This window comes from Spea bombifrons, chromosome 5 (genome assembly GCF_027358695.1).
Source record: "Spea bombifrons isolate aSpeBom1 chromosome 5, aSpeBom1.2.pri, whole genome shotgun sequence".
Classification (NCBI taxonomy): domain Eukaryota; kingdom Metazoa; phylum Chordata; class Amphibia; order Anura; family Pelobatidae; genus Spea; species Spea bombifrons.
Genome location: NC_071091.1, coordinates 89507727 through 89651905, shown reverse-complemented (window position 1 = coordinate 89651905; position 144179 = coordinate 89507727). Strand labels below are relative to the sequence as shown.

Below are 144179 nucleotides of genomic sequence, written 5' to 3'. Positions count from 1 at the left end.
GTTACATCGCGCACTGACTCTGGTGAACTCCGCAACATTCTGCTCACATTACAGTAAGCATGTGTGTAACGTTTCACTAGGAGCCTTTCCTGCCACTGATTGACAGCTTTAAGCAGCCAATCATTTGCAAGAAGTGTCAGATCATGGAGGAAGAAGGCAGATTTTGGCGCAGGACCGCAACTTCTGTGTCAGGTAAGTGATCTCTCTCTTCTGTCTTGGAAGAATGCGTATTTAGGCACCCACTGAGCACATTAATATGCATTATTCTTTTGAACGGGGTGACAGGGTCATTAGGCTGAAAGTCTATGGAGCAACAGACCTCATTAGCATTGCCATAAAGAATCGGCTCAGTGTGGTGTTTAATCCGGGAACGTCACACACAATATCACATTGTCTGTAACGGTAGCTGCCAGATCTGCAGATGAAGGATGTTATTCCCATTTAAGAATACAGCCTGCCTGGGAAAAGTCAGGAAGGGAAAGACGCTTACTGTAAAAGGCACTCAGCTCCACGCAAAGTTTTATCTTACTTAATAAGTTAAGGAGAAGTAAGGTTGTGTAAGATGGAAGCGTATACATTGCTTTCTCAAAACATATACATGCTATCGGGTGTTAGCCCTGTGCCTCTCTACAGTCCATTATCACAAACAACCGACATGTTTAAGACCACACTGCCCTTTGTGTCTCACGGAAGTGCCTGACGATGCTTTGTTCTTCTACACTAGTGTAACATATATTGGAAGCCGAGCCTCACACAGGAGATCCCTCCTTTAATAAACGCGTTGAGTCTCCAGCACGTAGCAGTGATGGCGGCGTGCAGGAGGGCGATGCCTTTGGAGGAGCAGCAGTGAAATGGTACTTCTGGAGAAAGGTACGGTTTGGTTTTCTAGATAACTTTTTATTTTTTCATTGAATACAACGGAAATTGTTTAGAGAGAATAATTCTAAAGCTAAGTGCTAAAAGGGTGGCCGTTATATCTAACGCCATATAATTATACTATACACACGTTAAGAACATAAGGAAAAACACATTTACTATACAACAGCTACTCTAAAAGAAACATACATATATATATATATATATATATATATATATATATATATACACACACAGATAGATATATAGGTAGATATAAATATATCTATATATATATATATATATTATAACAGTGTAGTATAAAATGTCACTCATCCCACTACATTTGCCACCACGATTAGGGTGCTGCTGAGGGTCCACATAACTTGTACTTTCTGCAGTACTCTAACCTCTACTTATCACGTGACAGCACCTGGTTGAGGAGCACGTGGTTCCTGTGTGGGCCGTCCCGCCCCGTGCCACGAGCCGGTAAAACGCAGCTGAGCGCGCAGCTCCTTGGGCACCCGTACGTCCTATAGCTTGTCCTCCAGACCGCCGTTGCCAGGGGCCGACCGCAAACGGAAAAGCGCAGCATCTCCCGTGCCTGCTGCCGAACTCTTTCAGCCACAGCACACGACCTGCCCCTAGACTGACAGCTGAAGGAGGATCGTGCAACTGCTTCGTTTCCGGGTGACAACAATGATTCTTGGATATTGGTTCCGGCCTCCCAAACGGGGAGCTACTGCTCAAACAGACCTGGTGTTCATGAACAGTCACATTCAAACAAATAACACTCCACACAAAAAATACAAAGCGGTATTAGCGACTGCTTCTTACATGCCAATAAAGATTCACTGCAAATAAAAAAAATAAAAAATATTTTTTAACAGAGGTTTAGCGCAGGTGACGTGACGAGAGGACTGCTTTTAAAATAATTGGAGGGTATAGATGGACCACATTCTGTGTAGCAAATTATCTTGGGGTATTAATTAACATTAATGTTGATATTAATAAATATTGTGTAATTTATACAAGGCCAACAGAGGATGTGATTGATCAGTAACCTGCGGCCGTACTGCTAGCGTTGGTCCTTCATAACAAAGTGAATTGAGAAAGTCAAAATTACAATTCTCCTGAAAATTCTAACTTTAGCGAATAAACTCCAAAGTCCCGCAAGAAAATGTATCGTTTTACGTACCGGTTAGTAATGATCACACATCACAAAATGTTTTCCCTGTGTTACCATGACTCAAGGTTGGGCTTTTTTGGCAATATTACTCAGATGAGACATCTGGGATGACGGAGGATTATAATCTGTAATTTTGTTATAAACGGACAGACCCTTTAAACGGAAGAAGAAAAGGATAAACTGAGGTCGCTTTATAAGTAATACCAACGCTTTACTGAGAAACCACATCCAGAAGTATGGAACCAGTGACAGGAATTGATTGCCGGCATTTACATAAAATACACCACAAATGTCACCCAAGATTGTACGCAACGCTATGGACTTTTGGTATTCGCGATTATGGTTTCTGCGTAACCTTTTGGCAACAGTACTCAAGACTCCAGAACTTGCTTCTAACCGACTATAGTTTGGGAATCTCCCCGTTCTTTGGGTTTCGGAGCAAACAAAAGACTCAAGAAAACCAAAGAGAAAAAGTGCTTTTCGGAAGTAAGAAAAAGTTGAATTTTTTGACAGGGTTAACACTGAAGAGCGCAATGCAAGAATCTTTATAAGAAGCGTTACCATTCACATTAGGGTTTGAGCTGGCAGTGTAAAACGATAAAATGTCCTGAGCCTACAGAGCTTTAATGCTAAGAGAAGGAGGTGAGCTTGCAGTGTATTACAGCGAGTGCTGAGTGTTCTCATTCAGATACCGGTGTATTAAAAATAATAAAAAAAGAGTCAGTCACTACGCTATGCTAATACTAGCATCACCGGCTTTATTTGTTGCAGTTTCCATTAGTTCACATAGATCTCGCATCCTTAATAAACCCACAGCAGTGTTATAAGTATGTGTGGTGTGGGTGTTAATGTACACGCTTAAGGAGTAATGCCGTAAGCCGTCCACTTTAGACCATCTCCATCTATGAGCTATGACAGCTGTCAGGCCCCCAGCTACTAACACTAAAGGATCCCTTCGCCTAAACAGCTCTTTTAGTTCGTGATATTCCACCGGCGCCGGCACTAACGATTTCCCCTGTTTTCGGGTCATAAAACCCAGGGTACCGGCTCTAAGCAGTGTTGTACTTCCTTAAAACGTCATTTCCGGCTCCGGGGCGAAGCGCTGAGGGTGTGACCTTTCCGGAAGTAATTGTTACCTCTGTCGCCAGGGAGAGCGGTGGAGGCCGCGGGATCGTTATTGGAACCTGCGGCCGGGTGAGCAACGTAACAAGAAGTTCCGAACGCAGAAAGCGGCTCCTGGGCGCCTGAATTACCCAGCCCTGTCTAACGTAGGGCTCAATATTCGAAGTAAATCCGCGGGTGTTTGAGGAAAAAAATGTAATATTCGCCGCTTTTTGATTAAAACTATGCAGATACGCGGGTGGGCGTTTATATTTATGACAAGCCACAAAGCGTCCGGTTGTTAGGTGTTTTTGGAAGGCTCATATTTTGGGGTGTGTACGTAGGCCACTAAATATGGCACCGGTTCCCATTCCTTTATACAGGGGATGGGTTAAAAATCCCTCAGGGAGTTAAATGCGGAATGTCAAGAACAATCTATTCCCCGCTAAATAGCAGCTGCGGAAAGGTTTGATCATCTCAAATTGTGATCAGAATTGTCTAGTGTGGGCTGTTTTTGGGGCTCTATACAGTTTGCTTAAACCAAGTAAATTAAGAGCAGACCCGACACCTAAGATCTTGCTCCATGTTGAGACAGCCCTGCTGTCCTGAGACTGCGCATTTTATTATACATACAAAACCTAGCATAGCCTGAAAATAGCATCCAGATTATACTCCGGAGAGGTTCCAGGTGCCTATTCCTTCTCTGCTGTTCTTCCTTCAGTATGCGGAGGATATGCGTTTAAGGCACTTTTAAACTTAAATAAGTCCACCTATCTGCTTCGGCCTTCCAGCTTACTAATCAAATCAACCTATGGCCGCTCTATGTAACAAATGTCTAGTGCCGGCCTATGCAAAGTGAATCCGTTTATATAAATAGCAGAACATCTGTTGTGTTCTGTCGGTGTTACTAATGTGAGAATAGAAACAGATGCGTCTTAACGGGCAACTGGTCCCGGAGTCACTAGCTCATCGCGGGCCGTTGAGGGAGCCGCTGCTTGATTTCGCTGGTTTCCATAAGACGTCCGGTATTTTAAACACAATCTGAGTGTTATTGGAAAATACGTAGTTCCATGAGAAGTAAATGCTGACATTCCATTGCGCCGGTATTTAGACTACCGCTACTGAAAGCCGGACACCTAAGGTCTCTGCGTTTACTAGGAAATGTGTTTTTAAGAAGAAAAGTAATTGTGTGTACAGGAGATTATTAACAAGATCTGTTATCTCAAATCTCTATATACAGAGCAGCTCCTTGAGGTGTGAGATTAAACGCTTCTTAATAATGGACGTTGTGTAGTTATTTTAATATTAACAGAGAAAATCCATTTCCTTTTTTAATATTCGTCTTCTTTCTTTTCCAGACTATTCGATTTTGCGTTTGTTTTGCCGACGGACGTTTAGCCAACAAGCATGGGTATGTTCATTTCTGGGACCGATTCTTGTAAAGCTAATGTTAACCTCTCTCCGGTGTGAAAGGGTGCTGCTGGGGGTTACAAAGTGGGAGTGGGTGCGTTTGCCCGATAGTGGAAGGCAAATGAAACTGAAATACTGCGACGGTGAAGCTAACAGAAGAACAGCTTCTCGAAGCAGCTGCCTGGAGAGCTCAATGATTATTTTAAGTTAGCCTTAGCGAAGTTTATTGCACAGAAGAGGTAGAAAAAAATTCAGATGGATAGCTAATGAACAATGTATTTGTGCGGTATGGGCAAAGTGAGAGCACCTTTGTCAGTATGGCCATAAGCAAAAGGAACAGTGTCCCGAATCCAAATCCTTACCGATTTCCAAACGCACTTTGCGGTTTTTAGGTAGATTCATGTAAATAAGGATGCGTGACTGTCTGCTGTTTGATTCCTAACTGTTACACGGCTTCCTTTTTTTATATATATATATATACTAGCACATCTCTATTGCTTTTATTAGAAGTTAATAGTAGGACACTTTATTTGAATATGGGACCCCCTAAAAAAATTGCCGTTCACGAGACGCAGATAACACTACGTAAGGGAATTATACTGCATTTAAGCATGAATGTAGATTTGCAAGTAAATAAACAGAATGATTAACAGTAAATAAACGAATGATTGGCTTTAAACTAGGTTCTTCTGTCCTTCCCCATTTATAGCCTGTAAAACACTGAAATCATCGTGATTTATAGCTCTTTAATCCAAACTGCAGCAAAGCCTTGTGAGACACCCTCTGAAGTTGCTTCTTATGAAACAATCTATGTAAATTTTATTAAAATAAGGCAAAACAGAAAATCATCCCCAACATTTTGTGGGGCACCTATGTCAAGGGAAGAATGTACAGCGCATGAACAAACCTCAGTTACATGGGGTGAAAGAGGCAGCTTCCTGTGTGATCGGATGCTCTGGAAGACAACCCAGCAATGTAACCTCCCCCCTCAGCATCAGATTTCCTAGGCCTGTTCAAATAGATGCCATCTATACATCAATGCCAAACTCTTACATCTAGCGGAATTTAAAAATAAAAGCCAGCATAACCTGACTGCAACCACTCTAAAGCAAAACAGAGAAAAAAGGGAGACACAGGGGTAAATCTAAACCCTGCAGCAGATAACAAGTTATAAATGATCCCCCTTGGTCCATATGGCCTCCATTGTGGGGGGGTCTACTGGTGGAGTGCCTTTAAGCAGCTGCCTCGTCTACCAAGTAGAATGTGTTAAGATTTGACGCCTTACAGGGGGTCCAATGTGTTGTTCCCACGCGTGAAAAAAGCATCTAGTTCTTCTTTCCTTGGCTTCGGGTGCCTCTATCCCAACCACGTGGAATAAGAATTATAATTTCTGATAGTGGATGGGGTAAAGTGTATCCAATTTTGTAAAGTTACTTCCTTGCCCAGCCAGTATAAAAGGCATTTTGCGCTTATAAAAGTTAGTTGTTGGGAGAATAAGCCTGAGTTTGTTTCATAACATATTGTGACAAAAAAACTTTCTAATTCTTTTATTTGGTACATTTTTAGATGGGGAAGAGAAAACCTACGGTGGCTGTGAGGGCCCTGACGCTATGTACGTAAAACTCATTTCGTCAGATGGCCATGAGTTCATTGTTAAAAGAGAACACGCTCTAACTTCAGGAACAATAAAAGCAATGTTAAGTGGCCCAGGTATGTATATTGAAGAAAACAGATGTAGTTCATTATATTTGAGGGTCTTTGACTTTGAAAGAACCTTTTGTAATAACTGCTCCACGGACTTGTATGCTAAAGAACTTACCTCTCAACCATGGCAGCTTCACAGTTGGGTAACGTCTGATTTTATCCCTGGCCCCGTTTTAATGTCCTGATACGTAGTCTAACATTCTTATGCCGTTCAGAAGGCACATGGTATATGTTTTGCTTGAGAAAGTTATACAGCCACGCTTTTACTTGCAAAAGACAATATCTAGGCTTCAATAAATAGCCTGCATTACTTTTTGCAGCTTTATGGAGCGAAGAGGCTGTAAAATAAAATAATCTACTTTGAAACGCTGACTACAATACAGTCAATGATTCTTTTAGGGGTATTATTATTATCTTTATATAGCGCCAACAGTTTACGCAGTGCTTAACAATACATATATTCAAGGGGTATGACGAGACGAGAATTTGACAGACTAAGACAACCGATATATTAGGTGGAGAAAGCCCTGCTCGCAAGCTTATAAAAAAAAAAGGGGGGGGGTGCTGTGAAATGCATCTTGTGGGTTTGCAGGATTCTGTTCTGACCCGCTGTGTGTTTTTTTTTCACAGGGCAGTTTGCGGAAAACGAAACCAATGAAGTGAATTTCCGGGAAATTCCCTCTCATGTACTATCCAAAGTGTGCATGTATTTTACTTACAAAGTTCGTTATACCAACAGCTCCACGGAAATCCCCGAATTCCCCATCGCACCCGAGATTGCACTGGAGCTTCTGATGGCTGCAAACTTCCTAGACTGTTAAATAAAGTAAATTATGTTAAATTACAATGTTAAATGTTTCCTTTTGTATTTAAAGGCTTCCTTTTTTGTTTCTTTCCTCGTAGCATGTTTTCATGCCGTGTATAGTATATTCCAGTAACGTATACCCACAACGCTCTTTGGCAGAGCGGGAACTCAAACAAGCTTTGCGCCTTGGCTTATACCCCCCCCAAACATCTCCTAAATAAATAAATCTGACAATTTGACATTGACTTGTACGTTTCAGACATTGCTTTTCATTGACTTATTTATTCTGTGTGTAGAATATTCGGTATGTTCTAAAACACGGTAGGAAGTCTTCAAATCACATATTCAGTATGTTCTAAAACACGGTAGGAATTCTTCAAATCTTCTGAATCCGGTAATATCCTACGACATGTAAAGGTAACTGTATGTTCACGTTCGGCAGATAAATGCCTACTGAGGCGTTGGCTTGGAAGATGGTAAGAGCATCTGGGAAGTGCTGTTACATATAATCATCTTGTCTTGGAAATGTACGTACGGATACTTACGTTCTGTCCCTAAAGATGCAGCCTCTGAGATGCTTTGTTCAGACAGGTAATCACAAATGCAACTGCCTAAACGGTGCGAACATCTGTACCGTTAAAAGCAATGAAAAGGAAAACCGAAAAGGAATGTCTTTGTTTTTCCTGTCATCCAGTGGCAGTACAAGTGGGGGTAGTAATCTTCCTCGGGACAAGTAGAATCTAAAGTGAATAAATAGTTAAAATGTACGCAGCCCCTCCTCCTTACCCATAAAAACCGGCACCTCTCCAAAGATGGCAGTTTTTTTCTTGTCCCTTTCAGGGACGGACGGTAGAATCTTCTGTTCCGGACGGACTTGCTGGTGAGGCGCACGGGTTGCTGCCTGGGGGTCCCTCTTCCTCCGATTGCTCCCCGGGTGGTGAGCAGAGAGAGGCTTTTCCTTCCGTAGCGGTTCGCGTTACGGAAGATGACTGTGATGCATCCTTTTGTATTTGGATGCGGGAGCATGCGCATTACTGTGGAACGCACGCCCGGGTGTCGTTGCGTTCCACTGAAGATCCGATCGCGCTACTGAGCATGCGCGAATCGGATCTTCCGGAGGGCGGCATTTTTGAATGCTATAAAAAGCGCTTTTTCCTGTCTGACTGCAGGGGCATTGCCAGTACAGGATTACCGTGTCACCAGCCCCCCCACACGGTTCAGAGGAGTTTAGGGTAAGATTTTTTTATCTTGGCTCTATACTTTCTCTGCCCTCGGATATATGAAAAAAAAAAAAAAATATATATATATATATTTTTTTTTTTAACCTCTGTTTTCTCTTATCAGATGTCTAGCCCGGTTCCTACCGACATTCCGGAGAAAGATAAAAGGCCACCAGCTCCCAGGAAAGCTACTTCTAAATCCAAGCATATGGCTTGTTCAGAGTGTGCTACTCCTCTCCCGGATGGTTGTCGTAAGAAATTGTGTAATTCATGCTCAGCGGAACAACTTGCTACTGAAAAGCAAAAAGATTTGCGTTCCTTCCTGGGTTGGTTCCAGGAGAACTTGGCCCAGACCTTTGAAGCTTTTCAACTTTCTGCTGCTCATTCCCAGGAAAAAAGGAAGGAAAGTTCGCATAAGCGCAAGAGGTCCAGATCATCATCTAGATCAGACCTTTCCTCCGGTGAAATCTCTCACTCATCTCTTTCTACTTCAAGTGATAGTTCAGAAGATGAGGTTTTTTTCCCTCCTCAGGAGCTTCGTAAGTTTTTTAAGGAGGTTTCACGTCTGTTGCTAGAGGAAGATTCAGAGAAGGTTAAAGGTTTTCCGGTTCTTCCGAAATTTACAGAGCTTATGGAAAGAGAATGGAAGCACCCGGGTAAAAGAGCCTTTATTTCAAAACAGTTCAGACAACTGTTTAAACTGCAAGGGGAAGACACGTGGGATGATCCCCCTAAAGTGGACTTCCAAATTGCACAACTTTCCAAAAAGACGACCATTCCAATCGGAGGGGTGTCAGGTCTTAAAGACCCCATGGATAGAAGGGCAGAAACTTCGTGCAGGCGCATATTTCAGGCTGCTGGTTCGCAGTGCAAGGCTACGATGGCCAGCGCGGCGGTGGCTAGAGCCCAGAATATTTGGATTCACGCCTTGGGAGAATGTCTCTCCGATGACTCAGATTCTGAGATTTCCAGACTCCTTAATAGGTTGAAGCTTTCCAATAGTTTTTTGTTGGATTCATCACAAGAATCTCTTAAATTATCGGCCAGAACTATGGGATTGTCCTCAGTGGCACGAAGAGCCCTGTGGTTACGATCCTGGACAGCGGATTCAGCATCCAAGGCCTCTTTATGTGATTTACCTTTTGAGAGGAAGAAGCTGTTTGGAGCTCCGCTAGAAGACCTGATCAGACAGATGTCGGATACCAAACGAGCTCTCCCTCAAGATAGAAGGCCCAAATGGAATCGTAAATACCCTTATCGGAATGCCAGACCGTTCCAGTCTTCCCGCTCTCAGAATTTTCGTCGTCCCTACGGAGATAGGAAATTCCAAGAACGTCCTGGTAAGCAAGAAAAGAGGAAGTTCTGACAGAGTAGGAGGAAGATTGCTATGGTTCAGAGACGCCTGGGAGCAGACCACTCAAAATTTTTGGATTCGGAAGATCATTGCGGAGGGATACAAAATCAAGTTTTTTCGACCTCCTTTGAGCCGTTTTCTCATCTCCTCCTATCCTGCGAGAAGCAAGAATGTAGCCCTGTTTTCAGCATGCCTTACGCTGCTACGGAAGGGAGTCATAGAGAAGGTCCCAGTTCGTCACAGATTCCAGGGTGTCTACTCTCGTCTCTTTCTGGTTCCAAAGCCGGACGGTTCCTTCCGTCCAGTTTTGGATCTAAAGAGGGTCAACAGTTGTATACGCTATCAACACTTCCGTATGGAGAACATCAAATCGGTCACTCAGATTCTTCAAAGAGGAGACTTCATGGTTACACTGGATTTAAAAGACGCCTATCTTCATGTGCCTATGGCCGAAGCGTCCAAAAAGTTCCTCAGGTTCTCGGTTCGAGTAAACAAGAGACTTTATCACTTTCAATTCACAGCCCTCCCATTCGGTCTTTCGTCGGCTCCAAGAGTTTTTACCAAGATCCTGTGCCCTTTGACAGCAAGCCTAAGGCTCCGGGGTGTCGCTCTCGTGCCATACTTGGACGACTGGCTCATCAAGGCCAACTCTACACAAAAACTTCTGGCAGACTTGGACACCACGGTTCATTTTCTAGAACAACATGGCTGGATCATCAACAAGGAGAAATCCAATCTCCTTCCCTCCACCAGGATCCAGTTCCTGGGGTTGATGGTGGACTCAGTTTCCCAGTGCATCTTCCTCCCGCAATCAAAGATCAGGAAGATACGACAGGAAATTTCCTTTCTTCAAAGGAATCCTACCGGCTCTGTCAGAAGGGCTATGAGTGTCCTGGGTGTTCTTACAGCGTCCATCCCTGCGGTCCATTGGGCAAAGTCTCAGCTGCGTCCCTTACAGTGGCAGATCCTTTCCAACTGGTCAAGAAGGGAAGAAGACTTAGACGCAATCTTCACAATATCACGCCAAGTTCTATCTCAGCTGAACTGGTGGAAGAAATCAACCCATCTTTCCGGGGGTGTCTCATTCCAACCCCGACATTGGATAACTCTAACCACAGATGCCTCCAGAATCGGCTGGGGGGCGCATTTAGGTTGCCTCTTCAGACAGGGACTTTGGTCTCCGGAAGATTCTCATCAGTCTTCAAATTACAAGGAATTAAAGGCGGTCCTTCTGGCCCTCATGGCTTTCAGGCCCCATGTGGAGGGTCGTTTTGTAAGAATCCAGTCGGACAACGCTACGACAGTGGCTTACATAAACAAGCAAGGAGGGACGCGATCGCAAAAGCTTCAGGTTTTGTGCTCCGTTTTAATGAAGTGGTCCCAACAACATCTGCAGGACATCTCGGCAACCCACATCAGAGGCTGCTACAATCTTATTGCAGACGACCTCAGCCGGGCAAAGTGGTCTCAGGCGGAATGGTCCCTGACCGCTCATACCTTCTCCATCTTGGTAGCAAGATTCGGCCTTCCAGAGATAGACTTGATGGCTACCAGAAAAAACAGGAAAGTGCCGGTTTTTGCATCCCTCAACAGGCTGGATTATCCTCAGGTTCTGGACGGTCTTTCAATTCAATGGAATTTCCATTTGGCCTACATATTTCCTCCGGTGGCCTTGATCCCGAGAATTCTCCAAAAGATTTGCTCAGACAGGGCCAGGGTCTTGGCCATCATTCCTTGCTGGCCAAGTCGAAGTTGGTTTGCCCTTCTCAGACAACTTACCTTGGCATCCTGGGAACTTCCGACGTCGGAGCCTTTGATGGACGACAGGGAGCTTCCTCCAGACCTCCTTCGGATGTTTCGGTTGACGGCCTGGCTTTTGCAAGGATGATTCTGCGGAACCAAGGTGTTGACGGTGACCTTTCTGATCTTCTGTTGAATTCTGTAAGACGCTCTACATCCAGGGTCTATTTTCGTGTTTGGAAAAAATTTCTTCTGTGGTGCTCTGCTCGAGGTTTGTCGGTCTTCCCTCAGAATGTCAGCTCTATTCTGCGGTTCTTGCAAGATGGTTTGGATTCAGGTCTCAGCGTTTCTACCTTAAAGGGTCAGGTCTCGGCACTTAACCATTTTTTTCTTTCAGACTTGGCCTCTCACCTTCTGGTGAGACGTTTCTTTAAAGCCGCAACTATTCGGCGTCCCCCGTCAAGGTCTCCTTTTCCTACCTGGGATCTTACTCTCGTCCTGCAGGCTCTTTGTTCGGCTCCTTTCGAACCATTGGAGGAAGTTTCATTGAAGATCCTGTCCCTCAAGACGATTTTTTTGGTGGCAATTACTTCAGCCAAGAGAGTGGGGGAACTTCAAGCCCTCTCGTCTTCTGCGGATTTCACTGTTTTCCATCAGGACAAGGTTGTGTTGCATTTAAAACCCTCGTTTCTTCCGAAAGTCATCTCCAAGGCGAGTATCAATCAACCATTGGTTCTTCCCTCGTTTTTTCCGTCTCCTTCCTCCCCGGACGAATGTAAATGGCATTCCTTGGATGTTAAAAGGGCTTTGGACATATATCTCAAGCGTACTTCATCCTTCCGTACCACCGACCACCTTTTTGTCAATTATTTTGGTCATTCGGCTGGTAAGGCGGCTTCAAAGGCTACCATTTCCCGATGGCTTGTTGACACCATTCGTATGGCCTACCAGGCCAATGGCGAGTTGCTTAGATGTCCCGTCAAGGCTCACTCCACTAGAGCCATGTCTGCTTCTTGGGCTGAAAAGGCTTCGGCTTCTCCTGAAGAGATCTGCAAGGCGGCTTCCTGGTCCTCGTTTAATACATTTATACAACATTACCGGCTAGACGTCTTTTCCTCCTCTGCGGCGGATTTCGGGCGCAAGGTGCTTCGAGCTGTTGTCTCCTAGGCATTTTTCCCCCCCTTCTCCGGGATCTTGTTACATCCCACTTGTACTGCCACTGGATGACAGGAAAAACGGAAATTTTTTACTCACCGTAAATTCCTTTTTCCTTAGTCCAGTGGCAGTACGGATTTCCCTCCCTTCCTTGATAATAAACTTTATTTTTTGCATCCATTTCTGTGTTTCTTGTTACTAACTGCCATCTTTGGAGAGGTGCCGGTTTTTATGGGTAAGGAGGAGGGGCTGCGTACATTTTAACTATTTATTCACTTTAGATTCTACTTGTCCCGAGGAAGATTACTACCCCCACTTGTACTGCCACTGGACTAAGGAAAAAGGAATTTACGGTGAGTAAAAAATTTCCGTTTTTCCAAGGCTGTTTTTGGGATACATTAAGCAAATAAATGCATATGTTAATTATATTAAAAGTAACCACTTATAGTATATAATATACTATAGTATAGCTTAGGATAATATCCTGCGACCGGGCAGAGGCATCCAGGCTCTCTCCCCTTTTGTTGCTAAGGAAAGTAGAGCACAAACTAAACAAAAAGCTTTACAATATTGTTCAATAAAGATCTCGGGATAATCTTTCTTCATTCTTTACTGTATGTTTACGTAACCTATAGCAATGTATTCAGAAGCATTACCCAGGAAGTATTATATAAAATAACTACTAGTGTTTTCTACAGCTTTACTGTGTTTTTGCACAACTTGGTGTCTGGTTAAAAAGGTATTCATGTATCTCATCTCACGTCAACCTGTAAGTACGGCTCTGCAAGACTTACACTACCAATAAATAAAAACTATCTTAATAACCCTGCGCAAGAATGACGCACAAATAAGAGAACTCGCCATAAAAAATAAATGGATAAACTTACAGAAATAACTCAAAATAGAAGATGTGGTCATATTGGATGGTTATTAGGACACATCTTCCATTTTGCGTTATTTCAGTGTTTATCAGTTCATCTTTTTTAGGGTGAGTTCACTTATTTGGGTGTCATTCTTGCGCAGGGTTATTTGTATAGTTTTTGTTGGATGGAAGTTTGTGTTTACTTCACTGCTTTTGCAGCAAGGTGATTCTCTGATCACTTTAATATCCGCTGTTCACTATTATATTTATGTATTTAAGAGTTTCTCTGAATATGTGTGCCTCTAGCATTCACCTGGCGCAGGTAGGGGAGATTTCCTCTACGTGTGTGGAAGATGCAATAGTCACACCATGGAGAAGGAGGAGAGCAGCCTCTTCTATGTCAGGCCAGTGGTTTTATCTTATTTATTTTTTCCATTGTGGGAGAATGTATAATAAAGTACTCGGGGTTCTATAATACGCATTCCTCTATAGTGAGGGTGTCGGGGACATTAAAGTGTCTACTAAAATAAGGCAATATTTGTACTTGTGGTTACCGAGCTTCTGAGGTTTGTCTGTTAGAAGCAGGTGTTGTGTGGGGCTTATACCAGCCTTACCACGGACACTTTCCCACCTCTTAGAAATGTAGCTGCTGATAGATTTGCCCCTGGGCTGGTATAACAGACATACTACCTTTGGCTACCAGTAAGAACAATACAAAGCCAGCCCGGTTTGATGAAGACCTGACAGGACCGGTATGGTGAAGTCCGGGACGTTCCTGAACAGTTTTAACCCCTTCGTTACCGAGAGTACTTTGTATTTCAAAACCCAGAGGGCTCTTTTGGTGATGTTGCAATAGGTTTGTTTAGCTGATTCTCCCTTTACGTTTTTACTGCGTCCTTACCAATTATACGACAGATAGGACTTTCTTTTGATACCACTTTTAGATATATAGTCCAACATTTAGTATGAAATATTAATATATAATGATTTTGTTATGATTGCTACTAAAGAATTTCTTTTTTTTTGTTGAGAATTTCTATATTTTTGTGACAATTATAGGGAGTTTATTAGAAGGCATTCATTGCTGTTTCAACGTCTTGCATTCTTTTCACGGTTAGTATACGGGTTTGTAACCGTAATTATGAGCAAATAAAACAGAAGGTATTTCTGGAAGGGAGCTCTTTGCCAAATGTAGCCATTATTTGTTTTCTTCAGAAACGCGTTTGGGTCTGTTAGTTACATATTGCACAGGTTATATATGAGATGTTTTCGGGAGCCCCCCCAGATTCTAACCCCCCCCAGATGTACAGGTTATGGTATAATTTGCTTTTCTTATTTATCATTTTATTGGTGTGCATTCCATAGTTATATACTGTTGTGCCACAAATAAATTTGAGTTATATGATGGACTGCCAGATTTACATAGTTTACAAAAACAGTAGAAACACAGGATTTTATTGTATGATTTTTGTAATCTCACTGTGGAGCAGCACACAGAAAATAAAGTACACAATGTGTAAACTACACAATACACTAAATAAAGACACATTTACACTATATAAAAAAAGACACATTTTCACAAATATGCCAGCCTTTTGCTCTTGTGCACCTGCTTTAGCGAGCCACAGCTCCCATCACCCTAATCCACAGACTGCTCTCAGCCCTTAGTATGTTTATAAGATAGTGGGGGTGGGCGTTTGTGTTGGTCCTTCGCGGGTGGCAGGCTGGGGCAGCTCATCTAAGCTGTTGGCACAGTTTTTTTGATGTGCTAGAAAACTATTGCTAGGTTACCAACCTTGGCAACCTTCACAGCTGCGATTAATATCAAATGCAAACGCTAGGTGGCGCAAAAGGCGGCGGAAAAAAGTAATGGGAACTACCCCACTGAGCTTGCACTCTACTTGCTAATGAATCACGTATCCTGCGTGACTTATCAGAAGTACACGCTGCATGCGAATAACTCTTGCTTGTCTTGAAATTGGTTTATTTACCGGACGGCTGGCCGCGCGAGAACCTTTACTCGACTCTACCGGTACACAGCATGATTAGTGCGCACGCTCAAATACACGAGTTCAGCAACGGTTTGTGCGCATGCGTAGAACTGTCTAAGCCCTCGCGTATCCGCTCGAGTGTTGTTGACGTATTGTGTGTCACGTGAGATGTGACACCGCCTCTGGAGGGAGGGGGAGGGTTCCCATCATGGCGTCAATGCAGGTGAGTGCTGCGCGAATATTCACCCCGGTGACCCAGGTCGTAGCTCTGTAACGACGGGAGATATAAAGCGAGGACCGGGGCTCTGTTGACATTAATCAGAAAAGTCCGCCCGTCCCCAAGCTTGCCATGTATCTGCTTAGCATTCCCTGCCTCCTCCTCGGCGATCTCCGTGTTGTCACCTGTAATTGTGACCCCCTTCCGTCCTGCCGCGGAGTACTCGTCACTTTCACCATTCCTGACCCCACACGTACCCTTTCCCCGACCCGCCTACCGTCCGAATCCTATTGCTAAGCAGCACCTATCTGACCTCGCAGCTATCAGTCTTAAAATCGTGCAGGTGTCACCCGGCAGCGCACCCTGAGGCATTCCCTGACCCGGATGTCATTGTAAACTTTATGCTTAGAAGCCCCCGGCCCCCCTGCCTCTTTACAGTCTTAATATTATATCCCATCTTCTTCTCCGTCTCCTGAGACCCTTTACACCCGGATCTCTGACATTATTCACAAAGAATACCCCTTAAGGATGTAAATGTCCATCACACCCCTTCTCTCTACGTAGTCCTCTGCTTTACGTTTTAGAACAATCTAGGGTGGTTACATGTTCTCATCTTCCTGCAGAAGTGGTCCTGTTACTGGGTGTTTACCGCCTTACGGAAAAGTTACCCTGAATGTGAAACAAACGGTGTAATGCTTTGAACGTGTCCCGCTGCACGGAGGCGGCAATCTAAAGTGAATCGAATATAACCATTTAGTTTTAATTCCCTGATTGTACGGTCATTTTGGTCATGGTAACTACCGTAGTACTTTACTCTTCTCCACGGTAACCGGGTGACAGCTGTTTGGCTTGTTTGATCACAATAAAAGTGTCTTTGGTATGCTGGGGAGTGGCTGGGCTGAGATAACATATGATGTAATACACCATTTATTACGTGACATACTTTGGATTAATTTGGCTGCAGCGGCGTCATTAATCTGGAATGTTGTCATAAACAAGAAGTAATTACACTGTTAATGTTGGTTCCGCAGCACCCCCCCCTTCTTTATAACTTACACGTTGACGTAAAGTTTGTGTGTGTATATATATATATATATATGTGTGTATAAGTGAAGGCTGTGGATGTGATTGCGTAATCTCGTCTCCGATGCGTTACCGGGGCGTAGGTGTGAGATCATCGTAATGTAACGTGTAAAGGTAATTAAAGGGGTAGTCCCTCCTTGCACACACAGGACAGTAATATAGGTCATCACTGATGGGTGTTTTTCATCTGATACCCGCTCTGACTTCCTCTTTAATGCGGGGATCCTTAAAGTGGATCGCTTACCGTTACGGCTTTGGCACAAAATCTCAAACATATAGGCTGTTCAGTTAAACATATAGGTTGTTTTAGGGCGGCGCAGGTATCCCCTTAGATAAGCAAGTGTCGGTGTGGCGGGGTTCAGTGTGTTTACACCGGGTGCCTGAACAAGTCCTCAACAACTGGCAGCAACAACCACAAGGGAGGCGTGAATTAATGGGGAGGAATAATCAGATCCAGAGAACAGGAAGTCAAGATAGCTTGTCCCATAGTATACAAGCGAGGTGGTATATATACATTGTATATAATCTTTGTGTATAGAGTCATGTTGATTGAGGAAGAAAGTCAGGTTCCGCATTGTTCTCTTATCGATGTTCCGGACTCTCTTGCCAGGGAGACCTGCAGGGTTAAAAACTGGAATTTATGTCTATTTATGCTTCTAAAGCCTGCAACTAAAAATTTTTTTGAGTTTGTTTTTGAGTACATGCGAGCGATGACATTGTATTTAAAGTTACGTATACATTCCGAAACGATGCATGTTACATCTCTTGTTGGGTTTTCGGGATTACTTGCTTCTGATCTCGTTTTCTATGATCAGCTGGTCCAACCAAAGTGCATTGAGCACTAAATGACCTGCGTGTGATGTTATGGAGGTCGGACGCGTCCATGCCGCTGCTCACGCTGCTTACATTATACATTCCAGACCTCCGGACGGTACGCCTTGGGTTGAATTTGGTTAAGCGTTGGGCATTATTCCCTAAACGCCTCTCGGCAGCTGTGCTTAGTGACGTGCCTGCGTTTCCGGGGATCTGATGAAACGTTTGCGTCGCGTGTCCTCGGTGGATTCCAGTTATGGATTCAGGAGATGTTCAGATGAACAATTGCAATTATTCAACAGAGATAACGTGTTTATGCCAAAGAGAATGAAAGTAAATGAAGTTCGGTTCTGTCAGAGTTAAAAATTCTGGCGTCGGAAACCTGAATGTGAATGAAGTATTTTTCAGTTGATGTTGACTTTTCATCCCTTTCTCTTTAGGTTTTATTTAAATTACTGGTTGCTAGAAGTCAGGAGGTGTGGACGATGCATCAGTGTTTTTTCCTTTTTTATTAATTTGTTGACGGTTTTCGTTTTTAACCCCTTAATGACAAAGCCTGTACATGTACGGGCTCAAAATGCATGGTTTTCAATGGGTTTAGGGACCGCCCATTGTCCTTAATGGGTTAATAGTTCTCGGAAGTAAGTCTTTAGGGGTGTGCTGGGATATTGTGGTCTGGCTCAGAAGGCTTTGCCAGTAAAATACTGTTTTCTGGGCGTCACGGTTCTAAACGTACGTGGGAGAGTTGGATATCAGACGCTTTTGAAGGTCGAAGTCATAATGTAATTGCTTCTACATGAAATGGATGTTGGATTCTTATTCCTAAAGTTGGCTGCTATTGGTTTCATAAATGCAGATGTTTTGGCGTATATTCCAGCCGTTCCCATGTATGAAAGCACGGTGATATGTTAAGGTTATACAGAATGTGTCATAGGCCCGGTCCTGCCCCCAGTTATTGTGTGTTATATGGTTATTGCACGTAGTTCGTGTTATATAAATAGCTCTGAATGTTTAGCCAATATTCTTAAAACACAGAGTCTCCCGGATTTCCCTACTTATGGTCACATATACCGCTGCATGTGAATGAATGAAGCCACCCTGCGCCCTTGAAACGGATTACTATTAAATGATCCCTGCAGTAGAGGACGTATGGCATGGGAGACGTGTAATAAGTACGCCATTAACCCTTTGTTTCCATGATTTCTTGCAGAAGCGGCTTCAGAAGGAACTGATGGCTTTGCAGAATGAACCCCCACCCGGCATGACTTTGAATGAGAAAAGCGTTCAGAATTCTATCACGCAGTAAGTAGAGGGAAGCACTTCAGCAGTTACCTTGTCTTGTGCGTTTCTATCTTTTTTTCATTAAAATCATTTATTGAAACTAGGTATAACGTTTGCTTTTTCCCAGTTGGTGTAATTGTTTGGAGATGGAAATATTTACTTATTCCTAACTGTGACTTCAGACTAACAGGCATATTGTGTATTTGTGTTTTAATTACAAGGTAGAGCTGGTATGATGACTACAGTTTGACAATCATCTGTGTGAAGATGCAGATAATGGGTTTCATTCTGTAAAATAGTGGAATAGTCTATATATATATAAATATATATTTTTAAAAGTCTGTTCTATTTCTCAATCCGGGCCGGAATGTTAAATGAACAATTCACTGTCCTTTGTGCCTCTGAATGGTTTCTGAAAATAGACAGCTGAGCCATTTTTAGAACTCCTGGGATTATTCCGATGCCAGGACTGCACATCACATTTTCTTCCGGATGATGCCAGTATCCATATAGTTTAAAGCTACTTTAATGCCACATGTAAAGGGTTAAGTTTGGTTGTGCTCCCCGCTCTGCTGAGCAGGCCATTGAGTGAATGCCCTTTTGTTATTCTTCTTTCCCTCCCATGTGTCTGGTAGTAAATGGCAGTAATTCTATATTTGAATGGCATTTGATATGTCACTTAATGTTCTTTACAGCCTAAAGCCGCTTCTCTTGGGGAAGGCCGCCGTACCGTCTCTGTTGGAACCCACTGAAATGTGGTTCTTTGATATAGTGGCAGCCCAACGAGTGCATAAATATGTATTACTGAAGCCCTAGAGTTTTTATCTTAGATTTGCATTTAAATGGCCTGTTTGAGGTTTGCAGTATTTGTGTGATGTGTGTGTGCTGGCTATGCAAGTGCTTCTCTTACGTTTTGTTCTTGAACATGTACAGTGTTGTATCTCTTGTTGAATTCAGTTATGTATTTATCTGTTGGCATACTTCCATGCCGAGTTGTATCCCTTGTTGAATTCATATTAATGTATTTATCTGCTGGCACATTTACAACACAGCATGGAAGTGTGCCAACAGATAAATACATACATGTGAATTCAACACAGCATGGATGTATTTATCTGTTGGCACACTTCCATGCTGTGTCACACTTAAATATGCTGACGTCCAAAAGATATTTACATTCTAAATAACCCTGCACACACCTTCTAATCAAGCAAGTCTGAATGTTTGTATATTATTATTATTACCTATGACAATGTTGTTGTCGAAAAGGTACATTTTAAAGGTGAACTCCAACCACCCCTATGTAAGTAATACTCGCCTACCCATGACTCTCTGGCACTCATAGCAACAGTTTGTCAGCCGTTCGAACCATCTAGTCTGTCCCTTTTTTCTTGATAAAGAGACTCAGACCTTTAATCAGTTGTTGATCTCACAACTGATTAACCCCTTAAGGACAATGGGCGGTCCCTAAACCCATTGAAAACAATGCAATTTGAGCCCGTATATGTACGGGCTTTGTCATTAAGGGGTTAAGCACTAGTTACCCTGCGCACTACACACCTATCCCACCACCCCAAAAAACTGACTTATCCTTGAAATGTTTATTTTTGAAGCAGATATGCAGAAAGTGCTACTTCGTATCGGCTTGTTCTGAATCAGTAAAGCATACGTATTATTAGGGCTGGAAGTTTTGCTGAATAAGCTGGCTGTTCGCTATGCATTATGTGCACAATTTTGTCTGCCACATGCCCTCAGGAAACGTCACACTTCACGCTCGGAGACTTCTTACTGCCGTGCTAAGATTAGATTCCAAAATGGGTTTCACAAAGATTTGGTAAGGAATATTTCTCAAATAAGCTGTCTAAGCGGTCAGTAGAACTGACAGCCGGATCATATTTGGTTGTGTTTTAAACACTTTTAATAAAAAAATAATAAATAATTAACCTTTGTGTTCCAGTTCTCACATTGGTGGGTCTTATACTGATGGGTGGTCCAAATGCTACAGAAATGGTCACTTATTTAATACCTGTAATGAAGATGCCATGCAGTGAACCCTATTTTTTTTCTTTCCCTTCTATAGTTAATTTTGCGACAACAAAATGATGGTTCAACAGTTCACGGTCCTCTTGAGAACGTGACTGAAATGGAATATGCGAGGCTTACAAATCCAGATGCTTTTATTATTATGACCTTCTAGGGATAATAATAAAGCCTGATCAGTTCATGAAAACGGCTCGGGTTATAGCTGGGTAGGATCTGGTGCTTGTGAAATCTAATACGTGTCTTGTAAAGGGATCGGGTGGAGATATTTTTATTTTAATGGCTTCACCTAGAGAGCAGGATTTGTGGTGTATGTTAGTGTATGTCTGTACGGTTATGTAGCAATTCCTATTTTTTTTTTTTGCGTTACTGAATACGTAACCCCCTCGTCTCAGTGCATAGATCGTCGGATAGACCTCTTACCTATTTTTGTAAAGTGGAATATTGCTTTAAGGGTGGCTTTGAAAGTAGCTGTTTTGTATGGTTTTTCATGTGCTCTTGGAGGAACGTTTCTGCCCTAATCATTGTAGCCTGTGTCCTCAAGAGCAGGAAAACATACATAAATGTAGCTCCTGCTTTCCCGGTATAATTTATAGGCAGTAAATCCATCGTTCTCTACAGTTGCGTATCGCCTTTCCTAGCCGGACTTCGGACACCAAGGGGCGTACGCGGAGTATTTTAGGAATACTGGTTGGTTTGGCCAGTTGTCCAACAATAGGTGGCTTGCGTAAAGATATTTGAGCCCTAAAATATATGGGTAGCTCCTTGCACTCCATGTGGCGCAGGCATGGCTGGCAGCCGGTCTTAAAGATGCTTCCAAGTCAGGAGAACTTTAAGGCCTCAGCTGGCTACCAGTAGTGAAACCAGGTATTGTTCCTATGTAGACCATGCAGATGGCCGCAGGCTTGACATAAAGCACCCCCGCCCTGTTGAAGCGTACGTTTTACACAATATAACACCTGATCTAACTTAAAAGTAAGGAATAACCCGAATGAGAGATCATTTGATAAAATCAACCTCTAATGGGATTATTTGTCATTCAAAGATGTTTTTTTTTGCACAATATTCTAATGAGGTGCCAATGACATACAATGTATAATTAGTTACGGTAATTTAATGCTGTATGAAAAGTTCATCTTGCTTGACAGTTTTATTATTTCTGTTGGGAAACGGGACTGTTTAACCATTTCATTGCTGGTGGACACATGGTGACAGTGCTCGGGTGTAAAGCTTATAGGTCGAGATTATGTTGGGTCCCCCCTTGAGTTTTGGGGATTGGTATAGGAGTAATGTTGATCCTGAAAAAGAGAGAAACTCTGATCATTACCCCCTCTCCTCGACTTATATTTCCATATCTCCATGACCCTTCAGTTTGGGAAACATTGAAATAATGATATTTTTATCTTTTATATGTTTTGTTAAGAAAATAATTTCGGCTGTGCGCGTTTCTCATTGCCTCAATGTCTTTAAATTAGAACTATAGTCGACTAAAGCATTAAATGTGATTTTCTTTGCGAAGATTGTGTCGCTGCTGTTCTCTTGGGTCTTACTAAAATATTCAAAAATTGGTAACAATTTACTCACAGCAAAAACTAAAATGTGTACATTAAACTAGAATATGTAAAGTGCCATAAAGCACTGGCGTTAAGTCTCGCACGTGCCTTTACCTGTGTCTGTTATATTTTAGGTGGATTGTAGATATGGAAGGCGCACCGGGAACCTTATACGAGGGGGAAAAATTTCAGCTTTTATTTAAGTTCAGCAGCCGGTATCCTTTTGATTCTCCTCAGGTAAATGTATCTCTATCTATTCGAAGCATCTAAATAAAATGTGTCAATTAAAACAAAGGAAAACGCGTCTAGAAACCATGTTTGTTTTGTATGACGTTCAGTGCAAGTTCAGCTTTGTTAAAATTATGCACTGGCCTTCCGATTTAGTTTTGGAAGCAGGACTGGCCAAAGAATGTACGAAGATTTTCCTACCTTCCCATAGAAGTTAAAGGCCGTTGTGGCGTTGTTTCCTTACATTCTCCATGCTTTATGCAAATGGTGAGTAATGACGTGATATCCAGGTGCTCCAGCTGGGACGGTGCTGGGGTCCAAGGACAAGAGATCTTCCGATCTCTGCTACTGCAGCAGCTCATCGGACAACCTGCCGCTGGACTCGTCCGGAGTCAGGGTCAGCTTGAACTCCATATAGAACCTTTATAGACGGAGTCCTCTAGCTGGCCAATACGTTTCCTAATGATCAGCTGGGTTCTAGCAACCCTTAAAGTTATGACGACCTGCAGAGTAGCCCTAAACTTGCAAATTTCAGGATCTTGGATATTGAGCTGCATGTGACACGGTGGCTCCTGAAGTATAGAATCAAGCCATTGAGTTGTCTCAGGAAAGCGCTTTTTACTGTGTCATGCTGATAATAAAATGTTTATAGTCTTAACATTGTACTGCTTTATAACATCCCAGTCCTAATGATTCTTCCCAGCATGCACCTGGCTGCTCGTCATTCTCCACCTGTAAGGAGGATAGTATAAAAGCGACCGGTTACCGATGGGAAAGTGTTCCTATTAGAGTCAGTGGGTGCGCTTTCTGCACGCGGAGTGTTTATTAGTCCCCCTTAAAAAAAACGCAAGAACGCTTCTGCAAATGTACGGAAGGGAGTCTTATGAAGCCTTTAATGCTTTTACAAAGGGGGAAAAAACATTTAATCTAAAGGTGACATCGCTGCCATATAAATGTGCATACGATGGCAGATGTGTCCCTTTAAAAAAAAAAAAAAAAAAAAAAAAATCTCCTAGCGATGTTACTATTCTCTTATAAGTGAGATCTAATGAGTCTGTGATCTCCAGCGTTCTATATGTTCTCATCACCGAACACTAATGAACCGCTAAGAACGCTGAAGTAGTATTTCCCTGAAAATGTGTTCATCGCTGCAGGGTTTGCTGTCTTAATACATAATATATTTTTTCTGTTCCTTTCTAGGTTATGTTTACTGGTGACAATATCCCTGTCCATCCTCATGTTTATAGCAATGGTCATATCTGTTTATCTATATTAACAGAAGATTGGTCTCCAGCTCTGTCTGTACAGTCTGTTTGTCTTAGCATCATCAGCATGCTTTCCAGCTGCAAAGAAAAGGTAAGAGCGGAAAACTTCCATATATTCCAACCGCCATTACTACACCAACTATTCGTGCAGCGCTTCCTACAGAACGTATATGTTCAAAGGGTCTGACAGGACTAGAAGTGACACAGATTAGGGACAGAGGGTCCTGCTCACAGCTCATAACCTTCAGAGGACGGGGTGTCGAGAGACACGAGGTATAGAAAAAGCGTAAGTGTGAAATTGATGAATGTGGGAGTTTCATTTATGGCATATAAGATTGTAAACTTCTGCAGGTTTTGATTTCCCCCCCCCTAAATATTGAGTGAAAAGATGAAAGCTGGAGGTTAGGTGGAAGGGAGTTCCAGAGGGATTGGGAGGAAAGCTATAATCAAAGGAAAGAACATAAAGATGGAGTGGGGGAGCAGGAATGTATAGGGAGATGTACCATGGAGGGCTTTGTGTGTTAGGAGAAGGGTTTTAAATTAAGTTCTTGAGGAATTAGAGAGCCAGTGGAGGGCATCACAAAGCGAAAGTAGAGTGTCATGTAAGGACAGTCCGTGTATTATACATCCTTATGTTACACATGTAGTGCGTGTTTTCACACATACTTTACTGCAAAAACAAAACAAAAAACGCATAAAACCACAAATTCAAGACACCTCATCATGCAATTCTACCTACTTTTTTTTTTTTTTTAGTTGTGTGTGTGTGTGTTAGACATATACTGTTAACCTCCAAAGTCTGCCGTTACCACATTAGGAGTCTCATTAGAGCTGGTTGTAAGTGGAATCTGTGGTTGCTGCTTTACATGGTATCTAGGATACTATTTGATGTTTATTGCAAAGTAGTTCAACAACATCTTTGTTATGAAAAAGGGAGAGAGAGAGAGAAAGCTGCCTAATGTAACTTGGTATTTTTCTGTAGATGGTTTACAGATCACGGAGAAGACTATAATTACTTTGTATCTGCAGTCGGCATACCTGCAGATGTATGTGTCCTGTATAGTAAAATGTTAACGGTTACATTTTTCAAAATATAAATTCCACTATTTTAATCAGAGCTCGTTTTATTTTCGTGGTTTATATGCTTTTATATACTTAATGTCTTTTTTTTTTCTTTTGGATATTTGTAGAGAAGACCTCCAGATAATTCATTTTATGTAAGAACATGCAACAAAAATCCAAAGAAAACAAAATGGTGGTATCACGGTAAGTCTTGATTTTGGAGAACATGGCTGGGAAGCGAAACGAAGAGAAGCGTCTCGGCGCGGTTCATTCATGCGTTGGGAAATAGTTCTTCCTGGAAATTGCGAATGATTCTGTGTCACTGTTGGTAACAAAGTAATTAGTATGGCCATGTTTTTCTTATCTAGATATTAGTAGTGCTAGTTTAGTGTTATGCGCCAATACTTGCCTGTGAGCCTGTGGGCTTTTCAGAATACGGTGGATTCTCTGTACTGTCCCGGCAACTGACTACGCTCAACATGTGTCTGGCTTTAAGTGTGTATGAATGTATTATGTTTATTTAAAGGAAGGATGTGATCGCTATGATGTGGTCTGAAGCCCAGTGTAAGGGGTTGCGTTGTCACGTGCTACCATGGGTGTACGTGCTGTGTAGTTAAGTACACTGACTGCTTGAGTAGAGAAGTTGCATTTTGTAGTTCTTATAACAGATTTCATTGTATTTGGGTCTATGCTTTTCACTCACAGACAGAGCTGAAGTGTTCTGTCTGGTCCTACACAGTATATTGCTTCTAACTTTTTCTCTTTCTTCCTTTTATAAAGATGACACGTGTTGATGCCACGACTACGACCCCTTTAGAAGAAGCTAGTCCTACTGAGTAAACGAGCACTTTGATCCTTTGAACTTTAACCTATGACTAAAGGTGACTTAAACATGAAGACTACTTCCTATTTACTGCATTTCTACTAGCGTGCACCGCGGGCGCGTGTTAATAGCTGCTTCAGCACATGCAGCCGACATACCTTATTAGTCATACTGGATTAATGCAGCTGTCAGGATGGAAGTCCATTTTCCTTTTTTTTTCTTTTCTTATGCTTTCCAAAATCTCAAAGGTCCTCATGTATTGTGCAATAACAATGATAAATGCATGACAGGGCCTAATGGATATGTTTACCAAATGCATCGGAATAAGGAAGAAGCCTTCCAGCTCTGATATTGGGATACTATGCGCCGTGATCACGACGTTCACAGCATAGCTCCACATGCTTGACTGAAGGATGCAAAACAGGACACTTTGTATATTTATTGACTTGTTGCTTTTTATGTCTGATTGTGTAAGGCTGTTTTCTGGTGACGGCAATGGACATGTACAATATCTCATGCCAGCATGGGACTATATATAAGAAGTTGTAAATAGCTATTGATCTAGAATAGAGCGCAGGCGAAATACTAGCGTTTAGGTGGGTCTGCCAGGGCTTTATCAGGAGGGGTGGTGATTCTAGTCTGCTGCATTCTCTGTGTAGGTCCAGGAAAACGTGGTATCCAGCACCACCGTGGACTCTGATTCCCACGCCTGACCGAGCATAATGGGCATTGTAGTCCACAACAGCTCAAAATGCTAGCGGTTGCCTGTCCTGTCATAGTATCACATAATTATAGTTTTCTTTTCTTAAATAACTAGTTTCTAGTTTATTTTTTGCTAGCCTTCAGCATGAGCCCCACAAGGTCTCTTTCATTTATCTTAAAGAAACACATTTTTTTTTGTCACTGTTAATTTTTTCAAGTTGCAAGTCATGTTTCAAAAATACAAATCTATTATTTAAAACATCTTGTTTGTTCATGTTCCTCTAGTAACTGTAGGTCAACAATGACACGCATACATACAGTATAAGTAAAATTATATTTTCTTAATACACAGTGCTCTTATCAATGGCAGCGTTCCCCGAAAAAGCCCCACATATTCATTGTTGATTGAAGACTTGTAACAACTGGTTTATTTTTAAAACACTGAAATTCAGCTGTCTGAAACTAAAAGCAGTGCTAATAAATATTTCTTTATTTTTTATGTTATTTATTACCATATTGTAGTTGACTGTTATATAAAATATAAAGGATGGAATGGTCTTCACAAATCATTGTTTTTATGCTAGTATTTAGGCCTTAGGTGAAGGCTGTGCTCCAAAATCAGATACCTTAGACCAGGGCTTGACAAATTTGTTGTGAATCTAGGCGCCAGCTAAAAAAGTTAGGAGCCAGGATTTTTTTTTTTAAAACTAACAGTTGGTCAGGAGTGATCTGATCATCAGCCCACTTACTAAACTCACAGCATTTGACCTGGAAGCACCCTGGACTTTCAGGTCAGTGCTGTTTTTTAAAAAAAAAAAATTTTTTTTTTTACTCTTTCAATGCTGATGTTCCATTGGAGCACAGCATTGCCTGATATTTAGTCCCCCCAAAAGCTTGTGGAGACAAATGTTAACCCCTGCAATGCCACGAATGTGTCATACACAATTGTGGCATTGAAGGGGTTAACGCTGCACTGTCGCTCTCAGGGAGCGATCGGGCAGCAGGGGGGGTGTTGGGGCTGGTCTCCACACTCATGTGGAGACCGAAGAACCCTCTCCCCTGTCCCTGAAGCTGCCTCTGGAAGCTGGGATGCAATTGCTGGTCTACAGACCAGCCATTGCAGGGGGGAGTCTCTTTGATGACTGCTGTAGGCTTCCAGGCAGACCACCAGCAGCAGAGCCCCGTACAAAACAGGAATTAACCCCTAAATGCTGCGATCGCGGCATTGAAGGGTGAACGCTGCACTGTCGCTCTCATGGAGCGATCAGGCAGCAGGGGGATGTTGTGTCAGGTCCCCAACACTCAACCCATTTCCCTGAAGCTGCCTGTGGCAGCTGAAAACGCGATTGCTGGTTTTCCTGCAACCGCGTTTTCAGCCTACAGGATCACTCCATGGGAGTGATCACAGGCTCGGGGGCGGGCTCGAAGTGGCTGTGCTGTCTGCCCAGTTTTTGCCAAGCAATTTTTTGTGAATGTAACAGGCTGACAAACGCCTAGGCGCCAGGACAAAATTCTCTGTCGCCATGGCGACCTGGCACCTGGGATTTGCCGAGCCCTGCCTTAGACCAAAAAATGAGAAGATGTAGTTCAAAAACTGAGAGAACTGAGAGCCCATGGCTTGGCTTGGGCTCCACCAGCTCATTCTTCTGAGCCCTAATTCTCATCCCTTTATTACGAATCCCCTTTGCATCAGGTGTTAAGAAATAATTTAATTACACCTACAAATATCTGACATAATCTGGACTGTAAACCATACTACCAGTTTGGATTCCCCAGCCATGGTTATATACTTTGAGTGTGATAGCTGAGTGGTCCCTTTAAATTGTTGTGTCCCTGTTACAAATATATGGAGGGATCCTTCCGAACCCGTAGCGACTTGACTGGCAGGAGATATGTGCGTGTGACTGAACACGTGCCCTGCGGCCGTGGGGTATACTCACCGCCACTCATCCCGAGCTCTGGCTCATGACTGTTATACTGTTACGGGGGGATCTAATGAGACATCCAATGCGAATGAGCCAAAAATGCTCTCCCACCTGTTATATCAAGCTAAACAGTGGCACAAAAGTGAGACCATGGAGGGGAGATTCGCTGCAGCTCTGGAATTGCAGCTCCTGCTAGAGGTAAGTCTCTTTATATACCATATTGGCTCGAATATAGGCCGCACTTTTTTCCCCCACTTTAAGACTTTAAAGTGGGGGTGCGGCCTATATTCGGGGTCTAGCGCCCGACGCCCGGGGCATGCAGTCCCGGGCGCCGGACAGGCAGCGGGGTTAGGATACAGATCCCCCGCAGCGGTGCAGGGGACCTGCATCCTACTCCCCGATACGCTCAGACAGCCTCCCCTGCCAGCACTTCCCACGGGGGGGGGGTGCCGGCACGGGAGGTTGTCTAAGCGCATCGTGCGGATGCGTTTTACCTCTGCACCCCCTCCCCGGACTTACCGGAGCAGACTCCCGGGTGTCTTCCGGGGTCGGCGGGGGACATCTACGCAATACAACTTCCGGTGCCGGCACTGGATGTGCCGGCACCGGAAGTTGTATTGCGTAGATGTCCCCCGCCGGCGCCGCAAGACACCCGGGAGTCTGCTCCGGTAAGTTGGGGAGGGGGCCCAGAGGAGGACAGTGGTAGCAGATCTCGGGGAGGGAGGACAGTGGCAGCGTATCTCGGAGAGGGAGGACAGTGGTAGCATATCTCGCGGGGGGGGGGGACAGAGTGGCAGCATGTTTTTTTGGTGCTTTTTTTAAAGAAAAAAACTTTTTCTTTAAAAAAGCACCAAACTTTTAGGGTGCGGCCTATATACGGGGGCGGCCTATATCCGAGCCAATACGGTATTAAGGTTGGTACTTTAATATGCTATGTCCGGTGGTTTTGAGGAATGTATATGTGGATTTGTTCCATGTGAGTACTTGCCTACCAATGATTCCCTGCTATTAGTGAAGTTAAATTGTGCAACTTGGGGATCAGAACATGGCACAGATTGCATCAAATGTGCTACAGAATGCAATATACCGTAATTGCATAAATATGCTGCCAATGGCATGAAACATCCTTATATTTTAGCAAAATGCATCTGGATTTGTGATAATACTCTTTTTTCACATACGGTACTTAGAAAAATATTTGCCTGATTTCTTCTATATATGGCTTACTTGTCACATCAACATTTAAATCAACATTTAAATGTTTTAGAACATCAAACTAATTTTAATATAAGACAACGTGGTAAAGCACCAAATGCAGCTTTCCAAGTATTTCTATTGATAGCATTTTATTTACTGATGTTAAGGGTTAATCAACATCTATATCACCCACATGTCCCCATAAACATAACTGTCAATGAGTCTTTTACATCGCTGCTGAGGAATTCTGGCCCACCCATCTTGGCAGAATTGTTTTAATTCAGCCACATTGGAGGGTTTTTGAGCGTGAACTGCCTTTTTAAGGTCATGTCAGAGCATCTCGATCGGATTCAAGTCAGGACTTTGACTAGGCCAAAAACCTTAATTTTGTTTCTTTTAAAGCCATTCAGAGGTGGATTTATTGCACACTTCGGATCATCATCTTGCACAATAACCCAACTGCGCTCAAGCTTTAGGTCACGAACTGATAGCCGGATATTCTCTTTCTGGATTTTCTGGTAGAGAGAAGAATTCATGGTTCTATTAATTATGGCAAGTCACTCAGGTCCTTAAAGGCAAACCAGCCCCAGGCCATCACTCTGCCACCACCGTGTTTGACTGTTGGTATGATCTTATTGTGGTATGATGTGTGCTTCATGCCAGATATAACAGCACTTATGTCTTCCAAACAGTTTTGACTCATTAGTCCACAGAATTTTATCCCGAATGTCTTGGGGGTCATTAAGATATTTTTGACAAATGTGAGATGAGCCTTTGCTGTGTTTTTCAGCAGTGGTTTTCACCTGCAGTCTCCCATGGATGCCATTTTTCTTACTTATTGTGGAATTGTGAACATTGACCTTAACTGAGGCAAAGAGGTCTACAGTTCTTTACATGTCTGGTTTCTTTTGTGACCTCCTGGATGTGTAGATAGGCCTCCAACTCCTGGGAAGGTGTACCATTGTACCATTTGTAGATAAGGCTCTCTCTGTGCTCCACTGGATTCCCAGAGCCTTAGAAATGGCTCTGTAACTTCAAAAAAAGTAAATGACATCTGTTCATGAATTTCTTTAGGTCGCGGCATCTTGTGCTGTTTTTTTGAGACCTTTTAAGTCCGCATTAATTGGTGTTTAGATTCAACAGGGCTGGCAGTAATTATGCCCGTGTGTCTAGTACAATTAAGTCCAATTATTTATCAATGCAATGTGGTTAATGGGTTGATTTGGTAGCTAATTTAAAAACGGCATCTTATGTTTGCTAGGGCTATATTTGTCTAATATTACAATTAGTTTGGTCTGCAGAGATTGAAAAAAATCTGTGGCAAATACTTGTTCACTGCCCTGTATGGTGCTTCTGTCTAGGACTGCTATTAGTGTCCGAAGTCCAGCTACGAAAGGTAATGCAACTGTAGCGAGCACTGGGTATCCTGCAGGCTAATCGCACTGGGAACACCAGTCTGAGGTAAACTTCCCTGCCATTCTGCTTCAGGTAATAAAAATCTAATTGGCCTATGTACCGTAGCTAACAATGCAAACATGACACATACAGAACACATGCAGCAGGCACAGGAATGAATGAGCTTTTAATGAAAATGATGATTGCTGGAAAGACTTGGGGAAACATGTTTGTTTCTCATAAGGACATTCTCAATATCTGGATTTGATTTCCCCCATTTTTTCAAATGCGTAATTTGAATGTCTACCTCTGCTTCCTACAAGACAGGCAGCCTTCACTTAAAATAGAAGATGGCTTTTCTGTAGCTATAGTTATAAATGTATTGATACATTTTCACAATGTATAGTTGTAGCTGAAATACCTGCTGTTTTGCTTGGGTTAATATCGTTGAGGATGAGGACAGCGAATGTAACTCATAACCCCAATGTTTTAGCTGTACATGTTTGTTGGGTTATGTGGTCACCTGTCCACCTTGCCTGAAGAGCTTCCTCGTGGCGCTCAGCTTCAGAGTGTTGCAAGTTGGCCATCCTGGAACTGCAGTGAATGTCTGTGCTGTAAAATCTGGCCCATTAACAACGCTGTCTGCAGATGTGGGGCAACTTCTTCCCTGACCCCAGGGTTGGTCAGGGAAGAGATGATCTTCCCAACTGACCTATGATCCCTGTGCCCTCAAAAATGTAATAGGGCAGGTAACCAGGACAGTGCTGGAAAAGTGGGATTTTTTCGGCTTCTTGCTTTGCTGAAAAAAAAAAGAAAAAGGTAAAACAGGTGCCAAAAGTGTCATTGAAGATCCACAATGGGCGCCAGTTCCCTTAGTCCTCATCTTCTGCAATGGCACTCGGCTGTGGGCTATGCCGAATCGTTGAGAATCTGTCTATCCATAAAATATTTCAATACAAATAAGTGCATGTAGGGAAAAAAATCTGTGTGTGATTATGGCCTTTACGCTGGTGGTGTAAAAAAAATTGCACCACATACCTAGCCAAAAAGAATGGGGCTAATGTGCTAGTAGTGGTCCTGAGGTGCTTAGATTTGGGAATGGTTGAAATGTATTAAAGTACTGAACATATTACATATGATGCAAAATGTAACACTGAACAGAACACAAACATAAACAGTCGCTGACAGAACAGTACAAGTGAAAAAGACTCCTAAAATACAAAGAAACAACAGTCTATAGCACCCTTCGTGTGAGCTCCTGGAAAGAGTCCATACAAAAAAGAGTGGTAGGATAAAACCTTTGAATTCATTTACCAAACAAGGCCTGTGCAAAAAGACGCTGCCAGAACTGATGTAGTGAAGTTTCTTTCGCTGCAATGCATTGTGGGCAGTGTCTGCACCTGCACAGCCCTCAGCCTGCAAAAACAGAGTCCCCCTTAATTACCCTCCATGCCGTGTCTTTGTGTCTATTGGTCAGCCTGCTCAATGCCACATTAGTCCAAACCGACTCTGCTGTTCTATCAGGGAGCCCTGGAATCTGTTCTTTGGCTCTGGTGAGCTTATAGATCACCCTCAGGGACCAAAGGTCCAGCTTAACTCCCTCCAGCTCCTGTTCCTTCACAAACGTGAAAAGATCCTGGTGAAACCAGGGCATGTGGCAGGTGTCAGGGATGGGGCTGTCCCACGTGTCTTATTGTAGGCTCATCCAAAAGGGAGCAAGTAAAGGCTAGACATGGTGTTCCGAGCAGAGTTGCACATAAAGGAGGCTCTCCTCAAAGTTGGTCTATCGAGCCATCTGTTCCACATAGAATGGGCTGGTTGGGAAGTCTGATGTGTGCTCCATACCTCCCAACAAAGCAAATGGCCATAAAGGAACACTGGGTTTGGTTGGTGTGGTTAGAAGAAGATGGGAAAAAACATATCACGCAGCCCTGTTTAGAAACATATTTTCTGTTGACTATACACACAGCGTTTTTGATACACTCACAGATTCTGAGGTTTTGGAAACAGATCGATGACCAAGAAGGCAGGGCTGGCCCAAGACAAAATGCCGCCTGGGGCTCGCAGAGGAGAGAGAGGGGCGACGAGTGGGTAAGCGAAAACCACTCGGCGCCCCTCTCTCTCCTCCGCTTTAATAAATAAAATAAAAAGTGCCACCTGGGGCAATTGCCCCACTCTGCTCCATGGGAGGGCCGGCCCTGCAAGAAGGAAAGAAAGATTTGCGTCCAAAAAACAAAACAAGTGCTTGGGAGATTTGGTATTCTAACACTGCATAGATGCAGGTCACTTCTTTCCTACTACAGGGTAAGTATATTATTCAACGAAAGGAACAGTCCTGTCGTTTCCATGGTGACTGCTCCACATTCGCTCCAACATTTATGTGGGTTGAAAAAATTAAAGTTAAAATAAACCCTTCCATGAATTCATATCTGATAATTCTGAATCAGTCAGAATAAGGAACCATCCCAATGAGACTTTCATCTAGAATGATTCCAAAAGTTGACATTTTTTTTCTTGACGCAGGCAGCAGCTACCTGGTGATCTTCTGTAAAAAAAAAAAAAAAAAAAAAAAAAAAAAAAAAAAAAGCTTCCTCATCTAATATATGTCAGTAACGGTATGGGTGCTTCACCTGGCCGGGACAATTTCCGTTTTACTAAAATCATAGAATTCCACGCAAGCCCCAATTTATTGCTATTCTTTTTTTTAATATGGATCCCGCTTCTCCCACTGGACACGCCTCCTCCTACTCGCTATACAGCCTACCTTTCCTCTCTAGGGAATTCGCTCCGTGCAGTTCCACCACCTGCCACTTGAAGCCGCTGTTGCCGTCACCAATGGCTCCTCTTCAGTGCCGACTAACGTGAGGGCGGTGGACGGTACCAAGTGTCAGACATGGGGGATATCATCAATTTTTCCCTTTCAAGCAACGTAAACTACCTATAAAAATATATTTTTATGAGGGGGCGTTAGAAATTGCCTTAGATACTTTTATCTATAAACATCTAGGTTATGTATATACTGTTCTTTTCCCATTTGACAATTCGCTTGTATGGTTAGTTCCCTCCCGCGTAATGCGTTGGTTGTGCGCAAACGCTGTCAGCGGAGGGGGCGGTACGAAGACGCTCATTCTCTTTAGGGTTTGTCAATGTTGGAGGTGTGAGCAGCCCGGCCCGGGACAGCCAGGTAACTGTGCTACACGATATTATACCATCTTAGTGCATTGCGTCATATGTGGCTAGAAATGACACGATAAACACGCAATAGGAAGGAATGGCGGTGCAGTGCAAGAAGGAGCAGACATGTCAAAGCAACATACATATCCCCGGGTGTCACTGCATCACTCAGTCCAGGCAGGTGCCACGGACCATGCATGCTTCAGTGTTGTCACAAGCACCATCCGGATAGTGCAAATGATGAGCGCCGTTTAGTGGGTAGTGCACCACCACTCCAAGGGAGCCATCATGGTCCACAGTAGTGACCCAGTATTAAGTCAATAAGCTGGGGGGACCCGGGCTCTGGCTTTCAATTGGACAGCCCACTATCTGGCAAATTCTGTCCAGAAAACCCAATGGGCCGGACCTGGTGGAAGGTAACCCTCTGCCAGGGGTTATCCTATTCATTCGCTGTCATTCAGCAGGTTCGCCAATATTCACCTGCATCTGGTCACATGAGTCCGTACGTTCCGTGCATATAACGGAATTTACTGCGTGGTTTATCATCACGGCCATAGACCCCGAGAAAAGGATTATTTTCCACCCGGTATGATGCATGTTCGAGCGCCAACCGTTTAGTGGCAAGTGTTTATTATTTTGGGGGGGCAGCTTTACATGTAGCACCCCGACATACTAAAGCAGGCGCCAGGTGCTCCTGGGGAGATGCAGGGCAAGGTTTCTTTCTAGCGTCTGCTCTCAACATTTCTGACAACTTATCGATACGTAACTTTGTTTTATGTTTGTTTCTGTTTAAAAACATCATATAGATATATATATATATTTCTTATAAAATACTTGCTAACATACCCACACTTACTAATACACACGCCAGCACGCAGTACTTACACGCTAAAATACATACACGCTTTGTTTGCTCAGGAAGGGAAGTCTGGCCCCTGGGGCCGCTCACATGCTGGTTGTGTCTGAGCGCCGGGAAATTATGTCATATCCCTGTGCTCTTGTGGGGTGCACGTCCCTGAAGTACTGTACATGTCCACAAAATGTATATGTGCCTTATTGTATATATAGTGCTTTGTATACACAGCAAAGGGCTATAATACACAGCAGATGGCAGAGGTAGACAGGTGATACAATGCATTGGCTTAGCAGGAAACACTAGAAGCTAAACTTTGCAGACAACTTTTAGGTTCCACTTAGTTCTGTTGTGCGCTGGGAATAGCTGACCCCGATGTTCTTGGCTGGTAAATTGTACGCTTTAATTGCTGAGTTTTTTTTGTTAAAAACCACCGCTCTGTGTTGTAAAGTCTGTGTTGATTGTATTTGATAATGGATAGGTGTGAAATATCTTTAGCTTGTCTCTTGTGAGGAACTTGTGAATTAGGCCTTATTTCAATCAGTAATGAAGAATTAAACAGGTGTTTCATTTCCTCATCTTACTTCCTCCAACTTTTATCAGGTTTTCCTTCTTGTCTTTCCTCTTCCTAAATGTACTTTTTCTTCCACCACTCATAAGAACCCCAGTGCATTTCACATCTCACCTCCTTACTTATCACCTCAGCTCACTCCACATCTCACCCCACATCCACTTTCTTCCCATTGCCTGCTACTAAGCAGTTTAAGGGTAAGATAACACATCCCCGCAAATTCCAATCCCACCTCTTATCCGTCTTCTCTGCTTCTCCTCCTGTGTTCAGTCAACATCCATCCCAACACTGGTCCTCCCAACATCCCAGAATATACACCTGTTCGTTGGGTCTCTGCTTCCCTCTTCTCTTGTTCTATTTGAAACGCACTTACTGCTACTCACGGCATCTTTGTTTCTAACCACCTCGGCGTTCTATCGCTGAAACCTGGACCTTGTTTTCTATCGCTACCTCTACTGCTCTTTGCTTGTGACCGATAGAGAGGGTATGTCGATATCCTTTATCTCTCCTACTGCACCTTTCAGCGTCCCATCAATTCCCTCTCCTTTTGATGTTCACTCTATACATCTCTTCTCTCTACCGACCTCCTGGACGTACACAATGTTTTACCCAGCGTGAGCTCAAGCATCTAAATTAAAAATCCATTAAGCTACTTGTTTTCAGGCAGGGGTACACAGAATTCCCGACCCTCAGGAGCTGGAGCCTGGGGCCCATAACTACAGTTGGAATAATCCAGCTAAAGCATGATGGGAAGTGTAGTCCAAATGTTACCTCTAGAAGGCATCCATCATTTCAGCAATAGCCCACTTTGTATTGCCATTACTCTGAGCCTGCCAAAGTGAATTTTATTACGTTAATGATCTGTCGATGAACGATTCTCTGGAGACCAGACGCTCTATGGTATAACTTTGTCACGTGTGCGTTCAGCAGTCTTTCTGGTTGGGAACGCTCAATAGAATTAAAGAGGCACAACTAACTTGGTTCACCAATGTGCAGTTGTTGTTTAGACTTCCTAGAAAGTTGAGTGTCTGTTGGTAACTGCGTGTAGGATGAAGGTGGGATGGGGAATGTGTATTTACTGTCTTTCTAACAAATCTTTGTGTTCTTCAGAAACGGAGGATGGCACACATGAAGGCGCAGACATCAGTTCCCGTGTGTGACTCTTCCTTTCCCTCTGTGCTTTGCCCTCCTGCCACAAGTGCCGGTCAAGTGAGTCTCCAGTCCTCTGTGAATGGGTCTGCCACAGAAACCGCCACAGACACCAGTCCCACCGAAAGTCTGGTGGATTCCTCATCTTCTGGTAGCTCCCCAGGTGTGGCCACTGAAGATGAGAAGACCAAATTATTGGAAGGTAAACAAAGTGGAAACCAAATGCTGTTCTAATGTAACGGTACAAATAAGCACATTCGGGTGCTGTGTGTTATAAAGAATAATGTACTGGAGATCTGGTGTTACAAACAGCCCCAGTCAAAGTGTGGTTAGTCTGGGAAGATGGTTTAAAAGCAAGAATTGTAATCGTCAACACAATCGTAAAAGCCAATATTGTTATCGTCAGCTTGCCTGTTGAGTGAATACTCATTAGAGTAGAAATATCACACCAACATACGAATGCCTCTTCATCCCAAGTTTTAGGCTAGACATAATAACGATTGGGCGAAAAGAGCTGTTCCGTGCGGTATCTCGTACTACATGAACCAGCCAAATCCACCTTCTTGGACGCCCTTGGGTTATATGTGCATTTTTTTATAACGTAAGTAGTATACTGTCCTGTGGATCATTTTACAAGCAATGCTGTTAGCGACTGATGTCTTTTCCCAGTAACCTTTTTGAGATGTTCCGTTTATATAGCGAAGAACAAATGTACATAGAACATAGCACCCAGTTTGATAAAACAGCCGCTTACCCTGCCCCATTATGGTTACCGCGGTGCTTTTAAGGGGGCGCACCTTGTAATGATGTTTCTTTTTACCAACGCATGTCCCAGTCAATAGAAAAAAATCTCTTCTGGATCTAGTGATGTTTTCATAAGCTGCTGGCAACATCTTTATTTATTTAATAAAAATTTCTTTTTTTGCAGTGCCTCTCCAAGAAAACATGACAAACCCCAAAGAGAAAACGCCGATGTGTTTGGTGAATGAGTTAGCCCGCTTCAATAGGATTCAGCCACAGTATAAACTTCTGGAGGAGAGAGGACCGGCACATTCCAAGGTAGAGTCTGAGCAACCCCACGTTATCCTCACCAAACAATGGAAAGTGTGTTTCACACAACAATACGCAGGTGATTGAAGACTGGATCATAGGATTTTCTTTTACTAAAACAGTCAGATGGAATATCTTTATACAGGTTTAAGAATGAGGCGCTTGAGAACCTGCACTCATTCCTGATATATCCTCTTTTTATATATTATATTAATATATATTTTATATGTTCATTCTAAACTGTATTTCATTTAGGAAAATATATTTCTAAATTGTGTTCAGTAGAAGTAGGTATTCTGTACGTCGGCTGCATATGTTTGTGTAAAAATGTTCATTTTGGGTTTATCGTGAGTCGGGTTAAATCACCCCAGAGTTTCATACAATGCAATTATTAATGTGCTTCCTCTTAATTTGTTTTTAAGTTATTTACAGTGCAACTGACTCTCGGAGGTCAGACATGGGAAGCCGAGAGTACCAGCATTAAGAAAGCCCAGCATGCGGCTGCCAGCCTAGCGCTGTCTGAAACAACACTTCCTAAACCAGCAGCCAGACAAACCAAGAACAATATAAACAACAACCCAGGTAAGCCTGTCCGTGTAAGGTTTAATGTAACGTGTCCCCACCGGTAATGCCACCCCAGCTCAAGCTGGGTAATCCCGAAATTGCGTGGGTCCTGGAGGTTGTTAAATGACTACCATGCGCGTGGCAAGTGGAGAGAAGGTGGTTACGTAGGCACCCCCAGATTGTTTGATTTTGCTTGTAGGCTAAAAAATATCATTAAGCGTCTTTGAACTATATAAATGCATATCCCACGATCATGTATAATGACAACATAGAGGCGTACCGCAAACCTGGCCTGTAACACTAGCGTCAGAGCCCTACACCAAGCATGCCGCATGAGAGGAGGACATGGATGTGACGGACACATCATCCAGTTATATATCATCAATGAATGGAACGTTTGTTAGCCACTCTTTCATTTCTGTCCGGGAATCTGAATACGTGAAAATGTTTTCCAGCTCTTGTTAGTTATTCTGCTCTTAGGTTTCCCTTTAGCGCTTGTGTGCATCCGATCGGAAAGGCAGTGATGTCATGACGCTGGTGTGATGCAAGGCATTGTGAATAGACAACATGGTGTCTAGGAACAGTGCATGGGTTGGCGTGGGAATTAAAATATTTTGGCAATTATTATGCTCTGTTTCCCTGGGATCGTGGTTTCATTAGATCGACCTTCTGATACCCGGGATTGGTTTGTATTGGTTGGTTCGGTGATGACCTTTAAACCATTAGATGTTCTGGATGATTTGATCTGTAGCGGCGCAGTGTCTGGAGAGGGACATGTTTTCTTCCTCGGACTTTATGTTGTGGTCAGGCATATTCTGTATGTAAAGATGTAGAGATGGGATGGTATTGGTGTCATGCTGGCACATGCTATGTTCTGTACACAGGAGTCAGGAAAAATAAGCACACGCGTGTTACACACATCTGGACTAATTCTTTAGTGCAAATTATCGACCTTGTGAATGCCCTTAAAATTATATTTTTCCTTTTAAGTGACCTGTACATTTGGCAACCTGTAAATCAGGGTCGCAAGGCTCCAATCTCCGAGGGCCGCAACAAGGCCCCAGGTGTTGGATATCCCAGCTTGGGCACAGGCAACCAGTAACCAGCTTTTAATGACGGAGGATTGTGACTTTTTCCACGGGTGACACAATATGCCATTTTTTCTTTACAGGGAGCATAACTCCAACAGTTGAATTAAATGGGCTGGCCATGAAGAGAGGGGAACCTGCTATTTACAGACCACTGGACCCGAAACCGCTACCGAACCACCGGGCTAATTACAATTACAGAGGGATGTACAACCAGAGGTTAGTGCTATTGGTGTCGCTGCACCTCCTGTCTCGTAACGACAACAATCGGGATCGGGAGAATTTTTGTCATTTTCGTTTTTTAGCATATATTCTTGGTTTCTGATGTGTGTTGAGGTGTGTAGCAGGCAAAATCACATAAAATATATTTTTCCTCTGATGCATCTTGTTGTCTGATCCATCCTGCTTTAGTGTTTAAGGAACTCAAGCGATAATTGCTTAACCCTTTATCTGGCGAAATGGCTTTCGGTTTCCATGCTTTTTAAAACTTAATGCTTAAGAGTGGGAAACCTATGACCGTGAAACTGGACACACGCTAGACATGTTACTGCCAACCGCGGTGATATCTCTGGAAATCTGGGGAAAGCTAGATTTTTATCATTTATGTATTAGATATTTTTTCAACAGAATATATATCTGCTGCGTTCCCTTCACTCCGATCATTCGTCTACGCCTTAATGATGCTAAAGGCAGACAAGCGAGTTCAGTATTGTACAGTGCTACAGAATTTGATGACGCTATATAAAACTAAATCATAATAATAATAATAGTATGCTGCCAGAGTTTACTTGCAACAGTGTTCTCTGTTAAATATGAGAGGGATATCCTACTCTTTGAACCACATGGAAATGTCTAAAAAAAATAATGTGCAGATGGTAATTGACATCAGAGATTGGGCCACCTTTTTCCTAGTCGTGCCCCAGTGTGAGATTCCTGCTTTACCTTTGGTGGAACTGCCCCCACCTAGCTTCTATCTCCAATGTCACTCACGGCCACACTTGGAATAGCTCTTTTGCATCATCTTCCAGATGCATTATCTCCTAATAAGGGGAAGTTTCTGATCCATTTACTGTTAACAACCAAGCTAGCAGCCGCTCGCAGATGGAGACTTGCAGTGATTTCATCCCTGTCTGAAGTACTGTCCGTTCTGGGAGAACATAGGAGGCTTGAAGAGGTGTCCCATACGGTAACTCCATAAGTGAGTAGAAGACGTGGACGATGTGGCTGTTCAGTGAGGAATATTCAGTTATATTTTTGGGTAAATGTGTCCAAAATGGGAGCGCAATAACATAAAGGAAAAAAGGAAAAATCTAAATAGTGTGATACTGTCAGATGTGTGACTACATATGTGAAATGTGTAAGTGACACTCACACTTTAAATAGAGATATCGGGCCCATCTAGTGATTCTTTAAAAGGTTCTTTTATTCTATATTTTTGGGTAACAACCTTTAATGCAACAATGGGATCATTATTTACTTATAGTTACTGTCTTACAACAGGGCCTACAGATCTGCACTCTATCTTTTGTTTTTGGTTCTAATTGCCTTTAATAGTTGCACTTCTTATCCATTAATCTCTTATGTTTACTATTTTGCGGTCCATGTTGTCCACAATGTTATTTATAAAAACGCTATCAGAACAAGCTTACTTTATACTCCAATTATTGTTCTATGTCTGAAAAATATTGTATATGTAATATTGTATGGACATTTGATTTTTTAACACCTACATACTTTATTTAGGTTACAAGAAAAGGAAAAATCACAATCTTAACTATAACCCATTTTTAAATTTTTTAACCTATTTTTACATTTTTCATTGAAAGCAGTCTGAACAGCTTGAGATCATCTGCTCTGTGAGATTTTTTTGCTGACATGCCCCGTCGTTTATTTGATGTGAATTCTGCATTATAAAGCGCTGTAGGATGTGATGGTGCTTTATAAGTCAATATATGTTATGTCAGAACGGGCATCCCGAGGGCGAGCGACTGGCGATTTGACGCGCGTTATTTAATGTCTGTAATTCATAAACTTGTCACTAGAGGCCGCCACATGCTATAAAATGAAATGTCTCGCTATTACGCCGGACTAGGAACATTCTTTGAATGTTGTGCTCATTGTTGGGGTTTCGCAGATTATACGTCACCAAGCAAATGCATTTATAGAACACTACAATATGTCATAAGCTCATAAAACAACTTTATCCATATCTCAAACCCTGCATGGCTTTTGGTTTTACGCATTACAGTAACTAACATGGTTACATTTCAATCAGAGACACTAGGGGTTAACTTTCACTAAATATAAATCAAAGAAAAAGTATATTTAAAAAAAAAAACTGATCATTAAAACTTAAATAGGATAAAAAAAGAAGCCTGTCCAAATCTAAAAACAGGGAATTTCTTTTAGTATAAATGCTTCATTAACCTCTGTTACCATATCTAAATAATGAGACCGGAGATCACGATGACAGAACGCAACTCCGTGGGGTACAACCAACAACCCATTCCCTATACAGCCCTGTGTTATAAATTATAAGGGAGGTCAATTAAACATTTAGACGTAAGATTTCCCAGCTTCGGACAGGGTTCTTTTTATTCGATTATTTTATCCTATTTAGGAATACGTTTTTTTTTGTACAGCTAGGTAAGTTACATCACCTGGATTTAATATAGAAACAGACTTGTCTTTAAAACAAGAATTATTTTTGTTCTCCGGTACATTTCAATTCAACTTCACCCTTAATGTTGAATTGCATATAATTTATCCACAGGCAGAGGGCGCCCAGGGCACCTAGCTGGCCGGCCCCCGTGATAAGCATGAGTTTGTCCGTGTACGCTTCCTTGGATGGATGTCATAGTATGCGGTTATTTTGTATATGTTAAGGTTAACGAGAAAGCATTTTAGGCATGAAGTGTGAAGACGTTAAAACACTATTTATTCCAGATACTCTATCCGCAATAATTTAACCAAGTGCAGTATGTGTTGCTCGGGGATTACATGTCAATGTAAAGGCAAATACAAGCAAAATCCTGATATATAGGTGGCAGATACTTATGGAATTGTTATTCATGTAACTTTTCTCTGGCCGTTACCTGCGTTTTAAGTCAGTTTCTCATATGAAGCTGTGATTGACTTCTGCATAATGAAAAAAGCCCCCTGTGTTTCATACAAATTATCAGTATTATGTGTGTTAAATCACACAGTACTCCCGTTTGTGATGTATTTTGGGTGGACTTTTTTGCACTGTAGGAATTTCATCTTTGTTTTGAGTCCTAATTCCAAGCATTTCTATTTTATGAAAATTAGTAAAGTCTTGCATGTACCCGTAAACTCGCAAGACTTCTTATTGGGATGTAGGGGAAGGCAATTGGTCAGCTCGGTAGCCTTCTGGAAGCCTAACTAATTCTACATAGTTTTTAGCAGTCAATGAAGATAATTTCAGAGCGAGACTATTCAGGGTATACATAGACAGCTATGCCCAATGTGCCTCCTATGTAGCTGGAGTTAAATAGTAGTGATCAAATATATATTTAATCAGTATATACATACAATACATATATATATATATATATATATATATATATATATACACAATTTATATCAGTATATATATACTGTGTGTGTGTATGTATATATGTATATGTATATATATATATGTATATATGTGTATATATATATATATATATATAAATATTTAACACTAACACAAAATCTATACCATATTTCAAGATAAATTACAAAAGCAATGAATTTTGTTTTTAATCTGACGCCTCTTAAATCGTTTGAATCTTTTAATGAATGCCCGACAGGGTCACGTTCAGCTGTTTTTCTTAATTCACCCTACGATCAAAATAAATACTGAACAATTAAAACTTATTGGAATACCAGTATGAGCTGCTCTGGTATATGTGATAATGTCGGCATCTGCCTTTTGCTGCCATTTAACAGCTGCCTTGATGTGATTAGAATTGGGTTGTTTTTCTTTTTTGATGGTTTGTCTGCTTTTAGTAAGCATGTTATTCTTGGCTGATCCATGGTTTAAAAATAAAAAAAATGAAGCTGAAAATTTAGGACGTATTTTGTTAAAACTGTACAACTAACTTTATGATGTTTTATATAAATATATTTTTATATATGTCTGACTGTCCTAAAATTCACGCAATTTACGTGCAAATTTTAATGGCCAACATGGCAGCCCTATTCATCCACTAATGATGTAAACTTAGATACAGTTTGCTTCCTGCGCTTACTATTCAGTTATACCGAGCCCGTAACAGAGCATAATTAATAATAATAAAAAAAGGAGCAGAAAAGGTTAAAAAAGAGAGACATTAGTTCAGCACCAAGGCAATAGCTCCAAACTGTCAAACATTTTTAACAATCTTTACCCAAACTGAAGTCAGCACAAGGCACAAGAAAAGCCTGCGAAGGTTTGATTCATTGCGAATGTTAATAGAGCGCATTCCAGAGATGTTATCTGCTTGGGTTTCATACCTGGTTTATCTTAGGCTTTTTTTTTAAATAGTTGACACGCTAATTTAATAATTTCCAACCTTTTGAAGTAGTGTCAGGGAGTATGGAACATGGTATTCTCTATAGTGCGTCCGCGGCAGTGTTTCCAGACTTGTTTTATTATCAGACGGTATCTGAAAGAAGTTGTTCCCAGGGCTCTGGGAGATGGCGTATGATGAAGAGATAAACTCCGAATCATGCTTCATATTGCGGTTTTGATTTGTGTGACAGAGAACTTTTAAGTACCGATGGCCTAATTGATGGCAGACCTCTGCGATAAAAGGTTGCTAGCCCAGGGCAACATGGTAGGATTAACTTTGTTTTAGGTAATAGTTAGCCAGCTACAGGTTGGCTGGACTGCGGACCCCCTGTCTTGGATGTTGTAACTGATCAGTAGTTTGCTGCCTATGGATTATTACTGTTTCTTCCAACGTACAATTAAAGAAAAAAAGCATTCCTAATAGAGTTCTTCTATACGTTGAGTGTGATGCAGCTGCAGGTTAGCATGTTCATTGTAGAAAGCCCCGGCTATTAAAGCTTTAGAACGGAGGCTTGGCTGCGCTGGAGGCCTCTGTCTGTTGATAATTGGCTGGATGTCCCATAAAAAAGAGAGTATCCTTCAATGCAAGTTCCCGCAAACTGGTAAAACTTGCAGAAGCCACAAAATTACAACTTATCTCTTAAAAAAAAAAAAAAAAAAAAAATTTTTTTTGTTGCTAATAAGATAATTACCCGTTATTCTTTGGATGAGTTGGGGGCACATCACATGCCATTCCTTTCTAAGATATCTGTGTTAATAACTTTAAAAGTTTTAAAAAGTTTTAGGAGGAGGTCTACAAAAATATAAGTAGTGGCCTTCGTCGCTGAATAGCATTGTGGTTGCGCAGTATCTCAGATGTAAGTCTCCCCCGCCTAGACACAGAAAAACAAGGTGTGCGGTCATTCTTCCTGTACATAAACCTCTGTGTGTCGCTTGCCTTACACTGCTCTCTAATGTGTGTCTGGATGTCTCTGTGGTTCTTACACAGGTGTTTAAAATCCCTTTGTAACATCCAGCGCCTTCACTATTCAAACTTGAAAAGTAAAAGTATGTGGTAGTTTGAGTCATGTTTGAAAACAATGTCATTCAGTTGATGACCAAAGTGCCAATGGCTCCGTGCTTTATAAGTGTTGGGTTGCCGATCACCTCCTAGATTTGGGACTATATAATATATATATAATATATAATTTGGCTCTTGGACCTGGACTTTCCTCATAAATTGTATGAGTGTAACCACGTACGTTCAAAACTGTTGATCTTTCGGTTTTGTATCTTTTAACGCAATCTGTAGGTTAAAAAAATCCAAAAGTGTCCCTTTAAATAACTTATTGCGGCAGCATTTCCTTCAATACCCAATGGTTACTGAAGCAGTCTTTAAGTTGAATACCTAGAGCTCTATAGATCTAGATGCACCACCATTTAACTTTTTGTGGTGGTGGAGAACTTGTCAAGGATTTGTTTCCTGGCTTTAAGTAATCATCGCATAGAGTTAAAGTGGTTTGTGTGTCGGATTTGGCAGAGGTGTTCTGTAACGTGATACATTCTGGGCTCATCCTTTTAACTTTGCTTCATGTGTGGAGATCAATCGTCAATCCATTTTTCTTTCATGGCATTGCCCTATTATTGCAGCAATATTTTACCGCGGCTCATTGCCATTAGCCTAGATTTATGACTAACCCCAAAAAAATACTGTATACACACGTTGATAGCCTAAACATCTGTTTGTCATTAAATGTGTGTTCTCTGATTACGTAATGGCAGAGTAACCTGTCCAGAATGGCCTTCTGCTGCCATGGCCGGTCTGGCGCCTACTAACCTTATTTCCACCAACATTTTCATTGAAAGACCTGTTTTTAGTTTGCATTGTTTACGGTTCACAGTTATTCGAGCTGGGTTTAAGATGTGACGTGTGGTCGCTTTTATCGTATTTCTAGGTCTTGTTGGTCATTCTGGAAATTGTGCGGGAAAAGAAATCCTTTCATTGTAGTTGGCAATGTCACTATAGCATATGTTTTTCCAGAGCCCGAGAGCTGTGCCTACCAAGAAGTGTCGCTGCCAGCGCCTATAAATTAGTCTCGTGTCTAGAAATCCATTAATTTATTTGTTCTATGATACAAAAATCAAGATGATACCCTGAAATCTCCACAAAATAATACTACAGCTATAATTGGTATGAGCTCCATTTCTTGTGTAAATTATTTGTGAACTGTCAAAGGGCAAAGTACATACAAAAAGAAATGTTTGTTGAAATAGCTGAGAGAACTTAGTAGAACGTGGGGTCCTTCCAAAAGTCAAACGGGTTTAAAGCCTATTTTTATCTTCTACCAAAACTTCATGAAAGTTGTCATGTCCTTTGGGAAATGAGAGTCCCATGCCAGCTGCAATGGTGGTTATTATCTGTACAGATGAAGTATGTTAAAAGGATTTAAAATTCAACCTATTTATGCTCTAATGATTCCGTTTTAGTTTAGTTTTGCTGGTAATGTCAGCAATGGCATAGCAAGGTTGTTGGGTTGTAAAACGTAGCTTCTTTATATAGAGCAGACTAAAGGTTATATTACACATCAAATTAAACAAATGACTAGTCTGGCTTTTAGGAGAAAAGAGGATTTTCAATGAGTCCATATTTATATAGGATAGTGACTGGTGACGATAGGGTCGGACTCAGGCAGACGAGGCATTTGTCTAGAGCTACGGTTTTATTCTGGGTGCCACCGGAAGCGAGGAATAACTTTAATTCAACTTAACCTGACTTTCCTCAAATTCTTTGTTTTTTGAGATTCATAATTTTTGTTAATATAGCACCCATTTCTACAAACGCAACCTTTACATACGTTTTTTGGGTGGTATGTAAAGATTCTGTTAGTTTTGTTTTTTTTTTTTTGGCCAGCAGCTGTTGTGATATTAATCCAAGTCTAGGTCTAAATAGCTCCAGACAGAAACATTGAAGATGAGAGAACCGTTCGTTGAACCTTAATCGTTCCCTGGTCTCATCTGAGATTCAGGATACCCGGCTGCCTTACCAATGCATAGTTAACCAAATGCAAAGTGATAATGGGGACCACCTCAGTTTTCCTGGAGAACTTCTGTTATATACGGTAAGCGTCACTATCTGGATCCTCTGTGCGTGTGTTGGGTACGTTGAGTGCCTACGTAGACTTTGGGCTGATCCCCAATGTGGTCTGTCCATGCCAGTGATAGCCAGGGTACCCTGCCATCAGCCACTTGGCTCCACCACTCTTTTGGCATATTATAGTGTTAAACAACATTAGGGGCCGGTCACGTTATGTATAAAAATATATAAATTTCGTCATTTTCTCCTACCTGCGTCTGCCGTCTCTTTTTCTGGATATTGGCTGCAATTGTCGGACACGAAGCTATCACTTGGGAAAATAACTTGGCGTGACACTTGCCCTTTAATAACAAGTTATGTTAGTCAGTAGAGTGTTTATCTGGAACTACTACTGCCTCTGCACTGCGCGATTGCATGGTGTCATTAAGCCTCAACCTCTTATCCAGTTTGCTGACGCACAACACGCTTCATATAGTTTACTTGTGGAAGGAAATTGCATGGTGGGCCGCAGCTTTCGCCCTCCTATACTTTTGTTCCGGTTGTCATTTTGGTGAATTTATAAATTCAAAGCATTGGAAGCAATGACAGAGCTCCTTTTATGTTGTAGGCTATTTCAGTTGTTTGAAAAGTAAGTTTGTAATTTAATAAAGGTAAAACATATGTGCCTTTTTTTTATTTCTTAAAGAAAACTGAATTGTCTCATCGCTCGCGGGCAGCAATTTATTGTAAGTACTTAAAGTACATTTTGTTTACTTAATGCCCTCAAGAGCCGTTTTTGTTCGTTATTTGATTTTTTTTATCAATCGTTGAGCTCTGTATGTTGAAAATGCTCTCTATATGAAATTAAGAACTTTTTACTGATTGTGTGTATATATATCTATATATAAAGATATATATATCTATATATATAGATATATATATATATATATATATATATATATATATATATATATATATATATATATCTATATATATAGTATATATGATCTTGCATAATTCACAAAAATGATTAGGTTGGATGATGCCTGACAACACTAGACAGCTGTGTGGTAATTCACATTTGGAAGTTATTGGTCCCATTTTGTTTGTCGTTGACACATCATAGTCACCTCCGCTACCACCACCCATTTAAAATGTAGATGGCATGGGTCTTTCCCAACATAAATCTCTTAAAGTTGATGAACCTTGTTCTTTTGTCTTACCTTGAATCCATAAATATCAAAAAGAGGAAACTAGGTAGTTTGCAAAATAAATACAATTCTGATGAAAATGAGGCCAAGAAAAGGGAGAGTTCACCACCCCAACCACGTCACCGAACGCAAATTCCTATTAAAGTACTTAGTTCGTTAGTAAATTCATGAATGTAAAAAAAACACTTAACCTTCAGCATTTCATTGAAGCTGGTGTTGTCAATCATTCTCAGGAAAACGCTTGCTTGGAAACCATTGGGAGCACCTTCTGTGCCAAGGTTTTCCCCCACAACTCTTTTGAGGGTCAGCGCTTGCTTTTTGAGTATGCCGCGCGTGCATGCTGCTGAGTAAGAGATGCATTTGATGGAACACGCATTCTGTTATATGTTGTCTTACACATGGGCTACAATGCGTTTTACCATTGCTGAGATTTTACATCCGTAACCTGACAAGTTGGTTGATAAAACTGTAGAAATATTTAATTAGTTCTGATACGTTGTAACAAAACTGGGGAAAACAAGTCCCAGGGAACGCTTGTGATTTACTAAAGTAAGCCAAAGTTCGTGGGGGGAGAAATGCTGAAACTTGAGAATGGTATTAAAAGTAAACGATAAGCCAGGTTGCCAAGTTAATGAAGAGATGGAGTTTGATAAAATCAGAACAGACAGGAAATGGCCAAGGAACGGTCTCCAAACTATGACAGAGTGTCTGAGAACTCCATTTAATATCGCAAATCAAGATGTTTTATGAGAAAAAGCAAGTATTTCGTACATACCTTTTTATTATTGATCTGATTTTCTGATGAAGACTTCATAAATCTTTGACTTCTCGGTGCTGTTATAGAAACCATTGTTCCATATTTGAAGAGTGAGCACAACCACCACACTATATATACCATTCGCAGTGCCTTCACAGGCCTTGTTATTGTGAAAATTATATATTAATTGAGATGCTCTTCCGGTTTACGTATACTTGACTACTTACATCGTGCTACACACTAACTCCTTTTTAACCATTGTATATATTTGTATGTATTGCATATATATATATATATGTATAATAAATTTCATTTGGGGACCGGCCGGAGCCTGGGAGCTGGACAGGGCCGTGTTTGGAGCGCACATCTGTCACATGCCCTGGAATTTTCCCCATGGTTGTGTTCACCGCATGGGGCGCTGTCCCCCAGGGGGTGTCCATGCATCCTTACAAGCTACCTTTTGTGCCCCCTGTGAAGTTTGCACCGTTTGACTTTGTCAGAACATGTTTGTTTTGTTATGCTGTTGTGGGTTTAAGATGTAGACAAAGTAAGTTTAAAAACTTATTGTATGTACACCATATGCCACACTTGGTAGGCAACACAGTGAATTTAATAATTTCCCATCAGAGGCTGTAAGAAAGAAAATTCTTCATTTTAAAATCTTTGGCAAAGCGGTATTCATCAGGCCACCTAAACGTCTTTTGTATAACTAGAATAGATTCAGACTTTTTAAAATGCCAAGACGCATTTCAGATATATGTCTCTTGTGTCCTGTTATAAATACTTAAATATTAAATATTTGGTTATTAGTTAGTTTCTACAATACTTTAATGGGCCAATGTATTGTGTTTGATAGTATTGGCACATACTAGTAGACTACATAGTGTCTTTGTTATAATGCGACCAAGTCTGTGGTAGTTTAACACATGCTATGTATAAATACACGATATTTGCAGATGGATAGCTCTTCGGGCGAGGTATTCTTAAATTCTTAACAGGGCTCAACAAATGATGTGCAGAAGAGCCAGCCCCCCCCCCCCAAAAAAGCAAGAGCTGTACTGCTGCGGCTCCCGTGCCATGGCGTTACTAGAATCGCCTTCCTGCATTGAGTAGAATGAAACGCTGGCTGATTAGTGTGTCCAGCAAGTAAAATTCTGTACTCTAAAAAAAAAACAATTCTAGTTGTTAGGCGTCCTATATTATTATTTATTGTTTTATAAAGTGCCATCATATACTTCAGCGCTGTAACAAGCAGTATATAACATAACAATTTGACTTACAGAAACAACAGGTAAAACGAGCTTACTAACTTTCCCATTCATCCACAGTCCTCTGTTTACTGGGATTTGAAAATGAGCTCCCTCTTCGTAAAAATGTACTGAATGACCTGAGTGGTGTTCCTTACCATTAGCGGTGGCTAATCTCTCAATTATCCAACAAGTAGTCTCCTGGCGTACTGAGTCATCTGCTTTGTAAAGTTCTATATATAATTTGTTCTCAGAGTTTGGAGATCTCCTCGCGTAACCTCTGGTGCATCAATGGGGTTTATTCACTAAAGGGAGAATCGACAGGAGAGGTTGTGAGAGAGTTGTGTTTTAGGTCCCACGATTCATGATATGTTGTGAAGGTCCATCCCAGTGAGCTCCTGCCGGAGGAAGAACTTGGCAGAACCTGTATGATGTAAAGTTAAATCAGCCAGAATTCTGTATTACGCCCTTCGTACTGCAGCATAAACCTACCAGCGTTGGCCTTTCACGATAAAGATTAACTGTGATACGATGCATCTACTAGAATCATTATAGTATTTTCCATTGCTCTTGGTAGTGTTCCTTACCTCATGTACCTTTTTTTTTACTGCCACTAAAACTATTACATTTTAAATGTATTTATGTATTTGTATTCATTTAATTTAAGTTTATGAATTCAGTTGGAGTAATGCATTTTAATCCAAAACGTTATTTAGTGGAGGAACATGTGTGTCCTTCAACCCTCAAGGGCCACACATCAGTTAGCCTAAGTGTTCCTGGTGGGTAAGTGGGAGCAGAGTGCTTTGCCCCAGATGGCACAAGCTTTCTTCACCTATTCTTTCTTTTGTGGGCTCTAGCCGGAGGGAGTCGCTGAACCGTGTCCTTTTATTGAGATCCATACATGAATGAGCTCAAGTCTTGGAAGCGCTGAATGTTCTATAAATTTCAATCTTGTGCAGTAAAACTTTTGTTTGCGCCATGGAAGCAAACACCAAATCTGAGCCTTTAGCCAACTATGTGCTGCCACCTCTGCGGTCTTTGGCATGACCTTTCCAGTTTCTCCCTGCCTGGCTGGTGCAGCCTGTGAAATTTACTCTGGCCAAGCCTCAAATAGCTATGAAGTGAAGCGTATCACATGGCTGCGGGTTTTGCTTATTCCTTAATGAGCCTTTGAAATCGGCCAACAGCATTTTGAAGTTACCGAAAATGTAGCTTTGCAGCAGCTAACTGGGCTATCCTGACATTTAATGTTTCAAAAATGTAAATAACTGAAACATTGTTACTACAGTACTTCCCGAATGTAATCTATTAAATTGTGTAAATAAAAATGCTTGTATCCTCACTTTAGCACCCCTAGATTAGGATTCATAAAATCCAAATCTCTTAATCCAGTGTTCTCTACTGTATTTTGCCATGTGTCAGACTAGAGCTGTGTCCCATCACAAATCACAGCTTGGAGTCGCGCACGTTCTAGGCGCACGTTCTATGCTATTTTGCATATTTAGGGTACTGCTAATGCTGTAAACTATAACCTACTATCACAATGCTGTGCTTAATTAGGTTAAAACCTTAATTTACCATGATACATTGCACAAACTTTATATGCCCCACCAGCATTTTTCCATATAAAGTGACACAATACTACAAAAACAATTGATAGAAAGTGTTCTGACGTCCACGAGGGATGGATATTTAGTGAAATCCGTGCTTTTGCAGCTGAGAGTAGCACTTAAGACCTGTTGAAATGCACTTTTGATTAATTGAATATTAAGGTGGTTCCTGAAGCCATCTGTTGTAGATGTTCTATTAGATTCCAAAGATATGAAGCAAGCGATTATGGGGTTCATGTAGAGCATTATGAGATGAACGTAAGAGTAACGCATTAACAGAAGGAGAACAAAGATGTTGAAGTAAAATAATAACCAGAAAGGAAAAGTATGTGACTACCAAAAGTTGTGTGGAATCTTTAGTGGAGGAGAACAATAAGTTGGAAAAACACCCAATTGTAGTGTTATAAAACAACATGTTGCTTTTATAGTAGCAATTGTCTTCCTTCAGACCTCTAACATAAATGTATATTTAATATAATATCACAATATAGATAACAAGTAGCATGAGCACCTTTGGTCGGAGCACTAAATACATGAATGCTCGTCCGAGAATGAGGAGAAAGATAAAGGACAGATATTAGGGTCATTGATTTATGTGTAAAATGTTACAGCCTTGCCTGTATGGCATTATTGGGGGGGGTGTAAAATATGTTTCTGTACCGTAAAATAATTGAAATGAATCTTGTGGGACTATGTTCTATAGTTTGTCCTTTGGGAGACTTTAGGATGGCCTTTTATTCTTACATAATTACACCTTAGAAAAGGCACTTGTAGGTAAACCTGGTGAGCATCTGTTCTGGAATACCAATGTGAAGCCCGCCGGCCGTGTGAACGTACGTTACTACATGTGGATACAAAAAGCTATTCAGGCACTATTGTGTCTTAAAGAAAACCATAAAGGCCACATCTAAGTTATCCGTTATCTAAACCTGTGTTGTGGATTTGAGCGGCTGGATACACAATTGAAAGCAGTCTCCTTAAGTATGTGGGGTTTGGAAAGTGAGTAGTAAGCGTTTTCTTTCTGGATAATCATGTTGGGGTGGGGTTCACAAATACAGACTGTTTTAAACATTCTGAGCAGAGAGAATATAGATAAAAGTACAAAGCGGGTTTGGAGACGATGCCAAAAATCCTTGCACGTATTTAAGTTAAATCACTCGGGCTTGTTGCGGAACTAATCTGGGTTTGCCATAGTGACAGGAAAAATTGTTGTTCATTATATTTTTACTGGAACGTGAAATCATACATGAGGAGCATGCTGAAACAATCTGTTGCTTTTCAGCCAAACCTATTAATTACACACAAAAAAAGGAAAAACAAGAAAAAGCCCTGAAGGGTCCTCTTTCTAAGCGACATCTCATCTACATCTTTATCTGCGAAGATAAATAAGCACATAGCTATCAAATGGTGCTGCGAAAAGTGTTTACTTGATAACGTCAGAGCCGTCACTCAAGAGCCATAAGGAATGTGCTTGTTATCCAGACATTTGCACGTTCTTTTCCGGATCCTTATCGATCGTGAAGAGTTTTTTTTTCTATGTTGTTCAAGGGTCCTCCTTAATCAAATACACAGAGGAAATCTTGTATCTTTATTGTGCTAGCCATGTTCTTTGTAGGGAGATTTAAGCTTATCACTTCATTCCTCATACAGATATGGATATGTAAATGAAATGCCACGCTGCTTTTCCACTGGGACAATGCATAGATCTGCTTTTAGTGGGTGACATTAGAGGGGTGCAAGTAATTTCCCTAAATAAAGAATATCTGCCCTTATTTTACCTTCTACTTATTCTAAGACTTGTGGAACTTTAGACTCGTCACACACTAGAATAGAAGGAAGGTACTTGAAAATGGCCATGCAGAGGTTGACCTTGACATATGTTGATGAGTTAGACCTTAATAATTAAATGTAGCGTGTTTGTACAAGGTATTTAAGAAATATGATTTCGGTCTGTTTACCATCTGAATATTACTGTACATGCGTAACATAACTACGGTATGTATTATGTTATCATATGACAGAAACAAACTGTCAGGAGCTGACCTGGCAGCAATGATGTCAGTACTTGAATAATAGTTTATTACGCAACACTAATGAAGTCAGAACTAGAAAGTAATTCTAGGCTGAGTGTATTGCATGCTAGCTTTGGCATATTGTTTTTTTGTTTTTACAAAACAATATTTGCATAAATTGTACCCTGTAATGAGTCCTCAAGAACAAAACTTTAGAAATGAATTAAAATGTGTCTTAGTCTTAGTGATGGAGTGTAGGAAACGTATAAATTGCTGACTTCTCTTTATCAGGTACCTATGTCCGATGATGAAAACCTTTTATGTCCAGCTGACCGTTGGCAGCAGTGAGTTTTATGGAGAAGGAAGGACGCGTCAGGCAGCAAGACACAGCGCAGCCCTGAAGGCTCTGCAGGCCCTGAGGAATGAGCCCATTCCAGAAAGATCGTCAGTGGTGGGTTTGACCTTCAAGGTTTTGGGTGCTTAGTTTTTCCTTTCTGGGAATTGTTACAAGACCACACAATAAGGCTTTCATTTATACTCCCAGCTCTGGTTTTAAGAACTTGAGCGTGTGCAGTCAAAGATACTTCTGTTGAGTAACTTTTTTTTTATTCACAACTGAACAATAGTAATGGTAATCATACTGCAGCTGAACTGGAAAACATACGTCCTGGAATGTGTTGATGTTTGCCTGTGATTTTGTGTTCTGAAAACTATGAACCTCACTGTGCTATCAGGGAATTTCTTGTAACTTGTCACACTTAAAGAACTGGCTGAGCAGCCTTCTGCTGATTATGTGTGGCAGCTGTTCTCAGATGTTCCAGTAGTCAAATATCTGAGATAATCTTTTTTCCCCAATTTTTCTTGACATAAATACAAAACATCTATAATATTCTAAAAACAAGGAAACCATAGTACATATTCTCCACCTACAGTGATCTCCACTTACATTGGCACCCTTGGTAAATATGAGCATAGAAGGCTGTGAAAGATTGTCTTTATTATTTAACCGTTTGATCTTTTCTTCAAAAAATACACAAAATGCGCTTGTGGATATCAAACAATTACAAACACAGCACAGGTTAATAAAAAAAAAAAGTTAAATATATGTGTGGCAAAATTATCGTCTCCCTTGTAGTCAATACTGTGTGCTACCTCTCTTTGCCAAGATAACATCTCTGAGTCTTCCCCTATAACGCCTGATGAGGTTGGAGAATACATGGCAAGGGATTTGAGACCATTCCTCCATACAGAAATTCTCCAGATCCTTCAAGTTTTGATGTCAACTCTGGTGGACTGTCCTCTTCAGTTCACCCCACCGGTCAAGGGATTGGGATGACCATGGTAGAACCTTGATTTTGTAGTCAGGAAGCCGTGTTTGTGTTGAATTTTATATATGTTTGGATGATTGTCCTGCTGGAAGATCCAACTGCGGGCCATTTAATATCTGTTGATATTTGATAGACTGCATGATGCCATACATCCTATCAAAATGTCCAGGTCCTTAGGCAGAAAAACAGCCCCAAAACATTAACCCCTTCGCGACCTTTGCCGGTTCAGGACCGTCATGACAAGAAGGTCACTAAATGACCTTTGACGGTCCTGAACCGTCAAAAAGTTAAATAAGCTTAGAAAGTGATCAAGGATCACTTTCTTCGCTTAAACGGCCTTGCTGCAATGCCTCGATGTCGAGGCATTCAGCAAGGCCGAGATCGGCATCGGGGGCCATGTCTGGCCCCTCCCCGGGGCGTCAACAGCCGCCATACATTGTATGGCGGCGGACGCCCGTTTTAAAAGCGTTTAGGAGGCGATCAACGAGCGCCTCCTAAACTTAAATGGTGTCGCTGGAATGCCTCAATCAGGAGGCATCCAGCGACACCAAACACTTACCTTTAGGTGGGCTGTGACCGCTCCGGAGAGCGGTCACAGCCGCAGCTACTGGTGATCTTCGCCATCAAGTAAGATGGCCGCCGCTCTGTAAAAAAAACAAACAAGAAAAAGTTTGCTAGATGGTCTCCAGACCCTCTAGAGAACTGGCTCCACTTGCTGGTTGAATACAGGTACTGCATTCAACCATGCAAGTCAATGGAGCCCAGCTTTCTAATCACTATGTGATTAGTAAAATATTCAAAAAAAAAAATAAAAAAATAAATAAAAAAAAATGAAAAAAAAAAAATGTGCTAACATTTAAAAATAATTATGCAGTGATGTCACTAGATGAACCATCCAGTACCAGCAAAATGTGTAAAAAAAAATATAAAAAAAAGTATTAAAAAAATAAAAAAATAAAGTTTATTATTTTGAGCAAGTGCTAAAATTTCTCAAAAATCTCAAAGAGTTAAAATAAAAGCACTTCAAATACCCAAGGGGTGTCTAATATATAAAAAAATGGCTGATGGGGTAAATTGGAGTGGCCTAGCTCACAGATAGGGCATAGGTACAGACTGACCAAAATGGAGAAAAAAAGCGCACTTCCCAAATGTGGCATTTTAAATCTGAAACAACCCGACAAACCCATGCATGTCGGGTATCACTGCACTCAGGAGATGTTCCTGAACACATATTGGGGGGTTGTTTGACAGCGACATATACCAGAACCTGTATATCTATAACTAAAATACAATTTGTGTGGAAAAAAAAATAAAAAAAATTACTATTACAAAGTTTGACAAAGTGTAGTTGTATAATTGGTGCATGGAAAGGGTTAAAATAACAGCATTTGGAATACCCTGGGGTGTCTAGTTTTCAAAAATATATGGTTTGAATGGGTTAAATTGAGTTAACCGGCTTCAAAGATGTTCCAAAGAGGAGATGTAGGCAGAATGACCAGATTTGTTAAAAAAGATTTGGAAATCATAAAACGCTGCTTGTACTTATTGCCCTATAACGTACAAAAAACAGCAAAAAAACATAAAAACATTGGGTATCTCTAAACTCAGGACAAGTAGTAGAATCTATTTAGCTAGTTTTTTTACTTGCTTTTTTAGGTGAGTAAAAGATTTTTCAAATAAAAGTCATAAAATGTCTTTTTTTTCAATTTTTCACCATGTTTTTTTTATTTTTTTTATAGTAAATAAGATGATACGATCAAAATAATGGTATCTGAAGAAAGCCCATCTTGTCCTGAAAAAAACAATATATAACTTATGTGGGTACACTAAATGGGTGAGGAGAAAATTACACCTGAACACAAGCACCACAAAAGTGTCAAAACAGCCTCGGTCCCACAGGGTAGAAAACGAAAAATGAGCCCGGTCCTTAAGGGGTTAAAGAGCCACCACCATGTTTAACCGTGGGCATGGGGTACTTTTCCATATGGCTACCCATCTGTGTACACCAAACCCACCTCTGGTGTTTATTGCCAGTAGTGTTTGGCAAACTGAAAATGGCTGAGTTTGTTTTTGGGTGAGAGTAGAGGGTTTTTTTTCTTGAAGCCCTTCCAAACAACTTGCGGTGATGTTGGAGACTTTATAACCCCAAGATGCAACTGACCTCTGCAATTATCCAGCCACTCGAACCATTCTATTCACACGTCCTCTTCCACATTGATTCATAACATCTCCAGTTGACTTGAGCTTTTCTATGCTGTATATGCCACAGTTGATTCCTCAAACAAACATTATCACATTTGATTCTTCTAGCAATTTGCAAGAAGTTGAACTGTTTGATATACTCTCTGAACAAGGAAATCAATCGATATTGGGGGAAAAAAATAGAAACGCGGATACACTGGTGGTATAACATTTGTTTTGTTTTCAAGCTATGTTTCAGGGATGTGTATACTTTTAGTGTCTGTATAGCTGGGAACTGATGAGCCTTGGCACACCTCTTGCCCCCACAGTCAGGGCTCCATCGATAAACACTGCCATTTGTCTCTTCTCTAAGCCCAACAGCCTTCCATTACATTTTTTTTAACCTTAATTCCTTGTGTGTTTTTCTCCTTCCTCCATTTCTCTTTTGATTTGTTTAAGGGATTGCCAACTTTCTAGAATTTCTCACAAGCTAAATGATTTTCCTGATTCACTGTTGGGAAACCCACCAACTGTTTACTCTTGTTCCCATAGTCGTTCCCTTCGTTATATCACTCCCACTTTCCCTTCTCCTTCTTGTCTTTCTATCTTAAATTTTCCACCCAATATTTTCTTTCTTTATTCTCCTTTATATGTGTCCACCTTTTCTCCATTCATCACCAGTCCCACCTTCTCTTTCATATTTCTCCTCAGCATTCCTAGATTACATATTCCTCATATACTTTGGCTTTTTTCTTTCCACATAAGATGAAAATTAAGTATTTGTGTACACTACACGCACCCTAACATCTGCTTGTGTTTTTAGTTGAGTAGTTCCATATATTTGGCAGACAAAACAGTCTGTTTAATTAAATTTTTATTGTATTTTCTGAAACCTCATTATGGGCTAAAATGTTTTTATTAGTTATTTTACTACTTTTCCTTTTACCAGAATGGTGATGCAAACCGAGGAACTGATGAAGACAAGGATGCAAACAAATCAGAAATCAGCCTTGTATTTGAGATTTCTTTGAAGCGCAACCTTCCCCTGAGTTTTGAGGTAAGTCTCGCACAAACTCAAGTGTCAGTAGTGCATGTACATTTAAATAAATGGTCATTTGGATGGATTTTGTTTCTGCAGGTGGCTATAATAGTGTTTGAATATGTTATTGTATATATTGGTAATTACGCATGTTTTTGTGGGTCTGTCGGTGCAGTGGGTTTCTGGGGGGGGTGACTCTCTGATGGTAAGTAATATTTACAATGAGTAGGTAAAATGAGGTCGTAAATACGTGTAAAATGAATTTGTAACACTGAATTTTTAATATTTTGTGCGAGTTGTGTATGCTACATTACTATCCTTCGATTATTCTTTTTTTATTTTTTTGTATTTTATTTTTTTACTCTTCTGTTTTTTATCGATTATTCAGTAGCATGCACAAACTCTGATGTAATCGGCAAGGGAAGCCGCCCTGAAATGATTGACTTTGTTTAATCAAGAGCAGAGAAGCTTTTCATTAAGCATTCCTTTGGGTAAATGTAGTCTCTAAAACATAATGTGTCAGGCGTAACAGGAGGTCTGGTGAGCATCATCATGGTTGTTAATGGGATTTTTTATTTAGTATAAAAATCATTAAATTTTGTTTAACATTTTTGGGGCAGTATTTGTTAAGTTGTCCAAGTATTCCAATAAAATAATAACCGTCTTGTACTGTGTTATTTTCCGAAACCTGTTTTGTATATTGAGCAGACATATGACCTATTTTTTTGGAGCCGTGGATTGACCAGTGGTGATGGGTTCTTAAGAGGGAACCCTTCGTGGCTTTTAGACACATAGAAACACATGTATATTTTGACGTTATTGCGAGATTGCTGTTGGTAATTGGAAAAAAAACTGCACATGCTTAATATGGTGATGGAAGCCAAACAACACAACTCTAAAAAGCAATTACGTGTAATACCAGACAGTGGTTGAAGTCGTGTTTTAAGTTATTTCTATAAAAACTGTAAAAAAAAAAAAAAAAAAAAAATAGTGATTATGAGTCCTGACCACCCTGGAATTTACTGTTAAGTGTGGCAGTGGCTAGAAGATCAAGGGACCAATGATTCTTTTGAAATGTTATTGAATTGTACAGCATTTGGTTTTATCTATTTACAATGTTTCTGTCTAGGTCCAGAAAGGGACATTTCCATTAATTCCCAGAAATGATCATTTCTTCTGCACATTGACCTAGTGATGGACATTTCATGCATTTTATCACTATACTACTTTAACTTTCAATGACAGGGCTGCTGTTAGCGGCTGTGATTCTTAGCTAGAACGTTGCTTTTGGCTCCGAGTGACATTTTTTTTGGTGTTATATTCTCTTTGTAACAGGTGACTAAAGAAAGTGGCCCTCCACACATGAAGAGTTTTGTTACCAGGGTCACGGTGGGAGAATTCACGGCTGAAGGTGAGGGTAACAGCAAGAAGCTCGCTAAGAGGAGGGCAGCTGCCGCGGTCTTACAGGAACTCCGAACGCTCCCACCGCTTCCTATAATAGAAAAACCAAAACTTTACATAAAAAGGCGACCAAAAACCATAATAAAGGTAGATACCATTATTCCAAAATGTACAGATATTTGTCAAAAGTAATTGCATTTATATTTTAGTTTGGAAAATGGATCAACATGCAGGGTCCTTTCAATGTGAATACATCTATTGAGAATGTTTCATAGCTCCTGTTTTATTCTCTTGGTTTTCATTTTCATAACTAGTGCAAATTAGAAGGGGCTACATTGTTCTATCCTGCCATCTGTCACTGCTGCTAAATCCCTGTCCTGATCTATATTATATGATTGAATGTTTATTTAACCAGGCTGCTACCTGTCTGCATAATCTACTCTTTCCTAAGGAGAGTTTATACCTCTAATGGCTTTTGTGACATATCTTTAACATGTTGAGTTACCAGTGGGTTCCCCAGTGGAGATGGGAAATCATATCCGTCCCATGTTCTGCATGAAACGCTATGCAGAGCCATTTGTCCCTTTGCACTTAAATATTACTGCAACATTAGCCTCGCAAATGTACTCCTGCATGTGAGCACGGCATCCCCGGCAATGCATTTCTGAGCGAAGCGTTGCTGGTTCTTTTTATTTTTTTTTCCCTTTCTTTGTACGAGGAAGTACAACTTAACCACACGTGGTTTCAATAGAGTAACCAAAGTGCCATCTGTGATGGAAGGATCCCGTCTCTAAGCCTCTGCTGCGGTTTTCCATTAACATGAAAAGTCTTAGACTGCTTTGAAGCCAAGACATTACAAGCTACGCTGCTTGTGCAGCAAGGCGTACATAACAGTACTTGTATGGCGCAAACAATGAGAAAAGCATTTCGAAAGAATAGAGGGATGTTAATAGAATATTTCAGAGTTCTCCAGACAACACGACTGAGTGCCAAGTATGGATACACATATACTGTCTTCGTAAACGTGTCTCTGCAGACCCCAAGTGAATGCTTCTTAGTCGCTGTGTTTAAAGGAAATTCTATACTGTCCACCAAGTAAAGGGTATGGAACCTAGCTACCTATTATACTATTATACCTGTGCTTGGGGTGGGCAGAAGGCTATGACATTTAGAATCAACAAGATTGAATGAAATTGCAAATATACTGTTAAAGAGCCAACCTGTATACCTATGGCACGTGTGCCACAACCGGCATTCTAAGCCCCCTTTTGCTGAGAAATGAGGAGAGATCATGGCAGCCGTATCACATGGGTTCCATCTCAGAAGCCACCAGACACCTTGCGCCCATCTTGTTTATTTATATACGTTTAGATTAAATAGGATGGTTGCAAGGTGTGTAATTTAAATATATATACATACAAGCTGGGTGAAAAGTGTTTGCATATATATGTATATACATTTAGATGAAACAGGATGGGGGCAATGTGTTTGGCGGTTTTGCAGGCGAGACCCCCGTGCCGCTGCTTCTGCCCTTTTCCTATATGAGTATATGCTTGGGTGCTATGGTTTTTTTATCAAAGTACTGCAGTGCAGTTTGTGCTTTGAGGTCTGCAACTTGGTTTCATGCAGAAAACTGGGCACTCAGGCCCAAAAACATTCGCCATCACTGACCTAACTCGTTGAAGTCTGCGTTATGCTATGCCTGCAGATACACACTGGCAGGAAAAGCTCTGGCCCAAGTGAGTGAGTTTAATATAGTACTCTACATCACACTGGTAACCCCTATGGATCTTTTCTTTAATCATCTAAACAGTAGCCAACCAAAGTTACTTTTGTGAGAACAATAGAATTAAAATACGGAAGGAAAAAAATTCTCAATAGCTAGCGCAATCATCATATACCGTGAAAGTAAAAACTAATTAAATGTCCCCAATAATGTTGCTAGATATAATTCCTGGAGTGAATTCCTGCACTTAGTTTTATCAGGGGCTCAAGCTTTTAGCTCCCGATCGAAAAGTGACAAATACCCAGTGTAGAGCGATCAGCATTGGGGATTTACTACAGGTGGAGGGTTGTAATCAAGGTATCCGTACCCTGGGGGGGGGGGTATATGTTTACCTACTTGGCAGACTGTGCCGGGCACCTCAGCAGAAGTATTCGCAATCACTTACACCTCCCTCAGATTCCAAAACGAAGGAGGAATTGTGTTTGGAATAATAAGCTATTAACTGTCTGAGGAATCTGCGCTCGTGCCAGGGTCAGCTTGGGATTCCATGCACAGATGTTGTGGTTGCCGCTAGCATCAATGGCTTGGCTATGACGAACGTTCCCTCGCTGCACCTCTTATTTTCTTAAGAAACTTGTGTAAATAACTGATAGCTATGGTTTTAAAAGAAGCTCGCATTTTTGTTTCCAGTTTTAAATGGCAGAGTATTGTACTTTCCATTGCTAGGTTTCCATGAGACATAGAAATAGTCTTGGGTAAGAACTGGCTATCCGGCGGGGAAAAAAGGCAAAACGTACAGATGTGGTTATCGGGAAACGATACGGTATTTTCCACTCAAGATGGAAGTTTTCTTTGATTTGCGTTGTCTTAAAAGCTCTGGTTTTTGGCTAAAAGACATTAAGATTAGTTTATGATAAATCATGAACATGTTCAATCTGATTAATTTTGCTATTCTTTTGTTGCTTTTCTCTTATAGCATCATTAACAAGACTTTCGAAAAACAAAAACTATTATTTGGCTTTCGTAGCGTATGTGAAAGAGAAGCTAAATGTTAGTGCATAGTTGCCAAGTGTCTTAACTAGATCAGCACAGTCCTGACTGGAGTTAGCAAGACAGTTGTTTAAACTCACTATACATTGTAAAGGATAGTCTCTGGCTGAACTGGCCCTGCATAATGCATAGTCTATTCATTAGGCATCTTTCAAGAAATGTCACTGCACTATGACTATGCATTATGGGGGGTTAGCCAAGCTCTTCTTGCAGCCAAAACTTGCTGGGGTTTGTCCTTTTGTAGGGCATTGTGAGCTGAAACTGCCACTCTCCTGCCAACTTCCACTTTAGTAAATGTACCCCAGAGCCTTTTGTCTCATTGCTTGTCGCTTCCATTGCCTTGCATATTAGTGTAATGGCGCCTGTGCCCGTAGAATGCCCCTTTTTGCTTTGCGTCTGGCATCATACACCAGTTCTTGTAGTGTGTGGAAGCTGGCGTTACATGGATTGACCTTGAAATCCTGCATTAGGATACAGGAGCCAGCCAGAATAATCATTGCAAAGACAAATGTACCTTTGTGTGCATTAACTCTGCGACTTTAAGTATTAGATGGCCAAATAACTCAGTGCACATTCACGTAGTACAGACATTGCTAATGTGCACCTGATTCCTTTATTGTCTTTGATCCATCCACATTTCCGTGTCTTTGACCTCCAAGATCATATATTTCATCACATAAGAACCCAGACAGATGTGCTTATGAGAGCAGACATCCACACGTTTCCTTTGGATTAAGAACGGACTTGGTGATTTAATGTGTAGTCAAACAAAGCGCTCCGGCGACCTCGATAATAAGAAGAGAAACTATTTTGCATCACATCTCCAAAGATAATTATCCATTCCGATTGTCCATTCAGCTCATGTCCTAAAATCAATGATGGATACATCTTTTTCACTGCTGATATAGGGTAGTATATGTTTGTGTTTATTTAACACACACACACACACACACACACATATATATATAGCTGGGCAGCATTTGTCCATGTGCAGAATTTGTAATTGCGATTGGAGATCTACTTATTTATTTATTTTTTTACTAAAATGCTAACCCCCCTGTGTTGTTTTTAATTTGTAATGTATAGTAGTGGCTCATCATATATCTTTCTTCTTTAAGATGAGAAATGTGTGATCAGAGCTGGGGCCGGTCGGTAGGAAAGTGAAAGATGGGCCCTCTTTTAGAGGTAGCAACAGACCGGTGGTACATAGCAATTTGGGATCCGGATGTAGTAGTATTCTGACCTCCTGCTAAAAGGGGAAGTCCTATGTAAAAAATAAAAACACCTTTTTTCCTCCTTGAGCAAACGTAACATTAACAAAAACCTGATTTCACCTCTTTTGTGTTCCAATAAACTTCTTTACTCTGCAGACCTGGGGGCAGCCATTGTTGTCAGTCATGTGACACTGAGCTGATTCTTCATGCAATGTTAATGAAGTTTGTTGTTCCATGCGCTTTAATTAGTCTATGTATATGGGTAGGTAATTAGAACTGAGCCATTCTATTGTTTAGTCATACAGGCAGTATGATAATAAATCAGTGTATTTGGTAAATAATGCTGTGATTACAAAGCCAATACACACACACACATACAAATGGGTAATATACAGCTGCCTGGAAACATTATGCAAAAACTAGAAACAGAGAAGAATTTGACTGTTGATTTATTTGTTTGAAAAAGAAAACAGCACAATATTTTTGAAAGCATTTTTTTTTGCTAGTAATAAAGAAATTTGGTGGAAATTCTCTATCCTCTGAACCAAATGTTCCCTTTGAGGTCTGGAACCTGATGGACCTACTGTGTACAACCTCTGAGTATGCAGAGGAGAACTGGTGGATATTCTGCAGGTCTAGTTTAAGGGTTCATGATTATCCAGACACAACCTGTAGGCTGCAGTTACGTCTGCTACAAGACTGATCTAACAGCAAATTATAGCTTAACCGCACATCATACACGTGTTCACTCTGAGGACAAAGAGCATTGCCAAGCACCCACATCGGAAACAGTGTGCCAAAGAATCCATCTGGGATCATTTTTGATGGCCCAACTCTCCATGCCTCTTTATCTGTGTTTCCTACGGTGCCACGCAACAATGATCTCTGATAATGGAGCCGCACGCCCTTTCTTTTAACTTGGGTGCACCACAATCCCTTCTAAACACCCAGATACAGTATGCTTACCAGCCTTAGATTCATGGATAATGTCTTCAACATCAAATTGTGAATGAAAGGAAGGGGTGGTACATGATATCTAAGATAGGGGTGAGGATGTAACTGGGGGGTAACTCTATATTAATGCTTTGTACATTAAAACATTGTTTTTGAATGAGATGTCCAGTAAGCTCATATAGGTGTGATGGTCAGGTGTCCACACACTTTTGGTCACATAATGTATATAATATATTTCATGGTTTTTTTCCAGCTGAATTCCTACTCCTGGATTTCTTTAGCATTGTACTATTAAAGCTATCCTCCAGACATTGTATGCACTTTAATGCATATAATAGCTTATTGTGCTCTTAATTTTAGCATTTTTACCCTTGTAAATGCATGGCGGGATTGATCAAAATGCTCCCATACATTGCCCTCTTCCTTTGCTCCTTGGCTTGCAGGTGGTGTGTTCAGCCGGGGGCTTCCATGTGTTCTAGTGCTCCATTTGCACAAGAGTTCCTAGGGGTTCATGAGGCCCCTACAAACATGCCAGTGATTGGTTATTTCAAGCAGCCAAAATTTGTGCAACAATTGTACAATCTTAAATGATGGCACTATGTTGCAGCGAAAGAATGAATATGGGAGTACGTAAATGTGCATTCTTTTTTTTTTGGTGGAGCTGCATAAGCCATTGGAGTGTCCCCTTTTTTTCTTAACATATAGTTGTTGCTGCGAGTACTAACTAATATGTCTAATCCTGTGAAATCCAGTGCTTCTAAATAAATGTTTCTGTAAGTCCATGTCCAATAGTTAATTTGCTGACATTAAAGCCAACCCACACATGATTTAACAAGAAGGTGCCATCAGGTTGGGTCAGCGCTTCAGCTCAGGCGGTCTCCAGTTTTTCATTTTAACGAGACGACCTTCTTAACGTCACATATTTATTACGATGTGTCTTCTGCTGCAACCTGCCCCTAAAGAAATAATTGTGTAATGGGCCCACGGCGCACGCTGGCAGTGCTAGCTGGTAATGGCATGTCACTACGAGATATACAGCCCACTAACAAAGCCATAAAAAAGTCCATAAAACGGACATTAGCACATTTACTGAAGTCTTCCTGGTCAGTTACATTGAAATACAAGCATGGCTTACAGACTTCTGCATTTAAATAGTTATGGGGGTCCCGTCTTCTGAAAATAAAGAATTTACAACGCCATTTAAAGGTGGATGATCTCTTGGCTTTATAGAGGTTCGCTCCACACTTGGCAAGGTTCCAAAGGAAGAATGCGCTTAACAGCTTTTCCGAAGTCTGCTTCCCATGCAGACTTAATTTTGCAAGAAATCCATTGTTTCCTGTTTAAAAACACTTATCATTGGACAGCAGAATGACTTTTCTTCTCTCGTTACCTCTAATGCATGTAACCTACCATGGCCTTTTTTCCTTTGCGACTCTCGCTTCCTCCCCTGACCACATTCCCTATCTCCTTCACCTCTTTAAAATGTCTTCCTCCTGCAGATTCTTCCCGTCATCTATTGCCACCATTGGTTTTTTTCTTTCTTATCTCTGCCGGATAAAACCAAATATTTTAATGAGGTATCGGTTTAAGTGAAACACTCCGAATTTATGATTGGTTTATGGCTTTTTGGTTTAAACTCAGAATTCCTTAGCTTATGACTAATTGAATAATATAAATATTGAAGCAATGTGTATATAGCTGCAAGATACAGGCTGTAAAGAAGTCACATACGCTAAGCAGGCTCGCTAATGAATGCTTTTAATGTATGAATGCTTTGAGGAAGGACATATTTCTGTTTAATATGCCCATGTTGGTGGACTGTGTGTGTAGTAGGAGAAGGTACATCACTGTCCCTTTGATTTGCAATTATTTTCCATACATATGAATATGTAATATACGTGTTTTTATCACATTTACCGTTCTGCTTTCCGTTATAATCCTTTTCCCTATAATTACAGAAGGCTTTATTAAAATATCACCGCTGTGATGAGGGGCTTTCTTGGTAGCCACTTGTGTTCTAGCTTTCTTCTTATTTCTTTGCATTAGGTGCGATGGTGCTCTCTCAGCCCCTTAGTGATTTTTCTTCCAAGAATCCCTTGCCATTAAGGTTTTATGTTTACCCCTCTTATGCTGTTGATCTGAAAACCGTGGCCTCACGGAGCAATTCATTAGTGGAGTATGAAACCACTCCGCAATGTTCTCAGGAACCTGTTACTTGTATAATGCAATCACCAAGAAGCAAGCCTGTCTTCTGCTGTTGGTTTTCACTAAATGTGCAATTTACGGCAGAACTATGGAATACTAAATAAATCAAATGTTCATCCGATATTGTGCTTCATATATATATATATATATATGAAACCAAAGAAAAAATGGGCACTCACGGGTCTTTGCAGTAAAGTGCATTAAGCACAATTTTATTTCAACCAGCACAGCCAACGTTTCGGACCACCTCCGGTCCTTTCTCAAGAGACCGGAGGTGGTCCGAAACGTTGGCTGTGCTGGTTGAAATAAAATTGTGCTTAATGCACTTTACTGCAAAGACCCGTGAGTGCCCATTTTTTCTTTGGTTTCATATATCTGGCTATTTTTGGAGCACCTGGGCAAATAAAAGCCTGTGTATATTAATAAATTCTCTGAGTGTGCAGCCGCTCCCTTTGGTTTGTATATATATATATATATATATATATAATATATATTCCTTTTTGCTCTAATATCTCTCCTTTCTCTATCTTACCCTCTTTTCTCTCCACCACTCCCTCTTTGCTCTTCACCTTAGTACTGCGGTCTTCTAGTTCCGTAGCTCCTCCACCTCAGACCAGTGTTATAAGGGCAATGACATACTCTTGCACAGGCCAACTAGAGCGGCAGGTTGGGGGCGTTAGTCCCTTTGCTGCATTGCCAGTTACGGATGGGGCTGGGGCATTTAGCTCAAGGAAATGGAGATGTCGGCTTGTAGGTCTTCAGCTGGCGCCTGGATATGGCTTAAGACAGTGTTTGTAATAATTGCAGTCAGCTTGAAGTCTAGCCATTCTCCTTTGACCTCCCTCATAAACTCTTTACCAAGGTGTTTTTTCCCGTAGTATTGTTGCTGGGTTTTTTTTTTGTTTGTTTGTTACATTCTCTGTAAACTCTAGACTCTGCAGTGTGACTATTCCAGAGGTGTTGGACCCACCAGTTCTGGCACCAACATCATCATACCACAACCAAAGTCTGCATCCTCCTAATTCTCATGTTTGGTCAAACAACTAAGCGCATGATGCATGATTTAAACACTTTGTTGCTGCCACACTTTGTCTCTGAGCTGGTGTGTCTAGTGAAGTGGCTTTCTAGCGTGTTAATTGTCTTTTCTGCAGGCCTCCCCAGAATATGGACAGGGGATGAATCCGATCAGTCGCCTGGCTCAAATCCAACAGGCTAAAAAGGAGAAGGAACCCGAGTATGTGCTGCTATCAGAAAGAGGCATACAGCGCAGAAGGGAGTTCATTATGCAGGTAATATGCCGCATTTACACAATTGTCTAATTTTTACTTGTAGTCTGAAATGGTAACAGACCAAAGAAGTGGGTCATACCTTTAGTGCCCCAAGGTTCATAGAATAAGATTGGATGCCAAATAGTTAATTGGGATTATGAAAACAATGTAATTCCGTGATGGTAGGTATTTGGTTATTCAAGTAAATTTTTGTTCATCAGGAAGCTGTGCCATTCACTAAATGCCTAGTGGCCAGCACTTCAAGCAGTACCATTCTTTATTCTGGCTGACCTTCAGGAGTTGGTAGCTCTAGGGTTCTTGATCACACATGCAGTGCGGTCTGGGGGCATCAACATCTGTCGTTCCAGATGTGGCAACTGGCAGTATTTGGGACACGTTCTAGATTCATTATTGATGTATCAATATATGAGCTACAGTGAGTGTGATGGGTTTTTTCTGTCCATTGTAATCTCTGGTCTAGGAGTATTTGAAGGACATCTATAAAATCTGTTTGAACTGGACTGATTAGTCACAATGTTACAACGGTATGGATTAAAGTGCTGCCAGTCATCTGGATGCCGATGGTCTCACTGGAAAAGAAATTAATAAAATAAATTTGGGTGTACTTCAGGGTGTTTTCCTCGATGGCCCTAAAACGAGAGTATGTCAATGCGCAGGAAAAATAAATGCAACAAATTTATTGCTACTCAGATTAGTGCAGTTTTTGTTTTCTTAGATACTTTCAAATCCGAGCGTTCTCTCTGTTGCATATATTTGCTGCAAAGCGGCCGTTTTGAGAGTGAAGAGCTTTACATTAATTTTGAAAGTGAATTATTGTACAGCACTGAGGATGTCATGCACATTAAGGACGGCTGTACATCTTTTCTATGATTATTTCAATAATGTCAGTTCGTTGCACTCTTATAAGTACTGTATACTCGAGGCAGTTGGGAGACCCTTTGGTGTGTGGCTTTCATATTGTCGCTAAATTACTGTGAATACCCTCGTTTGCATCATGTTATTGCATCAGTTTTATTGGCATCATTCATTTTGTGAGTGCTTTTGATCCCACGGCTTTCTCCATTAATCATAATAATAGTTTGAATCTTAATGTGACCAGACCTCCCATTTACTGCAGGTCACCTTTTTTTTTACTGCCTGTCGTATGTTATGGAAATGTGGGGGCCATTAACTTTCTGCTCCAGTTATGACAATTATAGCATTAATCTTTAACAGCAAAAGTAGATTTGGAAATTGGAAATCACGACATCCTTTGAGGCCAGAAGTAGGTAGCTGGGAATAATTTGTATTCTTTTTTTAAAAAAAATAATGGGGGGGGCTAATAGACCTTGGAATAGGATCTAATGCGGTTTTGGACTGTTGGTATGAAGAAGACCAGAGACCAGAAATAAGAGGCTGGCAAGTTCATAGTGTTCGCACATGAAAATACACACAAATACGGTGAGGAATGGCGTTTGATCGTGATTAGACCTTTAATCCAGACTGGAATGACTAAACCCATTAGAATTTTTTGTGGGCTAGACTTAATTGATTTATCATGCTGTGTGTGATGGATTAATGTCTTATCTATGCCCAATTTAAGGCCGTTAAAGTTTTATGACCTACATAAATTTATCACTTCATTACATTCAACTGTGTATATGTAGCTTTTTAATATAAAATATATTATATATATTATATATTTTAATGTATTTTTTTATTATTTTCTTGACCTCCATTGATTTTTAAGGCAGCTTTTAATTTAAAATGACCATCCATTTACGGGAGGCTGGCTGTCCGCATCCTAGCATCCCGTTGCAATTTTGCTTTGTTTGAAGGTGTTTTAACTCTTTAGCTTCATGCAGTTTTTAAAACTAGCTGTTTTATCCTAGACAGCTTTGATAATAAAACAGCGGTGTATGCCTGAGAAGACTGTATATGCAGACTGATTACCTGAAGGTTTTATGATTTTACATACCAGATGGTATAAAGATGGCTTGTTAACATGTTCATGTTGTTAACTATCACTGTGTACTTAGTGGCCTGGCTTTTGGTGAATGATTTTCAAATAAAAAGACCTCACCATAACTGGAGAGCCTTAAGGTTTTTAAGTTTTCCCAACTATTATAATTATTATTATCTCTTATTTAAATAGCGCCAACAGTTTAAGTAGCGCTTCTTAGAGTACATATATTTAAGGTATATGAAAAGGCTAGAACTGACTGAATCAAACGTATACATTAGGTAGAGAGGACCCGGCTCCCAACCTGTGGCCAAGCTCTAGGATTGAGCAATCAAACCGGTAGTCTGTGGGGCTCATACATGAGGCAGATCATCAGATCGCACAATATGGTTTTATATTTGAGCTTTTGTGTGAGGTGCCAGATATAAAAGTCCAGAAATCAGGGTTCCAGGGCAATCGCATCCAATAATCAACCAACCTGAATGGCTGTCTATGAATACATTGGTTCCATTACAGAACATAAATATTCCAGTTGGTACAAGTTGGTCATTCTTTTCCTTTAGAAGCATCCTGGTAAACAATAACTGATACTTTAGTATTTTCTTGCGAGTTTGAATTAACACACAGAAGTGTTTAATTGTACTGAGCATCGCATTTTGGGAGTGCTAAAGCCAGCATTGTATACCAGAGATTATTACATCTCCTCCAATATGTCCAGAAACAACACACTGGCTGTGTGTGACAAAAGCCATAAATCAGGCCGCTGTTTGCATGGGGAGGTGTCACACACTGGCCTATTTAAAGACAAAATGTTTCCCTATTAGCATGGATTCCAGTCCACTAAAGCAGTTAAAACAATACCCATAAAACTATCACTCTTATTTGCTTTAGCTGGACTAGGTGATTTATCGTTGTGATCACAGGACACACATACACTGTAATGCTTTCATTGTTGTGTTAACAGGACACACATACGTTGTAACTCTTGCCGTGCCGGAGGCTGAGGGTGATCTTGTGGTCTCTTTCCATGTGTTTTTGTGCCAGATTGTATACGTTTTTTTCCCCTGTAACTGCTTTATAGCCAGTATGATATAACCAGAATTATCTAATCGCTGCGGAGTAGAGGGCCAGTACGCGTGAGCATATTGCTACATGGACTAGTTCCATCTTCTATCATGTACGTATGAATTACCGAGCAAACTTAAGGAGGTTTAATCTTCGATGTTGTCAAACTAATCAGTTTTTATAGAAGACAAGGCCTATACCTTAAATAAGCGTAGGCTAGGGATAGGCATAAAGCTATCCTAACTCTACCCTGACAATTAAGGACGGAATCAGGAAGAATTGGTAGACTGGATGGGCTGAATGGTTCTCATCTGCCATCAACTTCTATGTCTCTATGAGCTTTCACAGCAAGCAGAAGTTACATGGACCACTTGCCCTACTTGTTAATGTTCTTTACTTTTCCTTAAATGGTGTTGGGCAATACTTTGCAGAGCAGTGCTATCAATATACCTCTAATAGTCACAGGGACTTGGATAGCACTGCTGCCATTGTTTCAGTCTCGCAGTGTTTTCTGGTGAAATGTGATGTCATAGATTTTATCTTGAGCCATGTGTGGGTGACTTGTAGCTGAAGGTAAAAGCACCTCTGAGCGGCAATCAGTAATCGGCTGGTAAATCCAAGATCGGAAACGTTTAACAATGATAACTATTTATGAACAGTGGTTCTGTGTGAAAATTGATCAGTTGCAGAGGGTTAAAACAGATCATTTCTGGATACGCTATCATGTGAGGCAGTCACCCAGCTTTTGCGTGTATACTGTCCCCCAATATCTTTCCTTTGTTCCAGCGAGGTCAGTGTGAATAAGAACTGACACAGCATACATAACACTGGTCCACTAGAGGGAAGCAAACGGTCATCCTTAAAAAAAGAAACCCTGTAAATTAAATATTGTGACCCACGTAAAATAAATCATTAGCAGGTGGAGGGAGCTGTGAACAACGTGATGCTTGACTGGAACTGCGTTGTGGGTATATATAATATATATATAATGTTCATAATAAACTTTACATTAACTGAAATATAAGTTTACCTTCTTGATGCCTTATGCAATGTATTTATAATATATCACAACAGATTATCTATTATGTTTGTGTCTCTAGTTAGAGCCTTGCCATGTTAGTAATAAGAATGGGTAGAATTAACAAATTCTGGAAAAATGTGGCTGGGTGATTTTGAGAACTGTCTTCCTCATATGATTTCTTTCTATAAAATCAAGAATCTAAAAATGGAAAAAGTAACACTTTTACATATAACTCTGAAAGGTAAAAGTTGGTGAGCATACTGCAACAGGAACGGGGCCCAACAAGAAGACCGCCAAGAGAAACTCTGCAGAAGCCATGTTATTGCAGCTTGGTTATAAGGCTTCGTCTCCGGCTTCAGATAAACCTGTGAAGGTGAGAACTTTGATAACACTGCATAAGTATGGCATAAAACTCTGAATGCTCAATACTTTATGATGTGTGTATGCTTTGTAAATCCCATTGTACAGTGCTGTGGAAAATGATGGCACCATATGAATAAATGAGTAATGGTTATGTCTTCCAACCAACTGCTGGTTGGTTGAGATGCTCATAGATGAACAATTATGATATGAGTGGTCCAGGCAAGCGGTATGCTGTGTATTGTTGGAGACAGGACAGGGCACACAGGAGACTTCATTCTCTGAGAGAGAGGTTTAGGGCATGTAGCAGACTGCAGAGCTCTGGGGTAAAGTCAACGCTCATACACCTGAGAATAATGAAGAAGGCAAGATGCACCAGCTGAGGGAGACAACATTTAGGTACAAACTTTCCACCGTAAACCAGTAGACAAGTGTGTAAACGGACATTTCCGTCCTCAGTCACATAGATGTCCACATCACGAGAGGTACAGGTTGTCACAACCCTTACCAAGTATCTACGCAATGTGACGTGAGTAAGGGGAGGCTCGACGGAGACCGCTAACCTAAAGGAGCAGCCATGTCAAAATAAAATGGGAAGTCAATATCTCGATAAGTTGATCTTTTGTTTTTAACAACTTAGCAGTGCCATTTAACAAACCTTTCATAACAGAGTTCCATGCAGACAGGTAAACTCCAGAGGGTTTAATTAAGAGCTGCAAAGCCTCCATTTGTATCTGTGAAATTGCGGTGTTGATATATAGCAAGATCTCAAACAATATTTGTTGTGCAACCTTTTCATCTTAAACATGTGGCAAAGACTAAATTCACGTATTGCCATTTGAATATAATTTGGTTTTCAAAGTAATTTTTTGTTCTTTCAGACAGGTGAAAGCCAGGACTGGAATGAACAAAACTCTGGGCCTGCTGAGCAAACAAACAGTAAGTGTTTTTGTCAGCAGACGGAATACGAGGGAATGCTTGTAAGGATAGAATTCAAGGTAATGTAACCCCTAGGGAACTGAAAAGAGGAAACAGGTTGGTTTCTTACGATGAAAAGACTTCTGTATCATCTGTATACAGAATCTGTATTTAATATACAAGCAGAATTCTGACACAAAGGAACAATCTTGACTCAACTCTGTGGCACTTAAAGCGGATATCGAAAAATAGGAAAACATATATCTAGTAGAAGAAATGATCCTAGTGACAATGTATCAGATCCTGTGAGCTGGAAATGCTTTCCAGCCCCGTGTGCATTATGTATTGTTTCACTTTTATACAACCTTTCCATTCAAAGTGTCATTCAGTTCATCCTGTTAATATATTAAATCTCATGGACCTCGGTTGATTTTCGGTACAGCGTCTAAGGATTCATCAACAGTTTTATACAGATCTCTGGCAGTGTGTGAAATGTATAACTGAGTAATTGATTCCCTTTCACGGCTTTATACATCCCGCTCGCTGTGGGGCAGAAATTTGGCAAAATCACGTGTCCTGGGAAACATGGCTGCTGTGGGTGAAGCGCAATGGTTTTGTAGACGTCTGTCAGTGGAGATTCCCCCCTAAGCACACATTCTCTGGCAGCGGAAGGGTTTGTAGCACATATGTAGACAGGTCAATATTTACGATGAGCACAATTGTGCTTGTTTTATAGTAGACTGTTTTATGAGATTTAAATGTGACATCCCCCCTATCATCATTAAAAGTGCAATAGCTTATTGGAAGAAAATAAAGCAGAGCAGGTATTGATTTCTGTTAACCTTATCAAAGATATGACATTTATGGGGTTGCTATGGCAACAGAGCTGGTAATGCCCAATCTCCCATAAATGTATTAATCGTACAGTATAATGGATAAGATAGGCTTGTGGAAGAGAACATTTAAGCTATATGTATTTTCTGTAAAAAAAAAAAAAAAAACCTTAGTGACGGTCTATTGACTGTGCCCCTTTAAGTTTGGGTATACATATTTTTTTTTAGCTTTCTTAAAAGTATTCTTGTGTATGTGTTTCAGTTAGTATTAGTCAATCAGAATGGATACGTTCCAATAAAGGAACTAAAGTACACTAACAGCCTCCTTTTATTGTGTAGCAATCAGCGATATGTCAATAGTGCATATTAAGTATGGAATCTCATCCCAAATGTGTTCTCTGTGTACGACAATCCCTCAAGTTCTCATTACCTAACTTGACATTAGCCTATGTGGCTGCCAGATGGCTTCAGTGTTCTTATTCTGCTTCATTACGTTGGAATGCAAGAAAACGTTATATAATGTGATGACCTATTGTGTCTGAACCCAACTGAAATGTAACAGTTACTTATCTTGACAATGCGCTCCTCTATATTAAGTTATAATGTGTGGAATTCACAACAAGCGTACACATAATGTGGACTTTGGATATACTGATTCTTGGACAACAAAGTGATGCATGACTCACCGATTGCGCTAACTACTATTGGCAGTAATTTATGGGAAAGGAAGTATAGTGAATTAGCAGCAAAAGGCTGAAAGAGGTTGATGCTTTGTATGTTACAACCTTCTTGATACATAAGTGCCAGCTGAGCTTCTAAATATATCTCTTTATAAAGACCTTTAGGAAGCAGCCATTGTCTAATTCTACTTGGAGCTGCGCTTAGAGTAGTGTGTATGGACTTGATCCTTATCGCTTTGAGAAATGTTCTTCTATCAGCTAGAAAACTAAGGTGATGGCTCACGGCAACCATACTTTTATGCTTTACTCTTGGTTTAGACAGCATAGAGATTTGAGCTCGCTTCTCAATCATACTTGGTGGTTCCTTTTCATTTTGAACATTCAGCCAACTCATTGCTAGGGTTTAGGGATAACAGAGATATAGACTGGAAGTGCAGATCTCTTGGCTCTCTCACTAGAACGATGTGAAGGAGATGGCAATCTTTTGGCAAGTTCATACATGCATGGCACATAAGGCTCTTCTGAACACAAGACAAAATTAAGGACCAAATAATGTTTGAGGTTTTTACAATAGGAACAACATTGGCAAATTAGATGGACTATGGTTCTTGTCTACCACCAAATTCTGTGTCTCTTTGCTCCCTTTTGTTACTGCTTGCTGGTCTGAGTACCTCCCAAGTAACATTAATGGGGACCTCAACAACAACTGTAAAGCACACCATCGATAATGTCCTGTGTTACTGGTTCACCCTCCAGCAAATCAGTTAAAACACAACTGAGACTAAATGTCTCATTCTTTACAGTAGCCGCAGAGTTAAGTGGACTAGAGACTATAGGACCCCATGGGTCAGTGATTAGGCTTCATTACATGGTTGTGCTATCTGTTATGTCTTTGATATGCCATTTAAAACAAGAGATTGTTAAATAATCCCTTTTCTGTGCGTTTGCATGTATTCGTGTGCATTGCAGGGTGCATGGTTGCATAATGAACACCAAATTGTGCTCACACCCTTGGAATCAGTCCCTCCTCCCAGAGAGAAGTTGTTTGTTATACCCGCAGGGGGGAGCTTTTCTTTTTTTCGCTCTTTGATAGAACTTCCAATGTTTTATCAGCTGAATATCCATACTGATCAGAGGAAAGCGTATTCTGCTTGTTTGTGAAGGTGCTTCCAAAACAGTCATTTAAACTGCATCTGAATAATACATGTTGTTTGGGAGGTGTCCTTATCCTCAAAAGCTTTGTTTGGAAGGTGTCCAGCCCTATACAAGTCTATTTACTTGAAAGATTAGTCTTTATAGCTTAGTGTACACTTCTTTACTCCCTCAAAAAAAAAAAAATCACCTTAAAGTTGCTTGGTCTGGGTTTCTTTTGTTTGTACTTCTTATCATGCCTGATCGTTACCCAGTGTCGCCCAGCATATAGACATCTGCAGCGTATATATATAATTTCCTGGCCACTTAATTTATCATCATTTCAAATGGCCAAAGAGGGGATAGGTTTAGAGGACGTGGGTAGGGGGACAAGGCTCCGTTAAGTCTTTCACCATGCTTTTGTGACCCGTTTATACAATATTTTTAAGAAGACTGACACGTTATAATCAGAACACTGATTATGATCATAGATTATGATGCCCACCAAACGTTTTGAGCTCCAACAAAAGAGTAACATCAAGTCTAAAAGAGAGGAACTTGTTAGGGATGCTGTACCATCTGTACCAATGCTTTACTGGCCTGGAACCAATAATAATAATAATAATACCATACTGTATAAATGATGACAGCGTTATAAGCATCAATCATATAATCTCAATTATAGAAATCATAAAATGTTCAGATGTACAAAGCTAAGAAAAACCGACAGCAAATCCACCCTGAAGAAAAGCGCTTAAAAATCCCACGTGAATGTGAGATGTATGTGTGTGTGTGTGTATACACACACACACACACACACACACACACACACACACACACACACACACACACACACACACACATTAGTATTTTGTATGAAGTTTTTCTTCTCTTTTTGTGTGCAAGTCACAATGATTTCCTTTATTACAAAGTGTTTATTGCGCTTGCACCTGCTGCCCACTATATGGACAACTGCATGCAAACAAAATTTAAGGCAAATATATTCCGTAGCCGTTTGGCAAGTGGACTGTATAGGCATTATTTCTCGGTTTTCAAAGCGTACTCCTTTAAGGGCCTTTTTTTTTGGAGGGGATGCTTTATTGGAAGCATCATGTTCTGTTCCTTCTGTTTGTTTAGTGTAACTCTTACCTCATACGAATGGAATTTATGATATACTTGTGTTTTATTGAAGTGGAAATTTCATAAACTGCAGTATTAATGTAAAACCATGGCAAACAAATTGAAGCGACTGCTTTTAAGTGTAGTTGTACACATTCACTTACTTTTAAAATTGTCAGATTTTCCTTTGTAAATGTCTTTTTTATTCGCTCAGTAAAATCTTAAGCACTGCAGTAAAAATATGAAATATCTAAGTTATCCAGCAATTTTAAACCACGGCAACATATTCGCTGTTCCCGGGGGTGTAGAGGTTTTCGATTTCTGTAAAATAAAGTGCAATTCTGATTATATTTACGTTTCCAGGCGGCACATTTAGATTGTGGGGAGTTTTCAGTTTGCGAAATGTCACTTGCCGCAAATCCCACATGTTACAGCTCTGTAAATAAATAAACCTTTGACTTTCAATACCACCTGTGTGCCGGTGACACCCAGACCTATCTATCTATCTATCCTATCTATCTATCCTATCTATCTATCCTATCTATCTATCTATCTATCTATCTATCTATCTAATCTATCTATCCTGATATTTATCTCTGGCTCTTACATCGTATAACTAACTGCCTCGCCTCTGTCTCTAACTGGATGTCCTCATGAGTCCTAAAACTCAATCTCTCCAAAACCGAACTTCTTATTTCTTCTCCCCCCAATTCTAACTTTCCCTCATCATCTTGCTCAATGGCAATGGCGCAGTCATCTCCCCGTCTCCTCATGCTCACTGCCTTGGTGTCCCTCTCCTTCACCCCAACGTTCAGTCTTTCTCTAAAAACTGCCGTCTCCATCTTTAAAACATAGGCCACATCCGTCCTTCCTAACGCAAGATGCCACTAATGCTCTTGTCCATGCCTTCATTATCTCCCGCCTTAATTATTGTAACTCTGTCTAAGCCGGTCTCCCTCATACTCATCTCGCCCCTCTACCATCCACCACAACTGCTGTTGGCGAGCTTATCTTCCTCTCCCATGGATTTACTAACACCTGTCATCTCTTCACTGGCTGCCTGTGCGCTTCTCGATTCATTTCAAAGCTCCTCGCAGCGGTTCCTCTACTTACGTCTCCATATACACTCCTAACCGGTCTCTCCGCTCATCAGATGATCTCCGTGTGTCCTCTCCTCTGGTTTATAGCTCTCATATGCGCTTACAAGACTCCAAAACAATTACATAGATTCACAAGTCTAAATTCAGTCGTCTCAACCACCTCTTCCCAGTATCTCTATAGTTATTCCTCCCCACTGTTCTCTATCTCCTATTTTTGGCCACAGTAGTCTGTAGCAATCACACTGCATGAAAAATAAAGTTATAGTAACGTTAATACAAGTTATAAGTAGTTTAAGTGGAGTTATGCTAATCGCTGTCACGGGTTTTGGTATAAGACTAATCTATAGACTTCCTCCTTCTCAAATAACCACCCCCTTCCCCTCAAACCCATCCTGCCTCCCAACCCTCCACTGGTAACGCTAGTTAATATGTCTGAGCCCCAATCCATACTCGAGCCTTAATGGTTGTTCGGAAGGGATTAGTGCACCATGGGGAGAGACACGTCGATGTGTATATCATATGAATTTCTCTTTTCACTTGGAAGCACTGATAGGGAAATCTTTGCATACACTTCTTGAGCACCAAAAAGAGGCGCCTTTAGAAAATAAGCATAGTGTAAACCTGTATCATTTCAAAACAAATATAAAAATGTTCATGAATGTGCTCTCTCAAACAACTGTAAGGAGAAGGCTCATCAAATATAGCCATTTATTTCTTGGCTCTGGAAAATAGCTAATAAAACAATAATGGCGCTGTATAGCTTTAAAATATATAAGGTGACACAACGTATTGTCCACACATAATATACGTCTACATCTTTAGATCATGGTTATTCATTTCGTGAAGGCTGGTGAAGGACACCAAGTTTGGGCATGTCTTCTCATGGATAGGCCCTAGCTCACCAGTATGGCATATAATGGCTTTTATTACATTTTATCTACTGCTGGTCCTGGTCTGGCATAATATATATCGGTTTGGCACTATGTGAATACTTAAAGAGCAAATCATTTTTAATGTAAGGGTTCTGAAATCTGAAGAGTAGTTTTGGAGATAAATCTGATCTTAGTTTTGGGCGACTTGTTTGCTTAATGCATAGAGATTGGAATCTTTTTTTTGAGACTGTTGCAGGAATTACAGCAATGTCTTTATCTTATCAGCCCCTAAAGGAATTCTTCATCTCTCCCCTGATGTCTATCAAGAGATGGAAGCAAGTCGCACTAAGACGGTTCCTCCTGCGACTGTCAGCTATTTGTCATCCAAAGAATTAGGCCAACAATCCAGCTCATTTTTTAGCACATCTGCAACCCAGGGCTGCACAGCTGCAATTGCTAGAGAGCTTCTAACAAATGGAACATCCCCAACCGCAGAAGCCATAGGATTCACTGGGAACATTTTGACTGGTCCCAGTTCTACGGTGCAACCTTCCAAACAGCTTGAATATCTGGCTGGAATTCAAGGCTTACAGGTAGGATTCCATGTTGCCGTCCTTCATTTGGAAGAGTCTCATGAACCAGTTATATGTGTATTTGTCTTTGCAGTTGATGGCAACATTTTTAAGGTGGGACAAAATTAATAGTCAATGTATAATATGACAATGCATAAAACCCCTGTTGTGTTTTTTTTTTTTTTTTCCTGGCCAGACAGGAACTAAGGCCAGCAATTGATATAAAGTGCAGCCATTACAATTTTAATCTTGCGCGGTTTGTGGCCAGTGATATTCAGCCAACGGCTGCACACTACAGCACCCAAGCTGCCGTTGGAGTGGCAGATTGGGTAAGTCTTGAGTGCCATCAGGCATCAGCACACCAGATATTTGTTGGCTCGGCAGAGGGTTAGTCCAGGCCTGGTCTATGGTACACCCGTGATTAAAAGTACCGCTTACCCTTTCTAGATTTTACTTTTAAGTCTCTTCTATGGAATTCTCAACCATGTGATGCTTAGGTTTATTGCCTTTATTTTGTTAAAGGTCACCATGTAAATTAATGCAATTTTAGTTCCTTTAGCCTAAAGTGCCTTAATTATTATAATGGGATCCGAAACTGTGGACCAGTTTTTCTTCTCAAACTACTACTGATTTTGTTTCCAGTTATTCATGAGTTAACTCTACGCTGTCTCTTTAACATATTTTCTTCACTTGGCACCCGCAATGCCTTTTCCTTAATTCCTGTGCGAAACTGATACACCTTCATTACCTGCTGGCTGCCTCTACCCAGCAATGGCCGCCTTGTGCTTTGACTAATGATGTGAAAAATGTCTCCTTTTCATGTAGAGTGTACACAATTTTTAGACCTTCATCCACAGAAATTAATATTCTGTGTTATTAAGTTTCCAAAGAGAACCTCAGAATGGCTGCGAGTATGTGATCACTCCGATAATGATAGTAACTACCTTTAATTATATTTAGATGCTGTCTAAGGAGATGATATCATCATTCTTAGGGATGGTGTCCTGCCTTTTCATCATGATAGACTGTGAGTTGAAAAGGTTGCATTGTTAACGCATAGCACACAGAATGTATTAGCAGTCATTTGTATAAGTCAGGTTTAATGTCAGACCTAAGTAAGCTTTCCTGGCCAAAGCCTAAGTAAGAAAATATTAGTGCACCCATACAATATAATTATTTTGCTGTATACATTGTTTATATTTGGCCAATAGTGGCAGCAGTAGTAATCATTTAGTGAGAAAACATATGTTTCACTTCTTTCTATAATGAATTGCATTCACCAGTGTATATAAGGAAATACACTCTCTTCACTAATTTTAACTAAAACTATCCCTCCAAATTGGAAACCAAACTATGACCGCTGTGATAAGCTAATCGCTAATCTGTACATAAGCAGATTGTGGGTGGGCAACGGTGCAATTGCCCTCACCGTGATGGGCAACATGCTTCAATTGTAGGCATAGAGAGGTAATTTCCAAGTAAATCCAGATTCACCTCGTTATTCAGTATACTGATTAAGTCTTCACGATGGTAAGTGAGTTGTATGTGTGTCTGGGTATGTGTTTTGTGTGTTGATATTTTAGTGTGTGTCTGGGTATGTTAGTGTTTATGTATGCTTATGTGTGTGTCTGGGTAAGTCCATGTGTGTTTGTGTGGGGGGGTGGATATTTTATTGTATGTGTCTGTGTATTTTAGTGTGTCTCTGTTTACACCTGTGAATGTGTCATGGCCGGTGTCTGTGAGTGTCTTGGTATGTTATTGTATGTTTCTGGGTCTGTTAGTGTATCTCTGCTTACGTGTGAGTATGCTAGTGTGTGCTTGTGTGTGTGAGTATGTTAGTGTGTGCGTGAGTATGTTAGTGTGTGCTTGTGTGTGCGCCTGGGTATGTTAGTGTGTGCTTGTGTGTGTGCCTGGGTATGTTAGTGTGTACGCGCACATATTAGTTTGAGTGTCTGGCTGTATGTTAGTTTGTGGGTAAGTGTTGAGTGTTAGTGTAAATGTCTGGTTTAGTGTGTAAGTATGAGTTTCTGTGTGTATTGGGCTCTCTGAGTCTGCGTGTGTTGGCGTGAATGTGGATGTGAGGAAAGAAAAAGTGGTGTTTTGTATTTTTGTCTCATTACTTAGTGTTTGTATGCTGCCACTTTGCCAAAACCCTGGTTACTTTCAATTTGATTCCTCCTTCTGAAATAATATATATATTATATATATAGGATCCACCCCAGACCACCAGCATTCAAATGGTTTATAGCTTCACTTCACTGAAATTTATGGGGAAGGGGCCTAATATACCCCAATGAAAATGTCTATATGGCCACCGTAAAGAAACTATAAAGCATTAATAACATCATAGTGCTAAATAAATAGATAATATACATAACATATATGTGCTCCCATACTATCTTCACGGATATGATATGACCTGAAAATCATGACAGCATGGAGCATCATAATGGATGTTCCGCCATAGATTTTCTTTAGTCCCACTACGTGATTAAGACTGAGCCATTCTGTTTTTATTTTTAAAAATTTTTATGAAACTACATAGCTTTTTCTTTGGTTTAAACAGTGAAACTTTTGTGATGTTTTGTCTGTAGAATAGGAACAGCACCTTTTTATCTCATCAAGGGTTTAGATTATTTCTTGAACAATGGGATGCTACTTCAGCGATCAATAAACAGATAATAAACAGAAGGTGTTCATTAACTAGAGACCGCATTGTATGTTTATCACGAGGGAAGCAGACATGATTAGCTTGAAAGCAACAAGTAAATATAAATAAGCTGTAATCTGCATGATTTAAAGGCAAACACTTCTCCTCATAACTCTGCATGTGAAGTCCTGGTGATAAAAGTGCCAGCTGTAAGGGTTAATGCCACATCATTCCTTTTTTAAATCTTAATACATTATACAAACTGTACCTTAGACCTGGATTGTAACAAAAGGAAAAGAATACGCAAGCTCTGCTGTTTTTTCTCTTTTTCTTATTCTGCACCCCGATGTTTCCCAGTATTGCCACATAATGCAGTTAGCCGGTTACAAACTAGCAACACAGACTGCGAACCAAATCTCTGTGGGAAATGGCTCGGTATGGAGGGGTTCTAATTACATGGCCGGTGAGCATTACTCCAGGAGAAAGCTCTCTGTGTCTCGGAATTCCATAGGGTGTGTACACCTGAGAGCGCCATGTATTATAAAGTTTCTGGGTCTTAGTATATGACCAAAATAATACATTTGGATTCATATTTATGTCTGAGTCGGGGGTGGATATCGACATCGACCCCCCTCTGCACATCTTCACAAACATCAACTCCTGTGATCCTGGTCCACTATATACTATTTGAGGACAACCTGTATTTCCGTACTAGAAACGCCTGTAATCCACTTGTACATGTCCGTGAGACGTTCCAAGGTCCGAGTTAACGAGGGACCGCTGCAGCTTTTCCCCATGAGAAGAGTCTGTAACGAGTTTAGTCAATGTGCCAAAAAATTGAGTTTGTTGGTAGAAATTCAGAAGTCAGAACAAGCTCTTTCCCTAGGAGCGTCAGTGCTAACGTGTACCTGTCTTCAGGGATGTTGAATTGCTTTGTGTAGCTCTAGTTTTCACATACCTGTAGCCTGCATGTGTCTTTTTCCAATGCTTGAATTGACAAGATGGCTATTAATATAGAGTTGTGTTAATTATTACGTTAAAATGCATACGTTCAAGTTTTATAGTAATGGTGAGACTCATACCTTAGACACAGGAGAGCCCTTTAATGGCAGGGAGTTTTGGTTTCTTCTCCATCACTTTATTATTCTTTTTGAAGGACCAATACTGGCAAGTTTCTCCAGCAAGAAGGGTTGCTGGCCCTGTATAATGTATAATTCAATGGATAAGGAGACGGATGAAATCTCACTAACTTAACTATGCATCTTACAGGGCCAGCCAAGCTCTTACTTCAGCAGAAGCTTATTGAGGTTGCTCCAGAATGTATAGTGAAACCGCAAATCTGTTGCCAAAACTCCCTTTAGTAATAAACCTCTACTTAATGATAGTATTATTGTACAAAGTCCACATTCCCCTTCTAAATAAATCCTTGCAGAACAGTTCCAATAGTTTAGTATAACCTTTTTCACTAGCGAGATCTGTATTTTTTTCCGGCGCTTCTCTGGGGCTTTGGTTTGTTTCGATGTTTTAAAGTGATTCTATATAAAAAAACTATGGCTGTAAACAGTACACTGTACATGCGCACACATATCCATGGTGCTACCTGATTTACCTTACTACTTAGGTCAAAATAGAGTACGAGTTCATATATAATAATTTTTTTTTTTTTTTACCACCCCTTTTATTATTAAATGAATGTAAATATATTAATCATTTGATATATTATTAGCTTTTTTTAAAGAAAGACCTTAAAAACCTCACCCATATGTTTATTTAGTTGTCAGGATTTAGTTCTCCGTAACTGTGCTGGTAGCGATTACAATTCAAGAACCCCCCCCCCACTGGGAACTGGACAGGCCGATTAATAGTCCTGAAGGATACTAATCAAACATATGTTTTCTTGACACAATGATTGTGTTCCAGATCAGTGCTGAATGTCTGTTTTTATTTTCCTTTAATGATCGAGTAAGCAGCCTTTCCTTACATGTGGGTGTTTTTTCATGCTTTTCTTAGGTTCGCTCCACAGGAGGTGACCCTCACAAAACATCAGACAGCCAAGAAGCTAGCCAGCTTCCCACTGAGACTAGTAAAAAGAACTGCCTTACTAGCCGGTGCGCTAGCGGCGCACGGAGAACCTCTAGTTTACATACTGTTAGTGCATTGATTTGTTTGACAGTGTGTCTGTTTAATACGATTCGTATACAGTATGTTATGAAATAGTTATGTAAGACTAAGTACTTGGGCTGTAAGCACTCTCTTCACTTTCTTTGGACTTAAGCTGGACTTTGCCGTGTGTCTAGTGTTGTGAAACTCATGCGCTCTGAAAGCAAGGCCCAGATGACACCGGAAAGACAGATAGGATGTATCTTGGTTTGTAGATCATGTATATATCTCTGTGAGACGTTAAGTGGCACAAGGATGACGGTTTTAAGACCGGTATACCAGAGTGTAATTAAAATCCCATCATGGGCGCTACCATCTTAAACGCCTGTTCCTAGGATTGGTATGGTTATTTATCCCCGCTTGGCTACTACTCCTCCTGTTTTGACTTTTTTTTTTCTCTTCTCTTAAGAATAACTTTTTGTTTTGCTGGGTGGAGGGAGGAGAAAGACAAATATTTAAAGCCAACACACAAATTACTTTGCTAGCTTAGCCAAACTTCTGCCCCAGATCTGAGCATCCCGATAAAAATAGTTATTACTTTTAAACCAAATATCTCCAAAATAATTACACTTATTGGAGACAAAATAAACACTTATTTTCTAATGTTCTACATCAGAACACAGTGTGTGATTATTCCTTGGCCTCTCAAACACTTAACTGATGACAAATCTGACATCATTCTGTAAATGTGATAATTGTTGGCTCGCGATTGTTAAAGAATGTCATGCCTGTCTAAAAACCCACTGGCTAGCTAGCAAACTTAATGGAACGTTTTAAAACAAAGTCAGTGTAACAAGGATTAAAAATTGTAAAATTTGCAGTTCCATATTTATTATTTTTCGCATTGCCACACACTTCTAAATCCCCTCTGCTGGCACCAGATTCCTCGGAAAGAGCCATCACTTCATAATCCGAGGCTGGAAATCAGTAATGGCTTTGTTTTCTCTCTGTGGGAATAGTCAAATTCGTGAGCCCTTTCGAAAACAGATGTTCCAAATCCATGAGTACAGCACTTCACATTGCGCACGCATCCTAAGTGGCATTAATCCGTAGGCCTTTGTTTTCCAGTTCGTGTTCCCCCTTCTAATCACTCAGAAGACATACGTGTATGCTGGGTTGTCTTCGTGACAATAGGTGACAACCCATATAGATCACAAATCCTAATTTTCATTCTTCTGTCGTGCTTACAGGCTCCATTTTTAAAACTGATATTTATCCTTAAAACAAAAATCGTTAGCAGAACTTAACAGAAATAGAACCTCTATTCATTTCTATTTAAATCTTAGTTTATGGTAGGGCATTTTTGGTGCTCCTCAGCCTTTACCTTGTCCTAACTGAATTTGGTCGTCCTTGGTGAATTGGAGTTGGCACGTCTGATGGAAGTTATTTAGTAAGATCAAAGAACAAATGAAAGTTAACTTAAGTGTAAGTGTGTCTTTTATGCTATGCGGTTTGTTCTGGAGATATATGGTACATTAGCAAGGAAATGCTTTATCTTATGGAAGCAATGATCTATGGTGAACGTTGGCACTACCAGCATAAAACTTGATTTCCTTTTCTGTAGTCCACTCCACCTCTCTGTCCGGCCATTACAGCCACGAAATAGGAAAGCCAAATCATGAAACTTCAAATCTCCTGCTTTTGCATATGGCGGGCGATTGTTGGGCTTCTGGGGCAATCTTGTGATCACTGGAGTGATAAGGTGATAAGGAGTTGGGCATTTAGTGCCATGACTATTTCTTCTCTGTCGGTTCTGCCCCTTGCCTGGCCTTTCCTCTGGTAGTAACTGGCAACAGCTGTTTCCGGCCCCTCATCTTCTGGTTCCAAAATGGAATTTCTGGTGCATTCGCTGCGCATGGAGACGTTTTGCGACTTACGCAAACCAGTATGTGCACTGCTGACGGGGGGGATAAGCAGGTGCGGTCACACTTATGTGTACGTTTAATCACATTTAGTGTTTCATGCATTAGTGATTTCATAGTTTCCTTTTACAGGCATAGGGCGCAAGAAATACTGTTTAACTGCCCTGTCCGGATGAGTTAGCTGCCCCATTATTTACAAGGAAAGCATGTGCAGCAAATCTTTTCATTATATCTGGGGCATTTATAGGATTGTATAAATTCAAGTTAAGCATTTCAAAGCTGCCCTAGTCTTTTGTTCAGACATTGAGGTCTTGCCCATTTAATTCTGGAGATTTGTGAACGTCCGAGCAGGCGGTTTTAGTTTTTTCACTTTTTTTTATTGCCTGATATATTTCTGTCTTACCATCAAGGACTCCCGCTGGTGCCTGAATCAGACAGAGCAATTTTCAGATTTGGGAACAAGAACGCCACTTTGTTACACAATATTTTTTTGCTTCTGTCTGACCCCACCATCCCTCCCTCCGTCTCATTTAGCCCTAACCTAATAAACGTGCATTCAGTGAGAATGAATGTTGCGAGAGTCTTGCCAGGCAGGGTTTCTTTCAAACTGTGAGCCCAAATCCCAAGTGCTCAGGCCTGTTTCTGCTTTTTAATTATGCTGATTTATCTCATAGTTAATCTACCAACGCGAAAACAACAACATAATTTAATACAGAAAGAATTCATGGCGAAGGACAGCTAGAGGGACAATAGCATTCCTGGAGATATTTGTTGAGGCTTTGTACCCAACTCTGTATTCGGTCTACTTTAAGCACACTTTACAGGAGTTCACGGCGGATTCTAAAATACTGCTATTAAAACACAGTTACGCTTTCAGTGCGTTAAACATACAGAAGTGGTATACAGTTGCTGAAATAAAGCGCCTTTCAGTCTGTTTTAGTAAAGGGAGATTCCAGCCATTGTATGCACGTTAATATCATTCAATTTCATGATGCCCCTTTTGAAGCTGCAGAACCCTCCTATATGCATTTGCCTCTTACTCCACTTTCAGCTATCTTGCATGTACAAGAACACATTTCCCAGCAGGTGATATACTTGAAAATCAATGGCCGCTCTTACCACGCATGAGAATGTGTCCCGAGGCCGCACTGGAGGCGAGTATACCCTGTGCATAGAGAAATCGGCTGACCGTGTCTCCTGCGGGTGAAAATAGCTGGGTGTTGGATAAAGGTGGAAATCATATGGGGGGTTCTGCAGAATCCCCCCATGTATTTGCAAGAAGCACACCACAAAAATTCAAAGGGGCCATGCAGTTATATGAATTAAAGTATTACGTACAGGATAAATGGAGTACATTTATTTTTGGTCATATTTTTTAATGGAAGATTTTAGTCAAAAAGTACTGTCTATCTCAAAAGCCCATCCTAATACTTGTTGGTCCAATAAAACTGCTGTATTTGTTCGATTATAAGACAACCTCAATTACAAGAAAAACCCCCAAACTTTGGATCTTAATAAAAGGAAGGGCCTGAATATATAACAAACCTATTAGATAAAAAATCAAAATGACTGCTTTTGCTTTCTTTGCACTCGCTCTCACTCTCACTCACACTGTCATTCACTCGCTCACACTCCCTGTCATTGTCTTTCTACCTTCCCCACGACTGCTGTCCCCTGTTCCGCAACTCTGCTTCTTCCTTTTCCTCTTCTTGTTCTTTCTTCATCCGCTTCTCCCCAGTATTAGTTCTGTTATCCAATTACTTTTACAGAAGTACTCCAAGAAGCCGGAATATTGTAGACAGATTTGCGGATAAAAAGAAGCGTTTCTGCAACTCTCTGCAAATCAGTCTGCAATGTTCTGGCCTCTTGGGGTGCTTCGGCCCATATGCCGAAGTACCCGAATAACAAAGCATAACATACATGTATCTGTATGTCAATTGCTGTATTGTACTTGTCGTTGTCTGTAACATTTTTATCTTTGTACAGCTCTGCGGAATCTCTCGGCACTTTATAAATAAAGTATAATAATAATAATCCCTCTAATGCATTTGCACACCACAAAAATGTAAAGGGACAATGCAGTTACGCAGCTATCATATGCGGGGACGGACTGAGACCATCCAGGGCCCCGGGCAACAAAATGCCCCTCCCTTAGCCACACCCTGCTCCTGCAGCCCCTCCCCCAGATCCTTTGCAGTCCTTCCGACCCCACCGGGCCCCTCGCAGTTCTCCAACCCTCTCGGGCCCTTGGTCCATTCCCGAGTGCCTGATGAGTCAGTCCACCCCCGATCATGTGAATTAAATTGCATATTATAGCTGAAATGTCCCTTTAATCGGACTTTTAACTTATGTCATTTTCATTTTACCCTATAAATACAGAGCATAATATAAAATGTAAAGATTATCTTGGGAGAACGTACATACTGGACAACAGAGATTCCAGGACACTGTTTGCCTTTTATATTCCAGAGACACCCAAAGAGCTTTAAACTCAATTATAATGCAAACCCCCGGATTAGGAATATATATTTTCTGGTGTGCCACACGTTGTACCACTTTATATGTACCAAGCAGTGTAAGGTTCTACGGGTGTCTAAAGCCGATGGGCATACCTGGGAACTCTCAGGATTTGTCTCGGGTTGAAGGGCAGACCCTCAGCGTCACACGGACTGGAACTGACTCCTTCCCATTCTACGCTGCCGTGATTATACCGAAGACTCCCAATTGCTGCTTTTGCTAGTATGTTGTGCGAGTCACTATGTAGAATTTGCGCAATGGCCTATTAAAGGGTTAACATTACACGAGTCTCAGCGTCGGCTTATTTAGAAAGTTGCCAGGTGGAGGTGGATATCCCTAAAACTAACAATCCTCAATGTCAGAGTTGCGTGCCTAACGTCAGTTAAGCTTTCAGTCCATAAGCAGCTCTCCGTTCCTTTGATCGTCCGCGATGATAACAATCTGATCCATTACGAGCTGTTCCATTAAACACGAGAGAGCAGCAAAGCGAAATCAGCGCGATCTCCTGAGCCTTCGGCGTATTAATCACGGCCCGTATATAAATACAGCCTCTCTGGTAGGTATGATTGATTTCCCTTTTGATAATTACACAAAGAAGAATCTGCGTGGGATAGGAAAATCTTTAAAGTTTGGCGCACTTTGTACTGCCGCAGGAACGCGGATTTTCACAAAGGAATGTGTGCTTTGAGTTTTGTTTGGAAGGTCGATACCAACAACGGTGTGGTTAAAAGTATCAGACTAAAGAGAAGAGGGGCCGAGGGGAATTTGAGGGTGCGCTGCGAGACATGGCCTGACTTCTCCACCTTGCTTTTATCTGCTTGCGTCCAAGCGTCTTCTCGCATCTACAGCTGCACATCTATATTCATGATTTTCTTGCCTCTCGACAGAAAGAGATAAAAGAGAGGTGATTAGGAAAGGGTCGGGTCTTAAGGGACATCACTGCTGTAAGGAGATATCTTCATTCTTCATTCCACAGCTGCGCATGTTCTTTTACGAAATGTTATGTGCGTTCTTCCTTCTCAAAAGTTTACCTGTTTTCATCAGCCAGAAGTTTACATAATTGATCCATAAATGTATATGGATGATGTAGTCAAACTACAAATATTTTGGAGATATATGAAACAGAAACAATGTAAAATGTATAGTATCTTAATGCAAATATGTCAGAAGCGGGGGCTTTTACATAATGCGCTTACATATTGATGAAAATGTAGAGCCTCCTCAATGGCAATAATGGTGATCTTATTGACCTCCAGAAAATGTGAGAATAAGATGAATCAATATAAATATAATAAACTAATTTATTCCCCCATAAAAGTAGTAGCTTGCATGTAAAATGTGCAACATCAATCATTCATAGCATAAGATCCAGCTAAAAACAAACTAAATGAAAATATAGAAAACAAGTCCTTGAAACTAGATCAGGCCAGCAGTACCATACAACGCGTTTCGCCCTCTGATGGATTCCTATTCAAGTTAAAGGGGAATGGGTTTTATTTCGCTGACTCTTTCCATCTCCTTAATTCTACGGCACAATGTGTTGAAATTGTCCGTCAAGTCTTTTTCTTTTTTGCTGGCTTTTTTCTACAGGTAAATTACAGCGATCGACAAAACGGCAATGATTTCATGACCTGCTTGACTTTGTCGCCAATACAGATGACTTTCCATGGCATTGGCAGCTCTGTGGAAGCCAGCCACGACCAGGTACCCATCACTAGAATTTTTTTTCTCTTTTTAACCTTTTAAGTTTAGTGCATTTTTAGCAATAGCACAAACCTGTCGTAAGCGGATTGTATTTGGGCCACATCAGTCATTGTTCATGAACTGAACATCACATTGATTGCACGTGACATTATTTTTGTTTCTGGAGTACTGCTAAACTATGCATGTTTTCAAACATACTTCAAACAAACACGAATTCTGTGCTTAAACCATTAACCAGTCCGTCCGTTTACACTGGACTTTATAAGTACCCGTCTTATGTGACCTGGAGTTACCATAAAGGGGTGCCAGGTAAGTGCCCTTGTTGGCTAGTGGGCCAGTACATGCCACAGACATTCATTCTAAATGTCCAGGCCCATTGTCTGTCATATCCTGGCCAATTTTAGTCTACAGGACAGTGTAACGTTCTTTGTTTTACACTTTTGAAACATTATAATGCAATATTTGAATAGTAGACAATGGGAAGAGTGAGTCGTTTTCTGTAATGTTTAATTACTCCGAACCACACATGGGTGAAAACCCAGACATGACTGCTAATGAAAGTGTAGCGCGTTGAACGGTTTTCTTCTATCTTGGACTAATGGGCACGCCAAGCTTGGATTGGTATAAAGTCACAACTCCACGTGGTATAAGTGCCCAGATCCCTACTGGAAGACACAGCATTAGGGAGCCCAGGCATTCTGATTCATTTGGGTGGCTTCAGGCTCATTTGTGAGGCTTAAGTGGCTTAAGTCTCATTTCTGTGTTAGCGGTAGTGACGCCAGCTGTTCCTTAATTATCATATTCCGGTGATTTTAACCCAAAATGGTGCAAATTATGTTAAAACGCAAAATATCTGTAGCAACAGGAGGCTTACCATTACCCATTATCCATAACGTTTGTAAAACTGGGGAGTTCGGACAGGGGATCTAGCCTGACTGCCGTCCCCTCTACTGGATTCAGTGATACTAGTTATATTTATAATGCTACCCACTAACTAGACGTTATTTCATCTCAAATGTAATTCAATGAAAATGTGCCCTGTGTCAGAGCAGCTCCCGAATAATGCTCTGTCCTCTTACCATTGCGGCCTGAATTTCTTTGGCCGGGGGGGGGGGGTGTAGTGTGCAGAAATATAAATTAAAAGGACATCTGTGTAAAGTTTTCCTGCAACTTTAGTTCTAAAATTAAGCATGCCTGTTATACATGGGCGTTTATTATACCAGATGTTTGACGGTAGTTAACAAATGCCAGTCTGCCATTTGAGCCGCTTCATTCCGCCTTTATGTGTTCTGTTGCTTTTTACTCTGTTGTTACCGTTCTAGTTTATTTATATAGCGCAGCACTCCTTACCATACATACTGTATAATAAATGGGTTTGTCAATACTAGAAAAGTGAGATATTGGATCTCAAAATTGGATCTGTAAAAGTATCATTCTTACGCTACACCCTTTTGAGGGTTTTATTACTTTCAAAGCACATCATTTGAAAAAAGTAATAACCGTTAAAATTCAGGATGGGATTACATTTTGGGTAGTCCTGCAATGTACTTTGTAATGTTAGCCAAGTCATTATTTTTTGCTTGCTGTATTAAACTTTGCCGGACTACTTCATTTTCTCCAAGCATGTTATTACGTATATTCCACAGGCTTATTTTATCATCGTTGATGCTGTTCATGATTATGATGAACCAAAACAATATTTTGCAGCTTCCAAGACTTTAATTTGTTGTTGATATTCTTGTTTGGTCACAAAAGTTCATGTTGGTTTACGTGTCTTAAAAATCTAAATGAAATCAATATTGATGTGATCACCCTTTCAAAACAGATTATTCTAGAAGTCGTGGATTTTGTAGGCATATAGTATGATTAAACAATTATACCAAACAGGTGCTAGTCATCATCAGTGTAATATGTAGGTTTAAAATAAAGTCATACCATGGCAAGACTGAACACAGCAACAATACACTGCTTCAGCAAAGACTCTCCAATGCAGAAATTTCAGGGCAGACAAGGGTTTCCAGGTGTTCTTCCCAAGCTCTTTTATAGAAACACAAAGAACTGGACAATGTTAAGGACCGTAGACGCAGTGGTCGTCCAAGGATACGAAGTGCAGCAGATGAAATACCCATCTTGCTTGCTTCCTTTACAGAAGATGTCCAGAAGTGCCATCAGCATTGGCAGAAAACGGTGTGACCCTGGTGCACCCATCTATCAGAAGAAGTCTGATCAGAAGTGGCCTTCATGGAAGACTTGAGGCCAAAAGCCATATGTAGAAACAAGGACAAAGCGATTCAACTATTCAAGAAAACACAGGAACTGGGCTAGAGGAAAATGGCAGCAGAGGCTCTGGACCGATGAGTCAAACTCTGAAATATTTGGCTGTAGAAGAAGGCAGTTTTTTCACCAAAGGGCTGGAGAGCAGTACAAGTGTGAAGTGTTTGCAGGCAGCAGAAAATAATGGTGGAGATTCCTGACAAGTCAGGGGCTGCAAGGAGTTGGGGATTGGACCAGAATTAATGGTCTCCTCAATGCTGAGCGTACAAGCAGATACTTAACCGTCATTATTATTATTATTTATTTTATATAGCGCCATCAAATTCTGTAGCGCTGTGCAAAGGGTAGGCAGGACATAACATGTATTATATAACATAACAATTTGACTTACAAAAACAGATGAGGCGGGTCATGGAGGCATCTGGCCCCAAGTTTATTCTGCAGCATGACAATACAGTTAAAGCATACAGTTAAAGTCATTAAGGACTATCATCAGTGTAAAGAGGAACAAAGAGTCCTGTAAGTGATGGTGTGGCCGACGCAGAGCCCTGATCTCAACATCAAGTCTGTCTGGGATAACATGAAAAGAGAGAAGTAACTGAGGCTGCCGAAATCCACAGAAGAACTTTGGTTGGTTCTCCAAGATGTTTGGAACAACCTACCTGCCGAGTTTCTTAAAAGAAAAAAAAAAACTGTGCAACCAAAATATTGGTCACACCAAATATTCATTTATTTTCTGTTCGTTCACTTTACATTTAGTTAAATTATTTTCACACTTAAAACTTTTTCACAGTATTGTGTGTGTGTGTGTGTGTGTGTGTGTATGTATGTGTGTGTGCCCCCCTTCTTCTATTTGCATTTGAGTGCTTTATCTTATTGTTTCTACCTAAGGGAAGTAAAATACACTTATGATATGGGCTTGTCTCAAATCGTTCCTGCTCTGAATTCAAATGAAGTTAAAGAATTCTAGAAGGAGACATGAAACAAAAACATGATATGTCAATTTTGTATTAATGACCCACTGTTGGATGGCTTCTCTTGTTTGCTACTTTATACACATACGGATGACCCAGACTCTTCGGGTGAAGCACCACTTCTCTGACTCTCCCAGTTTCCCCCTTCTTAGTACAGAGGAGTCGTGTTTATCCATGCACATTCCCCACCCATTTCCCTTCATACTCCCTGATCGCTTAAGGTTGCCTGGGGCAAGCAGTGTCCCCTCACAGAGTCACTCTCCTAGGAGTGGGAGAGCTCTAAGTTGCATGGACTGAATGGCTCTTATCTGCCATCAAATCCTGTGTTTCTATGTTGACCTGGGAACATAAAATTTGATGACAGATAAGAACTTTAATCAGCCCTTGCTCTCATCTTAAATCAGGGGTGTCCAAGTTTTTTCTGCAGTGGGCCGCTTCATCAGAATTGTATACGTGGGAGGGCCGCACTCATTTTTCACTGTGAGAAAATATGGCCTTTAATAAGATATGCAGATTAAAATAAACAACCTTTTCCTCTCACTGATTTCTGGGCCTAGAAAATTTTGTGACTAAAAATTCAGGATTCTGGATAAGTAAAAATGAAATAGTTCTATTTATCCTAGGGATACACCGAAATGAAAATTCTGGACCAAAACTGAACATTCAGGGTTCACTTAGCCGAAAACGACCTCCCAGCTTTAAAAAAAATAAAAAATCCCACACTTTTAATAAAAGTAAGTTACAAACCAAAATTGTACAAAAATGTAATAACAATGTTAATAACAATGTTAATAAATATATATATATATATATATATATATATATATATATATATATATATATATATATATTATGATTGTTAACAGCAATCTCAGGCATACCCAAATTGCATGTACTGGTTGGCTGGGCATGATAGGAGTGTGATTGCTGTCAACAATCTTATGTAAATTAATATTATTGTATTTTTTTTTTTTTTTTACAATTTTGGTGTGTTAACCACACTTTTTATTAAAAGTAAGTAACACACCACAATTGGACAAAAAAAAATCAACAATATGACTTGGCATGATAGGACTGTGATTGCCGTTAGCAATCACACTCCTATCATGCCAAGTCAGCCAGTGCATGCTCGTACAGGGTGGCTGTAAGTGATGTGCAGACCCCATACTGCTGGCAGCATCAATACACAAGGGGGGCAGCTAGCCAGGTTTTTAGCATGTACTGGCTGACTTGGCATGATAGGAGTGTGATTGCTAACAGCAATCACAGTCCCATCATGCCTAGGTTCCAGCACTTACACAACAATGCTATCACACACACTCTAATTCATTAATTCACAGATTCATTCCCTCAATCACGCATACTCATTCAAACACCCACCCCCTTACCTGCACTGCAGCTCTCTCGAAGCCACTCACAGACTTCAGCAGGGGGCGCGGCCTCTCTCTGCCTTCTCTTGTACTGCACAGAGGAAGCAGGACTGGAGCAGAGTCATGTGATGTCACGTACATTCACGTGACTCTGCTGGGTTCCGCTTCCTCTGTGCAGTACAAAAGACCCTCCCACAGGTAAGGAGCAGGGCTCTTGTGATCCCGGTTGCCCTGGCTGCCAATCATTTGGCCGTTTGGACACCCCTGTCTTAAATTAAGGATATTTTTATGCCTATCGTATGCATGCTTACATACTTTTACTGTATTTGCCTCTCCACTACTGCTGGGAGGCTTTTCATTTACCTTCCTTCATGTTCCATGTAAGCTCCAGACCCTCTAGTTTTACATTATCACCTCCTATCCGTGTTTATTTTTCTTAAATGTGTTTCTATTGTACCTTATTTCTCAATTCTTTCCTCCAAGCTATACATATGAGGTTTCTTAGTCTTTCATGATTTTTATCCAGCAAGCCATTCACCTTTTTAGTAGCCTTCCTCTTAACTCTCTCTAATATGTCAGTATATTCTTCTGGATCTGTACACAATACTCTATTGTAGGTGAGGTCTGACCAGAGATCTGTAAAGTGGCAGAACCACCTCATGCTTTCTGCTACTAATGCCACTAGCTATACAACCCAGCACCTATGCTTACTTTTTCGGATACTTTGTAGCATTGCCTGCTTACCTAATAGTTCGTCTTTTCTGTTGTCACGGCAGAACGATGTCCCTGATATTATATTTTCTTCTTGGAAATTTCTATGTCCCAAGTGCATTATTTCACATTTATAAACATTAAACTGCAGCTGTCAGGCTCTTGACCATTCTTCTGACGTAAGTCATTTGCTAAATTTGAGCACTGTGCATATTAAGGCACATAGCAGAGCTGACCACAAAACGTTTTGAGTTAATTGTGTATGTAATCTCGGAGGATAGCTCCATACAAGGACTGATCTGTTTTTCCAATATTACTGGAGTAGTAATGTTTGGTCAATATAAAGATAAAATGCATGGACCATAAAAAAATAACTGTACATAGTGCTGGGTACATTTTTTAAGTAGGTTTTAAGCTACGTAATTTTATTTGAGCGAGTTACCATTGTAATTTTATCCTCCTTCATGCTGTCTTGCGATGTTCTTGTTTATTGTTGAATGAAGGCAAAGCTGTCGAAATGGCTTTGATAGGTTTGTTTTGGTTCCATGGATAATACTGGGGCTTTTTTTAGCGCTCTGCCTCATTAAGTTAGATTGTGCTCTTTTGTTTGTGTCTTCAGAAGCGTTAAATGAGTTGTTTACATTTCGCATTCTACACACAAAAATGTCTTTGGTACGGCTTATACAGATTGGAAAGGTTGGATCTTACTTTGGGAATTTAATCCATTTTAGTCAACATGGAAACACAGTTATGGGACTATTATTGGCAAACACTTTGGTATCCAATATACAGGATTTGGCAGTCTGTGGCACTTCTCATGGTCCATCACCATCAGCCAGACCTAATTTCAGTTGAGAGGCTCATATACAACTCATTGTACATGTATGGTACAAGTTACTCAAACAATATGTGGGGGCCCCCGTGTAAAGTAAAATATCAGGAGACTGTTTGATTGCAACAGATTGAAGAGATCTCTGAGCTGCCAAAAGCTAATGCAATTTTACATCTTTGGCCCAAGGAAAGGTATGAACTTCAGCTATAGACTCCAAACAATATTGTATTATTGCTGCTCTGTGTCAACACGCATGCAACAAAGATAGGGCTATTGATATTTATTGCGGGTTATACTGTATAGCCCCCCCCAATGCATGCGTTTTCAAATTTAAAGCAAATAGCGAGAAAGATAAGTATAGAATTAAGGTCTCTCTAAGCACCCCAGGTTCTCCCTTTTTTATCATCGTGTATCAGCGTATCTTCTGTCCAATAGAGTTTATTGCTTCGAGCAACAATACATTTTTACAGAAGTCGTTTGCGGGCAATTCCTGTCTTGGGAGGCTAAGGTTCTAAATGCGCTCGATCAGCGTACCCATAATTATTGGGATCAATTAAGACATTTGTCTGTTTTGAGCCATTCGACTGGTTATTGAAGATGGATGGTATTGTTTTTTTTAAGCCTAATTTCAAAGAGTTCTGAGAAATGACTGGTGAAATCCGATACGAGGTGCTTTGTGTACCTCTGCTCCTTGAAATATCAATTAGGTGGTAAACCTGTCTTTATTGATGTCGCAGATAAACCAGTACAGAGCCCCGTTATTAGATGCAGGGAGACAGGCGCAGCAGAATCTCTTTAATGTCAGCCAGCAATGCGGAAGAGTTTTTGACGTGGGATTAGAAATCTGATCAAGTCGAACCAAATTTACGTTGCAGAAAGACTTGAAGCCTTGTGGCATTTGGAAGTCATTACGTTTATAGGTTTTAATATAAACATACAACATATTTCTGAAGTTTTACAAGGTCATATTTCTAGTTTAGCCGTGTAAATATTAATCTTAATTACTGGAGAAATAAGGCATGGGCACCTGTGGTAATAGCTACAGGATCTGAATACTGTTTTTTTTTTCTTCATTTTTTAAAATCTATTATGCATATGGTATGTTTGTGCAAGTACCACTAAAGTAGCCCCCGAAAAATGTTCCTGGTTAGGGAAAGAAAAACTAAACAACTAATGTAAAGGAATATCATCAAGGTGTCCATTTAAAAATCAATGTCTATAAACTGTCCAGGTAGTGCAGCGTTATAGTGTTAAAGGCATTTTTAATGTACTTTATCTGCTGTAGCTCCTCATTTTAGGCTATCAAGTGAGATTTGGGGGGTCAGTAACCCTAAAACCCACCCTGCTTTATTTCGGAACTGTTTTTAATCCTGTGTTTCGTAAAGCTTCATTAGTCACCTAGCTCCGCTAGAGGCATTGTATTCATTTGACAAACTCCGATGAGAAGAAAAGACTCCTGATGTGTTCAGCAGACCGATTAGCGCATTACACATAACGAGCGTATTGAAATCAGTTCTGACATACTGGAAACTCCATTAGGAGCTGTTTACTTAATGGTGTTGGCCATTGTTGGCCTTCCTCTGAAGTGGTGGTACCATAGTATGTAACTATCTCCATCATTTTTTCTATAGATAGGGTCTTTTTTATATATATTGCCCATTTATTTTAGATTAGTGAACTGCGATTCGACTGCTTTCTTTGAAATCTAAAAATTGCGCCCAACACCAGCGTTACTTACGTGGTGTGGCATCCTTATGATGGAAACCCATTACACATTATATAATAGGATCCACTTGGGATCAGCTCCCGGTAAATTAGCTGATGTGCTTTTATCAGCATGATGAGCCCGGTTTTTATATTTTATAAAACATAAAATACCCCTAGTGTTGCATTATGGTTAAATAATTAACCATTGTAATCCCATGTGGATTTGAATAGAATTTTGGCAGCTAGTCCCGGGTTTGTAACGTTAAAGTCAAATTAATCACTGTTGTGATTCTGTAAAGGCATTCACTGATGTAAAAATTTGAATATGCTCCATTCATTAAACCAGGGGTTGCAGTTAAGTTGTAGAGAATGCAAACATGTCATCTCGTGGACTTCACAATGCGTTATGAAGGTCCAACCACCTGCAGGAAAGGCTGCGCTGGCCCCGCAGAATGCATAGTCAATATGGGGAGACTTTACTGATTAAGCTACGCATTATATAGCGCCATTTCCAGTCAAAGGTTGATTCATTGTAAAGCTTCTGGAAATTTAAAAGGTTTCACCCCCCCACCATAGTGAATACCACTCATCTTTACAATAATTAGGTTTTGTTTTATTTTTTTTAATTTGGGGCTTACGATGCACAATTATAATTGATGATAAATGCATATGATTTGTAGAACATATTGGTCATACCGGTTTTCTGGATTTGTGCTTCAAGGTCACTATGTCTTATGCAAGGTCAACCTAGTTATGAGGGAGTTGTGATGTTCATCATTCTGTAATGTGTTATAGACTTGTGCAAATGGACCAAAAAGCTATCCTTATTCGAGGGTTACCTGGTACGTTTACAAACTATTTCCAGAAGACACAGGGACTCTAGGAATCAGTACTTGGTGAAATGTTCAATTTGTGCTACAACCATGGAGCTTTGGTCTCCGCAGCTCCGCTGAACTCGCTGAAAAAACTTGAGGACATCATGATGTCATTTGAAAGATCCAGCTGCCTGTGTATAAAAGCAGCTGTTACATGCATGTTTGCCCGTGTAACTTCCTCCGTACTACACAGCTTAACCTATTTATTGCCTATTCATCTCTGTAGATATTTGTTAAAATATTACCGAACTCTCCTGCAAGTCTCATATAATGCCCAAGGAATACAACTGTGTACAACTGAGGCACATTTAAATGTGGCAAGAATAAAATTGCAAGTAGGTATAAAGATTTAAAAAAATGTTTGAATATTTAAAAAAGCATTGCTGTGTTTCTTGTAAAACAAAAAGTGTATTTTCCGGGCTGCTCACCTCCACACTCTTCACTCTCACAATTCTGAACACACCCCAGGGGACGGGTGCTTGGGGTCCACGGCGCCTCTCCAAAGAAGCACGATGAAGTATACAGACATCTGGATTCTTTGGCGCTTTATTCAATAAAATAATACTTGACTTTACCTACATTTGGAGTGCGGGACCTGCATGCTTCTTTGCCATGTTTCTTGTACCCATAATCCAGATAAATGTAAAGTTCCAGTTTTGTACAAAAATAAACCAGTGATTTGATAAAAATCTTTGCACACCTGATAATTACGAGTAGATGTCTGTGTCAGCTTCATATGGGCCCACCGGGGCAACAAGAAGCCTTGGTAGAAGAGGCAAGCAGCAGCCTACCTGTAGTACCGCTACATACTACACGTGCCCTTCAAGCACTTTTCTTCTAATCCTGTAATTGCTATATCAGCTTTTTACAGATGACTAATTTATCTGGAATAATAGCATGATCATACTCTCATTTTCTTATTCCCATGTTTGTTTTTTCTTTAATGAAAAGTCAAAGACGTTTCCACCTTGTTTTCCCAACTTCAAGGAACTCAAAATGTTTTGTGGGTATGAATGTGTCACAGAGCTCCATAGCAATAAACCCCTCAATAGTATACACCCAAACTACAACAGTACATCTTTATGACTAGGTTTGTGTAAATAATAGTTTTGATCTCGCTGTTTCCTGCTTAGCCATCACTGCCCTAATGGCATCTCCATCACAAAGAAATTCTAGGTTCTTCTAGCACCGCTGCTGGCTGTATTCATCTTTGGGAACCTAACTTGGTGAACAGGATTGACCCTTGGTTTGCTTAACATGCTGTGTATATATGCATGGATTTTGTTAGTACCTTTTGACAGCATGTTCTACAGCATTATTACAGAATGGAGAGTATAACCTTATGGATGAGCTCACGTGTGTTGATGTCACTGACCACAGCAGCTTACAATCGACAGATGCTTAATCATCCTAGTAAATGAATGTTTATTTAGATATAATTGCATCTAAGCATGTATTGTATAATTGGAGGTAGTCTGCAGTACAGTGTGAAGCCCTAATCAAGCCCTCCTGTCTGAAGTTTGTAATGGACAAATCGGCATGGCAGCCCACACCTGTTGGGTACGTACACGCTGTTTATAATCAGCAACCAGTCTCCCGCACAGAGAAACCTTCCAAGCTCTGTTTGATGTTTTCTCAACATTTGAAGACGTTAATTGAGCAGGGCATCCCACTGGCTTTGTCAGTGTTTCTTAATCAGCAGCTGTTATAATCCGTTGGGTCCAGCACGACATGTTTGGGAAGGGAAGCGTGTTTGAGACTGTGACGGTGGCGGAGTAAATATAGCCCTGTCCGTGACAAACTGGTGGCAGAGTAAATATGGCACCGATCTCCTGCTGCATTGGGAATTGACTCCAGTTAACTCAGTGACTCCTGTGATTGCCTGAGATGTCATCTCCTCACTAAAGAGGTCAATCCATTTCACCTTCTCTGTAATGAAGGTGATACGCGCGGCCCTATTTTATTTATCAGTCATTGGTATTAGGTTGTAGCCGAAACTCTAGCCTACTAGCTGCTGTATTGTAAGTGCAACAATCTTATATCTATCTCTTGTGGTAAGCACTGCTGTGAGGTCGTGCGTTGCATTTTTAAATGTTTTTAAGTTATATATATCGAGTATTTTAGTCCAGTCAGTGTGTGATTAATATTGTAAAAAATCTGCCACATTAAATGTGTTATTATTATTATTATTATTATTATTACATTAATATATAATATATATTTTAGATCAAACCTACAAAAAAAACAATTACCTTTAGGAGAAGCTGCAGTTCTCTGCCTCCTCCATAGTCCCACATTTGGCACCATTGACCATTTGGCTGCTTGAAGCAGAAGTGTGGCAAAGTATTCCCACTGAAATCAATAGGAGCACTTTTGGGGGATCTTGTCTAGACCACCGCAAACCCCGATAAGTCAGGCCTGGAGCTAACTGGCAGTATATCCGCCGCGCATTTCAAAGGGGCACACCACCAAAAAATAAAGGTTTCACTCAGCTCTTCTATGCATTAAAGTGCATTCATGACTGGAGTGTGTTCCTTTAGCATAGATTCGGACGGGTTGTTTGTATTAAATACGACGCTGATCTGCGGCATCTAACAATTTGTTCATTACCTGTTTTGCTATAAATGAAAGTGCTTCGGCTAAAACGTTACCAATGAAGAGAGCATAAATATAGTCTGCATCCTGTTCAAACTAAAACAGTTTATTTTGATATTGTTACCTCCGTATACTCTCTCCCTATTGCAAAGTGTGTTATGTATGGTAGGCCCCTCGTTTCTGAATCCAACCACAAGAGTATGTATACTGGGAACATGTGAATGTGTGCGGCCATTGCCTGTATGCATGTAGAAGACGTGGAGCTGCCACCTGCCAGATAAGTGTATGAAACATGCCGATTCCTAGAAGAGAGGAAGAAGTTTGCCTACGTAATATTCATCTTGTTTTTATCATTGTGTTTAGTATAGTATTAATACATTGGAAAAGAAAAATGGCAGCAGATAAAATGATCCAACTTTATTCTAGCCTTTGTAGTAAAGCATTCCAGCCAGGCTTGCTCTAGAAAAAGCCTTTGTGTGAGTGTGTGTATATGTATGTATATATACATACATACATATATACACACTCACACAAAGGCTTTTTCTAGAGCAAGCCTGGCTGAAATATATATATATATATATATATATATATATAAATATATAGCAAAGCCTTTTCTTATATATATAAAATAATAAATGTTGTGACCAGTTGCCAGGAATTGTCAGCGCTTGAGTGTTTCAATGAACAAATTTGTTCCTTAGTATATAGATTTCATGGAACATATTAAAATGTGTTAAAACTGCTAAACAGTTTAGAAATACTAATCAATTATTTAATCTGTGGTTTGGAAACAACTTTTATTGAAGGTGTTTGGTTATACAACTCTCATTACCTTGAGCCAATTGCTGGGTGAGCTTAAGAGGAGCTACATTACATCAACAGCTAGGTGTCCATAGTTATATTACCCCACTTTCAGCCTTTCTCCCCAACTGCTAATAGACTGTTACGGTCTTCCTGGCGCTACTGAAGTGTGTACCTGCCAAGGTAGCACTTTTCTTCCATCTGTCCCATTAACAGGTTGAATTGCTTAATGTAAAAATTGGCAAAATACATAATTCTCCAATTTGGCAGAACTTCCGTGCGTATTGCTATATACTCATTAGCTTACACCACCCTTCTTGACTTTTTTTCCCAGTATTATCAGATTTCATTATATGGGAAGAATTATCTGATGAGCTCTTTCCCCGGCACATCAGCATTAAGTCTGTCTGGAATTTGGGCTCCCTTCACTTTACAGGGAGAATATTGTATAAATCAAGCTATCGAGTTTCAGTGGGAGGCACTGTTCTGCACAGCATCCATTTGTCAAGTTGATTGCACGTCAGTGGAGTAGCATTAGCTCGTCTTTGAACAGAAATGAAATGTAAAACTCTCTTTCTGTCTTCTGCCTTAACATCCCTGTCCCCCCCCCCCACCACCAACCCCAGAACTCCTAAAGAAAGGACTCTTAGAATAACAAGGTGATCCAACAGAATAATCACTCACTCAAGCTGTCCATCATTTGTTTTGTTTAGGAAATAACTTTCAAGTTAGCGGAGCAGAAAATGAGTGAAAATTAGCAAAAGGTTATGGAACTTGTAGATGGAGCCAGCTTGGTGGCCCTCCATGCGGATTTAGGGTGTATAGAACTGTTGGTGATCATAGATGGTATGGTCAATGGTATTGGTTTAGAACAATCCGAGTAAATAAAAGTCCATTTGGAAACATAATGTTTTGAGGGAACATCTAAAATATATTATATTTAACCTATACCTTTAACTATTATAAAGTGTACTTATTTAAAAAAAAAAAAAAATAGGAGATCCTTATGAAATGAAACAAAATAAATTCTTCACATGAATGTTATACTAGGATAGACAGTAAGGTCTGACAGTCCTGTTTCTGGGAAAACATGACCACCTGGCATTTCATGCAGAATCCCCCCATTTCAGTTGAGTGGCGGGTTTCCTCCATGGTCATCTAGTCAATTCCTTTTTCAGCATTGACCTTAATCTCTTGCCCCCTATATAGGCAATACAATGCAGTTTGTAGGAAATTATATCATATTCTGACGCTCGGCACTGTTAGGAGGTAACAACGAGACGTGTCCAGGAAGCAGATACTAGCTTTCATTTACTTGCGACACTAGGAGAAGCCTAGGTCAAAATATCCCCTTGATCATCACAAACTCTTCCGTGAGTCCCATAAATGTGCAATTTACTATTTTAATGACTGCCTTTCCAACATCTAGATTCCTGTACAGAGCCTAAATGTGTGCATACTGAGAAAAAAACAAGAAAAATATGCATGTAATATAAGTTTGATACACTGCCCATTTTACCTGCCCAGAGATACAATGCCTGCAGCTTGTTATATCCACTTCCCTACTCACACTAAATTAGTGGTATTGAAGTTTCCTTCACGCAAAAGAGTTGACAGTATAAATTCACAAAGCTTAATTTTGTGCAGAAAGGTAAACTGAATGATCATATGCAGCGTTGAGAGATTACAGGAAAAAAACACTGAATTCCTCTAGAACAAGGGCAAGCCAACAAGTAGCTCCGACTGGGTTTAATTTGCATTACAGATTATGTTGGCTACTTTTTCCTCTGATTTATACAGCCACATTTTTTACTATAAGACAATCATAGCTGGCATCTATCCTGCATCTAGCCTTATGCTTCTTGGTAGCCTTAATGGGTCTACTCTTAGTTTGCCAGCAGGTAGTTGAGTGACTCCTTGCACAGTTGGGTGGCATAATGCTGCACTTTCACCTGCCGTGGCACTTTTTTAATACTGTTTGCGCTTCCAAGGCTGTGTGGGGGTCTTTGACTACACATGTTGTCTTTGTTGGTTTCTCCAGTTTTTGACTTTGGCCATTTCTTTTGACCCCTCATGTTCTTAGCTTGCTTGGCCCTTTGACATGTTTGGATAAAGTTTATCCCTAGGACTTGTTCACCTCAGAGAAGTAGCTATGAGAGAGAAGTGGTCATGGTACCTGGAAGCTCAACTGAATGGTAATGTGACTGTTAAAGACCTTCTCTCTCAGGGCTCTCCATAGTTCAGACTAAGGGTTCATGAGGGAGACATTTCTTTTTGGCGACAACACCTGACAAATCAATGTGATCAATGTGATAGATGAACCAGCAAGCTGAGGTAAAATCCTAACACTAAACCTCTCAAATGGTGGGCAGCGGCTGCAGGTGAACTAAACAATGTTATTTGGTAAGACCCTGCTTCTTAGCGGGATGAAAGTGTGAGTGAGGCGAACGGTTTGTTTCACTGATGCCTGAAAAGAAAAAAGTAAAACAGAACACCTGGCTATGGTTATACTGCTGTTACCTTCTATGGGGCCAAAGGAGAGATTTACATCCTCCCTCTCTTTATGAAGTGCAGTGACTTTCCCCAATGTTTTCTTCTTGGAACTTCAAATATAGCGTTATCTGTGTGATTAGTCAGTTGTGATTGTTTTTGATATTGAGAACCAGACTTTTTTTCCCTTACAATAAAACTGAATGACCTTTATGAAAGCTTCCTTGTTGCAGTATTGAAGCCACCAGATGATCTCACCATTCCCTGGGACCACAAATGTTTTTTTATATATATAAACCACAGATACCAAGGTTGTCTATTGATTCAGATCATCACTACCTTAGCACCCTCTTCTGCTTGGCATCTCCACCTTACCACCTTTAGCAGTAAAATTCTTGCTCACATCTACCTCATTGTAAACTAAGCATTAAACATGGAGAGCTGCTGCAGGCAACCGGTTACCTCTTAAGTCTCCATATTAACACCCCTTTGCTAAGTATTCTGTTGTTGATGTAATTTCATTGAAGTTTATAGAAACCTAGATTAAGTTTAGTCAGCTGTCATCATTTAGCTTGCTTCATACTGCTTGTCAAACGAATTATATGCAAATAGTAGGGCACCATCAGTGGTAAACTAAAGGCTTCCAAATCCAATAGGTGCACAACCAGTCAAGCTATCTAACTTAAGCATATTTTACACATGTGCAACCATACCATTATATAGGAGAACATGTTAACGCTGTTCAAAGACAAATCGGGGAAAAAACTACCCTGCTGACCAGCATCTGTAGACAAGTCCACTTCATATGGAACTATAAGCGCACAGGGCCAAATCAAGCCAACCCAAGGAATTATTAGGATTCACTGTACAATTGTAGAAAAATGAGCTGCTCACAGTGAGCTTTACCATACGTATTTTACTAACGCTTGCTTTTCCTTGGTATTTTTTGAGCATAGTACTATATGCCCTTTTGAAGAAAACTGGAAAGATAGATCTCTATGTCAAATGCAAAACCTAAAATATAAGCCAAAATTTCCACACTCAACAACACATTTGCAGCTCATATGATTAAAACATTCGGACATTATTTTATTTCTCTTCCTTTTTTATGCCTTTTCTTTTGTATTCACTATTTAGCCAAAGCTGAATACAAAATCACTACCTCTGTCGTAAAATGTTTTTAATCTTTTAAAATTGTCGAACGGCTCCCGGTCCTGCAATTAAAAGATTAATTACTTGAATAAAACCATTTCTGACGACGTAAGGATTCCTTGTCAACCAATTAAGGCTTTTCGCTGTGCACATTAATTATATAAACATGACCAGCTGGCCACATAACAGTAAATATTTTGGTTATATTAGAATAATACGCGGCTCTGTTCTAGACCATTGCTGTGCTTAACTGTAAGAAATGCTTTATTGTTTTCTTGTGGCTGCCTTAGACTGGATGTGGCATAGAAAGTCAACCGGAGCGGTGGGACAAGGGGGTGGTTTGTCCACGTAGATCAATCTTGATAGTTTGTTTTTCCTATCAATGGTTTTGATAGCCTTTCAAGGCACAACATTCCTCGTTTCCTCTGCTGAATGATGACTTCTTGCAGTGAATTTTATGGAAAATTGGTCTTTATAGCAAGCAATGTTGAAATAATTGATATTGATAGTGTTTTCAGTTTCATTTTATTTTCTGGGAATTAACTGACCTTTTATAATGCGAGATACTGAATCTCTCATAAATAAGGATGTCCTTGACCGTGTTTACTTGTATCTGGAAATACCCCAACGTCAACTAACATAAAAATGTTTTTCCCTTTCTTATGATTGCATTTGGTTATATTGCATTAATACCCTAGACGTTCCTGGATGGATTTAGTTACGTATTTACCACAGAAGGTAAATAATGTAATGTATTCGGACACACGGTTTGTAAATACATGCTGATTACTTACAGGAATTCCCCAAAGGTTCCACTAGAATGGCGTCAAACAATAAAAAAAAAAAAAAAAGGCCACGTGAAGCCTTCTTGATAACTTCACTGTACATCTGCCCTTCAGAAGTGGTGATCATTCAGTATAATCAGCGGATAATCTAATGGGTTTCTGAATTTAGTGTTGAGAAATTAAAAATCGTTAAAATTCTGTGAAAATGCAGTTAAAAATCCACAGCTAAAAAAATCATAGCAATAATAACACACTTTATTATGTTAACTAAAATGTTGCAAAAAAATGTAATTTGTCCATGAGATGAGTTCTAAATAGAATTTGTTTTTAAAGAAATTGTCTCAATTTTGGGGTTTATTGACTTATTGGACCTATTTTGGTCCTTGTCGTCTCTTCGGCTACAAGTTTCTTGTTTCTTCATATAAATGCTCTCTGTGCAGTCCTCAGGGTTTAATGGGCAGGTGCAAAGAATGGACAAGAATCCCAGGTTGGTCCACAAGTCCTTAGCCACAAATCCAGATTTAGCTGGGAGCATTAGAGGGCTGGTACAGGACAATCTTTTACCAGATTTGGCTGTTCTAAAGGTTTAGTGCGTGTTGACCATGATCCTAAGTGAGACTTTTTGCAAGGTGTGATATTTGATTGAGAGGCGTCAATTTTGCAGTTTCTGTCAGATTAATGAATTTAGGAAGGAAAATAGTAATACATTTTAGATAACAGCAATATCCTTTGAGGAACCATGGCTTCTGCTGGTATCTATACTTTACTTGCTTTTAAAGTAAACGTTTTCTAAGCGTTTCATTTGCCAGCTTTTTCCTTCAGAGCTATTAGAAAGCCTCACAACGAAGACTTTATCAAATAATCTTGTTTACAGGTATCCCAACGGGAAAGTGTCTGATATCCTGGATTCCACTGGATTATATACTCATTTTACCTGCAGCTCTGTGATGCATTTCTGTCTGACAGGTTTTTTTTTTTTTTTTTTTTTACAGATCAAAAGCAAAAAAATGCATTTTAAAGGCAGGTTTTTCTTATTAGCTAAATATGCATTATTTTGATAATTATTATGGATAACAATAATTGCCGAGCAGACTAAATACCTGGAAATGCATGGAATTCTAAGCTAGAGGTTTCTGTGCTCACCTCTGAAAACTTTACATGCTGGCAAGCGTAACTTTGTGTTTTTGCTAGAGAGCCACCTGCCCCAATTGTCACAACGTCATTAAAATAAAAACGCTGTTAACAATATAGACCTTTGATTTATTTTCCCTTGACCACCCCAAACGTTTTTCTGTTTGGAGCATTACTAATCTTTTTCTAAATTAGATTTTTCTTTCCCCGGGGATATTTGTGGTTGCTTAATAAGGCTTTTGTTGTGTTCATCCAGCAGGAATGTGTGAGTTGTCTGAAGTGATAGGCATTCATGTGTAGCCAGACACCCGCATGATCTAATGGTTTCTGGTCTTTTCAAGTTTAATTTCGGCACAGACTTGGAGGAGTCAGTCTTCCACCTAGGTCCCTGACGGTAGGAAGGAAGAAAGCAGATGTGCTAATTGAATTTGCATATACAAATGAAGTGTCCTAGATTTGGTTCACTTTGTGTCTTGGTTTGCAAACATCCATTATTACTGCACATCCATAAACTTCACCAGTTTTATTTATGAGCCTGTAGTGATTTTAATATACTGCGGGGTGTACAAAATTGCTTTCCCCAGCCTAAATATATAAAATTTGTGTTTATGAAATTCCTGAGTCTATTGCTAATGTATGTAAATAATTGTGTAAAGAGGTGGGCACATTACCCGGTTTTTCCAGGACACACACTCATTTCACGTGTTTCTGGCCAGCATGTATGACGTGATACCCTGCAGCAAGTGGCATGCAGTTCCATTCCATGAGCGATGTCAAGTTTTCTTTATTCATCCTTTCAGGTCATCACATACTGTGGAGAACGCAATTTTAGAATTAGGATAAGAAAATGCTGAAGTCCATACGCTATTATGCTGAAACAAAACTCGGCTGTGAAGTATACCGTAAAGCGCATGCTGGTGTTATGTATTTGACGCATTATGTACAGTGCCCCGGCCATTACAGATACCGTGTCAATAAAAGGTTTTCTCTGCTAAAGACCAATTATCTAAAGCCCCCAGATTATTTAGAATTCCCAGTTTCACACCATGTTGGGATTTCCATTGTGTGTATCCTTAAACTCATCATTAGTTCATCAGACATCAATAAAACACATTCTGCAAAATGCCTTCTTTCCGCTTGTCATTCTGTGAATCGGCCCCGTGAGTGATCAGCTTAAATAGACTCGTCTCGCTCAGGTCACATCTTCAGGGAGACTTTCTAGGGCAGCATTCTTGACCTTTTCATGTAGGTCACATGGAGACTTAAGGTGAGCTCATTGTATGTATGAAGATCCTGGTTCCCTTAAACCAACAGGCTACCTCCCCGAACAAAATGACTTAACCATCTTTAACCCATTGATGCAAATATATAAGATTTGTAGGCGTTGTTGGCATAGGAGCCAGCAGCAAATGGCATCCAAATGGCTATAAGGGTATAATATAATAATAAGGGTATAATATATAAGGTATATAATATATATCCAAAAGGCTATATTTAGTGATACAGTAAGGTTTTCACATGGATTGTCTGTCCACAGGACATCTCCGATTGTATTGTTCGCAAACAGTAGGCAGAATTTAAGATTGGTTCCAATACATATCAATAGATGGTGACGACCCTTCTACTGCTTAGGCTGTCTTCAGATTTGTTGAAGAAAGATCTTTCTATATCCCCGCTGCAGGAATTATTAATGTGAACAATACTGTTTCAAATTGTTTTAGAAACTGTTTAATTTTCTTGTTTTTCTTATTTGGCAACAACACTCATAAAGCTTCCCCAATCACAATACCGACAGTTTATTAACGCAGACTTCTTGGGGTGTTTCATTGTTCTTGTTACAATGTACAAAGGCAAGGGGCTCCGTCTGAGCAACATTTGTGAATAAGAAGTGAAGGCCCATGTCACAGTCACGTCTGTAATGAACCTCTGAATCACTCACAGCGCATGAGTGTCTCCGCAGCGGCTACCGGTGAAATCCCAAATCCAAGCCCAGAGTTATTTTTCTGTAAATGTAGCTGTCACTTCTCTTTAGCTGCTTCATTTCATATTTCACAAAGTACATATTCTCTGCTTTGACACTTTTTTCTTTTAATTGTCCAGAAATTGTCATTATCTTTGACTGGGATACAAAAACCGACATACTTGTTACCAGTTTTGTTAAACAAACAATCAGCAGATCCTTGTGGATAGGTGGCATAGGCCAGCACTGCCTTTCCTGGACCGGTGTCAGAATGCATGAACAAGCCAGTGGTGGTTTCTGCTGGCAGACGCCTGTCATTAGAGATCCCATTAACGAAGTTTGTACCTCTACAGAGTGAAATATACTTTTATATGCAATGTGTACGCTGAGAAATCAATTATATAAGCATCTGAAGCTTAGGTTCTATCATTTGGTCAATATATATATATATATATATATATATATATATATATATATATAAGCTTGCCTACCATTTTGGACAAACACAACTTACATTATGTATCAATCATTCGGGGCAGAGAGATCAGGTAAGAGGACATTTTTTAATTAATATATGGTTAGGAAAAACGTTGTAATTTTGCATGGTATTCATTAGAGGTTCTCTAGACTAAATTTAATTCAAATGTAAGTGGGAGCAGAGGAAGCATGATGTCATCATCTATCTTCATTAATTTTTTTATACACAGTTTAGATTTCTCTGATTTAATGACAAAACCAACTTAAGCGGTATATGACAATAAACTCCTCTGACCTTACGTGACAAATTAATTTCTTTTCTTTCCACCATTCCTGCTGTTTGATCATTTTTCCCTAAACAAACGCAGTTACACCAAAGAGGGTGCCTGCGTCTACTATGAAAGGAAGCTGCGTTAATTTAACACAGGCTTGTTGCGTTGAGTGTTTTGACAGCATGCTTTCATTAGAATGCAGCTGTTCCACAATTACTGTAAGAGGCTGACAATCTCCAATTGAGGATGTATAGAAAATGAACCATTAAAGTGTAATGAAAGTGAGTGGCATTTACATACCAGGCCGGAGTTATAGTGTGACCAGCACAAAGTCTGGCACGGAGGATTAGTTGTCCACATGCCATCTTATGCCAAAGTGCATTGTGCTCACACTGAGTCATGCTGAAAAGTCTGGAACAAGCTAAAAGATCTTTTTTTTTTCCATGGCATCTGGATAAACAAGGATGTGAACATTATGCATTTTGTCAAAAATGGGGAAAATGAGCTCATCTGTAAACAACAATTGGATCTATTTATTCAGATTGAGGGTGAGATGTCATTGGGTTTTCCCTGTTTCAGCTTTGATACAATGACTCTTTAATTAAAACAAATATTTTATCATAAGGCCGAGCACTTTTTTGTGACTTCCACCTTCGAGCAAATAAATCTCGTATAGCCCGGACTTCGGGAATATTGGTAGGGCTTTGTTTGCAGACTTCTTTTTTTAATCATTCTTTTTTAATAGGAGTGTACACATCTGTCTTTATACCAGCAGCTTTCCTGGACCAAAACAAGTCCTTTGTGAGTTTCCCCAACTGAGCTCAGCGGGATCTCTGTCAGCTGCACGATTTATGTCATTTTTTTCAGTCCTGAGAACCTTTCCTACAGCCTTTTACATCTGGACTTCATTTAGCCGACATTAAGTGTACTAAAAAAACACATTTCAGTTAAGATCTTTATACGTGATTGTTTAAAAGGGATGTAGGAAGCGGAGATTGTTTGGTGCAAAGGTGGGCGATGAAATTATCCTTTGCATAACTATTCTATCAGAAGGGATGGCAAAATTAATACTATTTTTTGGTTGACCATTCTTAGCTATTCTATGGCATCTATATACAGTCTCTTTATAATGCTCACTGAAATTGCCAAATGAGTCTGGTTTTTATGGATCAGGGGTAGGTGCCCCCATAACAAGCCATTCTCTTCTGTCAGACCTGGTTTAATTTCTAGACGCTTGGGTCCTAGAGATTATGCTGCCTAATCATTCAGAGCAGACAATGAGTTTGCTGTGTGTCCAAAGATCACTGGAAGATGGAAGGAGAGAGAATGTTTTATATAAGGGAGATTTGCTGATCAGACCCAGGCTTTCTTGTGTACAAACGACATTTCCTAACATCACCTGAAAGCAAGAACAAAGTCTTATGATACATAACCTCTGTACAATAGATCTGATGTATGTATGTATGTATGTATGTAGTTATATATTGCGTAATACACCACAGGTGTCTAAAATCAAGCATATAGGCAGTCATCGCACTATTAGTAACATTGGTAATATAATGGCTCATACTGAAGAGCTCAGTAACTCTAAATGTGCAGTCATAGGATGTATATCCAGAAGAGATTGTGCGCAATATGACTGGAACTGCAGTTCATTATAACCAGGCTTAAAGCTGTTGGGCTTTCCATGGAACTTGCAGCTATTTCCTGCTATATAACTGACTATTTCCAAGAATCATCTACCAGTATTAAACCTGTTTATTATAAGCAGTCTCGGTCATATTTATATAAGCCGTCCGGGGGAATGTGTGATTTACAAGTCTCCAATCTAAAAGTCGCATGACTCTGAGCCAGCATCGTATAGAATCGTTGTCCTGGCTGAGGGTCAGTGGAGTAGTGAAGCCACAAAGCTCTTCTTGGGTTAGTGCGAGGAAATTGGGTGGAGAACAGGATAAAATCTGTGTAGTTGGTGGCCACACACCAAACACCTTACTGGAGAAAGAAGAAACTGCCCCGTCAACCCTGAAGAATCCCCAGGTATTGTTATACAGAGCCTACTGTTCCTGGGAATGGTTTTTGGAAGGGTGCACAAAGAAGTGCTATTAAGAGCATATTTTCTATATTACACGGCTATATTTCAACACAGGTTCCAGAACAAAGTAGACGGTATATCTATCTGTATACTTAAGTACTAGAGAGCTGATAGAGGCTCTGACGCTGCAGTATTTAAAAAACTAAAAACATGGATGTTTTGTCTGTACAATATCAGAATTAATTTTACAAATTACTTCCCCCCGCCTTTTTAGTTTATATCATGGCCATTAAAAACAGCTTTTTCACATCAGAGTGTAACACAAACAAAATGACAGACAGATGAAACACAGACAAGGCATGGCTACTCATAATTGTCAGAGAATGTACTGTAGCTATCGAGTATGTTCATGTGTGTCTTACTTGGCACACGCGTGTAGTAAGGCTCAGCACTTTTGGATTTTTGTTTTGTTCCAGAAATGTTCCAGACGTTAATTGTTTCTAAACACTCATTTATCTTTCTATTACCGTCTAAAAGTTTACCAGTAGGAGTTCCACTTTTTAATAATACCTTATGAAAATCATACCATATTAAAAATAACGTACTGAAAGTTTTCCCAATTTAAAGGAATTTAGTTTCCTCTCCTTTTTATTCGGATTAAATCCGGAGGGCTTTTGTCAAGTTGGAAACAAAATTTGTTACCATTTATGCTCTCTTACTCTCACGCTGTCTTCTCAATGTCTCCCTACCTTCTCCGGATGGCATCTTCCATGTCCCTGTCTCCATTTCCACCATTCCTTCTGCATTATTCTGGCTTCTTGGAGTACTTTCACAAAAAGGTAGAATCACGTCATGTTAACAGAGCTGGTACCAGGGAGAAGTGAATGATGAAAGAAAACAGAACAACAAGAAGATACAAGAAAGAAGTGGAGAGACAGGGACAGGGAAGCGGACAATGGAGAAGGTAGAGAGACTTTAAGCGAGTGAAAGAGCGCAAGTAAGAGAGAAAAAGCAAAGAATTCACACTAAAATTCTCTTTTGTTTTCATTTGTTTGAGTCCCTAGTTTTTGTGTATTTGTACAGTTTATCAAAGTTGGCAAATTTAGTTAATGTTGGTAAAAATCTGAATGCACAAATCTTGTACAAACTGGAGGAAATTGCACAGGGGAAGTTCCAGGGGTGTATTCATTTTTGAATTCACGCAGGATGGAAAACGTTCATGTTAAGTACTTTATTATTAATGTTTGGTGAGGATGTTTAAGTCGGCACACTCTTCATGTACCTTTCCTAGCCTAGTATATTTCTGTAATGAGTCATGCATGAATTTACTCCAATTTCACCCTTTTCTGCCATGCTTTACATGTCAGAGAAAGCAGGTGCACACTATCAGTTTTTAGTGGTTTCTTTGAAGTGATAAACGGCACGATAGTTTATTCATTCAGTAAAGACCATGGAACTGTCCAAACATCACTCTCTAGCATGTTCAGCAAATGAACCTTAACAGATCTGCAATTGTATTATGTTCTGAATGCTTAATTTTATTGCTTCATTGCTGGTATTGTGATACCATATGTCGTCAATACAGCACGTTGAACAGTATGCATTTCCCGGGTACAACATAAGCAACGATACCAGATTCCATGAGCAAGTCTTACAACTACGCTGAAATTGACATTCACAATCTGTGTCTCTGGCAACAATGGGAATTCAACACATCATGACCAATGGAGAGAAAACCGAACAGAAAATGGAGTAAAGAAAATTTGAGAAAAGGAAGAAAATATATAAATTTGGTCCATATAGGCTCCTGTAATGCAATGAACTCACAGGCATCATAGTCATTGGGCTAATTTTGAAATAAAAAAAGATGACAATCGCCCCATGCCAACAAATACCCAAAGACCGGAGGCACAGCAATGGTTATGTGGGCCTGTGTCAGGGCCCCCGGTTCCATACTTAATCCTAGACCCGTTAAGACTCACCTTTCAACCCTTAAGTGGATGTCTGCAACAGGTGTGTGTCTCTGAAGTTTGACTGCACATTTTGATCTTCCGCTCACTTTGATAAAAGCGAGGAAGGTGTCTTGCATTTCCTTAATTAATGCTGCCTAGTATTTAATATGGACAGTTCTCATTGAATATATTTTTGGGACATCACCATCATCTTTGCTACTACGCTAGTAGTACAATTAGAATTTTCTCCACTTTTGTATTTCTGCCTGTAGAACAAAATAAAAGATGCATGGAGTTGACTGATTGAGTTCACTTGATGCCTTACAGATTTCAAAAGTTGGATATCTGAGATCAGAGGATGTGGGCTTCCTACATTTAAGTAGTTGTTTTGTTAAGACTAATTTTATGGCATGAGATGACTCCACCATCAGCAAACTTTTTCCTCGATGTTGGTATGGAGTGATTGACAATTTTATCTGCAAATAGTCCCAATGTGATAGTGTTGCGTGAAGGAGTCAACTAGCCTGTGATAAGGGAGTTGGAACAGATTCGTTCGAAGGTCGCAGAGCCACGACATACAGTAAAGGAGAAATTGCTCTAAATCGTGATGCGTTTAGATAGAAACCCCGCTTGAATTACTAAGCTGAGGGCAATAAAAATATTTCAATCAACAAAAAAAACATATAGTAGACCGTACCATCAAACAAAACAAATGTGGCTTTGTGTGTGTGATACATCTGACATCTCCACCCTTCTTACCTTTTTTGCCTACAGATTCAGCAAAAAAAAAAAGACAAGGCGTGATCAGCAATTTGGTGGGAAATTGCATAATGGGGAGGAACCATGCAGATCTTGAGAAAACTGTTACATTTCTTTTTAAAAATACAGGATTTGGGAAAAGGTGACACATCCACGTGTGTACTGAACTATAGCTAAATATCTGGAAATGGCATTATTAGTGTTGGGCTTTACCTGGTTTTATGCTGCAATTAGTCATTCTAAGTGTTTGGAGCGCCATGTTTGAGTGCTTCTTTCTAGTGCCTTCACTACTCTCAGGTCGTGTTATTACCTACATCTTCCAACCACTTATTTTAGTTGATATATCGCTCGTTATGGAACAGAATCATCTTCTATCACATCATTTGCGAAGTTTCTGGCCATGACCATCAGTTATGTAAAAAGCTCTCTATCTCATGCTGATAACACAGCCTCATGCTCTACTACTCTGGCCAACTACCTCGTTTCTTATACCCATGCGTCCCTCGCCCTTCCTAATAAGTCATATCGTTCTGTGTCTCTCCAAATTGTAACGTAGACCGTAGAGATCAAATACTTTAGTCTCGTATCCAGTTTCTTTGGTTGCTGCGTCAAGAGGGCTTAGCTCATGCGTCTCGTTGTGCTGGGATTTCTAGAGTTGCCATATTGTCTAAACAAAATGACAAGTCCCTATGGAAACTGTGGGGTGCGTATTGCACATTTCTAATGTGGTTTGCTGATTGTTGATTGACATAAAGGGAGATAGAAATTAAAATCCCAAATGGAAACATTTACCTCATGCCGATACACACATTTATAAAGAAATTCCGGGCCAAAGCAAACAGCAGCCCTGCTGGCATCCGCTTTCTGGCAATCCTGAAATGACTGCAGCAAGTTATACATTTCGCAAAACATCTGTTTCGGAACCTGTGGGAATTAGCTCACAATGCAATTGTAAAATGTTTGTAGAGTGAAATATCGTTCTGTATGTGTGTAAATATTGTTGGAGAAATCATGTGTACCAATTAAGCGGAGGGCGCATAGTTTCTCAGCCCTTTGCCAATCTGTTGTTAACCTCTCCGCTGCTCCGGAAAATGCCGGACGATTTTCAGGTTATTCTTGTAAAGGTTGCGAGGCTTTATAGTTCTCATCAGCAGGAGACTTTTCAAACCCTACATGTATGATATCAAATATAATTAAAACGTATTACACGTTGCCCAGATTTTGACACGGTTGCGACTTTGGCAAGTTCTTTTTGGGTCGTAATCATCAGTTTGACTCCCCACTGCCCTCTCGCTAATGGCTCCCCTGTGTTTGCGAGGAACATTTTGAACGCCGTTACCTTATTTGCTCCGGTCGCTTTCCAACTTGTGGGTTTGAAAGATTCTCTGGACCGTGGGGCTGGTACAAATTGTAACTCGAAAACCGTTAGGGGCCACGTAAGTAACAAATGCCGGATTTAGGTGGCCGTGATTACGTTTATTATGCGTTTCTTCTCTACTGCAGAAGTGTAATATTGCCTAAAATGAATTAACTTAAATATAAGTAGTTACAAGTAACTCCTTCCTACTACAAGAGTAATCGGGAAACTATGTTAAAGGAGAAATTATACCCAATGTTTTACTCGGTAAACGTCACGCACCATTAGAAGCTCTGCTGATACCTTACAGACAGAAGGGGAGGACTTAGAAGATCTAGTGCGGATTTCACATGAAAACACTCTATAGGCTACAGGATTTCCTCCTGAACGAGGGCAAAAGGGAAACATGGCAGGATCGGCCCTTCACCCGTTTATTAAGCATGATTTGGTGTATGTGGCTTCAATGAGCAGCACTCGTTATTCCCTTTGTTTTCTGTTTGCGCACAGTTTCCATTTGTACTGTTGGTGTAATTAAAAGACAACTCTTCATATACCCTGCCAAACACCACAAAACTGCTTTCTTCTAGTGTCTACTCTAGTGTCTCTAAAGTTATTGTGGCTGAGCGATGGAGTTGGGTTCTTTGTAAAAAAAAAAAAAAAAAAAAAAAAAAATAAAAAAAAAAAATTCCAAAATCCAGTGAATTAGAGGTATTTTTTTGCCTTTTTCTAAACCGTAAACTACCACCTCTTGGCTAGCTCAAGCGATCGACGGCAACAGAATGGCTTAAATACAAACGCCGGTGCAAAATACGCTTCTATACTATGCCAATTATAAGAGTCCTAATCTTATTTAAATAAAGCGTTAGATTCACGCTGCCTGCAGAGACTTTCCTTTTTATTTTTTTTATTTTTTTGTATGGAATTAGAGAATGCTAGTAAAAAGGATGACTTTGTACTTAACAAAAAAAAATAGATTTTAGGTGAAGATGGTAAAATATGCGATTCATGGCATCCAATTTTAAAACCATTGACTTGTTCACACCAATAAATGTAGTTACGCAAGTAGTAAAATACGATCGGCTAGAAGTTCACGTTTATTGGCGGCGTTCTGCATCCTTATGTTACATGGACATATAAACTCTTTATGAACTAATACCTTTATGTTAACACCTATTGGACTTGGGAGAAAGTATAAAAACATATATATATGTGTTTCTTGTTAGGAGAGATTTTACATATCCACTACCTTTTTATATATTTATTGAAGTAAAGTAGTTTTCACAAAAAGTTTGTAAGTTATAAAGGAAATAATATATATAAATGCATGAAACATAACAAAATACATTAACCGATGGATAATAAGTCATAATGAAGTCATGTTTTTATGAGCCCATCTTTTGTTCACGTTGTTTTAATATGTAGAGATCTCAAAAGCCGAAGTGAAACCTTTTGAGCTATTGGAGTAAGTTCTTCGTGGATTTGTGATTGGCGAAGGCTTATTTCACAAACAAGGTAGCAGCCGTCAAGTATCCTGAATGAATAATCCTTATTTTGTTAATACAAAATATCCCAATATGCCTGTAGTGGAAGCAGTTAGTGTGTCGCAAAATAAATATTAACCATAAAGACTGTTCTAACAGTTGAAAGGATCAGTTAATTTTATTACTATTGTGCCTGCATACCTTGTCCATCCATTACAATACGAAGGCCTGCGGGGAAACCTAAGCAGCAGTCTAGGGATCCTTTACTTACGCCTTCCTTTTCCGAGCAGCTGGTGACTGGTAATTGTCACCGGTCACATAGGTTGTGTCACAGAAATAAATAGGATATCCCGGGTCGCCAGGTGTGAGAGGTGAAAATCAAGCCTGATATTTATTTTACTGTTGTAAGTTCCAGAGCTGAATGTACAAACGTTGTTAAAGCAAAATTAGGCTTATGTATAAGAGATGATTATGGTCCATTTGGTGGTTTTAACCAAAACCAAAACAAATCACGTTATATGCACAATCCCCGTGGCATGGTTTCCTTGACTGTAAAAATTCTCATAACTGTACCTTGTGACAATTTAATGATTAATATTCACTGGAAACTTTTTTCTTGTTGAGTATTGGCTGTAAACTCCATAAATGCTTTATACAAGATACAGAGAAGTCTAAGATTTGCCCCCACTAACCCAGCCACCGCTGATGAAGAGCCCGTTTGGTCCTCGGTAATACGTACAGTTTCAGTGCAGTGAGATGAATATTATTTTCTCTGTGAATCTCATCTCCGCTTATTGACAAGTAAAGCCCAGTGGGTATAAAACCATCGGTGGCCTTTTCGAAGTAGTAATGAAAGAATATCGAGTTTGCTTTGGTCCCAATCCGAATCTGGAAATGCTTCAGCGTTTTAAACAATGGTTTGACAATGTGTTGTGTTGAGATTGTTGAGCATTGGATCCTCACAAGGCATGTTAAATCATATTATAGGTGTGAGGTGATGTCTCGGATAATATTTCATGTTTGATATTATGTTGATATTGCATGCTTAATACCTCATTATAACCAAATAGTGTTTCTTGGGCTCTACGCAGGCAGCTTTAAGTGCCTTGAAGCAGTTTTCAGAACAAGGACTGGATTCGGTGGAATGTCCTCTCATGTCTGAAAGTGGAAAACCCTTTGAGTAAGTATTTTCAGCTTCTCTTTTTTAATATCCATTGGACATTCATTCAGTTTGAAATGTACATTGCCTTTTTTTCTTATAGGATCTTAATGCATTTTTCGAATTGTCACTCAATTGCATTTTCATATTATTTGTAGGCCTATAGAAATGTTAATAAAATGAGGATAATGTTACGTGATAATATGACTTTAAATAAAATATACACACAATGGCTCCAACAATAAGAATTGCGGAGTTATGGACTATCGTATTAAAGGGTTTCAAAAAAAGGCCATGGTTAAGTGTAAATAATTTTCCCTTTAAAGTGTTATAACTGGTATCTTTTTGTATAGTGCAATATTTTTCTGATCACTACTGTCCCCTGTGACAATTGAATTGAAATTGTATTAGTCTTAGATTAAAACCATGTCTTAGTCTCACTCCGGTTGTAAAAATACTTTTTTGGGGCAGGATGTGGGGTAAGGTAATTGCAGACTACCACTGATTATATATAACGGGTCAATGGTTTGCTTTTAGAAGAAACAAATAATGAAGTTACGGAACCTGCAACCTTCATCTGTTCATTTAATGAAATCATTAAGTAGTATAGAGTAGTGGCTAATTGCCCCCAACCTCCGATCTGACATGTTCAGATTTTGAGCAGATAGAGAATTGTTTTTAAGATATAAACAGTAACTCCATCAGTGAGGTCCACTCATGATCTCATCATCATGCCATCTAAACATAAATATTGTTGTTTCACTTTAAAATGTCACCCCTCAGTTTGACCTTTTGAGTCTTCTGCGCCATCAGCTAATAAACACGTCTTGAGATGAGCAACCCTGGACCCTAAAGCCTCTTGTTAATGTATTAATCTTTCAGACAGGCCAAGCATCGGGGAGAGATGGCAGACAATAAGCAGGCTAACTCAGGCACCACCACTCAGGACTGCAAGGATTCAAAGGCTGTTGTCTAGGAGCTTTCCAGCATCTTCAGCCGGCCGCCACTGCATCCTTATAAACCTGTCAACACGCAATAGGGTGTATGTGTAGAAGGAAACGAATCACTAATACCATTATACGAGTCTTATGTGAAGACAACACTATCCTAAAGCAAGAGATAATACATTGTACTGTTTATACAAAGTGGGGAAGATGTCAGCTTAAGCACTTCCGCTCGCTCGCAATCTGAGACCACATCTTCATTTAATTAACTTGAAGCCGTAGAAATCCGATCCGACCGGTGCTTCGAGTTACAAATTATTACTTAAGGTGTTGAGACAAAACTAAACTTTAAAAAAAAATGAAAAAAGATGGGAAAGCGTTTGTGTTTGGTTTTACCTATACGTCTAAATCTTTTATTTTTTTTTTTTTTTTTTTTCTCCATCTGATTTTAGCATATGCTTTGATATTTTAAAACTTTAACCAATGACAGTGCTTCGTGCTTTGTGAGAGTTGTAGTTGTTGTCTTCATATATAATCACAGCTTACCTTCCGCAGTCTCCACTCTAAAGTATATATATATATATATATATATATATATATATATATATATATATATATATATATGGCATTTAGATCATTATCCAGACTAACAATAAATCTCTGACCAACTTTTTCTTTAACCCCTTGGGTGCCAGACGTGTGCGTACAGCATACACTCCCCGTCTGACACCCAGCGGGTTAAAATATGAGCAGATGTTTGTAAGATTAAGTCACCTTGTAACCCCAGGTTATTTTATCTAGTCTGCAGAAAGACCTCGTTCCCCCCTTTTTTTGTTTTAATCGACTGCCACGCTTTTGTGTGAAGCGCATTTACACCCATTGTGTTGTTGGGACTCACAATTTACATCAACTGAGTGTTTTTAATAACTGCATTTTGCTCTGTGACATCAATTTGTCCAATGAAGAAATGCATGTATACATTATTAAGAAACAATAATAAGCCAAGCGTTATTTGGAAGGGGCAACTGTACACCATCATGTTATAAACAGTGTATGGCCAAATGCAGTAAAACCACATCAGTTCATGTTTAAACCGCAGTTGGGTTTTTCTTTACCATACACAACAATACATTGTATATACATCTGCTGCTTGTTTGGGAACTTGCCCGTTTTTTTTTTGTCAGCTGCACATAGTATTCTACTGTTAGCATAAAAATAAATGTGTGATGGTTTGTAAATTCTTTAAAAAAAAAAGTGTCATCTGTTAACTCTTAAGTCAGTTATTAAATGCCAATTCATTCCAACAAATATAATTGCAGGTTACAGGCTAAAATAAATAAATAAAAAATTCCCTTGCCTGAACTCCGATGGGTAAATGTGTTACTAAACACCAAAAAATTTGCCGTTTTCACTCCTGTGCAGATATCTAGGCCTTTCTCCTATCATTCAGCAACATCGGTCTTTTGAATAGGTTTTCACTGTTAGAGCAGTTCATATGACAGTGACGTTTATAGTTTATAACACAACTAGTTAAAAATTATCTTTCCAGGCGGATGAATGAGTAAGTAACAAAAAAGAAGTGAAAAATACCAAAAATGAAGTAAGATTGTACACTTGGTAAAAAGGATACTTTCTGCTTGTGAACAGTTAAGGTCATACCAAACTACTTTACATTTTCCAATAGGGTATAATATATTGTGTAAGTTATCTGTTCCTCTTTACCTCAACCATGTAATGTTTGTTCTTAAGTCAAGTTCTTACTTAGATGAAGACTAATTATTGTATCGGATCAGATCCTTATGTCATTTCTAGACAGACATATTTGTATAATAGAGATACATATACATAGCGCATATTATCTTGCGAAAATAAGTCATTTTCGCATTTGCTTCTCTAATTACGCTACCTTCCACCAGAAATGGGAACGCTGTGCCAAAAAGTTGAATGTTAATCAATATGGTTATTTAGAGAAGTGTAAGTAAACTCGATTTTATAATGAAATTGTAAGCGATATCCTACACAATTTTCAACCCATATTTGCATTTGGAATGTGATTTACGCCAAACGAGAGAAGGCCACATGCATGTAAGCATATAACATAATTAATGGCACCCTAATCCCAGCTATCAGGAGGTAAATACCCCCAGCCAGCAGCAACTTTTCCAGAATACATATATATATATATACATGTCATATGTACACTTTTGTAATAATATTAAGTCTCTGTCTTATCAGCATTGCTTAGGTCCTCTAATGTGAAATAACCACCTAAGCACTTACTAGGCTCTGCCGTCTCGATAGCGTGGCTATACCTACAGCTTTACTGGCCATCACTTGTAACCATCTTATCCACCCTGTCCAAACCCCACGCTGGTATTTATATATTTGTATAATGAAACAGGAATCTGTTTCTCTGCGCAGTCCTGCAAGTATCAGCATTGTTCCTCCATGTCTCCCAGCGTTGAACAAGTTAATCTAGTTGAGTTTCCAACCAACGCTTGCTTTACCAATATTAGTGTTGCTGTGAATGCTGTCACAGACGTGGGTTTCACAGAATCTCACTCCCTCTAGCGTTATTGCCTTTTTCTTTCCAGTTTGACTAAAAGCTAGAATACTTTGCAGGGGTTTAAAGGCAGATAAACAGGCAGCCTTTAGCCCCGCGTGCTTTTTTTTCTTGTCCTTAAATGAAAGCACAATGTTCAGCTGGGGTGTAAATCTCTTTTATATGACTTTTACAGCCATTGTGCACCAGGAGACCTTGGTTACCGTCAGAGCCGACAGCAGGGACCGTATCCAGATAGTTACGCAAATCCCATCCTACTAACATGGTGTTACCACCAAGCAGAACATGTTTAAACCCCCGTCTCACGAGTTCATATTCATTCGCGCCAATATTATGTGCCGTGACTTAGGTTTTCAGATAAAATTTAGGGTACAAACTAACACCCACAGTGTTACCCTATTTCTGTCCATCCTCAGAGTCTGTGCCGGACATGGCAGGGGTACATGTTCATTCAAGCACCCCAAGCCGATATAGGTTGATAATAATTCAACAAATTTAAAAGTAAGGATTTACCTGGAAAAAAAAAAAAAAAAGTGTACAGTACTATACCAGACAATTGTGGGAGTTGCACCTACACTGTTCTTTTAGAATATACACACATGTATATGTGATTCCATGCTATAGTTTTGTCCTACCTTTTTTTGGACTATATTGGGTGAGGAACATGGTCTTAATGGTATTAAATTTACTTATGGTAATAAATAAGGATGCCGTTTTAATGTTCATTTACTTTAATCTAATCAGACCTCATTAAAAAAAAAAAGATAAAAACTAATCAATACCAGGATATTGACTGCCTTTACATAATATATGGTGTGTTCCACTTACCAATTCGTGATTTTTTTCTGTTTGCTCCTCCATTGGAAAAGGAAAATGTTACGACGTTGTGAACATGGAGTTAAAAAATGTAATAAGAATAAACTGAGAGGTGTCTTCTCCCCTGGTGGTTATTAACATTTGTGGAGGTGATAAAATCTATATCCTGAGAACGTGTGGGAGTTTTTCTTGTGTGGGGGCACGGATCCATACATCACTTTGGTATCACAGTGCTGTACATTCTTTTCACTAAACTGCACCTGGCTTTATGATGTAGGAGGACTGTAGTGGTTAGAAGAAAGAATGAAATGTGGATGTGTTTATGTGCAGATACATCTATGTATGTTTTTTGTTTATATGCAGTTAGCAAACTGCAAAGGGTGACCTGTCTTGTAACCACAATGTACTTCATCACTGAAACCTTGCTCTTAGGGTGTAGGAGTATATGGCAGACATTTTTTAGCCTATTACAAACTTATGACCCACCTCCCGGACCCCCATGTTTAAAAACAGCCCATTGCCTTCCTCTCCAAGGTCCCTTACATTGAAGAAATAAAGCATATCTCAAATCCAAGCCCTTTTGGAATTGGGACCCCAAACAGCCATACTGCCTTTACCTCCCGATTGTGATGCTGAAGGACCGTTACGAGCTTCTTTTGCCAACGAGCACTGGAGGAAAAGTGATGTCATGTTTGAAATTCCTTCGAGTTCCTCCAACAAAGAGGGCCAAGTTGGCACAGCATAGTTTATATGGTGAGACGGAATTTGGTACCTCTGTAAATAATACTGAAAGCTTTTATACAGACTGTCCCCCTTTTAGAAGGTCCATGAGTGTACTTCACTAAACCAGGAGGTTGAATAATACCATGAAATTAAGGAAATAAGTAAGCGTATTGGAAATAAGTATAGATTTTTATACAAATTGGCTATAGAATGAAAAAGGGCAAACCCTAGCTTCCGTACTTGAAATATAAAAATGAATGCCATTATATATATACGCTTTGTTACACCCCACTTGTCAAACAGGGCTGTAGAAGTGATCTATTCATATTATTTAGACTGATGTTTTCCTAAATCTTTTACTCAGTGAATAATGCATTACATAAATTGCCATAGTGAGGAATTGTAGCAACCCCCGTTACAAATGACATTATGAAAATACTCAACTTGTGTAAGTAAAGAATTGTCTGGTGTAGTTTAATATATGGGTTTCCCCGTCATGTTGCAGAAACCTGATCTTTCAATAGGCGTATGAAGCATCCATATCCCATAGATATCACGGAAGGCAATTAATGGGGTTGACGCATTAGGAAATGTACAGGCTTCAATTAAAGGTGTTTCGGGATAAATGATATAATCAATGACCCAATTTATCACACAATAAGAAATCGATGAATAACAGATAAATTAATGACATATAGTTACTATCTGTGTAATCTATCAGGAGCTGAATATTGTAATATGTTCCAGAAATCAATTAATGGTGTAAAGCAGTGATGCATTAGACAACACATAGGCTTCAATTAAAGGTAAATGATATAATCAATTGGAAACATTTCTGTGTCATTGGGCAATAAATGCATTGAAGAATAAAGTGTCCATTTATTGTATATGCTAAATGGGATTATGTCACTAATACGTGCAGAGAATGAAACCGTTTATATTTTGATGTCATTAATTAACTTCTGGAGTGTTGAATATTGTTTACAAAGCAGGTACGGGATATTAAATGGTGACACATCCGAAAGTCAAAGTGGACCTTTCCTCATGGAACCTCAAAGCTTTGGCCGAGCCTCAACCGCACCGGGAAGCTATCCTCAGGTTGTAAGGCAAGCAAATGCCATCCTTTTTGATGTATTTTGTTTGACATTAGATGAACTAATGACATATTTCACCTAACTCATAAAGTTTTCCTCCCCAGAAAACTATAATACTTATAACTATAATAACGTATTAGATATATGAAGAAGTATTTGAATTGTGATCTCAGGTGACATTTTCATCCCTTGGTATCTGTGGATAACCGTTTGGTGAAAAAATAAAATAACACACAGATTTTGTTTGAAACATTGGGTGATGACAGATTCCCACCAAGTGCTGAGTTTTGGCTATTTAAATGTTTCCACAGCAAATGTTTTCCTATGCTGAGTGCTCTTGAGTATCTCCACTTGACAGCGTTTGATCAAATGACCCGTCACAGTCAAAATGTAGCACGAGTCCAATGCAAAGCTGAGCTGTAAGGGCCGTCGTGTGCAAATGGCAGTCCTTACTATCATGTTTACTATCCATACATTGCATTAACAATGTACATTGTGTTATGTGTTTGATTCTTATACTTTTGGCATTTTGGCTTTTGCACGATATGCAATAGTGTTTATTACATGCATCCACCAGACTACTTTGCCCATGTACAACCAGTTTATTTGAGATGAAAGAATACGCACATTTACTAATCATGTTACACCATTGCTCATTGTAAACTAATATTTATATACAATATAGTAACGCTGTAACGTCTGGTTCCCTGTATCTGTTAAACAATGTTGCAAACGTACACCTACCACTACTACGTCTACTAATGATGAACTTTGTGTTGAGCCATCACAGTTGGTAGAGCATTTAGTTGCATTGTTAACCACATACTATGTCTTGTGAACCTCGTATGAAATTAGAAGTCTCTTGCCATGTGATATGTGTTTTCAGAAAAAAAATGTTGTGATGATCACTTGTATAGGTTCTTGTCTCTGTCCTCTCAAGCTATGCACCAAATAGCCAAATGTACACAGGAAAAAATACAATATGAAAGGCTGCTATTTACCCATTCTGTGTGTGTCCCTTGTTAAAAGAGGAAACACGGATCCTACTTCTATGTGCTTTTATGGTTAAGATCACACAGGTGCTTTAGTGGATCTCCTGTGGAAAGGCTTAGCTCAGTATAATGGGACTATTTGTGGTAGAGATCACCTCAGCCTGAAGGATGATGAATCATGAGAATGAATGATTCCTTCGCAGAGTTCCACCAAACAGGAATCACATATCGCTTAATTGAAAAGGAGACTTCATTACTATAACAAATAGGCCAACCCAGACACATTTCGTCTAGCTATGGTATTAGTTTCTTGTGTTATTTAGTCACCTTGTCTCCTCTTGCTCACTAATGCTGAAACCCCACGCAGACAAGCCCCTATTATTAGACAGTACTTAGACCAGTGATGGAAACCATGCAAACATCAGGGACTCACTTTCATCTAAATGCTAATTTCCTACTAACCTTCTCCTGCCATGATGTCCTCAAATCTTTCTCCATCACTCCTACAAGTTGGTCTTAAGTCGAAGTTTAAGGATTTTAGCCTTAACTTTGCTGCTTAATTGTTGATGTTATTTATTGTTTTATATAGCGCCATCATATTCCGCAGTGCTGTACAATGGGTTCCAAAGCAATCCTTAGAACTTTGTGATATCTTTTGGTGGACTGACATCTTTAAATCACATGTGCATTCAAGATCTCAAAGGGCCTTTCTTATAATCCAGAAGGCACCTGAAAGCTTATGTGACTCTACAGCGTATTCTTTGCTTATATTTTCTTCAAATATATCGCTGTTCAATTCTTAAATCCACATACGTTTATGGTAAATTAATCATGAAATATTCAAAGACCAGTAAGTCTGTGATTTACTATAAGTCGCTATATAATGTTTTTTGCACCTGAAAAGTGAAACTCTTTTGTTTCCCATGGACCCTTGTACAACTGTGATCGTTAACCACTGATTTATATAACCATAGCCGTTCTATTAATTGCCTTCACAATAGCTCCATTCTTACCATATGAACCTGCTATGTGATGTTTTTCTTTGATTTATGAAAGATTTCAGGCCATCAAAATAACTATCCCTTTTCTTTTCATTAAAGTAATCCCCGCTAAGACACTTTGATCCTCTGATTAGTCATGCCTCACTCAGATTTGCCGAACTAGAGGCTCAATTATTTATGGGTTAAAGATGTAATCTCAGACTCTAGACCATTAAGTAAAATGCTACATATTTCTAAGCACTGTGAGCAAACAATGATTTTTTTGTGTGGAAAAGTGATTGTGCTCTCTGCTATTTTAAAATCTGTTCTGTTCTACAGCTAAGCTGCAGATTAGTCAGGGATGTTGATTAGTAAGCAAAATAGTCTATTGTGTTTCCATAAATCTCAATGTGCTTCATTCTGTAATAATTTTAATAAAAAAATATGTTGTTTTGTAAGATACGATACCTGGCAGGACAGGACCATCAGATAAATCTTACTGGTTTACACTCTTAAGGGTTGGTTCTAAGGTGTAAGGAGAAGAGCTTCTACGCTCCACACATTTTGTAGGCTCTCCTTCATATATTATGTTTCTCTTTTATCAATATGATATCCCTACTATCTCTCTTCAAGATCAATACCATCTCCATCCAGTTTCTGTTCCCATTTCAAAGTTCCTTCCTCATTCTCCCACACACTTTTTTTTTCATCTTTATCACTCCTTTTATTCCAAAGATTCTTTCTTGCATTCCTTCCTTCTCTATTTTCTCCTTTCCTAGTTCCTTGTTTCCTTCATTGCTACTCTTACTACAAAAGTTTTTCTTCTCTCCCTTATTCCCTGCCCTCAATACATTCCTGTTTAACCATTTCCCAGACTCTCCCTTTCCAATCTGTCTTTCTTTTCTATTTATTCTTTCTACATTGCTATATTTCTTGTTTTTACCCAACAGTCTCATTTTCCAGCCCCCTAACCTACAATGTTGTTGAACCACCTTCCTATTTACCCTCTTTTGCCTTGAGAGGGGGGCATTGTAAGCATAAGGGTCTAGACTTGTACCAGCACAAATCTGTTCCTGATCGCTTTCGGGGCCCACTTCACAGTAATTGTTTACTGGAGTCACCACCACTACTGTTTGATCAAGAAGTTGCAGACACAGTCCTCTGATGCTTTAAAGACTTTCAATTGAAGAGGACTTTTGATGTGACCAATATGAAAATGTTTAGGAAGATTTACGTTTGGGTATAAGAAGCTTTTGCAGATCCTAAGGATACGTTTATTTAGCCTTGAGGGTATCCAGTTGAATCTATCTCTGCAGCAGGTTAACCTGGAGATGAAGGGGACAACAGGTCAAACAACTCAAAGGAAAGCCCCCTTAATAAGCTAAAATTCCCAGGGGTTCCAGGCCAAACCCAGAGATATTCCATGCATGCTATTAGGAGCAGTGAGCAGCTCATGTTGGCTAGCATGCCATTCGACCTCCCCTGTACAACTTTCCTGAGACATGGTCTCCGTGGTGTCCCTCTTAGATGCTGGTTTCTCTACAAATTCTCATGTTGACTACTGGAAAAGCATCCCTGGCTGTGAGTCATGGAATGATATTATCGTTTATCATTTCCTCCCATCAGCAGATACAACATTATTTTCTCAAATACTAAATCAGCAATTTGTGATCCATGAAGGGTGCCTGTTAACCACGACATTCATTTCCTAAAATGAGTAAATGTGTAGCCACGTCTCGAATTTTTTTTTTTTTTTTTTTAGAAACAGGTAATTCAAGGTACTTTTTTTGTAGCCTTTGATTTTTACAATAACACCATTCACAGACTTTTCTGGCACCTGCCTTCCCGTGCCAAGCTCTATTATACATAAAAGAATTGAGGCAGGTGTGCAAACAATGTTGATAAATGTGTCCCTAGCAGTTTAGATTTTTTTCTGTGTGTTTAACTTTTGGCTTATAGTTGCATTAAATTGATTTTGTTTAAACAATAGACAAGTAGGGAATCCGATCAAATTCTTGTCTAAGAACATTTGGTGTTATCATCATCTCACGTCTCAACTAACCCCTTAGAGGAGCGCTCCAGTGCTATTATCATTTAAAATGCATTTTGGAGCCCATTTTGCATGGACTCCAATGCATTCTGCATGCAAACTAGAGTATGGATCCTTTAGTTATTGGACTTCTGTCTTATTTAAACGCCTCCCCAGCTGCCTCCACTGAAACCAGATTGGCTGCTGCTTCTTTTCAGTTTTAATGTTATTTATGTTCACTCGTCTCACATAGACCTGCAGAATCTGCTGGTGCCCCATGAATGAAATGCAGTATAATGTAAATGCAGGAAAATGCACTGCCCATTCAAGACTTCTGCATTAGAAATGAAAAATACAATTTTGGCAGCTGGACTGTTCTTTTAAGAGATACGCCGAATGCCAAAGGCTACTTTGTGATCATGCTTTAGTGCATATGGACAGTATGGTTTATGGTGGTACCATAAAAATAGATTGTATGTATTTAAATATATTTTCCTTAAATTAATGTATATAATTTATGCATAATTAGTATGACCACCTTTCGTCACTTGTATTGAAGATCATATTTACAATCTGAAATCTGCAAGCATGCATGCGCAGCACCCGGGAGTCAATAACCCACAGCACTGTTAAAAGTAGCGTTCAAGAAAATATCTTTTTTATATACATTTGCTAGCACAATCTATATATAATATGTCATTTCTACTTACATTGGACCGGATCATCCACACATATTGGATGACTGGTCAGCTTTAATTTTTTTGGTATGTATTAATGTCAGTTTTGTGGAATAGTATTTAAGAATCGGCAAGCCTACAAAGTCTATCTTAAATTCTGAAACGGTTATAGCAGCGAAAGTTAAGTGTTAACTTTATTGAAGGTTCAATATATGTTGTTAAGTGGTCCGGCTCATTGAAGAATGAATGAAGTCATGACAGAATTATCATTTAAATTAAATGCCTCTTATGAGTGAATGGCTCTGGTTGAGCAACTGAAATATATTCAACAATTATTCCAGGAACATCTGGCATATTACTTTTTTTAAATAATAAATTACACATAATAGTGTCTGCCTTGTATTATGACTGCAATTATATTTGACAAAGTGATCATAACTTTACATCAGGAGCTTACAGGGGGGGAGTATATGATTTAAGTATGTTAAATGACAGGGATATGGCGTATGTATGATATATATGTGTGTGTGTGTGTATATATATATGTATATATATATATATATATATATATATATATATATTGTGTATGTGTGTGTCTGTGTTTGTTGATAGAACCATAGCAGGGTCACCAGTTTCAGGCTGTGTTCTAAATTACCTAAAATTATTTCAAATGATCAATATCAAAGTACTTGCAAAAGTGTCTTAGAGCAGAAACGCAAAAATAAATGTCCCAAAGTATCCATTCAGAAAAACACACACATTGTTTCTTCATTTACCGGTATATGTTGTTGACATGCATGTATCAGACACCTTAGCAGTATCAATCCAAAATGGGGAAATAAGAAAGAATGGTAAAAAGCAAATAAATTGACTTATTATACCAAAACAGTACACGATTCTGGAGATAAAAGTACCAGGAAAGCCATAAGATAATTGGGGAATTGCAAAGTATGGGTTTTTGTCAGTTCGCGGTTAGATAATCCCCAAGTCTGGCTTTCAGGGACAGACTTGATGGGCCAAATGTTTATCTGTCATGTATCATGCATGTATCTGTCACAGAGGACTCATCCTTGTCTTCAGTGAAGCCATCTTGCCGGAATCATCTTGTATCCTCTCTACCTCTGTTATTTTTGAGTCTAAATTTCTTGACCTTCAAGTCTGCTTTTAACGTGAGGGGATTTGAGTTTATCTCTGAGTAAACAGTCTAGTAGTTTGTCTTTAAGCGACATGGAGGTTTGTCATTTAGCCGACAGCAGTTTATATCCAGGTGATAATCACTCCGGTAAATACGCATAAGTCCCACGGTTAGTCGGCAGTTCAGAGAGAATGCTTTCTGTTCTCTGAATTCACTTCTCATTCATATCTCAGTCTCCTGTCTACCCAACACAGATAGTTCATTCACACCAATCTGATCTCTGTCTCCTGTGTACTAAACCAGCTCGTCTGTGTCTTCAAACTTACTTCTGTCTCCTGTGTACTAAACCCAGCTTGCCTATTGATTTAATCATGTGGAATCTTGGTGCACCTCTTCTGGCTTGTCCCGATCACAGGATAGTTTCTCTTTAGTATTTCATATACCAATCGCCACTCTGTGGGAAAGAGGACTATGTAACTTAAAACCTGTCTAATGTACTGGTTTACCAATCCTTGTGGGTCAATCTGTGGACAAGTATGTAGCAATAATCACATAGATTTGTTCCTGATTGCACTGGTTTTGTATGGTTATCCCTCCCAGGAAGCTTCTGGGTGTATTTTGTTTCTTGCTACAGCACACATGATTCCCCCATGTTTTCTTGTACGGTGGGCCACTGGCCGACAGTGCCACGCGCTCACCTGATATGCCGCTTCATCGGTGTGCAGCTTCATATGCCCAGCCATGTGCAACGTGAGCATAAAAATGTAGCGTGCAACCGCAAATACCCAGCTATCCGCTGCATTTATAATCGGGAGGCAGCTGGCCTTAAAGTGCCAGTCCCGCCCTGTTGTTCAATGTAAATACCATAGGAACATAACATTTTACAGTAGATAAATGGCCTATCTAGTTGCTTATTTTATTGCCTACGGAGAAAAATCAAGCTTTAATCAGTCCTTGGCCTTGTCTTAGAATTCAAATAGCCATATACCTAACCTAGTCTAAATTATCTTACTGCAATAACTTCTACTACTGCTTTTACTGGGAGGCTGCACCACTTATCTTCCAACCCAAACAGTAAAGGAATTGAACAGCAAGGAACTAAACAGTTTCTATCAGTGCTCGTTGATAACTTTCTGTTAGTTACATTAACAAGTTAGGAAATGGCAGTCACTGGATGCATGTGGTCATTTCCACAGCTGTTACAACTTTTTATGTGATATAATATGGTAAACGGTGCATAACACACACATGATGACCTCACAGCTAACGTTTTGCTGTTTGTCCTCAAAAAAAGATGAATAGATGCATGTGTTTAGATAACAGCTACATCCAATTTATCTCTCGTTTGATTTCATTTTATTTTGGACTTCATATGAACAAACTGTTTATTACTGGACCACATTTAACAGCATATTTTATTGGAAGATTAAAGCCATTAACCAACAAAGCCACTTGACCATTTCTGCAGACATAGTCATGTTTGATAAACATATTCTTGAAGCAGATAGCATTGTTTGCGTGCTCACCAAACTTCCCTCCTTTAATCCTTTATCACGCTTGTTTATTGTATGCATAAAGGCAACAATCCAATTCATTTTGTGGGCTAAGTTTATAATTTGAAGCAATTATGGTGCATTTTAACTTTTCTTTCCAAATGAATGGCTTTTATTTTCAAATGATAAAAATAAGGATTGGTTTTAAAAGGGAAATAATTCCACCTTGTATGTTGTCCGGTATATTTAAATCCAAATGGATTTATGTGGGATTCATAGCATCCAAGGAGCAGAGCATATACACCATATTTAGTAGATATATGAATAATTAGGAAAGCGTAAAGGAACTGAAGTTGTTTTTTGGGATTAAGCGTAACTTAATTACTTAATCACGTGCTGTATAACTGATACGCAGTTATGATTGGGGATATAGCTGACCCTTTAAATATGTCCTTTTTTTCAGTTTGTTGCCAAGTGCTCTGCCTACAAAGCCTGTTATTTGGGTATTTGCCAGGGTGGCAGTGGTCTTTGTGCCAGGGCACAACTTAACTGTAGACCCAAACAAAGAACAGCATTGAAATCTAAACTCAAAATGTCATAACAGTAAAAACTCGCCCCATGGCCCACAAGCACCACTTATATGTGTCATAACTTAAATGTTATGTCATCGGAAGGGGAGATTTGCACCTAGCCTTGAGCATCGGGTGGAGGATGATAATGGAGACAGCAAACACAATTAAGAACTTAATACCAAAATACCACAATAAGAAACATAGAATGTAAATAAGGGACTGAGTTTAAAAAACTGTATTATGCAAACAGCTATCTTTATCCTCTAGGCACATACTTCACAGAAAATGTAGTTTTCAGTTTCATAGAAATAATGACACGAAATGTTTTGTGGAATTTTAGATTTTGCCTTAAAGGGTGTTCTTAGCGTGTTTTGTAACATTTATTGCCATGCGACCAATAGGCTAACAAAATATATAGCTGTTACGTTAAGCAGCCATTGCATGAAACTTAAGTATTGCTCAATATAAACCAATATGCTGACCAATATAAAGCCCATGTGTCACACCAACTGACAAGGTGAGATAGATGAACAAATGTCAGAATATGATGTCATATATCTCTCTATCCCAATGACCTATGTGTCATTTTAGGGCAAGTGACCTCTAATGTGCCAATATATATACAAATCTCTGGAGTGGAGTATGGAGTGGAAATGTAGGTACGGGGAAGCCCAGTAATGAAAATTAAGTGTGTGTGTGGGGGGTTAGGGATTGGTAGAGGTTGTAGGGAGGAGAATTTCAGTGGGGAACCCCCCCCCAACAGATATTTTAGGCTCCTACAAATCTCTTTGGGAGAACACAAAGCTTGCATTGGAAGTTGTAGAGAACTCATCGTGATAGTGTCTTCATAAAGCGCTGGGTAACTATTCACTAAAGAATTTGCACGAGAGCTGAACGTTTCAACCCCCCTGATATCACTTTGTATTATAAAGCGTGAACATAAGTAACCTTCTTTAGAAAGAAGGTTTGCATTCACCCTTCATGATAAAGACTTAATGTGGGAGATTTCTTTAAACTCATATCATTGTTTTAGCTGTGCTATCTCAGCTCTTCTTTACTCTTCATTACGCATAGTGAAATCAGTTCAATTATCCTGCAAACTCTCTCTTTAGTGAACAGGCCCATTATAAGCTAATTAAAAGGATCAGTAATGTGGTCATACTATACCTGTGATTAACAAGCTATTTCTATGTACTTAATGGGGTCTATAACCAAAAGGAGAGTTATAGTTTTAACTCCTTGACTTTACTATATGTTATGAAGTTCCAAACTTAGTGAACTTGTGCAGCAGGGAGAGCTTGGCTGGCCTTGTATACTGTATTAGTTAAAACAGTAACATTTCTATAACGTCTTCTTATACATTGTATTATGCACTATACAGGGCCTAATCAGCCCTGCAGGAGAAACTTGTCAAAGTGACATTCATAATGAATAGTAAAGTGAGTGGGTTGAACTTAAACCACAACTGCTCTGTCAACTTTCCCTATTGATACACCCCATAGTCCTTACACACGCATTTCTGCTTCATTCATAGTTTACTACTAAACATACGTGAAATTGAATGTGTTAAACTTTCCAATAAGCCTAAAACAGAGACCAACCAAAATGAATGCCACAATGTGAATCATCGCATCTTTTACATTCCCTTACATTGAGGTTTTCAGGGATGAGTAAAATAAGAAATGTGAAATGTGGTTGGAGCCAAGTTAATAGTAATGGCTTGAGATATTACATATTTATATTATAATAACCATAATGTTCTAGTATAATGATTCTTTTTTACACATTATATTTGTTTTTCATTTCAGACAAAAAAAAGTTCTACATCATGGCTATCATGCTTTTTACACTTAAGTTATGTGTTTTGCCTTTTGTATGTCAGGTGGCCAGAAATCTGTCCAAATTTTATTATATTTTACTTTTCTATTATATTCAGCTACTAAAAGCATAAAAAACTCTCCCCAATGCTCCCCTATGCAGTGGACCATACCATATGTTAGCACAGTTGATGACAGATAACGTTCTCATCTCCATATGTGAAACACTTGTGCTTCACAAATGCCTTCTTTGCTCTCTTCTTAGTCTTTGGCAGTGCCCGAACCAACCAACATATGGGGTGGGATCAGCAGAGCTGTCCACACATGGGACCTTTGCCTCTTAGTATAACAAGCAAGAGGGCACTCACAAAGCAAATTTGGTTCCCCCACACCCACGGAATACTATCTAGCTATACATGTAGAGCTGCATACGCACAAGAAACAGAAAAGGTGCAACACACGTTTATTATTTGTACTTGGTGATCTGATTGAAAGACCTGTTAATTAAAACAATTAATTAAACAATTCAATAATTAAGCGGTGTGTACCAATACTTTTGTCCATATAGTGTAAATTGTGTCTTCTTGTATTTTATTGCCATGTGATTGTGACCTATAAGGGATCATTTTTTTCCTGGTCTCCCAGTCCTATAATCTCTACTAATTGCAGCTGGTGAATTGTGGAGAAAATGACTTTTTGCCCTTCCACTAATCATGCAGAAATACTTTTATCACATAAGGGCTGTGGTTGATGACACCACTTGCAGATTTTGACAGTTAATGAGACAATTACACAACCTCCTTCTGGATAACTCTTACATAAACCGTATTAAATAGTTTAATCCTCGTAATAAAAATCAAGAATTTCCCTTTTCTCTAAATATTTAATTTATTTCTGTTATCTCCGCTTCATTATTTCAATATCAATGGACCTAAGGAGTTTGAGACAGGGGGTAATTAACAGAATAGTAAAATAACACACCAAGAAGAGGTTATTGATGTTTGCTGAGGACATAAAAATTAACTTGCTCTCAAAATCACATTGTAGCAAAAAAGGACACGTCAAACCATGATGCGCGCATGGCCATTTTGAACAGTTGCTTCACAGCGGTTGCATCATAGCGGTCATGCGAAAGAATACAAAACATTAACGCCTAATAAACATTTTTACATAGCCTCAAGATAAATGTTCCTTGTGTTCTTTCTCCTCCAAATGATTTTAATCCCTACTTCAACCGGAGCCTTGTCCTGACTGCGTGCTGACTGTTAAAAATCTCAACGCTCTCTGTTTGTTCTTATACAAAGAATTAGTTCCTGGACACCGACCTTGGCTTTTAAGTGCCCCTTTTGGTTCTTCATCTACAACCTTGATATTGTTTGTTCTCCATCTGCTTAGACGTCTGCAATATGACCCTGACATTAATTATATTCCACTGGGCTGACTTTCACATCAAGCTTGGGGATATATATTCCCTTGTTCCACTCAAGGAATTTTCATTTGTGCTCAGAACAGGGGCCTCATGTAGCAAACGTTTTACATCAACGTGATGGTGATCGTGTAGCTTGTGCTTATAAAAAAAAAAAAAATTATCTTATTTAGATTATTTGCGGTTCAGAGATGGCGATTGTTTTAAGAGAGGCAAGATGAGGAATAGGTATAAAATAATGTTTCCACTGCCGCCAGAAGGCATAAACTGTAATCTGTACAGCCACGCGACATAAATAGGAGGCAGCTCCAATTTTTTTATATACTATTGATAAAAAATAATAATAATAAAAGAAATGCATAAATATAGTGACCACACTGAAGCTTATGTGGCCGTAAAGACAAATCTAATTAATAATTCAAATATAAATTCAGTCCCTCAGGAAAAAGAACAGCTCTTTTGGTTGGACTGATATGGATATTCGGACTGAATATTATCCCATAAACAAAGCAAGGCATCAGTGCACGCTGACAGATCACATCAAATGAATTAAACCATAAGTTTTATTGATGTTTTGCTGTCTTTTAACACTTCATTGCGGTCATCAAAAACCTTCAAAAATCATTCTTAAATGTTCTTAAATTCATATTTTTGAGTAGCATAGTCTTTGTTATATATTCTTGGCATTCCTTGTCCAGAGTTACATATTCATATTGTATTACATCACTATGTGGTGGAGTTTGGAATTCAGATCTCCCAAGCCTTCATCTCATGAGAGTATTTTGTGCTTGTAACCTCTTAGTCATGGCACTGAAACATGTATGAGTCCAATTAGTCATAAAAACTTACATGTGGGTCTATCATTGTGAAACCTGAAGGGATCATCATTATAGAAAATGTTCCTATCTTGTGTGAGAAATGAATTATCTTCTAATGTTTCTCTTTAGGGTCAGTTAATCAATGTTTCTTACCCTTTGACAAATTACTCACATAAAATAACACAGGAACATATTTCTTTTATGTGGAAAGAATGAAAAATCCCGTTATCCTAATGCTTAATTACATACAAGGGTTCCAGGACGGTGTATCTCTAAGCTCTACAAAACTGCCACTTATATTTACTATAACAATGAACTATCTACACTTCCTAACAGTTTAGAGATATGCAACGAGAATGTAGAGTTATCAGATAGAACTTCAATAATAGATATTAAAGTGAATTTGTGTATATTCGTTACCTGGGCTAGAGGGCCACTGGGCCAGAAGCTGCATGCCCTCCTCTGCATGAACAAAAGGGTAATCCTACATTCTGCAATTCTATATACCAAATAAACTATATTACAGATTATAATATCTCATAAAGGCATCTTAATTTCCACTCTTTCGGAATGGATGATTATTCATTCGCCATTGTGTTATCTCTAACTCATTGTGAAGTCCCTGATTATTGTTAGTTGGTTCCGAAAATCTTTCTAAGGGTAGGTGAGGGTCTAAGCAGAAAATTGATTAGATAACGCTAGCTATGCATGCAACTCCTTAAGACTCAAATCACAGCTTTAATGAGGTTGAATAAAATAATTATACTTATCAGGGTGAGTATTAAATAAGGTAGCACATCCACATAAATGTGTTTGCAAAGATCAATTATAGTGCTAGAATAGGCTGATAACATACTTTTTTAAGAATTGTATGACTGAGATATACACACACGCAAGGTGGGGCTGGAGGCATTTTGTCTAGGACAGGTAAGCTTAGTGTTAAATGATGACTTTGTCTGGTACAGGTAACGGAAGCTTGGAGATGCTTAATAAATAATGAATTAGCTGAATAATCATCTGGTATAACACTGGCTGTGTTATACATGGCTAGTATCTTGGCAATCCATGGCCCTGAAAAAGTTACATACATATATACATATATATATATATACGCAGTATAATATAAATTCTATCTGAGATTATGCTCATGATTATTTCAGTGATGTGTCTGGCTGTGGACCTTTATTTTCAATAAGGTTGTTTAACCCCTTCTTGTTAGTTAAAGCTTCCAATTCCCCCCTAAAAGATTTGTTTGACCTTTAACACAAGTCAAGGAATACTCTCACTAAATGAATTGCTTCAGCGTACGTTTATTTCCCAAGGAATACACTTCAGTGAATGATAACTGCTTCCACCTGCCTTCTGCTGCTTAAATGAGATTATTACATTGGCGCACAGTAATCACTGTCTCCTGTAAATAATATAGTACAAAGTAACTGAATAGATATAATTGGAATCAGGGACAATTTAGGTTTTTGAAGGCAAAAAAACACAAGACTAACGACATGAACTCTTCGTATTTTCTCAGGGAATGCTTATTTCAAGTCTTTAATCTTGTGATGCTCTGGGGCCTGTCCTTTGTAACAGAAAGTGCTGTCTGTTTCAATAAAGTTTTTGTTGTTTTACTATATCAGTTGAGGAAGGAATAAAATGACAGCTTAGTTCACTTTTGTTAATAAGCAAAAGCTCCATCTATGTGGAACAGCTCCATTAAATAACCAATGCGCGAGCATTCAGTTGTATGAGATATAAACATTACAGGGTTATTTTGCAGAATGGTATACTGCTGGTATATATATCCATGAAAAAATACAACATCGGTCAAAGTGTTAATATTTATCTGTAATGAGCTATTAAATACTGAAGCAAATTCAGTATTTAATAGCTGAGGGTCACTACAGTCACTCACCTTGGTCTTAAAGCATGGCCATTTGGGAAGTCATCCCTATGCCCACACCTTGCTGGCCAAAACTGACCAGCAGAATATCTCCTAGTGTAATGTTCTCTAGCATACCCAGTGAAAGCATGCTCTGGTACGCGCCGGTCCTGGCACGTAATGCCACGCTAGGCTCAGAGGTCTTCTTTTCCAGGTCTCTCCTTGCCCTGCGATCACAATGGAATTTCTTCTACACTTGACAGTCTCCCTAGTTCTTGAGGAAGTTTAAACGTCCATCACTTCAACTCTTGAATTGAATGTTCAGAACATGGCCTTGGGGGTTGTTCCACCCCAGGGACACACATACAGTCGTACATACTGATACAAAACAAATTGATGATATTGTCTTTTAGATTGTAAGCTCATTTAAGCAGGGTTCTTCCTTGCTTCCGTTTGCTACTGCAAATCCAAATTTCTGTGTTATACACTACTTTTTATGTCCTGTTTAAACATTGTACAGCGCAGCTGAATATGATGGCGCTACTTAAATTTATAAATATTAATTCAGTGACCATACAAAATGCCACTGCGAGCACTTTTATATTAAATATGTCTGCAAAAGAATTAAGACTATTAAGCTATGTGCTATATGAATAAGGTTTCATATAGCTTAGTAAATATGTCCCTATGGAAAAGGGAAATCTGTCGGCCTGTCAATCAAAGCTCTCTATGAATAGCGGCATTATCCTTTCAGAAAACCGTCACCAAGGAAGCTTTGTCATGGCTTAAAAATTATACTGAAACATATTTTTTTCCCAAAATTAGTCAATAACACTTCTCAGTACCATGAAACAGCTTAGAGATAAGAAAATTCCATTAAGCCTAAAAATGAATGAATATATTACCGTAACTAATTTGTCAGGGGGGGCACTGTGGATGAATGTAGAGTAAGAGATTAGAACAGTTGGAATGTTCTTCAGGAATAATGAAACAGGCGGTTGCTGAGAATAGATTGAGAAGGTTTGGCAACCTACCAGACTATGTTGATGAGATTGTAAATCCATCAATAAATTAGCCTTTTTTTCTAAAAACATGATGACAGTAGGCCACATCATATGTATGTTATGTTACTAGACAGATATTACACAATCATGGGAATGTATTCTGTGATTGCGTTCGGGAAATTTCATAGAGATAATGTAGAGAGGAAAATATGCGTAAGAATTACTGTGTAGTATTTAGTTTTGGTTCCACATTCAAGATAAATTGTGCTGAGACTAAGCCGCCTTGTTTTTGTGAATGAATAGACCTGATGGTAGAAAATATGCTGTATCTTTGTCTATTAACAATATTAAATATTTTGTTTGAATAGGCCATTTTAACAGCCACAAAGTAACAGAGGAAGAAATAAAGGAATCTCTAAATAGAGAGTAACTATCTTTGGTGGCTAATGTAGTTAGGGGTCTTGCCATAGACTGCAGTCAGCATTATAGTGTTCATTGTGACCAGCATGTGTTGATTTATGTGTAACAGTGAACATATGGATCCCTTATGTAGTATCTAGTCTAGGACTTGGTAGCATTCCATATGGTTCCCCCCATAGACACGTTGCTACCTTAATTTTATACAGTTGCCCTATATAACAAGACGTCACCAAGTTTACAGTTGCATACGACAAGCATTTGGTATTAGTTTGGTATAAGCGGTGTAGGTTGTCAGCACATTATTAGTATATATCTCAGCCATAATGCAAATCTGTAGATCCCTGATATTTTCAGATATGTTGCTATTGAGAGCCTTGAATTAAAAAAAAAAAACAAAAACATTTATAGAACATTCCCACATACCGGGGACATGTCATAGAGGACATCTTATCCCTGCACTCAGCATCACTGGCTGGCATACAGGGCAAGGGGCATTAAATCAGAGGACTGTAGAAACAGACATTGCGTAACGTTCCCTTCATTTTGGGCTGGTTAGAAGGAGATCGATTATCCTCCCAACCAGCCCTGCCCTTGCAGCGATGTACAGTTCAGTTTGTCTCTGCAGGGCACTGGCAGGGTGACGGACACCTGCCAACTCACTTTAAAGATAAAGAAGTATAGCATCATAAAGAACATCCTTATGTCAGCAGCAGTTAAAAAAAATAAATAAATAAACCAGCCTTAACTTCTTTTTATAGTGTGAACATTCACAGAAGTGTATTTATGTTGGCACTGCCCTTCATCATGCCTAGACCTTTCCTGCAAAAGGTCATTGTAAGGGCCACATTTTGTTACTCCTTACCACGTACCAGGATATGACACCACACAATAACTCACACTAGTTCCTTACAGCAACACAAATACACACAATTATACCTTGCACAGAGCCCTTTTTAAGAGCAGCTTACACTCTCTGTGCTAGACTTGGGCAGAATGTTCACGTTGGTTTTCATGTTCCTTTTGGGTGGGGGGGTCTTCATATTTGACACCATCTTCGTATTCAACAAAATTCATCCAACATTTTAGTTTTTGGAAATCCCATTCCTCCTTCTGGGTTGCCATGGAAAAAAGAAATAAACTGTCGAGATTCTCCTCCTCTTAGTGTAGTTAAAATGGTGGCCGTGGCGAAACGAATGGACGAAGATTCTTGTATTGTGTGCATTCGTTTTGTATTTCTTTCATCAAATGTTGCTTCGTTCATTCGTTATACTGACAAATGGACGAAATGGCAATATTCTGAGTCAAAAAAGCATTTATACAAAAACTAATGTGCTAGTCTACTATGTGCACATACTATGCTTTGCTCACAGGGGCGCCTTGATGTTGTATTCCTGCGGCAGTCATCTCTGTGTAAGAAGTGGGAAAGAACTTTAGGACCGGAAACAAGTTCTGCCGGCTTTTGTCACTAATATGAACCGTAAGGTAAAATAAATCCTTACTTGGAAATAACTTTCCCACAAAACAAGCAGATAGATATATAGTTATTAATGTGTTATAAAGGCAAGGAGAGTCCCCTGCTTATAGCCAAGTGGCCCAGCAGAGCACGGATCTGCGGAACCTGACGAATGGCGAGGTTTACTCTAATTCTGGCTACCTAGCTTAGTGGCTGTTAGTGAACAGAAGGCCTGAAGGATGAATACATGACATAGTTGCCCAGAAACATAGCTGAAAAAAAATGAGGACAACAAGATACATTATAAGATGAGGTGTGTCTAACTGATGTAGCTATATGGGTGTGATGTATGGGTTATGTGTTGCTAGTTTAGTACATTTAAGTTGATTTTTTACTAAAACCTCCACATATTGACATATACCAAAATGATAGAATTATACATGTAAAATTAAATGTTTGGGTTTCTTTGGCATAAGCCAAATGCATAGTGTAATATATGCCTAAAAGTTGCAAAACAAATAAAACATGTAAACCTATTGTGGTATTTTTTTTATTATTATTATTTTTGTTTCATGCGTTCTGGAAGGAATCTGTGTTTTATTGGTCATTAGTCGATGCAGTTCAACACTACGGACACAAAATGAAATTCCTTTGTCATTTAATTCTTTAACCTATTCAAGCTATCACGTTTTGAACATTATTTCACGTTCATGATTAACATGAGTTCTTTTATTAATTTAAACTTTCTATCCAGGCCCGTAAATAAAAGTTTGAGCTATTTAGAATATCTGGACCTATAACAACAATGCTTAGTATGGCAAAGAAAGTATATTTAGTACAAAATAAGTGATATATTGAAGTATTAATACTATCTTAGTGTATTTGTATAATAATGTCTTAAATTGTATAAAATGAATACAAATCTGCTGTCGCTTTTCCTTTTTTTTTAAGCATAAATCATTCACGACATGACTAATGTTAATAATGTATTTGTCCTATTCCGACATTACATGATACATGCTGGCCCCTGCAGTGTAACATAATTACACAATTGCTTATTCATCCGACATAAAGAGTTTAGAACAAAGATTGTGTGCTGTGCGCCTACGAGGGGAATTGTCCCGGCGTGGTTATTTTTAGGCACTTTCACTCTAATTCCAGTAGAGAGTTTGTCATAGTTTCGCAAAAAAGGAAATTGCTGGCTTTCGCTATCAATGCTGCGTCAGAATTCCAAAGTCCTGCTGGTGCTTATTCGACGATCATCCAAACTTTTCCTTTGACTCTATAATTATGTTGATGTTTCGCTGTGTAGTACAGGTTATCAGCAGCATTTACAGTAAACTGCAGGGGCTGAATTTGTTTCCACTTGAAAGGGGATTTCAGCCTTAATTCTCTGCCAAGTACACATTGGAGAAATGATCATCCTACTTAGGCTCATGCATTCT

At 39.7% G+C, this 144179-nt stretch overlaps 4 protein-coding genes across 7 annotated transcripts in view; 3 read left to right on the top strand and 1 right to left on the bottom strand.

Annotated features, from left to right (window-relative positions):
- Positions 1-1530, bottom strand: part of TMEM70 (transmembrane protein 70) — a 3565-nt gene extending 2035 nt beyond the window's left edge. Inside the window, exon 1 of the mRNA XM_053467058.1 lies at positions 1289-1530. Within this exon, the coding sequence (XP_053323033.1) occupies positions 1289-1450 (162 nt within the window). The 5' untranslated portion in view covers positions 1451-1530. The remainder of the gene's footprint in view (positions 1-1288) is intronic.
- A 1689-nt stretch (positions 1531-3219) lies between these two features.
- Positions 3220-7106, top strand: ELOC (elongin C). The gene is made up of 4 exons (XM_053466026.1): positions 3220-3238; positions 4504-4556; positions 6122-6265; positions 6890-7106. Exons 2-4 carry the CDS (start codon positions 4553-4555, stop codon positions 7078-7080), a joined length of 339 nt encoding a protein of 112 aa, XP_053322001.1. The 5' UTR covers positions 3220-3238; positions 4504-4552; the 3' UTR covers positions 7081-7106.
- An 8397-nt stretch (positions 7107-15503) lies between these two features.
- On the top strand, positions 15504-26957 carry UBE2W (ubiquitin conjugating enzyme E2 W). Its single transcript, XM_053467282.1, has 6 exons — positions 15504-15609; positions 18710-18801; positions 22508-22610; positions 23802-23957; positions 25057-25132; positions 25709-26957. The coding sequence occupies exons 1-6, from the start codon at positions 15595-15597 to the stop codon at positions 25720-25722; spliced, it is 456 nt and encodes a 151-aa protein (XP_053323257.1). The 5' UTR covers positions 15504-15594; the 3' UTR covers positions 25723-26957.
- A 7134-nt stretch (positions 26958-34091) lies between these two features.
- Positions 34092-121939, top strand: STAU2 (staufen double-stranded RNA binding protein 2). Of its 4 annotated transcripts, none has more exons than XM_053468213.1 (15): positions 34092-34154; positions 36679-36919; positions 37646-37776; positions 38190-38349; positions 39503-39638; positions 54155-54314; positions 58322-58429; positions 59747-59959; positions 68113-68250; positions 72520-72651; positions 73520-73577; positions 79577-79884; positions 90643-90756; positions 119835-119923; positions 120785-121939. In XM_053468213.1, exons 2-15 carry the CDS (start codon positions 36688-36690, stop codon positions 120876-120878), a joined length of 2073 nt encoding a protein of 690 aa, XP_053324188.1. In that variant the 5' UTR covers positions 34092-34154; positions 36679-36687; the 3' UTR covers positions 120879-121939. The 4 variants fall into 4 exon arrangements, with proteins under 4 accessions (XP_053324188.1, XP_053324187.1, XP_053324190.1 ...); XM_053468212.1 differs by having other exon boundaries at positions 54155-54332; XM_053468215.1 differs by lacking the exon at positions 90643-90756.
- Positions 121940-144179: the final 22240 nt, after the last annotated feature.

What these genes read in the sequence shown, in the direction of transcription:
- UBE2W (XM_053467282.1), top strand. An exon ending in ATCCTTTTGATTCTCCTCAG is followed by an intron (nt 22,611 to 23,801) that starts GTAAATGTATCT and finishes GTTCCTTTCTAG; the next exon opens with GTTATGTTTACTGGTGACAA. An exon ending in TTTCCAGCTGCAAAGAAAAG is followed by an intron (nt 23,958 to 25,056) that starts GTAAGAGCGGAA and finishes GGATATTTGTAG; the next exon opens with AGAAGACCTCCAGATAATTC.
- ELOC (XM_053466026.1), top strand. An exon ending in AGCAATGTTAAGTGGCCCAG is followed by an intron (nt 6,266 to 6,889) that starts GTATGTATATTG and finishes TTTTTTTCACAG; the next exon opens with GGCAGTTTGCGGAAAACGAA.
- STAU2 (XM_053468212.1), top strand. Translation starts at nt 36,688, where the DNA reads ATGGCACACATGAAGGCGCAGACATCAGTTCCCGTGTGTGACTCTTCC. An exon ending in GAAGACCAAATTATTGGAAG is followed by an intron (nt 36,920 to 37,645) that starts GTAAACAAAGTG and finishes CTTTTTTTGCAG; the next exon opens with TGCCTCTCCAAGAAAACATG. An exon ending in AGAGGGATGTACAACCAGAG is followed by an intron (nt 39,639 to 54,154) that starts GTTAGTGCTATT and finishes TCTCTTTATCAG; the next exon opens with GTACCTATGTCCGATGATGA.